This window comes from Phodopus roborovskii, unplaced genomic scaffold (genome assembly GCF_943737965.1).
Source record: "Phodopus roborovskii unplaced genomic scaffold, PHOROB, whole genome shotgun sequence".
NCBI classification, from domain to species: domain Eukaryota; kingdom Metazoa; phylum Chordata; class Mammalia; order Rodentia; family Cricetidae; genus Phodopus; species Phodopus roborovskii.
Genome location: NW_026125426.1, coordinates 34,791 through 178,969, shown reverse-complemented (window position 1 = coordinate 178,969; position 144,179 = coordinate 34,791). Strand labels below are relative to the sequence as shown.

At 43.4% G+C, this 144,179-nt stretch overlaps 2 protein-coding genes across 2 annotated transcripts; both read left to right on the top strand.

Moving 5' to 3' along the window:
• Positions 1 to 2,008: 2,008 nt before the first annotated feature.
• On the top strand, positions 2,009 to 40,062 carry LOC127215306 (lysophospholipid acyltransferase 2). The gene is made up of 11 exons (XM_051175678.1): positions 2,009 to 2,099; positions 13,290 to 13,345; positions 18,675 to 18,729; positions 26,192 to 26,375; positions 27,847 to 28,039; positions 30,813 to 30,916; positions 33,576 to 33,640; positions 35,279 to 35,411; positions 36,924 to 37,075; positions 38,725 to 39,330; positions 39,642 to 40,062. Exons 2-10 carry the CDS (start codon positions 13,294 to 13,296, stop codon positions 38,948 to 38,950), a joined length of 1,164 nt encoding a protein of 387 aa, XP_051031635.1. The 5' UTR covers positions 2,009 to 2,099; positions 13,290 to 13,293; the 3' UTR covers positions 38,951 to 39,330; positions 39,642 to 40,062.
• Positions 40,063 to 51,228: 11,166 nt separating this feature from the next.
• LOC127215305 (kinase D-interacting substrate of 220 kDa-like) lies at positions 51,229 to 128,489 on the top strand. Its single transcript, XM_051175676.1, is given in 34 exon segments — positions 51,229 to 51,395; positions 57,049 to 57,192; positions 60,109 to 60,207; positions 61,977 to 62,075; positions 62,983 to 63,081; positions 63,727 to 63,828; positions 65,185 to 65,283; positions 67,778 to 67,975; positions 69,925 to 70,023; positions 73,018 to 73,116; positions 73,582 to 73,680; positions 76,366 to 76,543; positions 78,082 to 78,246; positions 79,069 to 79,248; positions 80,106 to 80,271; positions 82,855 to 82,959; positions 82,961 to 83,004; positions 83,234 to 83,523; positions 84,659 to 84,799; positions 85,509 to 85,752; positions 86,284 to 86,372; positions 87,896 to 88,040; positions 91,241 to 91,403; positions 107,591 to 107,772; positions 109,440 to 109,651; positions 109,653 to 109,667; positions 111,545 to 111,658; positions 112,360 to 112,416; positions 115,161 to 115,193; positions 117,635 to 117,667; positions 120,243 to 120,371; positions 122,042 to 122,140; positions 122,978 to 123,214; positions 125,552 to 128,489. Coding segments are annotated over 33 exon segments (5,382 nt in total). The 5' UTR covers positions 51,229 to 51,395; positions 57,049 to 57,084; the 3' UTR covers positions 126,812 to 128,489.
• The last annotated feature ends 15,690 nt before the right edge of the window (positions 128,490 to 144,179 follow it).

Sequence of the window (144,179 nt, the reverse complement as noted above, 5' to 3'; positions counted from 1 at the left end):
TTAACGCGAGTGTACACATATGTGTGTGAAAGCATGCATTGTGCGTGTGGAGGTCAAAGATCAGTATCTTTTGTCTTCATTCCCCACATCTTCATCATCATCACCACCATCATCACCTATGTGCCTGTGTCCATGTCCGTGTATGTACGCTTGTTATATGACAGTGAGCCATACCGCAGTACACATGTGGAAATCAGAGAACACTGTTGTGGACTTGGTTTTTTATGACTTTATGAAGGGTCTAGAGATGGACTTCAGGCTGTCATGTTTGCATGCCAATTGTTTTTTACCTTCTGAGCCGTCTAGTTGGCTCCAACACCTAACTTTTTAAGACATAGTTTCTAACAGAATCTGAGCTGTCTGGTTCAGCTGGCCCAGCTGGTCAGTGAGCTCCAGCGGTCCTCTGGTCCTGTGTCTCTGTGCTGGTGTCAGGCTTGTGCTGGGCTTTTCTCATGACTTCTGGGGACTGATCGCCGGTCTGTCTGCTAATATGGCAATCAATCTTCCCAGCCCTGTCTTTTGACTTTTTGATGTTAAGAAGTGTCTTTTTTCCCTCAGCTTACTGAGAGTTTTTTTTTTTTCTTTTATTGAATTATTTTTTTCCTTCTGTACTGAGTCATACTTCAGCCAGGTGTTGCCACCAGGCCTGGCTTAAGCTTTAGCAAATGTGTGCATACCCTTCTGCCTCATCTTATTTATGATGGTTAATACCGCTAACCCTCCTATTTAGACTCCTACTTGAATTTACAAAATAAACTAACCTTGATTGACATATCTCATATTAAGCAATGCTGGCTTTAGCATGCTATACTTTCTTTCTCTTCCTTTTTTTTTTTTTTTTTTTTTTTTTTTTTTTTTCCTTGAGACAGGATCTCTCTATTTAAACCTGTTTGTTGTGGAACTTTCTGTTTAGACCAGTTTGAACTTGAACTCAAAGAGACTCACCTGCCTCTGCTCTTGAGTGCTGGCATTAAATGTGTGTATCACCACACCCATTTCTTTTCTTCTTTCCCCAGAGTTTTTTTTTTTTTTTTTTTTCATAGCTTTAAAGAACCCCTTCATAAAGCCACCTGAATCACGCATGTCAGAAACTTAAGGTTTAGTTAGTAAAGTAGATGGTCTTTTTTCCTCTGATTGCTTCTGTATGGAATGTTTAGAAAACCCTCCAGTTTGAAAGCTACATTTGGATATTTAGCCACAATTCCCACTTGTTATGGTTTCATATTTAACCAGCTGGGTGTGCCTGTAAAGTCACTAACTGGGTGTGGGTGAGCAGCCCCTTGATCCACTCTAAAGGTTATGATTTTAGGCTACCGAGGGTACATTTTAAAAATCAAATTAAATTTCTGGGAAGCATATGGCCAGAAGTCAGATTCCCCAGAACTCATATATGTGTGTGGGCATGGTAGTGGGTGTGGACATGGTGGTGGCCTACAGTTTCTGTCTCTGAAGACAGGGATCCCCAGACCAAGCTGACTTATAAGACTGGCCATCCTGGTAGGTCTGGATTTGACTGAGGGACTGTACCTCAGTGAGTAAAGGGGGAGGATGATAGAGGATGCACCTCAGCATTGACTTCAAGTCTCCTTGATCACACAAGCACACACTAGTGTCCACATATGTGCAGAAGCATGCACACACATGAAGAAGTGGTGGAAATCTAGTTAAGAATTGTGTATTTGTGTTTGGAAGCAGGAGCTGATCAATTGAAAAAGCTGTCACCAGTAATCACATCTTTTAATGCTTCTGCTCATGGCTTTCACATGCGTAATTTTATGTGTGGCCATCTTTCAGAATAAAATTGGATAACAGCAGCGGTCAGTTTCATCAACCATTCACCACATATTAGGAAGGCATTCTCCTAATCTGGCAGATCAAGTTTTTTTGTAGTTTAGATTTAATAATATTTAATTGTTGAGCCATGTGAATTAGTGAGTTTCTTTACAATGTGCCCTTTGACAGAATGAACGTTTCCACTAATCCGGCTTATTTTTGTTTTACAGATGTTGTTTTGTGTTTGCTTTGGGATACCTCACAGTGTGTCAAATTACTAGAGTCTATATCTTTGATTATGGACAATATTCTGCTGATTTTTCAGGGTAAGATTAAAATTTGATTCAGTGACCTCTTTTACCTATTCTAACACAGTGGTTTAAAGTACTCCAATAGAGGGCTGTTGAACATTTGTAATACCGTAGATGTTACAGAGATACCTGTGCTTATAAAGTGCCTTATATAATCCTTCTAAACACAGAGCAGCTAGACTCTTAATGTGGCATTTTTGATATTCAGAGTAGTTTCTAATAGGAATTTCTGCAAGCATTTACAAGCGTTGGAAGTCAGCCCCCTCCAAACTATATTCTTGCTTCTTAGCCTTCTCCCTCCCCCTCCCTTCCTCCCTCTCTCTCTCCCTCCCTCCTTCCCTCCCCCTTCTACTCTCTTAGTGGAACTCATTTCTGCCTTTTGTTTCCCCAGAGGGAATTTATTCCTTCTTGGCACTGAACAGGTCTCCTTACCAAGGAGACTGAAGGAGTTTTAGGAGATAGATGTAGTACCAGCTCCCGTGAGCTAACCAACTCCTGTCCTTGGAGAGAAACCTGTCCTGCCCTGTGGGCCCAGGTGGGCAGCAGCAGACTTCATACTTTGCATCCTTCCTCTCAGTTTCTCCATTGCCCAGAGCCATGTGTCTTTTTCATTCTTTTGACTCTGGGCAGTATCAAAGTGAATACAACATCCAATTTAAAGATAAGCAAGTTAGAAAAAAAAATAGTATCTCTGGAGAAAAAAATTTAAATTGGCCAAATTATTTGAGAAAGTCACCTGTAAAAAGGAGAATTTTAGAAGATAAAGTATGTTTTTCTTCCCAATGAGAACAAAGTAGGTTTAAGTAGGTAGATTTTAAAGTAGACTTCAGTGAAAGCAAGTTGTGTCCCAAAATAACAAACAAAACCAAGCCAAAATGGATGACATATATTAGAAAGAAAGAAAGATAGATAGATAGATAGATAGATAGATAGATAGATAGATAGATAGGTGAATCAAGACAAATCCACATCTGGAATTCCAGGGTAGAGAACAGACCAGCCGCTACCCATCTTTAAACAACAGGTGTTCTTAAAGAAAAGTTGCTGGACAGAATCAGCATCTGATTGGCTCACTTTGAGTAGAAGGAAGTGACCCAGGTCACAAATCATCACGGTGGAATGACATGACTTTGGAGCTAGCTGTGAAATCATCAGAATCTCTGGAAGGCAGACCCTTGCTAAGAATAGCCGCTGAAAGCTAACCATGTCACACCGGAATTTTCACTCCTAGCTATGGAGCTTGGGGACCCCGATTCTGTCTGCAGGTCCTGGGGGTGTTAAACAATGGGAACCCTGCGATCTTCAGTCTTGTTCTGCTCACACCTGCTCTGGGTGTCTCTGGTATATATTTATAATCAATCACTCATACAGTTTCTTGGATTTTTTTTTTTTAAACACCAGCACTTTACCATAAGCAAATTGAATTGACTGTATAACCATGTGGGTTGTTACTACTACACATCTGTGGAACCCAGTCTCCATGGAACCCCTTACTGCCCTCCTTCAGTTTGATCTTAGCCATTATCTTTTTATTTCCCATCTGCCACCTCCAAACCCTTGCTGCTCTCTAGCCCTTACACAACGTCTTTCTCCTCTAGTTACACAGAGGGTATTGTCAAAACAGCCATGTCCCTGCAGTGGGGTGAGGTCAAGGCTTAGTCTCACATTACAGTCCACTCTGCACCACAGGCTGTTAGGGAAGGGGAGGCCCTTCTTTCTGGCACCACCTCCTACAGGCTCTCTGGAACCTTCTGATTTTGTTGGAGGTGGGGGGAGTAATGATCTAGATCAGAGAGGGTGGATGCCTGCTTATATTCTGTTAGCACAAGCTATTACATGGGCCCACAAACTAGAGAATGATTTATAGTAAGAGCTTAATGATTTTTTCAAAGTTATTTATGATGTGATGTTAGCAGTATTTTGTTGAAATTTATAATTTAAATATTTTGATATAATTTTAAATGTTTATAGGGAAAGAAAAAACAATGTAGCATTTTAAAGATGAACTATTTGTTTATAATAGTCCCATTTTTAGTCATTGGGAGGAAGCATTTTTTCTACTAATGGTGAATTGATAGAGTTTAGATGCAGAGTTGAATGGACTGAAGCAAGCTGCCCTTGCATGGCTAAGCCAAAGAACTTGCTCTTTTAAAGTGGACATAAGAGAAAAGAGCCAGCTGTAGACCAGTTCTCCCTTCTCAGGAGGTAGAAGTCCTTGGGTGTGGGACATCAAGGTGTAATCAGATTTTTCTTTGGGCCTCCAGCTCTCTCTCTCTCTCTCTCTCTCTCTCTCTCTCTCTCTCTCTCTCTCTCTCTCTCACACACACACACACACACACACAAGACGTAATTATGAAAGCTCAACTGATAGCATAGGCTTGTTCCCAATTTGCTCTTATACCTTAAATTAACTCATATTTTTATTGATCTATGTTCTACCATGGGTTTTTACCTCTGTCCCATTTTGTGTGCCCAACTCCTTCCATGTCTGTCTGGCTTCTCCTGGCCACTCCTCCTCCTTCCCAGCATTCTCTTGCCCCGAAAATCCTGCCTAGCTATTGGCTGTTCAGATTTTTATTATACTAGTCAGAGTGAAATATCTTCACACAGTGTCAAGGAATATTCCACAACAGTAAGGCTCTGAGAAGTCCCTCCTGTGAGGCCAAATAGGACGAGTGTCATTGCTCTTCTTCAAAGTGGTGATGTCTGCGGAGAGCACAGAAGGGAGGCTGGGCCCTCTCTGAGAAATCTCTGTGAAATGTCTTCAATGAGACAGATTTACTTGCTTGAGGCATGGAAGAACAGATAGAGAGATGGGGGAGAGGGATGGAGAGAGGGAGAAGGGAAGGGGAGAGGGAGGGAGGGGAGAGGGAAGGAGTAAGAGGAGAGAAAGAGCTCGAGTATGTGTGTCCATGTCCGTCTGTATAACATTAGGTTCAGGACTTCTTTAGATAGAAGACTTTATTTTCATTAGAAGTTTCTAGCTGTAGAAAAGTTGTGAGGTCTCACCTTGGCTATTGAAAGGTGACACAAGAGAAAATGATTAGTATACCTATCAGAAATAACTTTAAAACGTAGTAGAAAAAAAATATCCTGTTTCAAAAGCAACTGTGAAATGTCCAGGAATGTGTCTGAGAAGAAATGTACCGGGCGCCATGGAAACAGACAACTCTAAAACTTTCTCAGGGGTATGAACTTGAGAAGCAGTCTGCTTGTATGTAGATAGTGCTGCAAGCAAGAAGGTAGATGCATGCAGTTGGTATAACAAAAGTTGTATTTTATCATGCTAAAGGTCATCACACAGAGTTCACACTCTTAAGTTCCTAACTCTGGCCCTAAGTCTGTCTCCCAGGCTGCTCATCTGTGGGATGCATCTCAGCCGAAGGTCAGGTCCAGTCTCACAGTAGTCTGCAGCCTAAGAGTAAGGATCCCAGGGCAGGTCAAGATGGTGTCTCTCTGGATGTGCAGAGCAGAGCATTGCTCTTGGTCTCTGCTTATATTCGGTCCAGTGGGCATCATGGGGTCTAGGACTGTGCCGGGTTATCTTGACTGAGTGATGTCACCCGGTTCTGGTTATCAGGTGTAGCCTTGGGTATTCCCATTTTTACATATCTAAAAGGCTTTTTTTTTTTTTAAACTGGTCACAGACAGTCAGGTACAGTAATTCTTTTCAAGTTAACCTGTCATCTTAATGCAGTAATTTGCCTGTAAAAGCTGAACATGGTGGACCAAGCTTGTAATCTCAATGACCTAGGAGACGGAGTCAGGAGGATGATCATGGGTTTGAGGTCAGCATGGTCTACACAGCAAGTTCCAGGCCAGCTAGAATGAAGTGAGACCTCAAAAAGCCAACTCACAATGAAACAGAGCCAAAAGAATGCATGCTCAAGAGCAATGGCTGCCACTCGCCAACAACAAACAGGCAAATCAAGGGGTTGGGATGGGGACCAGAAATCAGAATGCAGAACATCGAGGCTGGCAAGATGGCTCAGCAGATAAAGGTGCTTGCCGCCAAACATGGCGACCTGAGTTTGATTATTAGGACCCACCTGGTAGATCGAGATGACAGCTCCTAGGATTTGTCCTCTAATATGACTCCTATGCTATTCACCCTAAATAAATAAATACAAGGTAACATGCAGGATAGCTATGGTGGCATCAAAACTCAGTGGGGACATCCTGGCTCATTTCTTCAAGTAACTGGATTAGGCCTTGTGATGTGGAGAGGACAGTAAGCCTTCACCTCTTGTGGATAAATAAATGGCAGGAAGCTAGACCAGCGCTCTCGCTGGCATTGGATCTGTGTTGCCAAAGGGATCGCTTGGTGTGTCCACCACAAGACAAACCAGAAGGGGTTCATGTAGAACAATTCCCATTCAAACCAAGGCTGTGTCTTACAGCTTGGCGTATGATATCAGCTGTTCAGTGGGCGTTGGTCTGCCAGCTGGTCTGCGTCCCCTCGGTGGAGGCCTACTGAGTATGTGTGATGCATTTGGTAGGGGCTTTTGTAGGAGCTTTTAGGACATGGCCTAAAAGCTGCAGGTATGATTTTTTTTTTTTTTTTTTTTTTTTTTTTTTTTGCCTCTCCATCTTGAGAAGCCTTATTCAAGTCCAGAGTCTAATTTTAGACAAGTTTTTTTTTTGTGTGTTCTGCGAAATGAGTCATGAAGGCTGCTAGCTGTTCTGTGTAACCCTCCTCACACAGTGCCCGGTAACTGTGTGTAAATAGGGTGTATAAAATATTCACCCGCCTGAGACTTTGCACCTTCCAGTCCTAGTGGTTCTTCCTGTGGGAGTGTCTCCCGGCCCTTGACCTACATTTGACTACAGGAAGTACCCAGTCTCACTGCTGATGCCGTTCAAGTCAGCACTGGAGTAAATTGACTGGAGCAGTGGGGACTCGGTTGTCTGCCCCTGCCCCACCTGAGTTCTGCCACTGATTGATAGATTCTCAGGGCAGCATGGTAGAACATGGCAGAAAGACCTGTTTACCCAGGGTCTGCAGACACAGGCCAGGCTGCTCCAGCCAACCTTGTCTCCTCTGCAGATTATTCTTCGGTGCCTCCCTCCACCCTCCTCTCTGCCTGGAGCACCCTTTCAACCATATCTGCTTGTTCAAACCCAGGCGAAATGATGGGGCCACTTCCTCCTCGGCTCTCTGATGTTTCTGTCATCTCTGTACAATTACCCAAATATCACTCATTAATATAGCCGCAGCAACACCCCTTTTATCCATGGCAGCCACGTCCCGAGCCGTGGGGGATGCCACAAACCACAAGCAGTTGTGATCATGTTTGTACAGTTTTTCTACACGCAGAAAGGACTAGTTTCCCTTTGGCATAGCTCAGCCATGGCGTTTCCATGTCAGGTCCCTTGTCAAGGGCTAGTCAAGCACAAGCGATCTGGTGCTGTGACAGATGATCTGATTGATGGCTGGGGTGGCTACTGGAGGGCTACTGGGTCAGTGCACACATCAGGGTGGGCTGGAGAAAGAATGATTTGTGAGTGTGGTAGGACATAGTGGAACGAACCCACAAGATGTGTTCATGCTATGCACAGCAACATACAATGTAAAACATGGGAGTATTTCCAGAGTTTTCCATTTTATTTGTTCAGACCATGGTTTACTGTAGATAATGGGAACCCTGGAAGGTAAACTGTGTGTGTGTTGAGTGTGTGTGCATGTGCGTGTGTCTGTGACCACTGTATGTGTACAGTTGTGTATCTCTTAGTCCTGACAGGGAATGTCTTGAGAAACAGCACTTCCCGTTTGTTTTTTGTGTCCTTTCAATGCCTCGTGGTTGAACTGTCCCAGTGTTTTTGTAGGTGAAACTGTGACATCATGACTGTGAGGGAGGTTTAGTTTCTGGCAGAATGCATTATGTTTCAGGTTCTGTGTAAAGTGTTGGTGATGTCGTTAAATTGTCCTTTAATCCACACTGTCATTGTCCTCCCTACTTTATAGTCAGTAAGTGCTTTGAGAAATATTAAACAATTCCTCCTTCCACTGTGGTCAATGGCAGTCGGGATTTATGAGTTTACATTTTTTTAAATTACATTTTGTTAGTGTGTACATGCTTGTGTGTGTGTGTGTGTGTGTGTGTGTGTGTGTGTGTGTGTGAGAAGAGTACAGGTTACAGAAATCAGTTCTTTCCTTCCACTTGGGACCTGGGGATCGAACTCAGGTAATTAGGCTTTGTGGCAGGCACCTTTACTCATTAAGCCAGCTTACTGGCCCAGTTTGTGAGTTTTTACCCTTATATCCAGGTATATTGTTCCCTGGGTCCCTGCCCATAGTTTAGTCAGTGTCTTCCATCAAACACACTCAACATGGACTCCTGGATCTCTCTCCTGTCACTCCCATGTCCCTTCCCAGGCAGCTCCATCTCTCTAGTCACCCTTGTCATAAATCTTGGTGGTGGCTTCAGGCCTCATACCCTGCCTCGCATACACCAAATTGTCCTCAAAGCCCCCCCTGGCTTTAGAACCTCATGGGATTCACTGCAGTCTGCCTGTGCTGGCCCTGGTCTGAGCCTCTCCTGCCCACGTCACCTGCTGCCTTGACCTCACTTCTACACCTGACGGTCGTGGCTCAGTCTGTTCAGAGTCAAACACGATCCACCGAAAGCCAGGTCAGCCCTTGACCCTAAACCCTCCAGTCCTTCCCTGCCTCTTAGGTCAGAGCCACAGCCCTTGAAGAAGCCTGCCTGCCTTCTGCCCTGCCCTGTCATTGGTCTTCCTTCCAAGGCCAGCCACATGTTTGTCTCCAGGCTGTGACCTTGTCCTTCTTTCCTCCTGGAATGCCCTTACCCCAGGCCATCATGTGGCCTTGGGATGCTTATTAGTTCTCCTCTGTGTTCCACCCTTCCTTTTCTCATGCAGCACTCAGCAGATTGTAGATTACCTGTTCATCTCCATCCTGTAAGCTCCGTGACAGCAAGGATGTTGTGTCTCCAGTGGGATCAAAGCTTGGACCTAGAGCGAAGCTTGGTGCTTGGGAGATGCCCATTATGGGCTACCTTTCCAAGTGGGAGAATAGGTAAATCAGTAGGTGACTCAGGCTGTGTGTGGTCCTGCCTGGACTCACATCCCATGTACATTTGGCACTGGCCAGGAGGGACTTGTTTGGTCTTCGTGGTCTTGTGGATAAAGAGCACTTGTTTGCATAAAGGTGATTTGAGTGCAGAGACATAGCAGCTTGCCTCTGTTGTTAGGTAACATGTCCTGGTAGCAAGTGGGTGCTTATAGTTACTGGGACATTAATAGACAAGCATCATTTGAGTTCAGCCATAGCCATTTCCCGAGATAATGAGACAGCTCGGAAAGTGCTTGTTTATTTTAAACCTTCCTTCTGTAGTAGAGTCAACTACAGTTGAGAATTACTTTTGGATAAAACCAAATTATTCTGTCCTCATTCTTTGTAGAGAAATGTATGCTTAAAAATTTTCTCATCCTTTTTATATCCAAAAGTTTAGAGGGCTTTTTGTTTGTTTGTTTTTAATGCCTCAGTTCAGGGGCTGGAGAGATGGCTCACAGGCTAAGAGCCCTTGCTGGCCTTGAAGATGACTCAGGTTCAGTTCCTAGCATACACAACCATCTGTAACTCCAGTTCCAGGGATCTTATGCCCCCTTCTGGACACTGCACACATGTGGTACACATTCAGGCATGCACATAAATACTCATGCATATAAGATAAAAATAAATAAATCTTTAAGAAAACAAAAAGCCCTTGGTTCAGAGGAATATCTTTGTGTAGCCACAACTGTCCCATCAATCACATATTTACTTGAGGAGTTTTCCTACACTCTGGCAGCCTCATGCCAACACAGTGATTTGTCACATAGAAGATCAAGGAGGTCCCATCCAGGGCCTGACCCCGTCCATTGCCGTCCTAGGCTGCTTCCCTGTTCTGCTCTAGGATAGACAGGAGGGTCTTAGCCCCCGCCTGGCAGGCTCAGTCAGGTTCTTGGACCTGGGGAGGGAGTAGGTATTGGGCCGTGCCCTTTGCTACAAAATCAGCAATTAAAAAAATGTCAATAGAGGCTCATGGAGAGCACCATGTGCATCACACTGACTGCTTTGAAACAGATGTGCTGTTGAGGAAGACCGCGACTACTCTCTGAAGGCTTGCTTTGTTTCTCTAACGGTGTTCTCTCTGTACGCCAGGCTCTGCCCTAAGAGGGTTTGACACATTGCTTGTCTTCTCCCTTCCCCCACGCTCCCTCTCCCTTCACTCCTCCTGTCTCCCATGCTCTGTGTTGGGTTTGTCCACCTCTGCTCCTCTCCAGACTACTTAACTCTCTTTGATCCATTCATCGCTTCTGAAATGTCTCGCAGTCCTTTTTTAAATCTTCATTCACAACACACTCCTGCAGTCTGTACTGATTTCTTCTGTCTTAGTCTTATGTTCGCTGTGCTCCTGGGAGCAGGTTGAGCCAGAAGCAGTGGACTACCACCACCTAAAACGTAAGGGCCACACATGGAGTGAATGGACACCAGTGGTACTAGGGTGGGGGGTGGGGGCTGGTATTCTCTCTTTTGGGGTCTTTGTCTTGTTCATAAAAGAATTTATAAGCAGTCTCAGAGGGACACTCTGGGATGCTTTTATTTTCTCAGGGAACAACAGCAGGGAGTGCTGAGTGGTGGAAGCTTAGCCAGCCTCTGTGAATGAACAGAGAGGAGATGTTTGACAGGAGTTGTCCGTGGCCTTTTGAGCAAAGTGGCTGAGGCTTAGGAAGAGCAGCAAAGCTGTTTTTGCAGAGTGACTCCGGGTAAAACAGCTCGAATGGGGTGAGGTGGGCAGCTTCCCATCTCCTTCCCTTCTTTGTTAAGATCTGTAACCTTTGGAGTTGGCTGGGTACCCAAGCGTGGTTTAGCATCCCAGACTAGGATGTGGTCCTGAGGCCAGAATCCTTGCACCTTATAGAAAACAAGTTACATGAAGGATGCATATGCACAGTGGGTACTCTAAGGACATACACTCAGAAGTACACACTGCATCTCTTGGACATATTACATATGATACCAGTGGCTGAATACGCCACTGTGGTATTACATGAATTTAGCCATTATTTTTATCAGTTTGTTTTAATTACATGGCCATGGGGATCAGAGTTTAGAATTGAATGGCATTATTAGAATCAGGCAGGATGAGAACAATGAGCCCCCTCCCCCCCAGGGAGATGTCCATCTCAGGGTATTTGTATAACTCTCAAGGACTTGAAGGATGCCTTGCAAGGCAGAAGTGACAGTAGGCCCTGTGTGCAGAGTAACCTGGGGGATTAGGCCACAGAGCAGTGATTTCCTAGGTAACTGTAAGAATTGGCTTTTAAGGGAGCCAAGAGAAATCCTTCCCTCTCAAGCACAGGGAATTGGAGAGCAGCCCTCATCTGACCTTTTCCCTGGAGCTTGAAGTCTCAAGGTCACAGCTGTGACTCTGAATCCAGAGTGAGATCTGGAAAGCAAACCCTTGTGCCCCGTGTGCATGCACTGAGGGTAGTGCCTCTGCTGTGGGCAGTGTGGCTGGTGGAAAATCCAATGTTGGAACCTTACTGCATGGAGCCTGAGCCTCTACCCATCATGACCAACTGGCTCTGGCTATCCAGTGAGGGTGATTACATGTGGTGTTTTTGGGGGCCTTTGAGAGGGATAATTTGGTGAGATTCCTGGCTCTCCCATAATGTAGAGCACACACTCTGCCTGTTGGTAAATGTAACCTCTGATTTATTAAAGTTTTAGAAAGTTAAATGATCATCTGAAAGCTGATACTGTGATGGGTGGAGTATGATGCAGTGAGGGGGTGGGGGTGTGATGCAGGGGTGGGGTGGGGTGTGATGCAGGGGTGGGGGGTGTAACACAGTGAGGGGTGGGGTGTGATGCAGGGGTGGGGTGTAACACAGTGAGGGTGGGGGGGGGGGGGGGGGGGGCGGGGGGGGGGTGGGGGGGGGGGGGGGGGGGGGGGGGGGGGGGGGGGGGGGGGGGGGGGGGGGGGGGGGGGGGGGGGGGGGGGGGGGGGGGGGGGGGGGGGGTGTAACACAGGGTGAGGTGGATGCAGGGGTGGGGGGTGTAACACAGTGAGGGTGGGGTGTGATGCAGGGGTGGGGTGGGGTGAACACAGTGAGGTGGGGGTGTGATGCAGGGGTGGGGTGTAACACAGTGAGGTGGGGTGTGATGCAGGGGTGGGGTGTAACACAGTGAGGGTGGGGTGGATGCCGGGGGGTGGGGTGGGGTGTGTGGGGGGTGGGGGGGGGTGGGGGGGGGGGGGGGGGGGGGGGGGGGGGGGGGGGGGGGGGGGGGGGGCGGGGGGGGGGGGGGGGGGGGGGGGGGGGGGGGGGGGGGGGGGGCGGGGGGGGGGGGGGGGGGGGGGGGGGGGGGGGGGGGGGGTGGGGTGTGATGCAGGGGTGGGGTGGGGTGTGATGCAGGGGTGGGGTGGGGTGTAACACAGTGAGGGTGAGGTGTGATGCAGGGGTGGGGTGTAACAGTGAGGGTGGGGTGTGATGCAGGGGTGGGGTGTAACACAGAGGGATGGAGTGTAACACACTACAGTTTTCTTATTTGGCTGATTTGGTTTTCCTCTACAAGTTAGCCATTCAAGTTAGAATTCTTACAAGACATAGGAGAAACGCTGTTATTTCTTGTAATATATGTAAAACAATTTCTCTTCTCTGTAGCCGACACCAGGCTCCTGGGTGGCTGGCATCAGTATGCCCAGCTTTAAGCATGGGGATGGCACACTGCCCTTCTCTGTCCGTGTCTCCCTCTTGCTGTTCGGCTTGGCTCCTCTTACACTTCTCACCCAAACCTTTAGTTTCTGCTCATCTCCCTTCCTCAGGAGTCCTCTGTTCTCTTTAATGTTCAGCCTTGGGCAACAGGCCCAAGGGATGCTGGGGGAGGTATGGGGGAGGTAGTCAGTCACCACCTGGCCATATCTGGAGTCCTTGCACTTCTGACCACAGGCCCTCCTGATAGGATGCATAAGTTGAACGAGGGCTGGCTCATTGGAGATTGTTTCAGGTATAGGGCCCTATTTTTATTTGCTTTTTAAAGCCACAGAGAAAGAAAGCCTTCATTTCTTCTCTCTTGCACCTTCTGCAGAAGGAAGCCCCTGAGTTGTTAGTGAGTTTTAGACATGGTAGAAACTTGAGGATTTTGCTGTCGTGAGTGACACCCCTCCGTTTAAAATGTCTACTTTTGTCTCGTCACAGCCCGATGATGATCATTACACAGAAGATCACTAGTCTGGCTTTCGAGATTCATGACGGTAAGAATCTGGAAGTTAATTCTTCATTACATAAACGAACCCTATTTTCATAATCTGTTGTTTGAGATACTACCCTAACTCTGAAAGGGAGGGAGGGAAAAAAAGGAAAGAGAGACAGTTTTTAAGATTATTAAAATGTGCTTTAACTCCAGCCCTGTGTATTCTCTTGATTTTTAATTCTGTTCAGAGATAAAAGCAAAAATAGTCATACGGCCCATGTAACAGACCCTTGGTCTAAGTCAAGTTTTATTCTTAATTTTGTTTGTCTTACAGTATATTGAAATTGTATTCCCAGCACTGGGGAGGCAGAGGCAGGTGGATGGATCTCTGTGAATTTGAGGCCAGCCTGGTCTACAGAGTGAGTTCCAGGACAGGCTCCAAAGCTATAGAGAAACCCTGTCTCAAAAAAACAAAAAAAAAACAAACAAAAAAAAGAAATTGTGTGCTGTTCCAACCCTATACCTTTGTGTTTCTACCCATATACACACATACACACACGTTTTCATAGACTTTTAGTATACACATGTACCTATTTTATATATTTAATAAGTGGTTATAGGAAATGCCAGCAATCAAGACTCCTCGGGTTGTTGACTTGCATTTCTCATAGGTAGGAGGGACAACTCTTCTCAGAGAGTTGTCTGTATGTGTCCCTGCATATGTGTCCCCCTAATCCTGTGCCTCCCCCCCACCCAGCCCACTCCCCACATGTGGGCAGGAAACAGTTTTGATGGTTGGGTGGGCCAAAGAGGGGTTTTCCTCCTTTTCCCTTTTGCTACTGACAAGCAGTATTATCTACTTTATTATATGGGGTCAGGGACATAAGGGACAGCTGTGTGTTCAGCTACAGCTCTGCTTTCTGCCCTTCCGGAGGAGCAGAGCATCTTGTGCTTCTGGAGCCCCGCTCTCCTCATCTCGTGATTCTGCTTTGGGTTTCTCTTTTTCCTGTTCACACTGGAGGGCCTTTTTGTGCATTGCAGTTCATGGACGCATCTTGTGGTTCTTGCATTCTGAGCAGTGATGTGGGCAGAAATTCCCAGACCCTGGTTCTATGAGCATGGAGCGCATACCGTGGATGTTGCAGATCCCAGCACCCAATTGTCCTTAGGGGCCCGAGACCCACATGTCACACTGACAGGTCCCACCCGGAATGAGAGCCTAGGAACATACTGGGTTGGGAATGTCATTCTGTCTGTATTGCTCTGGAAGCACCTGAAGGCAGAATATGCTAAGCTCAGAGCTGAAAGTACTGCAGGGCCCTATTTTTATTATCTGGTCTTTGAAATCGATTTAACAGTCAGGTTTTGATCAGCCTGCCATGTTTCAAGAGTTCAGATCCTTTAGCTTTGATGTGACTCTTTCTGCAAATTGAAGCATTCCATCTTACCAGACACCTTCCTGCAGATCAGCTACTTCCACCATTTGCTGGCCCAGCTCTTCCCAACCGCTTGCTTCCTCAGTGGCTCTCACAAGAGAGGACATCCTTGTCTGTACTGAGAACTCTAAGTCCATGCCTAGCTGGGTCTCAGTATGCAGTGTCCACCTGGCTGGGGTTTGTTCTGGAAGGAGATACTAAACAGTGAATGACAAATGTGCTTGTGAGGCCCAGGAAAAGCCATGAGCAGGCTTCCCAGAGTCTCCCTCGAGTGATCCCCAGCTCCAAGTGTGAGAACACCTGTGATGGATGTATCCTCTGCCAGGAAATTCATTAGACCTGGGACCCAGCATGCTTGCCAGAGGCTGCACAGGCAGACATCAGTGCCTAGTAGGTGTCAACGATGTAAATTCCTGATGGTGGAAAGGTGGATATTGAGAATAAACCATGTCGACACAGCCCCAGCCTAAGAACACTTGTCTCACTGTAGGCCTGTGCCTGTCAAGCTCCTGGCACCAGCAATGGGTCATGCTTTCAGGCAGGCTCTACTGAGGGCAGCAGCAGCAGGTCATATGAACTCTGGGCAGTGGGTTTGGACCTCTCCCATGGGTAACTTCTAGGTTAACTTCTAGGTTGGTGTTGAAACATCTTGCTCCCCTTACAGAATACAGCCTCCTCCCCTGCTGCTTTAGTTCTAAGTTATGTGCAAGACACTACTGAGGCGTCATCACTGAAGCTGGCACAAGCTGGCAGTGGTTGGTCATGCCACTAATATGTTTCCTGTCAGGCAGCGGGGAGGTGTAGGTTTTGTTTGTTTGTTTGTTTTCTTTTTCTTTTTCTGTGAGTTTTCAAGAAAGGGTTTCTCTAATACAGAGCAATATGCTTTGGAGCCTGCCTGGAACTAGCTCTGTAGACTAAGCTGGCCTCGAACTCAACAGAGATCTGCCTGCTGCTGCCTCCCAAGTGCTGGGCTTAAAGGCGTGTACCACCACTGCCTGGTTTGATTGTTTTGTTGCTAAGCCTAGCTGGGTTCTTGTACTTGATAAGGGAATATAAGAGTCTGATTTTTAGCTTACGCTGAACTGTATTAATTTGCCTCAGTGTTTGTCTTCTAGCTTAAAGCTAGCTTAAATTTCTGAGTACCCAAAGTTTGAACCGAGGTGGGAGGCTGGGCTTATATATAGCTAGACAAAATTTTTTATCTTTAAGTTATATATTTATTTTCCTTGGTTGGTTTGGAGTTTAAAACAATAATAGCCTCCTGGGTCAGCATAGCAGGCTACACTGGTACAGAAGCCCCACCCTGCACTAAACACTTTGAAATGCTGTGCATGGGGCTGGGGGTGGGTGACTCACTGTATCAAAGCATGGGGACCTGAGTTTAAATCCCTGGAGTCCACCAAAATCTTGGCATAGTGACATACACTTGTAACTCCAGCGATGGTGGGGCTGTAGATAGGAGGATCCTGGGGCTTTGGTGGATGACCACTTTAGCCAAAATAATCATGAGTTTACTTAGAGATCTAGTTTCCAAAAGAAAAGAGAAAGAAAGAAAGAAAAAATACTATGGAGAGCAATGGGAGAGGACACTGGACATTGGACTCTGACTTGTCATGCATGACTGGGCATTCCTGCACACAAAAAAATACTGAATAAAACACAACAAAAAAGCCAGGCAGTGGTGGTGCTCACTTTTAATCCCAACCCGCAGGAGGCAGAGGCAGGTAGATCTCTGTGAGTTCAAGGCCAGTATGGTCTACAGAGTGAATGCCAGGGAGGCCAGGGCTACACAGAGAAACCCTGTCTTGAAAAAAAAAAAATCAAAAAACAAACAAACACAACAAAAAGTTTGTGTAGCAAAGCTTGGCAGCACAGGAAACTGCTAACCTGCTCTTTTAATCGGGGAGGGAGGGAGGGAGGGAGGGAAAGAAAGAAAGAAAGGAAGAAAGAAAGAAAGAAAGAAAGAAAGAAAGAAAGAAAAAAAGGAAAGGTTTTCAAGAGAACACTGACCCTCATCTGCTTAGATAGCCCTAGATGGTCTGAAAACCCTAGATCTGTTGGAAAGTGTGGGTCTGTGTATAGTGGGGAATAGAGCAGTTGAAAGTGGACGGGCCCTCCAAGATTCCCATTGTGTTCTCCTTTTTAAGTGGGATTTGTGGATTTAGTTTTGTTTTCTCCATATTGATTCCAAAAAGTAGGCACATGCCCCTTGAAGGAAACGTCAAAATATAAATAACTCTGAGGAGAAGGCAAAGAATCCCACCCTCTGGCCAGGATCCCCTGGGAGTCAGAGCCACATTTCAGTCATCTTGGCTTCTGTCTTTTTCATAGGTCTGGGCACCACCCCCCCCCCTTCTTTTTTAAACTAGATTTATTTATTTATTTATTTATTTATTTATTTATTTATTTATTTATTTATTTTGTGTGTGAATCTTTGGCCTGTATCAAGTGTGTACTGTGACTGTGGTGACCAGAAGAGGGTACCAGAAGTCTGGGATTGGGGTTAAAGGCAGTTGTGAGCCTCTGTGAGGGGTCCTCTACAAGGGCAGCCAGTACTGTTAACTGCCATGTCACCCCTTCAGCCCCATTTTTTGGTCTCCATTGTTTTCAAAGATAAATATGCAATTACACTCCCTTCCCTAATTATTGAGTGCATAAGTGACTTTTTTCTGTTAATACATGAGGTTGTGACAGTCCTGTCCTAATTTCAGATGCCATTGTTGATTATTTCCTTAGACTAGGGGTGTCTAGGATGAGAGGAGAGAAATGTCCCTCGAGTCTTTGATCTGTTGGTTTACAGAAACATAAGTGGTCTTCTCCCTACTAGACCGAGGGCCTTACAGCAGGAAGTCTGTCTCCTGCTTTTTCTAGTGCTGAGGTCCTCAGTGCCTTTCTCTCATGTCTGTACACGTGTTCTCCATCCTATCATGTGTGCGTTACATAATTGAGATCATGTTGTGTGAATGAGAGCTTTCAGGAGTTCTGTGTACTTCTGTGTAAAAGTGGTGGCTTGTTCTTGAGCTTGACATCTTTCTGCTTTGGTCTCCCGATAATTAATTAATTATGTTTTCATAATTAATCATGAAGTTAACAGTTTGTATGTTAATTGGTTGTCTGTGTTTCTTTTGTTGTTTGTTTTCCCTGGTTTTTATCTCTATTTATCTCAGCGTCTTTTAATGGCTTGAGTTTTACATCTTTGGGTCCTGTTACCATTTTGTTTTATTTTCTACAAAAGCTTTCCAAATGCATTGTTTGCTTCTTAATTTAGTCTCCCTCTGGCCTTTAAATTTCATCTGGTTTTTTCTTTTCTTTCTTTTTCCCTTTTCTATCTATCTATCATCTATCTGTCAATCCATCTATCATCTATCTATATCTACCTATTTATTGGTGTTTAAATTGTATTTAGTGTTCATTCGTCATTTTTTTTAAAGCATGTGGATCTATAAGTTGATACTTAGCTGTAGCAATAGCCTCCTAACTGAGACTAAAGACACACTAGACAGGCAAAGGCGATGCGTAAACTTTTGTTTTTATTCACTGGCACTTATGAGAACCAGTGTGCTATCACTGCTCTTTGTTGAGGTGCTGATCATCAAAATCCTTAAGGAGTTTTAATGCATCTTTCTGAAAAGCTATAACACTTTCTGTTAAGGATAAGGATAACAGATCCGAAGGTTAAAATGTATTCATTTGGGAGGTTTTTCTAATTGGATAATAATTTCCTTCAGACTAAGTAACTAGTAACTTTCATTTCCCCATATGTATTAAGTATGCACAGAGTAAGGTGGGTTGGATCACATGATAATTCAGATGTTACTTGATCTGTGTCAATATGTGACAGAAAGAGACAGTCATTGGGCTCAAACATGGGAGTATAGCATGGATTTCAAATGTGGCTAGTTCCATTCTAAAGAGAAAACAAAACTCACAGAAGTGTCTCTTTCTGATTCTCAGGGATGTTCCGGAAGGATGAAGAATTGACCCCGTCGCAGAGGGGATTAGCTGTGAGGTACGTGTCTTTGGATCTACTATGGATTGTACTATTTCACTGGCTTACAGAAAGCAACCTTCTTCCCTGTGCACTGCTGCAGGCCACCAGGTTTTGCTGTGCTAGGCTGGCGGTCTCTCCCGGACTCCCCCTAAGTCCATACCTGTGCCTCTGTACCATGTGTGCCTCCCATGAGCCATGTGAGGCCACTGGTGTCATCTCTGTGGGACTCTCAAAGACAGATGCTTGGTCTGCAGGTGTAGTGATTGCTGCTAATAATAGTAGCTGCCACTCACAGGGCAGCGGCCTGGTAGCAGTCACTGGGGCAGTATATTAACAGCACAAATGTGCAACACAGATGTTACTGATATTATTTGAGGAATTTATTCAGTCATCTTCTTTCTTTGTTCTGCTCCCAAGAGTGGAAGAGTGATTTAAGGAGTGGCTTGGTTTCCTGGCCAATTCATTTTCAATCTAACATGATTAAAGATGAAATATACTCCTTTTACCTTTAAAGAAAGCATTTCCTTTGTAGTAGCCTGTTTCTAAATACAGAATTAGAGAATGCATGGCTGCAAGAACAGTGGTCCTCAACCTGTGGGTTTCAACCCCTTTGGATCAATTTGTAATAATGAAAATACACCCTGCATATCAGATATTTACATTACAATTCATAGCAGTAGCAAAATTGCAGTTATGAAGTAGCAAAGATAAATGTTATGGTTGGGGGTGAGCACAACATGAGGAATGGTATTCGAGGGTCTCTGCATTAGGAAGGTTGAGAACCACTGCTCTAGAATAGGGGGATGATGTTCATGGCCGTGGACAGATGTGCGCCACTGTCCACCTCTTTGCCCCCTATAACACATCTGCACGCTTTCTCAGGGGATTCCCTGTCTTCTCTATGATCAGTCTTCATACAGCAGCACAGAACCATTGACTACACTTACGTGACAAATAATTGGATTGGTTATTGACTTTTCCTTGGCCTTGATCTACCCCCAGACACTGTCATATACAGACGGCAGCTCTGATTCTCCTGTCCCCCTCAGGCAACCGCCTGGCAAATGGCCAGTCCCAGTTAGCTTCAGCTTTGCACCTGATGAACAGTAGAAGGAAGCTAAGTAGAAAATACTTCTCTTGTTGGCTGGAATAATTTTGAATTTTTCACTCTATTTTTAAAATTGTGGTCCTTGGGGCAAAAGCAGTGACTCACAAGTTGCTGTTCTTGCAGAATACCAGGTTGGTTCCCAGCACCTACATGGTGGCTTGACACTAACTCTAACTCCAGTTCCAGGGGGTCTTACACCCTCTTCTGGTTTATTTGGGCACCAGACACACATATATATGCATGTGGCAAAGTACCCATACATTAAATCCTTAAAAAAAAAAAAAATGGGGCTAGAAAGATGGCTTAGTGGTTAAGAGCACTGGTTGCTCTTCAGGAGGTCTTGAGTTCAATTTCCATCACGTACATGGTGGCTCACAGCCATCCATAATGAGATCTGGTGCCCTCTTCTAGCCTATAGACATGCATGCAGGCAGAACACTGTGTATATAATAAATAAATAAATCTTTAAAAAAAAAAACCACCATGGTCCATCATGGCCCTTCGTATTGACAACAAATCATTTGCTTAGTTCTCTCTCTGAGAAGATTTTAGATTTCTCTCTTCCCAGAACTGCAATACTCTCTCCCTCTTACTCATGTTAGAAAGCTAAATTTCATTTCTTTTTTCTTTGTAGTAGAAAGTTCTTTATTAAGATGTCTTCCCCTTTCCCATCCACACAGCCCATGGGCTGCTAGGTACTCACCTCTGACCTTAATCAAGTTCTTTTTTTTTTTTCCTCTTGGTGGGTCATCATCAGCTTTGCAGGACAACTGTTGTATTGTCACGCTTTCCCTTCTAGCCACCACCTTCCTGCCACTCCTCTTTGTCACAGTACCTCTGTTGCTGGTGTTACTTTCCCTCCAGGTCCCAAGGCCGCTTCAGCCCCAAATAAGAGACATATTAATCATTAAACTGTTGGCCGATGGCTAGGGCTTCTTATAGGCTAGTTCTGTCTTAATTATTAACCCACTTCTATTAATCTATGTATTTCCATGTTGTCTTGGCTTACCGGAGAATGCCCAGGCTTGTTACTCCTTTGTGGTCTACATGGTGTCTCCTCCAGGTCTCTCTCTGTCTACCTCTCCCAGAATTCTCCTAGTCCTGCCTATCTCCCTGCCTCTATTGGCCAAACAGTGTTTTATTCATCAACCAATAAGAGAAACATATGTACAGAAGGACATCCCCCATCTCTTCATCTTCCATTCTCCCCTGCCCACTATGGTCAGACATGTTTCTTTTCTTTCTTGGTTGCCCTTAGTCTTCAGCCTTGTTGCCATGGTGATCAAGCACAGCAGCATCACTGGTCCAGCTGACTGCTCTTCACAGGATTCCTGGGCACCATGTTCTCTTGCCCTCCTGCTCAGCCATGTGCCCCTCCCCTGTCTGACTGACTGTTGCTGTACCCCAGAACTGAGACCTGAACTTCTTAGCTGTCCCCAGGTGCTTCCATGTGGTCTGGGGGCTTGAAGCCACTCAGTCCTCTCCCTCGTCTCCAGCCTCCGGTGCCCACTGCCATTTCAGGGTCCTCACTTGGATAGCAGTAGGTCTATTCCAAATACTGGTCCTGATTTCTGTCCACTGCTGCCACTTGCTGGCTGATAGCATCATTTGCTATTGGGGGCTGATGGGGAACATAAGCAGGTTTCATTTTCTTACTGCAAGTCCACTAGAAAGTTTAGTAAACTTTCAGTCATCACCACTGTGCCATCCTGCTCCTCTAAGATCTAGGAGGCTGCCTGCCAGAGTGCACTTGATGCTCTCTGTAGCAGATTTTTCGGGTTGAGTCCATTGATCCCCCCCCATCCCTATGTGTATTTGTGTGTGTGTGTGTGTGTGTGTGTGTGTGTGCACATGCAAATACATAAGCCAGAACAGAACATCAGTGTCTTCTTTTGCTTTCCACCATAGTTTTTTTTTTGGGGGGGGGGTTTCCAAGACAGAGTTTCTATGTGTACCACTGGCTGTCCAGAAACTCACTCTGTAGACCAGACTGGCCTCGAACTCAGAGATCCACAGCCTCTGCCCAAGTGCTAGGAGTAAAGGCATGCACCACCACTATCCAGCTCCACCTTGTTTTTGAAACAGGGTCTGTCATTGTACCTGGCTGTTCTGGCTGGCCAGTAAGCTGTTAGGATCCTCGTCTGTGCTTCGGTCCTTCCCTGCTCCCTCCTCCCCAGTACTGTCTAGGATACAGGAATGGGCTCCATCCTTTCCTACCCCTCCCTCCCATACCATCTAGGGTACAGGACTGGGTTCCAATGTCCCTCACACAATACTGTTTACAGTACAGGAGTGGGCTCCATCCTTCCTTGCCTCACCCCATCAATACTGTCTGGGGTACAGGAATGGACTCATTTCACTTACTGAAGAATCAAATGCAGGCAAAGTTTGAAAGGCAAGCAAAGACCAAGTTTACTCAAAGAGGATGATTTTATTAGAGTCTAAGAGAGAAACTCCAATGCAGGCAGCTGTCAGTCTTGGTAGCTGGGGGTAGGGGTTGGGGCAGCAGTGCCATTTGAGTTAAGTGGCCATGTGAGGGGAACTTCAGAAAGAGTCAGGACCAGAAAAGTCATCCTGAGGTTCTGGCCAGCCTCTGAAGAAGGGCAGGGAGGGAAAGTTGAACTTCCATCAGAAAGCTGGATAGACACAGTAGAACCTTACAGTGGCTCGGGACAGGAATTCTGGGAAGGAGATATGTGGTATTTAATTAAAGGGCTAATTATTCTGTCTGTCCCTTTAGTGTGGCCTAAGGTGAGCCTGCCTTCCTAGCGTGGTGCCTTGTTCAGGTGATTGACTAGCCTAACTGGCTAACTCTTTGATGGTTTTGGTAGCTGGAATGTTAGGTCTCTGCCCAGGCCAGAGATTACATCCTGTTGACCAGAAAGAACCGGTTTTCCCTTTATGGGTCTTTACTGTTACTGTGTCGTTGCCCCCCTCTAAAGAGGTAACCTTGGAATCATTTGGATGATGGATTAAAGATGAGGCACTGATAACCCATTTCACTATGGGAGACAAGAGCTGCTGCTCCAGTGCTGACCAGAGGGATCATTTATCATCTGGCCTGGTGTTCTAGTCCCCACAATAGCATACAGTTCTGGGCAGGTTTATTGGCTTCTAAGGAGGCAAGAAGCCAGGGCTTCCTTCCGGCATTCTTGGCCAGAGACTGAAGGACCTTTGTAGAACATCTGCTCTTGAGTCGCTGCCCTGAGCTGCCTGTCCAGTGTCTAGTGCCTGTTTTCATTGCACACCAATGTCATAGGTGCCCATGGCCATGCCCAGCTTTGAATGTAGGTGTTGGAGACTTGAACATGGCTTCTCTTGCTTCACACAGAGTACTTTTACTCACTGAGTGGCCTTTCCGTCTCCAGAGATGCTTTGAGTAGGCTTTGGGTTGTTTTAGTATTTTTCTTAACCTCTACCGATTTATACATAAAATAAAGAAAGAAAGAAAGGAAGAAAGAAAGAAAGAAAGGAAGGAAGAAAGAAACTGTAACTTCTGACCACAGCATCCTTCTCTGAAACAGCCTGGAGCTCCACACTATTGCCTTAATTTACCCACTCCTCATCTTGTTCTGGGATGGGAGAACCACGTCAGGTTGACTTCAGACTTGCCAACCTCCGGGACCCTCCCAAGATAGATAGGTGTGTGCCACCCAGCCACTCCCTCTTCAACTTTAACTACCCATCTCAAACTCTAGCCCTCTGCCCTGCCCTGCTTTCTTCATAATGTGTACTGTTTGCTTTCCTCAGTCCTTTCCCAACCCAGGCACAATGTCCTAAGGTTGAGAGCTTTGTCTGCTTATCACTACGTTCTGTCTCCTAAGCAGCCAATGATGCTTGCCCCAGGAGACATTTGTGCATATCTGGAGACACATCTGATTGTCGGAGCCCTGAAGGGTTGACTGCTAGTAGGTAAAGGGCAGCACAGAAGTACTGACCCTCAGTCGGGGAGGCTAAGCAAATCCCGCTGACCTAGATAACACACAGGTGATGTCAGTGGGTTGAACAAATCAGCAAGTCTTTTATGTGGGGAGGGAAAGAAATAGTGGGCTTAGGTATTATAGTGACTTACTCCATCCACCACCTCACATGGTTTGTTTGACAGTTGAACCAAAACTCTCCAGTAAATTATGTGACTGAGAGGAATCTGCTTGTGACCCCAGCACTTAGGAGCTGGAGACAGGGACCACAAGGCTGAGGTGTTCCTCTAGGCCAGCAGTTTACACCTGTGATCCCAGCCTCTAGGAGCCTGAAGGAAAGGGGCTGTTAAAAGTTCCAGGCCAACCAGAACCACAGAGGGCTACGTAGCAAGACTGTCTCAAACTGGGTTCAACTCCACACAATGGTGGCTCACAACTGCCTATAACTCCAGTTCCAAAGGATTTGATGCTCTCTTCTTGCTCCCTGTGGCTCATGCATGCTTGTGGTCTACATGAATTCATTAGAGGTGCGTGCGCGCGCGCACACACACACACACACACACACACACACACACACGATAAATAAATATTTTCTAAAGCCACACTAAAACACAGCCCACAAACACCACTACCTCAACAAAAGAAAGAAAAAGGTATACTGGAAAAAATAGATGGAGTTTGTGATGGAGAACTGTTTTCAGACATCCTTGTTCTCTGTTTCTCAGCTCCCACAACTAATCCTTCAACTGACCCCCCCCCCCCCAGGTGCTGCTCCCAGCGTGCCATCGGCTACAGTCCCCTGCCTGGTCTTCATTCGTCCACTATGCCCACACACTGGGCCACAGTGGCACTTTTAAAACATGGCCTTTAGAACCTGCCTGTAATTTTTCATCTCGTCCTCTGTGGCTTGGAAGGCAGGCCCTGTGTGACCTTACCTCAATTAGCGGTCTTTCCTCTGTGTCTTCTTCGTCATGATGTCAGCGGCGCTATCACCGAGTGTACATCACCTGTGCCCTCCTTGCTCCTGCCCCTAGATTCTTCATTGCCAGGGTTTGTACAGCTCTCACTTCTGTTCAGCCTCTGCCCAAATGGGATTCACCAAAGAGGCTTCTCTGACTTCTTTATGTAAATAGACCCCTTTCTCATTGTGGCATTTAGCATCTCTGAAGATTACATATATTATTATAAGGTTACATTTCTGCATATAAATGATATCAGTGCACACATGTCATATGTATATATGACGTCTGTATATATGACATCTGTGTTGTACAATGGGAGGATAAGCTCTGTGCATGCCGGATTTTGTTTGCTGACTACACTGTCTGCAGACCCTGGAGCCTGTTGTCCACATGATGGGCACATGGCATGCATTTGTTGAATGAGCAGGCAAGTAAGAAGTGAGCGACGATTCCTCGTGCCCCATTGTGGTCATCTTAGGTCATTAGGGAGAAACCTAAGTGAAAACCCTCTGTAGTTGCTGCTAAAGAACTGTATGAAAACCCCTACTGTTCTATTTCATTTCTATAAGATACTTTAATAAAAAGTAACTTAGGGGAGAGAGGGGGTTTATTTGGCTCACAATTCCAGAATGTAGTCTGTCTTAGTTAAGATTTCTATTACTATGATAAAAATACCATGATCAAAGCAATTTGGGGAGGAAAGGATTTGTTTTAGCTCCATCCCCATGGGAAGCCAGGACAGGAACACAAGGAAAGGAGGCAGAGCTGATTTAGAGGCCATGGAGAAGTGCGCTTACTGACTTGCTCCTCATGGCTTGCTCAGTCTGCTTACACACCCAGGACCAGAAGCCCAGGGGTAGCACTGCCCATATCAATCACTAAGAAAATGCCCCGCTGGATTGTCAACAGACCAATGTCAAGGAAGAATATTCTCAACTGTGGTTCTCTCTTCTCAGGTAACTCTAGCTTGTGTCACATTGGCAAAAGAAAAACCAGGACACAGGTCACTATAGCAGAGGAGTCACAGTGGCAGGGGCTCAAACAGTTGTCATGTCACCTCACAGTAAAGGGCAGGGAAAAATCAGTGCAGCGACACTCGCTTGGCTAGCTTCCTCCTAGGCTGCATCATTCAGGACTCACTTTCTAGGGAACAGTGCTACCCATGATGGCCTGGGTCTCTGCATGTAAACTAACAGCCAAGATGATTCCCCCCAGGCCCACCTGATCTACAAAACTCTTCCTGAAGACTCTTCCCAGGTGAGAAGGCTGTGTCAAGTTGAGAGTTTAAAATTAAGTAATGTATCTATTCAAACACAGATATGTTGAGAATCACTCTGTTCCACCTCCCGGATTCTTACATAGATGCTCATGAAAACTGAGGTGTGTTTTGTTTTGGGAATGGTAACAGTAGTGAGCACACGGCTGCCGGTTTCTGTGGCTTGTCCCTGAAAGTGTCTCTCGCACCTTACTAGCATGTCCTCTCATTACAGACGCATGCCGAGTCTCCTGGAGTATGTAAGTTATACCTGCAACTTCATGGGTATCCTGGCAGGTCCTCTCTGCTCTTACAAAGACTACATTACTTTCATTGAAGGCAGGCCATCCCACATGTCACCGTCAAGTGAGAATGGAAAGGAAGAGGCACAGCATGAAAGAGCAGATCCATCTCCAAACGTAAGGGCATGAGGCTCGTCTGGAGCTGTGGCTCTATAGCTTGTCTCTCTGGCTTTCTGGAAAAGTCTAATGCTTTCACTTGTTGTAATTCCCCCATTGATTTCTCTCTTTTTCGCTTCCTGGGTGTGTATGTGTGTGCAAGAGTGCATGTGCATGCATGCATGTGTGCATATGTGTGTGCACATGTGTGTATGTATGTATGTGTATGTGTTCATGAGTGTGCATGTGGTGTGATTTTAGGGATTAAACCCAGAGCATTGTCAGGGCCTGTGTTGCTAATGTATTAAGGCAAATAATTCTACCACTGAATTGCATCTCTGTCCTCCATTCCCAATTTTTGTTTTCATTTTTTTAAAAAAATGCTTATGTGTCTGAGTGTGTGTAGGGAGAACCATGGTGATCAGAAAAAAGGTATAGGATCCCCTGGAGTTGAAGTTACAGGCAGTGTGAGCTGTCTGAAGTGGGTTCTGGGAACCAGACTCTAGTCCTCTCGTAACTGCACAGCACCTGTCCAGCCCTCTTGTCCTGAAGCTGACAGTGACCTTACTCTGAAGCCTGGCCTTGAACTTACAATTTTCCCATTTCAAACCTCCCCAGGTAGCTAAAATTACATGTCTGCACCACCTGCCTGGCTTTCATCTATTTCTTTAAAAGTATCTTTCAGGAAAACCAATTCTTTATACTCTACTAGTTGTGCTGTCTAGTAGAGGCAAAGTCATGATTAAAGAACAAATGTAAGTCACTGTGTAAGGGGCTGAAGAGATGGCTCAGTGGTTTAGTGCACTTGTTGCTGTTGCAGAAGACCCAGGTTTGATGCCCAGCACCAATGTGGCAGCTCACAATAATGCATAACTCCAGTTAAGGTATCTGCTCTCTTCTGACCTCTGTGAGCACGAGGCACACACAGTGCACCTGCAAGCATACAGGTGAAACGATTCATACACATAAAACAAATATAAAAGAAAGAAAACCAATCCTTAGTGAAAGCAATGCTATCCAGTGGTGGGTCTTACATGGCAGCCCCTCATGGGTCACCACTGGAAACACTGAAGGCTCCTTTTCCACTCACGTTCTCCTCCTAATGATGATAGTCAAGTCTTACTCATGGGGCCGGGGAGATGGCTTAGTGGCTAAAGCACTCACAAGTGTGAGGACCATAGTTTGGATCTCCAGAACCCATGTAGTGGTAGTGTGTCACACTTGCCTGTAATTCTGTCTCTGGAAGGCAGACATAGGATCCCCAGAGCAAGCTGACCAGCACGACTAGTCATATCAGGGAGCCCTGGATCTGATTGACAGACCCTTCTTTGGTGATGGAAGTTAATGAGGGTGAAATGCCCCCGGCAAGGCGCCTCCTGATTTTTTATCGCTCAGGGTTTGTTGCTGCATTGCCAGGATATATCTGGTGGCGGTGTGTGAAATGTGCAAACAGAGTCCTGTGAGGTTTGTGACTCTCATCTACCTGTTCCAGGCAGCAGTCACGGAGAAGCTCCTCGTCTGTGGACTCTCTTTGTTGTTTCATTTGACCATCTCCAATATGCTACCCGTGGAGTACAACATTGATGAGCATTTCCAAGCCACTGCCTCATGGCCAGCCAAAGCCAGCTATCTGTATGTCTCTCTTCTGGCTGCCAGACCTAAGTACTATTTTGCATGGACCTTAGGTAAGTAGCATGTAGACTTGTTTCTATGCTGAAGTGTATCTTGATTTCAGGCAGTGGCCTGGGGTTTTTGTTTTGTTTTGTTTTGTTTTTCTGTGACTGTGTTGTATTGTACCTGCTGGCCTCAAACTGCTGAGTGCAAGCAATCCCCCTGTTTCAGCCTTGCTAGTAGCTGAACTGCAAGCACCTCACTGCATCCAGCTCAAGAGCGCCCTCTTGAGTATATACAGTTGAAGAACAAGTAGAACAAGTCATTTTGCCTAAGAAACAAACTCCTGAAGTTCATGAGCAAGGCCCATTTTATTATAAGGTAAAAGTCAGTGAATAGGTGAGGTGACAGCAGGTACTTATCTTAATGCCTGTTGTGTGCTAGGTTCTATGAGCTTGATTGGATACTAACATGAATGGGGTAGTCCCTGTCTCCAGGGTACCTGTAGTTTAGTAGGATTTTAATACATTTGTTATGACACCATTAGATATGGTTTATTATGATCAGAACTGCACTGGTAAAGTGTGAAAAATCACATCAGTTCACGAAAGTGTCCATGACACCTGACAGGTGGACCATAATAAAGAGTTTTGTGCCTTTAAGGCTGAAGAGGTGTGTACACGTGCCTGGACCTTGACTGGCGTGTTGGGGACCGAATGGAAAAGATGGGTCTGGGGAGGAGAGAACCCTCTCTCAAGCCTTCTGCTGTATGGCTGCACAAGCCTTGGGAGGCTCCAGATGATGGTGTCATGAACTGCCAGTATTCAACATTTTCATGTTATCGCCACATAAATCGTCTTGAGTGTAGCAGTGAACTCCCGATGTTCCTGCCCACAAACAAACAAATGGAATAAGGTGGATTTTAGCCATTGGATTATTAAACCACTAGCTGCAGGAATATGGGTTTTCTGTACGCATTTGGATTTGTTGGCAGCCTTGTGTGGTGGGAGTGGGGCTCTCTCTATGTTCTTATCAGACGTTATCTTTGATCCTATAATAAGCCTGCATGATACCATATTGGTAGGCTCACCATGAAGGCACAGCTGTACCCTTCTTAAACCTGACAGAAGGGTAAATCTTGATTGCTCACTGTCTCACCAAATTATATATATATATATATATATATATATATATATATATATATATTTGTTTAATCAAATGAGAAATAAGGAATAAACAATTTGAGGGTAGGATCCATGTCTATGAAGGTGTGTTGTTTTGCTGCATTTTGATGGGTTTCCGCTAGTTTGGTCAAGACACAGATGGTATGAATTAGGTACACTTCCAGTTGGTTGGGAAGGACTTACTTGGGGCAGAAACTTCATATCTTGAGCAGGTTTGTAAGCAAAGATGCTGATGGCACACCATGGTGAACGGGTTGAAAAGCAGGTTCTGCAGACAGAGTGGGTTGTGGTGAGCCAAGAAGGAAAGAAACGAAAACATTAGCCCCCCCCCCACATGTTTCTATCTATAATAAAGGCCAACATGAACGCACTGAGCTCAGGGCAGAAGATTCCCAGCAGTGCCTTCCAGATGGCTGAGCATTCTCCACCATATTCTAATGTGTACCTCAGACTTTTTAATCTCACCTGTCTCCTCTTACTTCACATCTGGTGTTTTGTTAGCTAACCAGCTGCCTTTAACAGGGTCATTATTTTCACTGTGTGTGATTTTTCTAACCTCTCTTAAAAATTAGAATTAACCAGGGCTGGACAGACGATGACTCAGTTAAGGATGCTTGTTGCTGTGGCGTAGTGCCTTTAATCCCAGCACTTGGGGTAATCCCAGCACTTGGGAGGGAGATGCAGGTGGATCTCTGTGAGTTCAAAGCCAGCCTGGTCTGCAGAACAAGTTCCAGAATAGCAGGGCAATATAAAGACCTTGTCTCAAAAATTACAACAGCAACAACAACAAAAACAAACCGTTTGTTGCTCTTCCAAATGACCTGAGGAGTTTGGTAGATTATAACTACCTGTAACTCCAGCTCCAGGGGATCCAGAATCCTCTCCTGACCTCCATGGTCACCTGCATACATGTAACATGTACAAAGAGAGAAATATACACACATGCACATTTTTAAAATTAGAGTAAGTCATGGACTACGGTTGCAGCTCACCAGCAAAGGGCTTGCCTAGAAGGTTCAAGGCACAAGGTTCAATCTCTCAGATACAAGTAAATAAAAAGTCTCCTTTTACTGTTTAAGAGTAAATCATAGTACAAACCTTCTGGAAAAATAGAGTAGATATTTTGAAGGGTGGGAGCGATGGCTCAGCATTTAAGAGCATTTGTTGCTCTTGCAGAGGAGGCGTTTTCAGTTTCCAGCACCAACATGGTGGCTGACAAACATCTGCAACTCCAGTTCCAAGGGATCTAACACCTTCTTTTGACCCCTGAGGGCACCACGAATGTACACAGTACATAAAACATGCATGCAGGTAAAACACCATCTTTAAAAAAACAAAACAAGGGGCTGGAGAGTTGGCTCAGAGGTTAAGAGCACTGCCACTCTTCCAGAGGTCCTGAGTTCAATTCCCAGCAACCTCATGGTGACTCACAACCATCTATAATTAGATGTGGTGCCCTCCTCTGGCCTGTAGGGTTGGTTACACTATATATATATATATATATATATATATATATATATATATATATATAGTAAGTCTTTAAAACAAGACAAAACAAATATGTGTATATATACATATATAGTGCATACATTGTAATATTTCTGATATGTGTGTATATATGTATAGATTGTAATGATATTTCTAATACTTTACTTTGTGACAGCTGATGCCATTAACAATGCTGCAGGCTTCGGTTTCAGAGGATATGACAGGAATGGAGTGGCTCGTTGGGACTTAATTTCCAATTTGAGAATCCAGCAAATAGAGGTTAGTAAATGATTAAGATGTTAATCATGTGACAATTTTAACACCACAGTTTGCTTTCACAGTTATGGCGAGCTGTCTTTAGAGTGGTGCTAATGGGTGTTGACCACAGTAAGACTCAGACCTTTGGGGGTTTTTTGTAATAGAATAAAGAGTTTCTTTGGGCTTATAGAAGGTGAGAGTCAGATGCTGAGATCTTGCATCGTGAACTGCAAGCATAAAGCAGGGGGTGATCTAGAGATGGCATGAGTCTTTAACCTGTTTGAGTCCACCTCTGATGACACACCTCCTCTAACAAGACACACCTCCTAACCTCCCAAGACACACACACCTCCTAACCCTCCCAAGCAGCACCATCAACTGGGGATTGAGTGTTGACATACGTGAGACTATGAAGGGGACATGTTTCACACATGGATTGATGTTTATTTTTATACGAAGATTCATGGATGGTCAAGGTGCTGTGAGTCAATGACTGTTGAGTGTTTGGCATAACACTGGATGCTCACACCACCCCCTTTCAGGGCTCGTAGAGGAGGGGGTGGAAAAAATCAAAACCAAATGACAGGGAGGAGGGCTGTGGAACAATATCCCGACCATCACCCCATATTTACTGGTGGTAGACTACCCCCTGGTGCGCGAATATGGCTGGTGACTTAAGGGACCTCAGGAAGCTGTAGAAAGTGCTGCAAGTAGGTTTTGACCTGGAAAGTACAGACATACAGTCTGTAATGGTCTGGTGTCTTAGGGAAAGTGAAGTGGGAGGTGACTAGGTGAGGCCTGGAGGAAGAGCATCCTATGAGGCTGGAAAGGGCAAGCCATTCCCAGGGCTGCAGGACAAGGTGCTGTGGCGAGGCCAGAGAAGCAGAAGCCACATCAAACAGCCTCAGAAGCTGCCAGCACCTACAGGGCCACTCACAACTGGTTCTGGGGATCTGGTGCCCTCTTCTGACTTCTAGAAGCACCACATGCACAGACTGCATAGACACACTCAGTGAAAAACTCATAAAATAAAAATAAGTAGGGAGGGGAGAGGAAGTGGTGGTTGCTGAAGTAAGGTAATGAACGGGTTGATATTTACAACCCTTGACCCTTTGGCGCCACTCTGAGGAACCTTCCAACCCCCCCCCCCAATAGAGAGACTGTTATTTATCCACATTTTTATGGTTATCCATAAAAAGGGTAGGGTTTGTCCACACCCCAAAAACCGGAGTTCTTCCTCCTGGGAACATGTGGCATCACCTTGGGAATGAGGAAAGAGAAGCATTGGTTCCCTGGAGGAGGACACAGTGACCACTGCTAAATGCCCCCAGATGTCAATGAGATAGGTGCCCAGGAACAACCGTACCGTTACGATTTAACAGTTCTGCAGGGAGGGGGGAAACAAAAGGTGACACAGATCTGTGGAGGCCTGTAGCCAGGGCGTGGGGGGGGGTGGAGGGGTGGGGGTGGAGGGGGGGTAGGGAGTGCTGAGGAGGCATTTGTTTAATTTTATCTTAAAACGTAAAGATTAGGGGGCTGGAGAGATGGCTCGGTGGTTAAAAGAACTCACTGCTCTTGGGAGGACGAGTTCAATTCCTAGCACCCATGTCAGGCAGCTCACATCCACCTGTAACTTTTATGGATCTGAAACTCTTCTCAGGCCCCTGTGGGCACCTGCACACACATGTAGATATGCAGAGGTGCGTGCGTGTGTGAGTGCATGTGTGCGCGCACACACACACACACACACACACACACACACACACACACAAACATTGCATTGTAATAACTGTTTTCAAGACGGCAACAGCTGCCAGTGGATATATTGGGGACCTAATTACAGTTGAGAACCATGTCTGTATGAGATGTCTGGAATGTCACAATCATCATCAAGATGCTGCTATTGGGGATGATGGACAGCCTGTCAATCAGAGATCAGGGTTTTGATATGTAGATGGGTAGGTAGGGAAGCTAGACAAGGTCATCAATGACCTTGATATGATAAATAGAGTGTGGAATCTAATGTGCCAGAAGGAGCTAGAGATGTAGCTGCTCACAACGATTGGCTGTGCACTGACCATGTGTGGTAGCCCTTGGTTTGATCCCCACCATCACCGTAACTGAATAAGAGGAAGGAAGACAGTTACATAGAATGACAGCAGACAAGCTGCAGCCCAGATATAGACATACACATTCAGGAAGTGCTAAATGTAATAATATTAGCTTGACCACAGAGGCTTCCCAGTCTGAGAGGTTCACAGCCCATTGCTGTCTGGAGACAGTGTGGAGCTGGGGGGAGCTTCAAGATCTAGAGTAGCCAATGGGGCCTGAGAAACAGTGCTGGGTGGCTGTGACTGTGGACAGCCTTTACCTGGAAAGAGACAGAATGGAGGATAGGGAAGGTGAGGCAGTACTATCCAGGACACAGGGGCGAGCAGATCACTGTGTGAGTGGACTTCTCTGTGTGATGACCTGGGAGAACATGGCAATGTCCTTCTGATAGATGATGCTCCGTGGAAGATGCTTCTGTATTAGAAAAGTATTGAGGAAGGAATCGGTGCTGGGTCATCATTACCCACTGACTTTTGGTTTTAATTTCTTAGCATGCTGAAGCATTATTATGTAGACATAAAGCTTCATTATTTTACTGGCCAAAGAAAATGATCCCTTTGTTTTTCAGATGTCAACAAGTTTTAAGATGTTTCTTGATAACTGGAATATCCAGACAGCTCTTTGGCTCAAAAGGTATGTTCTTTCAAGAGTCACCCTTGGGCAGGCTCTGGCATCAGCATTGGGCCTCAGCTTGCTGAGGTGACGTTCTTCATTGTCAGTGTGTTGGATGCCATCATGGTCTTGATTTTACCCAAGTTATACCATTAGCGTCCACTGAAGTAAGGCTTGGAATTGAGTCACAAACATCCCTATGTTGGTGTCACCTCCTTCTGGTTCAGGTCTGCTGATGTCTGGGTAGGCAATTAAATAAATGCATACAGGGCAGAGGTAGTGTACACCTTTAATCCCAGCACTAGGGAGGCAGAGGCAGAGGCAGGCAGATCTGTGAGTTCGAGACCAGCCTGGTCTACAGAGCTAGTTCCAGGACAGCCAAGGCTGCATAGAAAAAACTTACCTTAAAAAAAACCAAACCAGACAAAAACACAACAAAACAGCCAACCTCTGGGCTGCCTTGGATTTCTGGAACTGACTCAACTGCTCTTTATATGTTGGACGTGAGACATACATGTAGGACCAAAAGACCCATTGTTAGTACTCAGGCATCTGTACTGACCTGCCCTTGGGGTTCTGACAGGACACACCCTCAGCTGGAGCCACTAAGAGCACCCCCTGTGCACATTCACTACATCCCCTTTATTTTATTTTACTACATTCCCTTTTAAAAGGGTCCTGCCTACCTCCCATTTTTCTCTCTTTCTGCTTCTCTGCCCCCTCCTCTCCCTTTCTTTTCTCTCCTGCTTCCCCAGTCCCCAGAGGCCAGTCTCTCCTCCCTCCTTTTCCCATTCACTTTCCCCTCAGTAAAAATACCTCCACCCAAGCTGTATTGCATGGCATCTTTCTCTCAGGAGCTGCTTTTTAAAATTACAATACCCAGTCCCCACTCCTTAGTAAGAACTCACAATACCCTTAACATTATAGCTGGAGGCTACAGAAATGGCTCAGCAGTTAAGAGCATTTGCTGCTCATGTAGTGTTCAACTGTCACCACAAGGTGGTTCATAACAATCAGTAACACCAGTTCCAGAGGATCTGATGCCTTTTTCTAACCTTGACAGGCACCAGGCATGCATGTCATACACATGCATGCATGTGGGCTAGACATCCATACACACAAAATAAAGTAACTTGAAAAGCAACAACAAAATCTTACAGCTGTTCCCTGGAGTGCAGATTCCAAAGGAGAGCAAGACTAGCAAGAGCACTGAGAACTGAAAGTCAGATGTGTCTCAGGATGTGAGGTTGGGTGGAATAGCACACACCAGAGATAAGGTATTGGGAGCAGAAGTCACAGAGCAGTGACAATCGAATGTACCCCTTGAGACATTAAAACATATGTTGTCGTCATTGCGTCCCAGCTAGCCTTCTCAATGGTTCTGTCTGAAAAAACTCATACTGAATCCTATCCTCTGCTTTAGGAAAATGAGACTGGTATATAGACTCCCAAATACCAGAAGTGACCATGTTAGTAATTTTACATACCCGTGAAAAGATAAGGACAAAGCTTATGCTTGTAAGGTGACACTAAGTGACCCAGCTAGGCCCAGGAGAAGTGCTGTTTGCTTTCCTGGCTCCCCTAACTCTGTGAGGTCAGAGAAGGACCCTGTGGGCTTTGTGGCCTCAGTCTGTTCACTCCTCTTTCCATGGTTTTTAGGGTGTGTTATGAACGAGCGACCTTTAGTCCAACAACCCAGACGTTCTTTCTCTCTGCCATTTGGCATGGGGTCTACCCAGGATACTATCTGACGTTTCTAACAGGCGTGCTAATGACATTAGCAGCTCGTGCTGTAAGTATTGGCATTTATATTTTATAATTCATTGAGTGAATCTCTGTTCTTTGGCTGTGATTAGCATCATCTTCCCAGGAGAAGTTAGGTATCTAATTGTGCTTGGAAGCTAATGCTCACCCCATGCAAGCCTCGACACTAACTGTACACCAGGAGAAGCCACACACCTGGCATGTGGGAAGTGCTTAAAACATCTCATGACATTTGTGAATGAGAGAAAGTAAAGATGGTTAGAATGGGTAGGTCAGAGCTTGGTGGTGGTGCATGCCTTTAATCCCATCACTAGGGAGGCAGAGTCAGGCAGATCTCTGTGAGTTCCAGGCCAGTCTAGTCTACAGAGTAAGTTCCAGAGTAACTAAGGCTGTTAAACAGTGAAACCCTGTATCAAAAAACAAAACAAAACAAAACAAAACAAAAAAACAACAAACAAATCTAAAACAAAGCAAAAACCAACAAGACAAAAAAGAATGGGTAGGTCTGTTCTTCAAAAAACATTTCTGGGGGAAAAATGGTCTGTTTTTAGAAACTTTCTTAGAAACTTGAAAGGGGGGAGATACTGAAATTTTATTCAAGTAATCAAATAATTTTTTTGCAACAGATAAAAAAAAGCAAACAAAAATTTCTGTTTACTATGGATGTAACCCTTGAATCCTCTTTTAATTCAAAGTAGAGTTTGACCACTCCTAGGGAAGGGGATGGCCAGTTCCCAGTGGAAGATGCTGTGGATGTGGCACCATCCAGTAGAGTATTTATTTGCTGGGGGGAACCTGGAAAGGTTTGGGGAAGCAATTAAGACAGCTTCATACTATGAGAGAGAAAAGGAGAATAAATTGGTGTATTGAAATTCAACTAGTGGGAAGCAATGTGTCAAAAAGTATGCTTTAGCAAACATTATAGAGCCTTATGGGTAAAGTAGCTTCATCTAACACTGTAGCAGATACTCCTTTTGATGTACCCAAGAGATTAGCAAGAAAGAGTAACACAGGCTGTAGCTCCTGGTAGTCAGTACCAGCTGGAGTGCAGTGGGGAAAAGATTGCATGCCTTAGTGTATTTGGGAAATGGCGGAGAAATGTAAATTAAAGCAGTGAGTTTGTGTGCATGTGAGGAGTGGATAGTTCAGGATAGGCAGATGGAAGAAAGGAAGCAGGCGGCGGTGAAGTCTCAACACTAGCCCAGAAGCTTGGTCCTATTCTGTCCCTATCATCAGAGAGTTGGCAGGTGAGGCTTCTGTCTTGTTTTCTTGGGGTGCTGAAGAGTGCACCCAGGGCCTCGAAATATAGATGAGCACCGTAGCACTGAGCTACCTCCCCAGACAGCTAAGGTTTTGCATCTTGGGGTGGCATGGTGCCGTCGTGCTGGAGGAAACGGGCTTGTTGGTAATAGACAACTCAAGCAGCAGGGTGAGAATACTACTCTACAGGCTTGAAGTAGTTGTGGTCACCACTGTGTTTTATATATAATGCTGATCTAAAAATGTAGTGAATCTTTTTTGTGTCTTTATTTCTTTTCAGGTGAGAAGTAACTTTAGACACTACTTCATTGAACCCCCTCAACTTAAGTTATTTTATGACATCATAACATGGGTAGCAACGCAAATAACAATAAGTTACACGGTTGTACCGTTTGTACTTCTTTCTATAAAACCATCATTCAAATTTTACAGGTAAGTGCTACTCTTCAGCTGCCTGGAGGAGTCGCTGTGTTCACAAAGAAAGTTCTGTACTAACTGAATAGAATAACAGAAAGTGTCTTAGTCAGGGTTTCTATTGCTGTGACAAAACACCATGACCAGAAAACAAGCTGGGGAGGAAAGGGTTTATTTGGCTTATACTTATGCATTCCTGTTTATTACTGAAGAAAGTCAGGACAGGAACTCATGGAGGCAGGAGCTGATGCAGAGGTCATGGAGGGGTTCTGCTTACTGGCTTGCTCACCATGGCTTGCTCAGCCTGCTTTCTTATAGAATCCAGGACCACCAGCCTCCACCTACCATGGACTGTACCATTTCCACCCTGAGATTCAAAACTTTAGCTGTCCGGGGAAGGTAGCTCAGTGCTACGGTGGTTCTCTATATTTCGAGGCCCTGGGTACACTCTGCAGCACCCCAAGAAAACAATAATTGAGAAAATGCCTTACAGCTGGATCTCACGGAGGCATTCCCTCAACAGCTTCCTTCTTCTCTGATGACTCCAGTTTGTGTCAACTACACAAATAATATTGCAGCCACATTTCTGCCATTAAGTATATTATCAATTTCCATGGCACAGCTCATCCTGTTTAGCCCAAAGGTGGAAGTGTGGTTCCCTCAGTGGTACCAGCAGAGGGACCTGCCCCCACCCCAGGAAGACTTGGCTGTAGCCTAAGTGTCCAGAAAATGGCTAGAAAGGGAAAGGGGGCATGCTTTATCGATTACTAATTAGCTGGATTTTCAAGTCATAGGAAAGTATTTGCACTTACTGCCTCCCCCCCCACCCCCCTTCTCTGCTTGGCTGACAGCTGAAAGCCTCTGTATTTCGGAAGTCACTGTCTGAAAGTCAGTGTTTCCCGTTACTCTTCCATCTGTCCCTGCTCCACAGCATCCACTACTCCCGTGTTAACAACGTGTTTGAAATTAGAAGCTTGATTCTCTCCATTTCTGTGGGGTTTGTGACTTCAGCACAAGAATCTGTGGTCAAAGAATTAGATGCTGGCATTAGGACCAAGCTTGATAGCCACACAGGAAAGACAAATGATTGGTTAAAGTGTCCATGTCAGCAAAGTTTGTTCATTTAAAAATGTGGGTGGGTTATTGGTTGGATTGTCTGTCCCATATTTCTTTGGTCAGTCACTTTGAACTTTCAACTTTGGAAGCAGTTAAGGTCCTATCAGACTCAGCAGATTTAGGGACTGATTTTCTGGTGGTTTTCTTAAGTACAACCTGTCACACAGTGTTTGTTACCTACTGCTCACATTGTTTCAGTCTTAGTAAACTGAGTGACAGTGGCTTTGGGGAAGGCCAAGAAGGGACTCAACTCTTCTCTTGTCTGTCCAGTGTCCTCTGGTGACCCCACATGTAATTTTGTGGGTACGTTCAGACTGATGCCTCTGCTAATGAATGCCTTTTTGTTTGTGTCCTGTGTAGCCTCATGAGCCTTACAAAACATTGCAGTGTGCCTAGGCCTAAACTCGCAAGCTGGGGGTGTAATGCCGTTATTCATGCCCAGGCATACACTGTGGAAAAAGGGAGGAAAAAATACGGTGGATAACCCCGTTAGCAGGGCCCTGGATGTTGGCAAAGGTGAAGCTGGTAAACCATTTTCCTTTTCCTTTTAGCTCCTGGTATTACTGCCTTCACATCTGCAGTATCTTAGTGTTGCTGTTGCTGCCGGTGAAAAAAATCTCCAAGGGGAAAGAGCACACAGGAAATGTTCGGCTCTCACGAGCCAAGAAGTTTGACGAAAGAGAAAATTCTCTAGGACAAAACAGTTTTTCCATGACAAATAATGTTTGCACTCAGAACCAAGACATTGCCTCTAGACACTTGTCACTAACACAGTGACTGGGAGAGCGCATGATGGCTGTTTCCCGCCTGTGAACAGAAACCAGTCCTGATGCCTTTCCAGAGACAAACTGGGTGGAAACGGGACAGTCTCAGAGAGGGGATTTCCTGTACACCAGATTGGAAACGGAGTGAAATAACCCTTCCCATGCCAATGTTCCTGTGGGTCACGCCTTACACAAAATCTTTCCATGTTTCAATAGGGCACTCAGACATCAGCGTATGCCCTCCAGGTCATATGTATGCCCTGTTGTTGAATGTACACTGTGTATCCCAAGGCACTGAAGAGCTGGAAAAATGATCATATGTCAATCTGGATGATTGAAAGGTTAACTGTTTCCAAATGAATGTCTTGCCTTAAACCTTCTGTTTCCTAAAATGTTGTTCCTGGATGGTATTTTCAAGTGTAGTATTGTGAGGAGACAATTTCACTATTTGATGTGCTGCCCTGCAGAGTGGGAGTGAGGAGGAGGAGGTTAAACCGGATAGTTAAGATTGTGGGTACTTGAAAAATGCAATAAACATCTCAGTATTTGAAGAGTTTTCTTGAGGTAGCTCAGAGGGCTGCATCCATGGTAGAGCTGTGTACAGTCAGGGCTGTTAAATTACAGGTAGCTTATTCTGCTGGGAGCTTAATTACCTGGTGTCAGTTAGGGGGCTTTCAGGATGACTTTCTTAAACATAATTAAAGGTTGGCAATGTGATATTTTAGGCTTATTTTCTTAAGAAAAAAAATAGTGAGAGGGAAGATGAGATGAAGAAAGCACTGTGTGGTCCAGAGCCAGGACCAGAGGCTTCCCCCTTTCGTGCCCAAGATCAGTGTGACTGTGTGGGACACAGAAAGACTAATAAGGTGGTAATACTGTGGACTTTATGAAGAAATTTCTCAAGCATAAATTACATAGAATTAGAAGAGATTATGAGTAACAGTGGTAGATTATTTGAAGATTTTGAAAGAGATCTCCAGTGATTAAGGTTATTGTATGGTTCATTGGTTTCTTGTCCTTGTCATTTTCATTGCTATTTGGGAAAGATTTAGGGGGGAAAAACTTAGTTGCTGAGCCTAAATGACATTTTTAAAAAATTAATAAATTAGTTTCTACATTCTTTAACTTCACGTATTAAAATTCTTCCGTTAAAATCTTGTTAAGATGGGTGTTAGATTCTATCAAAACAAATACTTTTGGTGTTTTCTTCTTAGGGGCCACTCTTGACTATGTGACTGGGTATGTCTTTGATCTAACAACAGTGTGCTGTGGGCTGCAACAGCTGTAAGGGAGGGGAGGCTATGAGGCCATGGAACCGAGCTATAGACTGTAGGTTCCGCCTTGTGAGAGAAAGGCTGGGCTTGTGGGCCTCTCTGTTATTAGACCGGTCTTTTTGTGAAATTTGTTTTGGTTTTGCCTTAAATTTTCAAATGAAATGCAAATTATCAGTCTACAATCAGTTGGGGTTTTTTTGTTTGTTTTTGTTTTGGTCACTAATACACTTGTGAGTAAAGTTAAGAAGCAACCAGCAGTGATGATGTAAAAGTTAGGGTTTTAGTGGAACAAGAAAGGTGCCTGGGTCAGTGTGGCATTCTAGGACTTTGCAGGTATGGGTGGCACATTTGCTTTTCTGAAGGCAGATTGTCTGCATCTGATTAGGAGAGCTGGCCCACCACACACCCCCCCCCCTTCCCAGAGAAAGGGCTGGTAAATACTTTTTCTTAGTTTCCCCACGTGTTGAAACCAACCTAGCTGTAGGATTTGAGAGGAAAGAAGGGTTGATGGATAGTGCCTGCCTGCAAATGTCTGCAATTTCATGCATACCATGGAGAATCCAATCACTATTAAAGAAAGTGATCAAACCCAAAGCCTAAAAGACAGCCACAGGCATTTCATAAGGGAAAGCTGGAGACCCAGTAGAAACTGCTGAAGGATTGCTGTGCCTATCCAGCCACTTACAAATAACCCTCCCCCCATTTATTCCTGTTACCCAAACACATTTTATTTTTAGGCCTATACACACTTGAGTCAATGTTGCCTGTTTCCTCTCAAGGAATTTATAATCATAGTACTATCATCCAAAAAGCAAGACAATGATCATTGTTCTATTCCCAGACGATGATACACAGCACATCCAATTTGACTGATTTCTTTGTTTCAGTCTTCTATAGCTACTAGTTATATTTCTGAGATCATTTTGGGGGGCAGGTCGAATGGCTGTCTTCTAATTTGGAGAAATAATCATAGTTATGCAATCTAAAATAAAATAAATCAAATTCTCAATTTTTCTCAAAAATTATATTCTATAAAATGAATATCTCTAGTTGGGATGTTTATAAAGATTATTTTGCTCCTACTTAGAAGGATTTAGACTAACATTTGTGCTACTGTTAATTGTGAAGAGGTCATTATAATATGTGCTTGCTGAGTTTTAACAGGGAGAACAGGTTTCAGTGTGTGTTTATATTGTTTTCCATCCCGTGAGTGTCCTGAAGTCACTCTAGAAAGGGTCAGTCTACATCATATTTATACTTCTGTTTGGTTATAAATTACTCAGGGAAAATAGAACAAAAATATTCTTCCCTCAATTTCATTTCCTTGAAACAATAATTATTAATTTGATGTGTCTCAGCTCACTGTATTTAATCAGAACTCGGCGTGCTTGATTAGCTTCTGGAATGCCCAGAATTGGAGAGAAGGCTCCATGGGCCCGATCACTGTGTCTTATGGATGACACCCATACAGGGCATTTCCACACATGCCAATTTTGAAGTCACCATCTAGAAAGTGACAATGGCTTCCTGTAAGTACTAACTGGCCTGACTGGTCCTTCTGGCTCTTGCCTGGGGGGGGCACCCTGAAACCCCCCAAGCCTGTAAGGTGAAGGGCAGGTCACTGTAGGCTGCTTTACTCTATATTTTAAATGGCAGAAAGCAATTTTAAATTGCCATCCAAATAACCATAAAGGTTTTATTTTTGAAAACTAGATCAAACATTTAGGACAAATGCTTTTCCTGTTTAAAACCCATACCTCCTCAGTGTTCAACTTGTGTATTCATGAGTAAATCTGGACAGTTGTACTTATCAGATGTTCACAAGTATCAGCTCATTGATTCTAAGAGTTCTATATCATAATTGTCACATTCTTGAAAGAGTAGACATGTCTAGAATAATTGCCACTACTTTGTCCACTGAGGATTGATTGGCTCAAACACATAGTTACAAAACAGTATTTTATTCATTCTTTAATAGTCTACCCTGGCTGAAATTCAACACACCCAGTTTAACCTAGGTGCAGAATTCTAGATTACACTGTGACTGTAACCTTACCTGTCTCGAGGATCATATATACCTGTTACACTCTACTGGTGGCATCTAAGGAATGGCACTTGCCTTGGATGCTAAATTTCTGCTTCCCACTGCCCTTGGAAAAGTGAGTTTGTATCAGAGAGGCTTCTGAATGCAAAAGGAAGAGACTTGCAGCTAAAACAAATCCACTCGACGGATTAGGATGTAGCCATTCTCTACAGTGATTTTTCTGTAACACCTCGTATTCAAATCTCTTTGTAGAGAGTGACTCTCTTTACAGAGGAAAATTCAAAACGGGATTTCCCACGTTGATATTTTGTAGGGATGCTCTTGTAATCAATGCCTCAGCTGCTTTTTAAGGCTCTTGTTGTACAGAGGGTGCAGCCCATTACGTTTTAATTAGTAGGCTGCTGAATAATGTTTTGTATGTTCTCAAATAACAATTTATTTTAATAGGTTTTTTTTTTTTTTAACACAATGCAAATTCCAGTGAAGAGCTGACAAGATGCTCCATAGGTCAGTGATTGGGGAGACTCTGTTAAACAACCTAATGACGCATTTATACGCCAGCTAATTTCTCTTGCCTTTAAAACTGGTGGTGACTCAATGGCATTTTTAGAAAGCAAGGGGCAGCCTATCTGTTCCAGAAACAGCACGTCAAAGATCTTTGTAAACCACTGTCTGACACTGATCCAGTGATACATGGCCACCTCTACCTGTGCTCACTGTAACTAGCATGGAATAGAATGTAAAGCCAAAAGTCACAGAGCAAGGGAAAGTCAAATGACTAAGCAGTTTTTCGGGCGAGTGCCTGGAATGGAAGAGTGGCTGTTTGCTGCCCATTGCCACCTGTGTGTCACGGCTCCCTGCAAGGGCTGTGTTTTGGGCTAACTTATTTGGGAGGTTGTTTTGTTAGTGATCATCTCTGTTCATTCGTGGGGCGGGGGAAGACACATGTAGAGTGATTGTCAGACTTAAAATATGCCTCTTTATCTCATTTTAAATGTCTTTGGTTCTGTCCACACCCATCTGTCAGCAAAGTCCATTCGCTGCTGACTTGATCACACACAAAAAGACTCCTGTGTGGAATGAAAACACAATCTCATCTGTCTTCTGTCACCTTGACGTACATGAAGGCGTCTCCACACCCGAAGGAGTGCCGTGTGAGGCAATAGGAGCGAAAGGGACACAGACGTGACGTGAAAGTCCCATCATGTTAAGGTGAAGGCCTGGCTTCAAATCTGCCTTCCCTTCCAGCTGAGGGCCGGCAGGGTCCTCCTGACCCGAGAGGCCCTCGCCTCTCACAGTCACTGTTCGTTCACAGTATTTCCCTTTGCCTTCCCAGGTGGAGAATATCATATGGTGGTCTGTGCTTTGTCTGTTTTTGTTTTTATTATTCCAAAATATTTTTTAAAGAAGTGTTATTTTTCAACCGATCCAGAAATCAGTTCTCAGTGTACAGTGAATTGAAACCATCACTGTGTCAGCCAAGCTGTGCTGTGATGAGCCGTAGCCACTCTTGTTAGCCCCTGTCCTCAGAGCTGCACAGTGGCTTATTGCTGGCTTTTAAAGGTATTTTTAACTTACATGTTTTTTTATTTTCTTATTTATGTGTCTTTAAAACCAATTAAACAGTAATTTAAAAGAACCCATGTATGTTTGCTTATTTCAGAGGTTAAATCCAATCTTTGGGTAGATAAACCCAGAGAACAATCTCATGAGCAAATGCTTTTTGTCATTGATTCTTTCAATTACTCAAACATTATTCCAGTTAAGTTTTTATTATTATGTATGGGGAGGTACACGCGACATGTTGCTTGTATGGCCAGAGGACAATATGGAGTCTGTTCTCCCTTAATGTGGGTTGTGGCCATTGACCTTGGGTCTTAAGACTTCCCCTCTGAGCCATCTCAATGGCCCGTAAGTGTTAAAAAAACAACAACTGAAACCACTCTAAGATGGTATGAAGATCTATTAGCCTACAACAGACTAATCATTTCAGAAGGCTTCAGTTTTCCTAGTTTGGAAGGAAGAGCCGACTTTAGGGCGCCCTGGCTACCTCTCTCCCACCATGCCTGTCCTGACTTGGCTTTTGCTTCTGAGAAGCTGTGCCGAGTTCTCACTGGATAAGCAGTTTCTCTATCACAGTGACTTGTCGGGCCTTCAGTGAGTTCTTGAGGTATTTTCTTGATTCTGCTGTGGGGGAAATATGTTAACTTTTATTTTTAAAAAATCATTTTATGTGTATGGTGTTTTGTCTGCACTACATGAGTGCCTTAGTTACCTTCCAAAGTATGTATGGCAGATCCTTTAAGGACTACATCACTGTCTAAGTGTAAAGGAGAAAGGGTCTTGGATGAGCTATGGTGTGTAGCATTGTGAGCAAAGCCTTAGAGCCCCCCTTGCTATCCCCACCCAGCACAAAGTGCCTGTGCAGTGGGGGATGGAGAGCTGGGGGAGTATGGATACTCCCATGAGGCCTCGGCTCCTCTTTGCTGGACTGGTATGCTGGGATAAGTGCCTATCTGGAGGGGGGAAAGAAAAAGCTAGGTCAAGGATTCTCCAGTGTGTTAGCCATAGTAGACTAGGAACAGCAGGAATTGAGAAATTTTTTTGCATGCAAGATGCTGACCTATTTAACAGTAATTTTCCCCCGGTTAGGAACAGGAATAGTGGGGAAATTGTTAGGCCTTTCATTGTTTAAAAGAAGCTCAAGCCTGTAGGCACAGAACACACCCGCATTCCCGCTGCTTGGTTTGAACAGATGTTCCTGCTTTTAGCACAGCAGACTCCTGTTTTTTCTTGAGGGCTAGGGATGGACTGCAGGGTCTTGTACGTGCTAGGCCAGTGTCCCATCACAGCTCTGCGCTGCAGCCTCACTTTTCATAAAAACAATATTGCATACAAGGCCTGCATGCCTACCTGTGGTGGTTAATCTTTGTCAGCCTGACTGGGTTTTAAATTATCAACAGGTATGTATATCTCTGGCCATGTCTGTGAGGAACACCCACTCTGATGTGGGCAGCAACATGTCATGGGCTGGCATCCTGGAATGAATGAGAAAGTAAGCTGGGCTCAGTGTTTAAGTATTTGTCTCCTGTCTGGCTCCTGATTGCAGAGACAGTGTGACCAGCTGTGCCCCACCTCCCTGCTGTGATAGACAGTGCCTTCAAACTGTTAGCTATGATAAGCCTCCCTCAAATTGCTTTTAGTGGGGTATATTTATCATAGAAACAAAAAGTGACCTACCACCTGTCTGTCTCTCTCCTCAGAAGTTAACAGTAACTGTGTGAGCCTGGTAGGCTTTTCATTAGTGAGCTTCACAATGTGAATTTTAAAAACAATGTTGTTTACTTCCTCCAACCTTCCTAGGTTTAGTGAACCCAAACTAGTTTGTGCTTGTTCCAGCTGCTTGTTGGTGGAATAAAAAACCAGCTTCAATTTTTAAAGTCATTAAATACTGTACTTTTCTTTGTTGGTATCATCTCTTACTCTGTATCTCTCTTACTGTTTAAGGATGCTTGTTTTATGTTTGAGTCTGTGTCACAACCTCCAAAGCAATATAGGACATCTTAGACCAGAAGCTAGCAGGACTTTAAGGCTGAACAAGAGGAAGCAGTGGTCCTGGGGTGCTATCTCTGGCTGCTGTCTCTTTTCTTAAAAGTGTGTGTGTGTGTGTGTGTGTGTGTGTGTGTGTGTGTGTGTCTGTGTGTCTGTGTGTGTCTGTGTGTTTCTGTGTTGAGTGCTCACAAGTACATTCCAGAAGAAGATGTTATCCTTGGTTGCCATCTCTTCAGTGTGTGTGTGTCTGTGTGTCTCTGTGTGTTGAGTGCTCACAAGTATATTCCAGAAGAAGATGTTATCCTTGGTTGCCATCTCTTTTCTTCAGTGTGTGTGTGTGTGTGTGTGTGTATGTGTGTGTAGGTGAATTCCAGACAAGAATGATGAGTGTTGTCCTCTATCTCTCTCCTTCTCCCTTGGAGGTGGGATCTCTCCCTGAACCTTGGGCTCCTGCTTTCTTGGTTGGAAGCCAGCAAGCTTCAGTGATCTTCCTGTTCAACCTCCCACCCATTGCCTCCACTCAACCCCACTCCTGCCCGGAGCTGAGGTTATAGGCCAGCAGGACACCTGGCTTGTTAAAATGTGGGTGTTTGTTATATGATATGGGTGTTGAGAACCATTATGATTTACACACAGGCACTCTGAGTAACTGCTGAGTAATTTCTCCACCTCTGTCCAGCTACCATTTCTTTTTCTTATCATAGTAAACGGACATTTATTTACCATCCTCACGGTGTGAACATGAGAGTTGCTATACAAGCAAGGTTTACAATTTGATCTTAGTTGCTGCCTATTTATAGCCATTATTGGGCAAGTGAGCTGCACAACACCCCAGAGACTTTGAAAAGTTGAGTTCAGTAATGCCCGAGTCATTAGCTTCAAGAGGATGTTAATTCACAGGATCTTCAGACTCAAGTTTCTCCCATGGAGGGCCTGGGAGGAAACAAGATGGCTAACAAGCAACAGAAACCTATCTTATGGCCCTCAGACTTTTTGTTGGTTAGCACAGTGCCTCTGCTCCTCTTACAAGGCTTGTTTTGGGGCTTTTTGTTGAGTAACTTGCTGGTTTCCAGTTCTGCTTGATACTTATTGTGAAGCATGTTCACACCTTGGTATTATTTCTAGGTTCCTATAGCTGTTGAGTCTTGCTTCTCTCCAAGCATCTCTGGATGGTTGTTCTATCTTCAGCATCTCTTCCCTGTGCCTCTCTCATAGTCTGGGCTCTGCCATCATTCCCTCCCTGCAACACAAGCGCGCGTGCACGCACGCACGCGCACACACACACACACACACACACACACACACCATCCCCTGTCTTGCTCAGTCTATCTTCCTCTCCATTACCCAGTAGGTACATACCTGCTCAATATCGTTACCTGGAACACAGTTACCTCTAACTCAGTGCATCTAAAAGTAGACCCTAATCCATTTGTTCACTCTGGAAGCTTGCACACTCTCCTGTTGCTAGGATTAAATGTCATGACTATTTCCCTGGCTGCACACGTACCATCCTTGACCTTTAGCTGCCAAGAGACCCACCACCTCCCCAAGGGTAGATAAGCAAACTCCCAATCTCCATTCTTGTCTTCTCCAGCCCCTTTATATGTTCACAGTGCCATGATGTTCTGCCTAAATTAAGAGGCTATGTCCCCACAGAGCCCCTCAAATCAGCAAGTCAAAATAAACCCTTCTTATGTGGTTTGTGTCAGATATCACAGTGATGCAAAAGTGACTTAAACAACAGCTGCTCATCACTCATCAAGGCAAACATCCCCAGGGCATCCCTGTACTTAGTTACTTTCTCTTACTGTGGTGGGTTTATTTCATCTCTCTGTCAGAGGGTAAGGGGAAGTAGGGGCTTGAAGCCACTGGCCATCTCCATCAGCAGCCGGAAAGCAGGAAGCCAGGGGTGCCAATGCTTAGGTCACCTTATGGGACTCCAGCCTGTGAATGCACTACCCATTAGGGGTGGAGCTTCCCAACTCCCTTAACCCAATCTAGAAACTTCCTCACAGATATCCTCAGAGATTTGTCTGGGTGGTTCTAGGTCCTGCTGACAGTTAACTGGGCAACACTGCTTTTCTCTTCAACTCTGTTTAGAGTTGGTCAATTAAGTTTATGCTTCTCATCTCTGATGAAGAAGCCAGATAATCCCAAGTAGTGATAGAAGGGAAGTTGACACTTCAGATTTTTATGTATTTTCCAAATTCTTTGTAATGAACACATATTCTTTTTATTTACCTTTAAAAGTAAGACACACACACACACACACTCGGGGAGGGGCCAGTGGGTGTGGGTACCAGGAAAGACAGGAAATCACATCCCCTGGAACTGGAATTTATAGGCAGCTGTTAGCCCACCAATGTAGGTGCTCTAAATTGCTGAGCTATTTCTCCATCTTCTTTATAATCATAGAAGAGCAATGCTGTAGATAAGGCTGGCTCTGAATTGAAAGCAATCCTCCTGCCTCAGTCTTCTCCAAGTATTGGAATTACAAGAATGAATTAACATACCAGCCAAGAAAGAACAATTTCAGAGCAACCTGGTATGCAAAGCATGTTGGGATTTATGTGGGAAATATGCTAGACAATGAAATTGAAGCCACGAAGAAAACCTGGGCTGCTGAAGTCATGAGGTTAGTACGCTGATGCTAAGGCAAAGGATCTGAGGTCGATTAAATTACATCTTTGATGGAAAGAATGGCCAGGAGTGGAAAGATAATGCCTGTTTTTCCTTCTACATAAAAACACATGACAAAGAGGTAAGTCAGAATCTCAAAGTCCATGAATCACAGTCTCGGGGTGTTGAGTGATCCCAGAGAAAAACCCTTAGGGCACATTTCTCGGAAAGGTCTAGGCAGGCTACATGAACCAGAGAAAGATTAAAGAACACTGGAAGGGGCGTGTCTTCAAGACAAAACAGGAGGGAACATCTTAGTTCTACAGTAGTAGATCCATTGCAGGGTCGCAGGGTTGGGTGTGAGTGTATCGTGGAAGGAACCAGCGATGTGGCAGGGCTGGCGAATCCTCCTCAAAATGGGACATTTCTTTTCATGAGACATGACGTGATAGAAGCTTGCAGAGGAACCCTGCTTCACCCAGAACTGCCTGGCAACTACTCCTTCCTGACCTCTACACGCTGCCACCACATTTTGAATGCTCTTTTCCCCCTCATTGCTTTTATTTGTTATCTTGTCATTTTAAGTCATTAAAATTCTAATTTTATTGCAGAAATGTCTGTTTTCTTATTAAAAAAAAAATCTAAGAGGTTCCCTGCTCCCCTTCACTTCCCCACCCCCCACCCTCCTCAAATTAAGACCTGCCTGCCCAGGGCAGGGACTGGCTTCATGGATGTTGGAGTGTATTCTCAGCCTCCTTTGCCTCTCCTCACTGTGTGCAGCCTGCATCCAGGCACCTGAGCCTCCTGTTCCTAACCACAGGGCTTCCCAGAATAGCCCCAGGGAAGAATTACTTGCTCACTATCTGTTCCCAGGGATTTGGTTTTGACGAGAGGAGGGACAGTAGGTCCCAAGAGCAGGGCTTGTGTCTGAGGCTGAGACCTTCTTTGCCACTGTCTTCACTGAGAATTCCCAATGTGGTTCCACAGGGTCTGGATGCCCCTGAGTTGAGGACCCTGCACTTTGCTCTTGTGCTTATTTAGCTCATTAGTGCTGTCTTCCAGAGTCTCCAAAGGCAGACAGTGGGTTGGGCTTGCCATAGGTTCTGGTTTCCCCCTGGAGGCAGAGCTCCATGTAGGTAGGTATGAGCCTGGCCCTGTCTGAAGCCAAGTTCCTGCTTGTGGGGGCTGTCACATTAATCTACACACTCCTCTGTGAGGTGTACGTTACTTGAAGGATGGTTTGGGAAGCAGAATGAGAAACAGAATGTAAGACTAGGGTCTGGGTCCTCTGGGAACCCTTACTCACAAATGTGAGTCCTCGGGGGCAGCCCTCAAGGCCACAGGAAACATGTTTCACTCAACATTTATTTTCTTCGTGAGATTTTTTTTTTTCAGTGACTCCTCTCACCCAGCGGCTGATAACAACCCACCCCTCCTTTCCTTCCTTTTTTTTTTTCCTCTTCCACTCTTTGCTTCTTTTAAGACAGGGTCTCACCACACAGACCAGGCCAGCCTGTAACTCACAGATATCCACCTGCCTTTGCCTTCTAAGTGTTGGGAGCAAAGGCATGGGCCACCAAGCCTGGGGTTGACCTTTTATGTCTATGTTTCAGAAAATACTGGCCAGCCTTCAAACTGGGGTGGCAGGGTTTGAGGGGAAGGCAGACGGAAAAGGGATAAGGTCTGTGGGGGCAATGGCCTTACCTACAAGAGCCATGGGGAACAGTTCCACAGAAGAGGAAGCCTACTTTAGAGTTTAATGGAGGGATGCTTAGTGTTCTGAGGGGTAGGGAGGGGAGTGGAGGTGGGGAGAGGAGTTGGGAGAATGTGGAGTCCCATGGGGGAGCTTCCAAAGCTTTTAAATAGATATGAGTGGTAAACACAGTACAGTCATGTGGTGGGCTGGTTAGACAATATGTGGTGTTGTGTGAGATAACTTCCAGCTTCCTGGAGGACCTGGAGGGAGCTAGGGCCCCTGACAGTAGCTATAACACCAGTTATATTGGGTGGGGCCGCATGAGACTGACGGTGGGTAGAACTCAGGAGCTGGGAACTAATTAAGGCAGGTGGGACCCAGGAAGGAGCCCCATGCATGGGGAGAAGACCAGGAAATAGGTGTCACGTGGCCTTATGAAGGGGATGTTTCCAGGAATGGGCTGCTAATGGTGTCCAGCAGAGATGAACAGGGATTGTTCATGGCATTTGCAGACCTTGCAGAGACACTTTCTGCAGAGGTGGGGGCGGGGCCCTGGGGTGGGTGTTCAGGGAGCTGGAGGGAGGAGGTGCAGAGGCAGGGGGAGCACTCTTGGGATAATGGCACAGGAAGGCAGACACCTGGCTCCTGGGCCTTAGAAGGAGGAACTGAGTCTCCTTCCTTTGAAGAGTAGGCGGTCAATGAGTTCCAAAGTTGTGGTTTATTTCTCTGAATGATTGCTTATAATGTCAGGCATGGGTTATAAGTTGACTTTCATAAAAGTGAATGACAGGGAAAAATATTGCCTGGAGCACTTGTGAAGAATACACACGTTTAGCTGGGTGTGGTGGCACAGGTCCGCTGGGAGGTGGAGGCAGGATCCTCTAGGAGAGAAAGGTCATCCTTGGCTACGTAGTGAGTTCGAGGCCCTGCCTTGGCTTAAGACTCTGTCTTAAACAAAACAGGACATCTAAGCCCACACCAAACAAACAAGCGAGTCTCCACGCCTTTTTAGCACAGGCAGTGCAGAGAGAAGGAACTTCGGGCACCCGCTGCTCCTCCTACACCGCCCGGGGGCGGGGCCACCGAAGCCCCGCCCACCACAGCCCACGTGACCTGTCAGTTCCTGAGTCCCCGGAAAATGGCCGCCGGGCGTGGTACGGTCACGGCGCTCGCAGCTGCGCGATCTTGACGTCGTGTCCTCTGACAAGGTCTGCGGCGCGGCGAGCGGGTTCTGCGGAGCCCAGGGCGTCCTCCCCGGCCAGGCTGTGACACGGTCAGTGCGGAGGCGGTGTGGCCGGGTGAGGGAGGGCAGCGGAGGGTTTGAGGCGAGCGGCCGGGCGGGCCTGTGGCGGGCACCGGGGACCGGGCGGGTGACCGGAGGCCGGTGCGGGGCGTCGGGGCCGGGAGGGCGAGCTCGGTGCGGTGGCGGGGCGCCCTGGTGAGGCGCTCCCGGGTGGGCACCGGCGGGGCCTCCAGGCCCAGGCTGCTTTGGTGGCTGGCACCCCCATCACCTGCTGTGTCCTCTCCGCAGGTGCGGCTGAGGCCGGCCGCCCCCGTTTCTTGGCTCTCCAGGCGGGGAGATGTTGTCCTTTTCTTATGCGCTTTCGTCGCGGAACCCACGGCTCCATTGTCTGGGCAGGCTTTAAAACGCCTTGCAAAAGACCTCAGCAAGCCCCTGATTAGAACGCGCCCATGTTTGCTTTGTCAGCCAGCAGTGTAGGGATTTGTAATTTTTTTTTTCTTTCAGCTTGTCTACCTCCTTTTGAAGGGTTTAAGCCGGTTTAGGACATTTTCTTACTACTAAATAACTGTTTTATGGCGCTCTCGTTTCCTTAGAGGTGCTCGCGGCGTTCTCTGCTTTTCAGAGATTCCTTTGGTGTGGGGTGTGGCTGAGGGCAAACCTCCTGGTGGTGATTCTGATAGGTTAGTCCCTGCTCATATTTTGACACCACGAAAAACAAGGCGTCTTCATTAAAAGGAAGGATTCACACTTTTTATTTATTTATTTATTTATTTATTATTTTAAGGGAGGTTGGGTGCCGAGGCAAAATTGAAAAGTGCTGTTTCAAGGTGTGTTCTTTGTTCTCAAGCTTTACAAGGACATGCTACTTTATCGGACTCATTTTGGGGACCTTGTTAAACATCTGCTTTTGAGCTCCACCACAGGTCTGCCAAAATGGGACTCTCTGGGTAAGGGTACAGTGTGCAGTATTCCACACGCTTTGCAAATAATTGACAGGCACACCGGCTTGATCCTTTTGAACTGAGAATGGTTTTTAAACCTTTCATTGGGCTCTCATGTCCAGAATTTCTTTCTCTTTTTCCTTCCTTCCTTCCTTCCTTCCTTCCTTCCTTCCTTCCTTCCTTCCGATAGGGTCTTTGTTGTTGTTGGTTTTTTTTTTTTTTTTTTTTCCCTGAGACTTTCTCTGTGTAGCTTTGGCTGGCTGTCCTGTAGACCAGGGTGGCATAAAACTCAAAGAGATCCTTCTGCCTCTGCTTCCTAAGTGGCTGGGACTAAAGGTATGTGCTACCTCCACTGATAGGCTCTTAATACCTGACCCTGGTCTGCTTGGACCTAACAGAGATCATTTTGCCCCTGCCTCCCAGGGGCAAGGGTTAAAGCATTTTGCTGTGTGCCACCACATCAGGCTCTAACCCAGCTCTTTAAGGACACATAAATGATCATAGTGCCCAGAGCACTTCACAGCCCACTCAGTACCCAGGCTGGATGGTGAGAAGGGGGCAGATACATGTAAAGTAATATCTGCTGTCTTTCCTACTTCTCCATCTTTCTTTTCTCTCCCTCTACATTTTGTAGCAAGCATGGGTGCTGTTTTGCTGGTGTTCAGGGCAATACTAACATTGCTGCCTATCTTTTTCCAAGTCACATGATTTGCTATTTTTTTTTTTTCATCTAGAACATCTCTGGATATTTTGCTCAACCAGAAATTCAAATATTGGGTATTTTATTATGTTGACCTTAATGTCTTCCATTTTTACTGCTTGATCCTGTTCTTGCAGGCCTCTGTTTCAGTCCCTAACTCATGCCTAGAGTTCTAGTTCTTTGTTTGTTTTGTTTGTTTTTCTATTCTGGGTTGTGGATACATACACTGCTAAATTAATTTTTCTATGGTCCTTCTTGAGCCTATTATCCATTCTTCCAGCTTTTGCTGAAGAATGTCAGGTTTTGTTTTTTTGTTTTTGTTTTTGTCACTGGATTCCTGAATGTTTAGAAGGCATGAACAGAAACCTAGGAAAAGGACTTTTATAGGGGTGAGGAGAGGTCAGTAGCTTCATGATCTGTCTCAGGGACCACATTGGCTCCCTTAAGAAGGAGCCTTCTGTGTTGGTGTCTGTAGTTCTCCTTTTCTGATGACTGTGGTCTTACACATCACCCATAGTGACGGGCACAGTTGTGATTCTCATTCTGGACTGGCCCAGCTTACCTTCTGATCATGATGTACAGATTGTGTACATAGCCCTGCCTGTGGCTTATGGTAGGGAACATACTGTTGAGGATGACAGGGGTCCTTTCTGTGGACAGAGACACACCCCCACCACCACAGAATAGGCATCTTTTATGTACCTATATGTTGCTCAGCTTGACAATTCCTCATGAGATTCTGCTTGCTATAGGCCTGTAATAGGTTCTGAAGACAGATATAACAGAGTGGAGACAGCCCTTAAACTTGACGAGATATAGGTCTAAACCATTGTGGACTTTGAAGCTATAGATGCAAAGCATGCAGGATGTGCTTCAGCTTGCTGGGAGTATAAACACTGGCATTCCGTGTTGATGAACATGGGCAAACTCGTGATTCTACCAAGACTGGGTTAGTTCTATGGTATGCCAGGCACTTCTCCAAGTGTTAGAAATTGAGTAGTGAACAGAGTCCTTATTCTTACTGAGTTCTTTGCTGGGGTAGGGAGAGCAGGCTAAGTAAGTAAATAGTGTGTTGAGTCAGGCTAAGTGCTATCCGGATAAAACTGAGTAATGGAACAGTGATAGTAGAGTGTGTGTGGGGTGGTTGAGGGCTGTTTTATACTTAGTGGCTGGGGTGTTCTGCATCAGCTAACATTTTAGTCTAGCACTGAACAATGTATATATTTTAAGTAGTTGAGATGCCACATGTGTAGTTTAGCCCCACTCCCTTCATGCAGCATAAGCATTTTTCAGTCAGGTTTGGAAACTTATTGATCCCCGGTGTGAATTTGTCACAGTTTGCATACCCCTAGGTTTAAAATGTGTGTGCTTGTGTGTCTGCCTGAGTTTGTGTATACTGATTGAATGAATGCAGGTGCTCCCCTGGAGCTAGAGTTGTAAGAGATCCTGAACTGGGAACTGAATCCAGATGCTCTGTGAGAGCAGTAAGTGCTCTTCCTCCTCTGAATAAAGTTATGTCATATTTAAGATCTTCATCCACGTCTGTCCTGGTTTTAGAATTTCCTAGGTGTGAAATTATTGGATCAAATAACTTGTTTAAAGTAAAGCATATCAATATAATTAATTTTCATGTTACAGAATGTAGTTTTGGGGTAAGGTTTTGAATTTCGAGAGGCCCGTGTGATTATGTAACACCAGCACAATTGAGGCAGAGACTATCCATTAATTCTCCAATTCCCTTGCATTCCTATGCAGTGTTTCACCTTTTGTCTGGTCCCCTAGCAACCCCGGATGTATTCCTGTCTGGTCCAGGTATTTTTGTTCCAGAAGGTCATATTTACATGGAATAGTGTTATCTGCCCACTGGTCCCAGAAGTAGACTTCCTTCCTGCATGTAAAACTTGAACTCTATCCCAAGGACCCCAGGAATCTCAGCTCCTCATAGCATCAACTCACTTAAGTCCTGTTAGCTCAGAAAATTCTCATGGCATCTAAATCCAGCATGAGTGAGGTGGGTGGTGACACAGTCATCCCAGACAGTCTGTGAGTCTGTGGGACTCAGTCAGACTGCAGCACCTGTCTGTAATCTCATCATTGGGAGGCAGACAGGAGGATCTAGTTTGAGGCTAACCTAAAATATATATTAAGAGCCTGTTTCAAGACCAGAAACAAACAAAAAAACTTTTAATAACCAACCAATCAAAGAAACAAGTTATCTGTTCTGAGTAGGTCCTCAGGAGCAATATAATTCTCCTAGCAGGGGTAAAGTCTTTTGTTTTTCTTTTTAAAATTTTGATGAACCCCGTTCTATCAGATTTCTCTTTCTTTTTTCTTTCTTTCCTTCTCTCTCTTTTTTTTCCTTTTCTTTTTTTATGTACTGTGCTTTAGTTTTGTAGTGAAGCAGTTTCCTTAATCAGAGTTTACAGAAACTGTGCTTTCTTGCAGCAGTTTTGTGCTTAGGGTTACACTTAGGTTAGTTTTGAGTTTGCATCTGTAGAGTGGGCAAAGTGGGCACTGATGGCTTTACACTTAGATTCTCCTTGAATAAAATACAGTCTACTTAAAACAATTTTAGAAAATATTTACCTGTTCTTTGACAATTTAATGTATGCATACAATGTATCTTGATCACACCACTCCACCCCACCCCCCACTTCCTCAAGACACACACCAAGTTTCTACTTTTTCCAACTTATGCCCTAGGAAACCGGTGGGGAGCAAGGAAGTGGTCAAGGGGCTGGAGTTTGGGGTTACTATGGGGCAGCCAAAGTCATTACTCTCATACATCCTGTGGAAGGGCTACACTTTCTCATAGCACTCCTGCAAGAATGAGGGACCAGCTATGGGCACGTCTGATTAAGAGAAATGTAGCAGACAAACTGAGCACAGATGCCTGGGTGGAGTGGGCATGATCATTTGAGGAAGGGACTGAGGAGGAGTTGTAGGACCATACAGTTATAGGCGTTAAGTAGGTGAGAGGCCACACCACTTACTCTGTTGAGATGGAAACATTTATTTGATTTTTCTGTCCTCTGGGAATCAAAAGATTCAGACCAATTCTGACAGCTCGGTCTCCTGCATGCTGGTCAAAGATGCAAACCCACTGAGTCAGAAGCTCTGAGAGGAGGGCAAGGATCAGTGCTTTAAGCCCTCCCAGTGATTCTGGTGTATCCATGCCTAAGGGTTTTTTATCTTTGATTGATAAATACTAACTATATACTTATGTTTCCATGTGTACATAGATTGTGGATTGACCAACTCAGGCTAATTAACTTGTTCATCACCTCACATCCTTATAATTTCTTTGTGGTGAGAACATTTATAATCAACTTACTTGGCTACTTTGAAAAACATCATATGTTGTTGATAAATCACAGATACAGACTACTGAACTGAGCCTTTTGCCCTTGTCCAACTAAAATTTTGTACTCTTGTACCAACATCCCCTTTTCTGTTCCTACCCACACCCCTTTAGCCTCTGCCAGCTCATTTAGAAGCTCACTGTGGATACTTTATAGACAGAGAAGAGGCTGTCTATCAAGGGAGGCTGAGTGGAAGTATGGAAACCAGTTAGGAAGCTGTGAGGTAACTCAGGGTGGCTTGTAGGTTGGTAGTGATTTAGTGCATCTTGTAGATAGAGCTAGAAGGGCTTGCTATTTTAGATTGCTTATATGTTAGATTCTCATGTAAAAAGGATAGTTCTAAGGCCTGGGCCCTGGAAGGATGGAGCTGGGGCTGATGCGAGCTGAGACATGGTCGGCAATAGGAACAATGGAGTACCACTCCTTTGTGCTTGGGGTCTTGGTGATGAAGCTGGGTAGCATGTGTCTTGGGTTTTGGATGAACTGGGTTTGATATGCGCTACAGTCTGAGAAAGGACATCTTTTTAGCATTCCAACAGTTGAAGTGTGAGGAGTTGTTTGTATTTTTACCATTGGAGGTGTATCTGAACACATTTGAGGATAAAACTGAAGGATAATTAATAACAACTTTGTTTATTTCTAACCAGAAATGTACGTTTTGTCTGACTTGTTTTTTACAGGTGAATAAAGTGGGTTGGCTATAGATTCCTGTGAAAATGTCGGTTCTGATATCACAGAGTGTGATAAATTATGTGGAAGAAGAAAACATCCCTGCACTGAAAGCTCTTCTGGAGAAGTGCAAAGATGTAGATGAGAGAAATGAGGTGAGGCTGAGTGTGAGCACTTGACGAGTATGCACACTGCTGTCACACAAGGCACGGGGGATGAGTTCCTCACGAGTGTGTGCACTGCTCTCACACAAGGTGTTGTGCTAAGGATGAAGGTGGGAGGTAGGTGCTTCTCTGCTTCCATGGGTGGGTTCCTCATGCAAGTTCATGTTGGAATATTTCAGAATCTGTGTCCTGAAAGTATTTTTAACTGACATAAATTGTTGAATATTGAATGTAGGCTTGTTGACATCCCCCGATAGAATAGTAAGTATTCAGGGGGTTGGCTCTTTGAAACCACAGTGCCGCTGGGAAGCTTCGTAGTCTAAGACCCCCTTCTCCCTTCAGATAGACCAATCAGACTACATGTTTTTTCAGTGAAGTCTCAGATCTTCCTGAGTTGTTCATCTCACATACCCTGGGATTCTAGATGCTGCATGTCTTAGAGGGCATTACATACTCTGTGTTACTGTTTAATAACTAATTAGTAAACTTACCTTAGATACCGTAAACATTTCTGTGAAATTGTTCTTATGTCATCAGATGCAGTGTGATGTTTGAAAACTATTTGATGTGATATTTTAGAGAATAATAAAAATTTCACCTGTCAAAGTATGTGTTTATCTTAATAAATCTTAATTTTTTAGATTATTTTATTATTTTATGTGTATGGGTATTTTACTGAGCATGTGGAGGTCGTGAAAAGAGCACTGGAGTTACATACAGTTGTGAGCTACCAGGTGGGTGCTGGGAATTAAACCCAGGCCTATGGAATAGCCACTGGTGCTCTTAACCACCAGGCCACCTCACCAGCTCCTTCTTTCCTTTTTTTCAATGCCAGGAATGGAGCCCATGCCCTCATACCGTTGGGGAAGAACACTACTGCTGAGTTGTTTCCCTGCAACTGACACTTTTTAATTTTATTTTTAATAAACTTGTGTGTGTGCGCGCAAGTGTGTACATGCATGTGTGCCTGCTAGCGTGCATGTGTGCGTGCGTGGGCATGTGTGTGTGTGTGTGTGTGTGTAGGTTGGGGAGAACCAACCCTCAGGAGTTGCTTCTCTACTATCTTGTGGGTCTTGGGGACAGAATGAGGTTATCAGACTTGGTGGCAAGTATCTTCATCCACTGAGCCATCTCTTCTCATAAAACTTAACCTTAGAACAGGATATGGTGCTGTACTCCTTTAATTCCAACACTCAGGAGTCAGAGATAGGCAGATCTTTGTGAGTACAAGGGCAGCCTGGTTTACATAGTAAGTTTTAGACCAATTAGTCTATATACTCATACTGTACCCCCAAAAGCAAACAAAAAAAATCATTATTATTATTTTAAACTGTTGGACTTGGAGGTATAGTTGTTTGGTAGAATGCTTCCCTGGCATGAGCAAGGCCCTGTATTCAACAAGACTAAGAATAATCCAGAGTTTCACAAAGTTGTTAGATTCTTCCCCCCTTTCTTATCTTTAGAGTATTTAAGCTTCTTCATCTTACTGTGTTTAGCTTATCATCTTTATCACATTTTATTTGTTGTGTGTATGTGTGCGTGCCATGTTACCCACACAGGAATTCCAACACAGCTTGAGAATTTGGTTCTCTCTTTCCATTATGTAGGTCCTGAGACTCTGACTCAGGTCTCCATAGCCCTTGGTCATCATTCTTGAAAAGGAGTCTTAAATATTAGATCAGCAAAATAAAATAATATATATATGTGCATTTAGCATATAATTGACAACCATCAGTGAAGCTGGGTTTTTTGCCCCTTTTGTTTATAAACTAGATAAGTCTCAATTATGACTACTTCCATCTTGGAAAGAGCAAGGTCACCTTTCCTTGGGGTGGAGGAGGGCTGGGTGGTAGAGAGTACTGAGACCGTACAAAAAGTCCACAAAATACCATTGAGTTAATTTTGTGTTGGCTAAGTCCACCTGGGTATGGGACTTACCTAGGGTTGGGTCAGTAGATCCAGTGACAGGCCACTGAATAAAATTGGTTTTCCCTTTGCCATCTAGTACCAGTTGTAGATGTCTTCTTAGTTGGAGGTGAGAGCCCTGTCTGCTTTGTTCTCTTAGCTCTGTGACCCCTTCTGGCTTGAACCTGTATAGATATAGTGCATGCTGCCAGCTTCTGTGAGGTCACATTGTACATTGCTTTTTAGAACAGTTGATGATCAAATTTAATGTTCAAATGATAAACTGGAAAATCTGTTTATACATGATACCTCATGTATACATGATACCTCAACCTCTAATAAGTGATGTGGCCATCACATATAATTTAATGTCCCTCATTATGGGAATGCCTGTGTTTACTTTGTTTAAGCCAGTAGTTATGGTTAACTCTTTAAGTACCTTATCCTTATAGTAACATGTGTTTGCTAATTCAGAACTCATAGTGTCTAAAACAGATTATTAATGTTATGGAGAGAAATTACATTTCTTTTTTTTTTTTAGTTTACTTTTTTTTTTATTTTATGTACATTGGTGTTTTGCCATGGGTGTCTGGTCCTGGAACTTGAGTTGCAGTTGTAAGCTGCCATGTGGATGCTGGGGATTGAATCCGGGTCTTCTTCTGGAAGAGCAGTCAGTGTTTATAACCACTGAGCAATCTCTCCAGCCCCAGAAAGTTACATTTCTAGTGGCTTTGATACTCATTTATTTTTCTGGAGAGTGAATGTAGGGTCTTGTATATTTGAGGAAAGTGCCTATCACTGAGCTATATCCCCTAACTAGTTTATGACTTTTAGATCATCAGTAAACTGAGTCTGTAGGCTCAAAGCTATTGATAAATTACAGAAATATAGGAAGCACATCAGGGTTCTGCACACATATGTGAAAAGATGAGTGTGGTGCTTGTCAGTGTTGGCGTGAGAGCACACCATGTTGCTAAGCTTGCTGTCCTGTTTGCTCTCCAGTGCGGCCAGACTCCCCTGATGATAGCTGCTGAACAGGGCAATGTGGAAATCGTGAAAGAGCTGATTAAAAATGGAGCCAACTGCAACCTGGAAGACTTGGTAGGCATAAATAATCTACCCATCAGCCCTGCTTTAATTTGTCTGTAAGAGTGATTAAAGAACATGATTAAAAATCATACTTTGAGGGCTGGATGTGGTAATTTATGCGTTTAATCCCAGTCCCAGCACTCAGGAGGCAGAAGCAGGCGGGTCTCTGAGTTCCAGGCTAGCCTGGTCTACACAGAGAATTCCAGGCTAGTCACAGCAACATGCCCACAAATAAATAAATAAATAAATAAACAAACAAACAAATAAATATTTTCAGAGTTCTCTGAGATATATCTCACCTTTGTCTCATGTGCTAAATCATTTTCTTTTTCTTATTTTTCAATGTTGTTTTTTAAGGTTTATTTATTATGTACACAGTATTCTGCCTGTATGTGTGTCTGTAGGCCAGAAGAGGGCACCAGATCTCATTATAGATGGTTGTGAGCCACCATGTGGTTGCTGGGAATTAAACTCAGGAACTCAAGAAGAGCAGTCAGTGCTCTTAACCTCTGGGCTATCTCTCCAGCCCAGCTACATCATTTTCATTGTTGTTTTAATCAGGAGAGAATTTTTGCTTACAGCCAAGTATTTCATGCCTTTTTACTTTTTCCCTGTGCACATGGCACTCCTGGAAGTTCATGTCTGTATAGTCAAGTGTCTTAAGAATATTTCTGTGTATGAGCTGTGCTGTTAAGTGACTCTGTAATTGCAACTTATAGATGGTGTTATTCTTAATAATGGCCCCTTCTGATGATGCCTCTGAGGTACAAATCACTGTCCTGTTTTTTGGGTTTCTCAGTGTTCTTCTAGTTACTTTTAGGATCACACAGCTGGATTCTTATGCTTTAGTGACCATCTGAATTTTTGTGTTTTTAAGACAGAGTCACTGTGTAGACCTTCCTCTGCCTCTCCAGGGCTGGGATTAAAAGCATGTGCCACTACCCATGGTGTGATCATTTGAATTAATTCACTCCCTGAAGCAGTGGTTCTCAACCTTCCTAATGCTGTGTGACCCTTTAATACAGTTCCTCATGTTGTGGTGACCCCTAACCATAAAATTATTTTTGTTGCTGTTTTATATCTGTAATTTTGCTACTGTTGTGAATCATAATATTTTTTGGAGATAGAGGTTTGCCAAAGGGATTGTGACCCACAGGTTGAGAACCACTGTCCTAAATAAAAGGACAGTTCTGCTCTTTATTTACAAAACAAGAGAGAACTGTTCTTTGTTGCAATATTTCTAGCTTCCCCAGTTGCAGCTGCTGTACTTTAACACTAAATACATGTTTCCATACACTGGGCTGCAGGCTCTTTAATTTGAGTAACAGTTGCTAGGGGCAGGATCACCCTTGAGGTTTTGGTGGTCAGCTTCTCTCCTTTCTACAACACAGTATGTGATGAGAAGTTCAGGAGACTCAACTAGCACCCATGACACTGCTGTCTGTGCCATTATTCCTGACGCAGGCCGGTGACAGTCCTGATCTGGCAGGTGACAGTCCCGATGCAGGCCTGTGACAGTCCTGACATTGACAGGTGATAGTCCTGATGCAGGCCTGTGACAGTCCAGATGCAGGCTGGTGAGGGTCCTGACACAGGCCAGTGACAGTCCTGATATAGGAGGTAAAGTCTTAAAGATAGCTTCCGTGTTGTTCCACAGAGGCTTAGCATGCACGACTCATGTCATATCAGTTTGGACGGTCATTTGGCATGTAAATTCAAGTGTATCCCTGACTTTGGAATGTTGTTTCTTTCTGAAATATGCCATTTTGAATACTTTCAAGGACAACTGGACAGCACTTATATCCGCATCTAAAGAGGGGCACACCCACATTGTGGAGGAGTTGCTTAAGAGTGGGGCCAATCTGGAGCATCGTGACATGGTATGTGCATTTTCCATGGGGCAGCATCAGTTAGCTGAAAGTCACTGACAGGGATGGAGATGCAGGAAACTTTGTCTGTGCTTTCAAGATAGAGTCCTTTTGTTTTATGACTCGGGGCTGGATTTTGGAGTGACTGAATGTTTTAAATGCTGGTGTTATAGTGTCTCCTGGTGTGTGTGTGTATGTGTGTGTGTGTGTTTGTGTGTGTTTGTGTGTGTGTATGATCTGCCCAGGCTGCTGTCCATGAACACTACAGTTCTCATAGGACATGGCTCATAGTTGTCATGCACCTCCTGTTTGATCAGGATCTGGGTAAGGCATAAAAGTGAGAAAAGGGATAATTTTTGACTTAGATTGAAAGACATTTAACTTTTTAAGAAGTCAGTTTTAACAGTATGAGCAAGCAAGGAAGGAAGTGATTTGCCTTGACATATACATCATACATTACTTAGCTGATGGGGGTTAACAAAGTACATGTGGCTTAACTTTGAAGACACTACAGTGTCTGTCTTTCCCTTCATAGTATATTGTGCCACACAGGGTTTTACTTCTATCATCCTATGTTTGCAAATTTAGGAAGATATTACTGTACTTAGTTTGGTTGTAAAATGCCCCCAAATATTATGACCCTGCTACCTTCTAGGCTGTGAGCAGCCAGAGTGATTCTTAGAAGCAAGAGTGTCCCTAGTTCAGTTTTTGACGTTTACTACACAAACTTTGCAGTGATTACTGTAGACTCAGCAGATTTTATTCAGTCTATGTTCTGCTGTTTATTTCCGAGGAGCCTGAGGATTCAAGACAATAGTCTTGATAAAACAGTGCAGTTGCAGAGATGTGTGTAGAGGACCTGGTTACAGACACTCCTTGCTTGGTGATGACACAGTTCCGCACACCCTTTTGTCTTTAGGGGGGATGGACAGCTCTCATGTGGGCGTGCTACAAAGGCAGGACTGACGTTGTCCAGTTGCTTCTTTCTCATGGCGCCAACCCAAATGTCACCGGTTTGGTAAGCATTAACAAAAAAGTGAATCTGTAATGTGAATGGTAAGTCTTCGTACAGAGTGTTGCAGGCTTTTTATATTTCATAGTGGGTAGAGATTTTTTTAGATCATATTGAGCATCATATAGAATGCCATTCTAAGACTCAATGAAAATTTTATACATTGTCCTTTCTCAGTTTTTCCAGTGAAAAAGCAAATATTTTTGTTCAACGAACTCAAATGTTAACCGTCATTGTGTAGCATTTCAAAAGGAAATTGTGAATTCCTTGGTTATCTTATCATGGGTGCATCGTTTCTCTGAGTTTCTTGAAAAGATGTTTACCAAGAACCCATACCATTTTCTGTACATTCTATACATGTCTGTATGTGCTTTTTACTTCTTCTGCTTACTAATCTTGCCTGTTGGCTAATCACAATAGATGTGTTAACTCTGCAAAAATGAATGCATTGATAATATGTTATTACGGCTTAACACATCTTAGTTTTAATTATGTATTATGAATATTTGTATTTTTAAAATGGAGAATGGTCTCTAACTTGGTTAAAAAAAACATGACTTTGTGTTAATTCTGCTTGGTGAATTTGTGTTGCAAATGTGCATCTAAAAGACTCTCTTCTTGCTCCACCCTGTGGGTGCCTGTGTAACCCAGCAGTACAGTGTCTATCCCATCATCTGGGCAGCTGGCAGAGGCCATGCCGACATAGTGCATCTTCTGCTGCAGAATGGTGCGAAAGTCAACTGCTCTGACAAGGTGAGTGTTCCTGTTATGAACTTCTCTGATGTATCTTACTTAGCGATGGGTCCTCTGTTTGTGTTGTGGGCTAAGTGTTCTCTTGATGTTTATTACTTCAAATTCATTGTTCTAAAAGAGACATGGATAATGGACTGGTGTCTTCGTTGTTTAATGTTTTCTATTATAGCTTCTTTCTACTTTCAATCTCACTTGCTGTGTTTGTGTGAAAATTATTCTAAAATTCAGGTTTGTTTCTCTCTTTCCTCGTGCTTAGAGTTTGAAAGCTGGTGATTGGAAGTAATGGTTGCAAGTTACTTTTGAAGTGTGGGAGAAATGGTGACAATGGGCTTTTAAGAGAGAAGGCTACCAGGAAAGCTGGTGTCCCAGTCAGAGTCTCTATAGCTGTGTTGAAACATCATGACCAGAGAGCAAGTTGGGGAGGAAAGGGTTTATTTGGCTTACACTTCCGCATTGCTGTTCATCACTGGAGAAAGTCAGGACAGGAATTCATTCAGGGCAGGAACCTGGAGGCAGGAGCTGATGCAGAGACCATGGAAGGGAGCTGCATACTGACTTGCTCCTCATGACTTGCTCAGCCTGCTTTTTTAGAGAACCCAGGCTCCACTCGCCATGGGCTGGGTACTCCTCCATTGATCACTCCATGAGAAAATGCCTTACAGCTGTGGTTGTCAAGTAGACAGGTTGATTGGGGTTATGGTTAAGAGTACAGATCTGGAAGCTTGGTGGTTCTGTGGGTATTTTTCTACTTTTTTTTTTTTTTTTTTGTTTGTTTGTTATTTTGAGACAGAGTTTCTCTGTATAACCCAACTGTCCTGGAACTCCTTTGTAGATCAGGCTGGCTTTGAACTCAGAAGTTTACCTGCCTCTGTTGTCAAAATCCTAGGATTAAAGGAGTGTGCCACCACTTCCTGGCTTTTTTTTTTTTTTTTTAACCTCTTGATAACTTTGTGACTTTGACCTATGATGATGAACTGGGCTTAGTCTGTGATACAGACTAAGCACTTTAACCATTTGAAGTTGTCTGAGCTGTGTTTGATACTTGGTTGCTAACTTTTACACCATTAGACTTCAGGTTATGTCATAAAGTATAGGAAACAGTGAATGCCTATTGAAAATTAAGTGGAAAGATTATCTTGTTTGGAAAAGCTAAATAAAGTTGATTAAAGACATTTCATATAAAATGATTACCTACTCAGGACAAAAGAATGAGGGTAATAGGTTTTTATCTAGGACTGAAATTATGACTAGTATAAATACTTACCTAAGAATACTCAAAATATAACTTCATTATGAGCTGCTTTTTTTTTAGTATGTGTCCAAAGGTAATTTTGAGTTTATTGCCTGTTTTAACAGTATGGAACAACCCCTTTGGTGTGGGCTGCCCGAAAGGGTCATTTGGAATGTGTGAAGCATTTGTTGGCCATGGGAGCTGATGTTGATCAGGAAGGAGCCGTAAGTACCTCTCTTCTTCATGCCCTTCTAGTAGAGAGGCATTTTTTCTTTAAGAAAATAATTTGAGCTCATACAAGCCTAGAAAAGTTTCCCTGGAGTTCTTAAATGTTATTTTTTGTTGTTGTTGTTTCTAGTTTTGAAATAGAACTTTGCTATGTAGCCCAGGCTTTCCTGTCTTTGCTGCTAAATGCTGGGACTCCTTTAGTGGCATTGACTTTGGAAATAAGCATGTTGTGATAAGAAAAACAATACATATTTGCCTTTGAGGATCTGTTGCTAATGTACATAAATTTTGGGAAATGGACACCATGAAGAATAATTTTCAGTAATCTTGTAAACTTAAAAATTCTTCAGGTCAAGCAAGGGGGTGGTGGTGCATACCTTTAAGCCCAGCACTTGGGAGGTAGAGGCAGGCAGATCTCCATGAGTTTGAGGCCAGCCTGGTCTACAGATCTACAAAGAGAAACCCTGTCTCAAACCACCCCCCAAAAATTCTTTAGGTGAAGTAGCCCTCCCCCTCCTTCTTTCCTTCTTAATTTTTTTTTTTTTTTTTGAGATAGTCTCTCATTATGTATCATGGCTGGCCTGGAACTTGCAATGTATATCTGGCTGACTTTGAATTCACAGAGATCGTCCTGCCTCTGCCTCCTGACCTAGGACAAAAGTCATGTGCCACCATGCCAAGCTGGTTTTTAATCATAATTGTAGGAAAACATGCTCTATTAAAATGCCTTTTCTTAAAGTAATGTTGGACTGTGTGGGATCTTTGTTGTAAGGTGTTGTTCCTGTCTAATAAACAGTTAAGGACATCAGGCATGAACCATTACGGTTAAAATTTGGTCCAGTCTAACTGACTGCCAGTTATTAATTCAATATTGAGTACTAGCTGTGTACCTCATCTATGCTAAGAGTGCTGGAGAGCCACAAGGAGCTTCACAAATAGCTTTTTCTTAGAGGTCCAAGAATGTTTCAGAAATTAATGTTTGTGTGCAGCAAGTACTTTTCAAGTACCAAGGGCTACTGCTTGTGTGGTTATTATCTTATGTCAGACAGCTCGTGATTGAGTCTGAGAGGAAGCAACACCAAATCTCTGGACATCTGCAGCCAAGTTAAATGGTGTAGCTCATACTAGACTTCCTAGAGCAATGGCGTCCAGTGTGTCCTCTCTTCCATGATGGCCTTTAAGGCACTGTTCATCCTGCTGGGCCACAGCAGGTCCCAGGTCCACTGGCCTCTCTCTCCTGAGTTATCAACTAGATGAACAGCTCACTATTGTGATAATTTGATGATGAATGTGAGAAAGTGTCCAGTATTTTAAAGGACTATTTAGAATATATTAATGGGCTTTTAAGTACTGTTAAAGATCAATTATTAAACTTTTATTGAGATAGGCTCTATCTCTTAAGTTGTCATTTTTCCTAAACGTTTTATTATAAAAAAACTCTTAGTTTCGAGTTTGATCCATTTTACTGTGAATTATTTAAATTGGAAAGTGTTGAATTTTGAGTCCTTTTTTCAACCTTGTAACATCTGTAAAGGGTTTTTTCCCTGTGAGTGAGTCTATTATCAGGAAAAGCACTGAACCGGATAGTTTAATGACTCAATAGAAGTAGTGTATCTTTGAAAACTGAAAATACAGGATGGCTCCATGGCTCAGTGGATAAAGTGCTTGCTGCTAAACCCAGTGACCTGAGTTCTGCCACTGGGATCCATGTGGTGCAAAGAGAAAATGAACTCCTATGACTTGACCTCCACATGTCCACCTACATGTATGTACATACACAGTGAAAAAAAGTGCAAAGAACAACTTGTTTCAAAACCTGAACATATATCTCCTGTCACTTTTGGCATATGTCTTTTTATTTATATTGGCATTTTGTCAGAACTAACTTTTAAAAATTTAATACATTTGTTAATTTATTGGAAAGGGGCACATGTATGCCATTACACACATGTGTTGTTCAGAGGACAACTTTTGAGAACCAGTTCTCCCTTCCACCACATGGCTCCTAAGGATCTAATTGAGGTCATTAGGCGTGGCAACAAGTGTCTCTATAAGCTAAGCCTTCTTGCTGGCCTGACTGGAAATAACTTTTAATGGCTAGAGGATTATTATAGTGGTAGAGCCCTTTCCTAGCATGCTCAGGGGCCTGGATTATAGGCCAACACCACCAACTGTTACAATTTGAGTATATTTTTAAAATTATGTGTATGTGTCTGTGTTTGCCTGTGGATATATGCATATGAGTGGGAGTTCCTGCACAGGCCAGAAGAGGGCAGCAGATTCCCTGGAGCCGGACTTAGAAATGTTTGTGAGTCACCCAGTATAGGTGCTGGAAATCAAACTCCAGTCTTCTGGAAGAGCAGCAGATACTTTTAACCACTGAGCCAGCTCGCTGGTCTCTCAACTGTTAATAATTGAAAATCATTTTCTGATTATGGCATACATAATATGTTTTCTAGAACATACTAATTTCTTTGTTTTACTTTGAAGAATTCGATGACTGCACTTATTGTGGCAGTGAAAGGCGGCTACACACAGTCAGTGAAAGAGATTTTGAAGAGGAATCCGAATGTAAACCTGACTGACAAGGATGGGAACACCGCTTTGATGATTGCATCAAAGGAGGGACACATAGAGATTGTACAGGACCTGCTGGATGCTGGGACATACGTGAACATACCTGACAGGGTAAGGAACCCCCTCAGACTCTTCTATAGCAGTGAAGTAGGCGGCAAACTCCATAGCTGCACTCATCACCAAGTCTTCACATAGGACATGAGCTTGTTTTAAGAGAAAATTTATTTCTGCTTTTGAAACCAATAAGTTAAAATTTCCAGGTTTTGTTACTGGAAATGGTTTCTTTGTAACTATCCCTGGGGTGTTTTTCATGGCTGGTGTTACTCATTGTCACAGGACTTAAATTCTACCTTATACTTAAGATTTATTTGTTTTCTCTCTCCTGACTTCTTCCCTGAAGTTACACATATGTGTTCGGAACTCTCCAATTGAGTGTATATTTATTTAGTAAGTTTTTAAAACTTACAGCAAATAAAATGGAAGTGGGGTTTTGCTTTTGTTTAAGTACCTGGAGCTGCTTTCCCTCAGTTTCCTCCATCTCAGCAAATAGTACTACTCCCTACTCTCTGCTTTACCTTTTCCTTACCTAACCCATGTCATTCTGTTGACTCACGTAAAACTTGCCCTCCCTGGCCAAAGCCATTCTCGCCTATTATTTGTAACAGACTTCTCTGTTGCTTCTGCTTTATGTCTGCGTGCTGTTGGATGCATGCAGTCCTTTGTTGAAGTCATCCAAGGCCTTCTCTTACACTTTGGATACATACTCCAGTTTTAGTTTACAGACCTGGCATGTCACTGTCCTTACTGTTATGTCACACTGTCCCATTTAGGAGGTTGCAGTCCTAGTAAGCCCCTTCTGTTTCTTGTGCATGCTGATCTTGTCCTGCTGTGGTGTAGGGCCATGTGCATGCTGTGCTCTTAGTGGAGAATGCTGGCCATGCACTTCACCTCTGCTTATATCTGCCTAGTCCGAAAGGTCACTTTTAGCTGTCCTGTCCAGAGGGACTTTTATTCGGATATGCTGTTCTGTCTGTATCGTGTTTGTCTTGGTTTATTTATTTTAGTATATGCTGTCTTTCTTTGTTAGACTGTAAATTTTCTTAGAGCTGGAACCTTGTTTATCTGGTTTCCAGTTTAGAATGGTGCCTGGCACACTGGAACAAGGAAATGGGTTCTTTATCAAGTTACTCATTTTCACCCACACCATTGTTTACCAGACTAGAACTGGTCTGCCTTGGGTTTATTTAAGCTGTTATTGGGGCAGCAAAGATACTACACCCCAGTGCTAAACCTGTAACCCTTAAGGAATACTGGACTTGCAGCACATTGGGGCCTCAGAACCAAAGCAGGCAACAACTCATAGGGTGATTTAACATAGATGTCTACAACTGATCTACTGTTTAGCAATTAAATAACAAGATACCCGAGCTCATGGCAAAATGAGTCTGAAGTGTGTAGGAAGCTGTGTTTCAAATGGCTGTTGCTGGTTGAATGTCATGAGGAAGTGTGCTTGTGAGGCATTTACCTTGTTTGGTTCTTGTGCAGGAGGATGATGATGTGTGTGCTTTCAGCCTGTGGCTGCCCACTGGCTGTATCCACAGACACTGCTTTGGGACCAGCCCTTGCTGTCCTTTAGAGGTGTAACAGCATGCCAGCTCTGTGCTCCCAATTTAGAGCCTGTTGCTTTTATGACTCATTAGTATTTGAAGGGGACTTATTATGTAACATCCAAACTGCCAGCCAGTGTCCTGTGATTTCAATGATATGTGTGATGGGAAATTACCTTCAAAGAGACTAGATTCCATCTGAGTAGTTTGTCTTTTAAGTTTTCATTAAAGAACATCATGAGCCCTTATTCTAAGGACTAGTGTCCTCTCTCTCTTACTCAGGGGGTTGCTAATATCAGATAGTACCAGTTAATTTGAAATCTCACCTTAGTGATACTCTTTTCAAAGAGATTTTTAGAACAAATACAAATCTACTATATTAATAAGTGAGTAACCTTAATTTCAGAACATGTGTATTTGTTTACTAGTAGACCTTGTTTTTTGTCCTTGCAGAGTGGGGACACTGTATTGATTGGTGCTGTTAGAGGTGGTCATGTTGAGATTGTTCGAGCACTTCTCCAAAAATACGCTGACATAGACATCAGAGGGCAGGTATGTGCGCTCAGATTGGGGGGGTACCATGAACACATGTGTCAAGTAGTCAGGATGTCTCCCCTCCTACTTTCTGTGGAGATAAATGTATGTCCTAAGGCATTGACTATGTGTTATTGTTGTACTTATGTATTATTGACACTATTCTAAACTTCCTGAATTAATATCCACTTAAATGTAGATACAAGTAAAAAAGTTCCATACCATTCTTGGCTGTGCAGTAAATATCTGCCTCAAAAAAATAAAACAAGGGGCTGAAGGTGGCTAACTGGATAAAGGTGCTTTCTGCTGTTTGAGAGGCCTGGGGTTCAGTTCCCAGCACCCTTGCTGAGTGGTGCACAGCTTGCCTTAACTCCAACTCCAAAGGATCTGAAACCCTCTTCTGGTCTCTGAGTTGCCACATAAGTGTGTGTGTACGTATGCATGCATGAGTGCATGTACACACACACACACATACACACACACAATTTTTTAAATTAAAGTGAACATTGATGTATAGAAAGGAAACAAAGGAAAGCCTTCACAGGCAGGTTGAATTGGAGTTACATTGACAGAGGGCTGAGTTTCACTGGCGTTACATTGACAGTGGGCTGAGTTTCGCTGGAGTTACATTGACAGAGGGCTGAGTTTCGCTGGAGTTACATTGGCAGAGGGCTGAGTTTCGTTGGAGTTACATTGACAGAGGGCTGAGTTTCGCTGGAGCTACATTGACAGAGGGCTGATTTTCACTGGAGTTACATTGACAGAGGGCTGAGTTTCACTGGAGTTACATTGACAGTGGGCTGAGTTTCGCTGGAGTTACATTGACAGAGGGCTGAGTTTCGCTGGAGTTACATTGACAGAGGGCTGAGTTTCATTGGAGTTACATTGACATTGGGCTGAGTTTCGCTGGAGTTACATTGACAGAGGGCTGAGTTTCATTGGAGTTACATTGACATTGGGCTGAGTTTCGCTGGAGTTACATTGACAGTGGGCTGAGTTTCGCTGGAGTTACATTGACAGTGGGCTGAGTTTCGCTGGAGTTACATTGACAGTGGGCTGAGTTTCACTGTAGTTACATTGACAGTGGGCTGAGTTTCACTGTAGTTACATTGACAGAAGGCTGAGTTTCACTGGAGTTACATTGATAGTGGGCTGAGTTTTGCTGGAGTTACATTGACAGTGGGCTGAGTTTCACTGTAGTTACATTGACAGAGGGCTGAGTTTCGCTGGAGTTATATTGACAGTGGGCTGAGTTTCGCTGGAGTTACATTGACAGTGGGCTGAGTTTCGCTGGAGTTACATTGACAGTGGGCTGAGTTTCACTGGCGTTATATTGACAGAGGGCTGAGTTTTGCTGGAGTTACATTGACAGTGGGCTGAGTTTCGCTGGAGTTACATTGACAGTGGGCTGAATTTCGCTGGAGTTACATTGACAGTGGGCTGAGTTTCGCTGGAGTTACATTGACAGTGGGCTGAGTTTCGCTGGAGTTACATTGACAGAGGGCTGAGTTTCGCTGGAGTTACATTGACAGAGGGCTGAGTTTCGCTGGAGCTACATTGACAGAGGGCTGAGTTTCACTGGAGTTACATTGACAGAGGGCTGAGTTTCACTGGAGTTACATTGACAGTGGGCTGAGTTTCGCTGGAGTTACATTGACAGAGGGCTGAGTTTCGCTGGAGTTACATTGACAGAGGGCTGAGTTTCATTGGAGTTACATTGACATTGGGCTGAGTTTCGCTGGAGTTACATTGGCAGAGGGCTGAGTTTCGCTGGAGTTACATTGACAGTGGGCTGAGTTTCGCTGGAGTTACATTGACAGAGGGCTGAGTTTCACTGGAGTTACATTGACAGTGGGCTGAGTTTCGCTGGAGTTACATTGACAGAAGGCTGAGTTTCACTGGAGTTACATTGACAGTGGGCTGAGTTTCGCTGGAGTTACATTGACAGTGGGCTGAGTTTTGCTGGAGTTACATTGACAGTGGGCTGAGTTTCGCTGGAGTTACATTGACAGTGGGCTGAGTTTTGCTTGAGTTACATTGACAGTGGGCTGAGTTTCAGAAGGTAGGAGAAAGGAAGGCAGGGGGTTTCAGGAAGGCACAGTGACTGTGTGAGAAAGCTCAAGAATGGAGAGGAAAAGACTATGTAAGTATGGAAGATCAACCTGTTGCTGATGGTGGGATGAAAGAGATGGGAATAGAAAGAGGAGCAGTGGGGATGTGTAAGTGTCACTCTAAGAGCCAGGCATCTTGTGTTCATTTCTTAGGCTGGGAACTCCCTTAGGAACATATCGAATTAGGGAAACCTAGAGTGGCACTACAGGAGGTGTCTTCTCAATTAAAGGCAGATTTTCACAAACAGATGGTTCCTGGATCACCTGTTTTAGGCCACTGATTACTCTGTGCCTGTCAGTTTTGTGCATCTATTTTTAATCAGTTTTAATTGATGCGCTCTAGCTCTGTTTTCCAGGTCTGTGTGAATCAGAGGAGCCAGACAGGTTGCTGAAGGACCTGTTCAAGCAGTGTAGTGTATCGGTGGGTTTAGGTTAAGAGAGCGACAAACAGTAATGCCTGTGTTTGTTAGGAACACATTCCTACTCACTGTCTTCAAGAGAGGTGGACACATATACTGTTACCTGGGTCAGCATGTTTAATAATGACTTGTTCAAAAGAGCAGAGTTTGGGTATCGGTGATCTCTAACCTGTTTTCTCTTCCTGGAATCTGATTGCATCACACAAGTGTTTCAGGGCTGTGGAAATGGCACAGTGATATAGTGCCTGTGCAGGATGTGTGATCCTGGGCTCTACCTCCACAACACAGAAACAGAGCAGAGCACGACTTAGCAGCTCTGTGGTGGCTATTTACATAGTACTGAGTTTTCTCGGACCCTTTCATAAAGAGTTTCTCCAAAGTAAATCCTAGGACTCATGTAGATTGATGTCATCTCCCACCTCTTTAATTCATAAAGGGCAGTCTTTAATACTGCCTCTTACATGGTTTTCTTTCATATACAGGACAATAAGACTGCATTGTACTGGGCTGTTGAAAAGGGAAATGCCACAATGGTGAGAGATATTCTGCAGTGCAATCCTGACACTGAAATATGCACGAAGGTACAGATGAAGTTCTTTTTTGTGAGCTGGATGGTTTTAGAGTTGCAACAATGACACTTATGTATCTGTCAGAAAACACTGTCAGCTAGTCACAAGCTGGGAAGAGGTTGCTTCCCCCGTGTTCTTAATGCTCTGTTTGGAATGCAGAACACCTTTGCTTTAAACAACCTCTGCAAGCTGTGCTTGGTTCCCCACATCAGCCATTTCTGCTTCACTCAAAGTCGTGTGAAGCTCTGCACGACTTTGGAGGTTGCAGTCAGGTGTTCTATGGGGAAAATACATTTGTAATTCTGATAGAAAGGTTAAAATGCCTTAGTAACATAGTTATTTCCATTCAAATTGCTGGTTGGGAAAGGAAAAGCACCTCCTTGTCAGTTTGTAAATTATGTTTCGTCAGAATATTTGAGTGTAGAATTGCTGAAGTAAAGGCAAACCTTGTTCTTTAAACCTTGTCTGTGCCCACAGGATGGCGAGACACCGCTGATAAAGGCCACCAAGATGAGACACATTGAAGTGGTGGAGCTGCTGCTGGATAAGGGAGCTAAGGTGTCTGCCGTGGACAAGGTAAGGACGTCTGTGTGGAGCGCCCGTGGAGAGGTGGCGGTACACTGACCTGCACATCTGGGGAGTGCTGGAGATGAGACGACTAGCTGGGATTGTACGCAGGGCCTTGTGATTCTGTTCCAGCATCATGGTGTGGAGTGAGCATGCTTAGTGTGCTTACTGTTCCCCTTCTGTAGCTGGAAACCAGCTGTGGGAGCTGTCCTTGACCACCACATGAGGAGGACATCTCAGGGGTATCTTTCCACAAGTCTACAGAGAATATAGAGGGGCTGGGAGGGTGTGTTCTCCAAGTAGACTGTAGACTGGCATTGATGGTCCAGTTCCCAGCATCTTATGGGGCAGGTTATACTGCCTGTATCTCTAGCCCCAGGAGATCTGATGCCTTCTTCCTGCTTCCCTGAGGATACACATTCACATGCAGATAACCACACATAGACACATAAATAAAAGTAAAAAACAAAAAAAATTAATTAGGAAGGACATAAAGACTTCTGAAACTGACAACTTCTGCTGGATGCAGTGATACACACCTCTAATCCCAGCACTCAGGAGGCAGAAGCAGGTGGATCTCTGTGAGTGTGGGGCCAGCCTGACCCACATAGAGAATTCCTAGGCCAGCCAGGGCCTAGTAGTAAGACACTGTCCCAAAACCAACAATAACAACAACAAAAACCAAACCAAACCAAAACCAAAGCACTGAACACATAGTACTGGGAGTCACTGTGGAGACAGTCAGCACGTGCTTGCTGACAGATTCTCATGGTAAGGAAACAGCTGTTCACTGAACATATTGTACTGGGGATTGTACATGGACAAGGAAGAGGCTGTAAGAGTTCTTATCTGTGATGCTGAATGTAGAGCCTGGGGACTTTGCCCCTGCAAAGTGAAGTGCTAGCCCCCTGATCTGGGGCCCTGTGCCTTTAGTATTTGAAGTGATGCTTGTATGAGTCTGAAATCTGGCTTTTCATATGCTATTTCACAAAAATAAACTTTGAAATAAATATGTCTAACTTAGCTGTTGCTGCTCTGTGCTTATTTTCTGCATATTTATGGTTTTGCTTGTTTTCCAGAAATTTTGTGAGCTGATGATATTTTGCTTTCTTGTGGGTTTGAGAATGTGGAATGGTGTTGGGTGGTTCGGCTGTGTTGAGATTGAGGACTGATAGACAGTCGGGCTGTGACTAGCAGCCATTGGGATGTATGGGATGAAAAGCTGACAAGACCTCCAAAGTGGGGATGAGAACTTGGAGTTAGTGTAGGGCATGTGGGTGCGTGTGTTAGCAATGAAGATCCGAGTGTAGAGAGCAATGAAAACAGATGGAGTTTAGCCCTCAGAGTGTCGTGCTGTTGGTTTTGTAAGTATTCTTGGTTATCAAGTTTCTTCCTTTTAAGTCATCAGCTGTATAACGTCAGAACCATTTTGTCTTCTGTTTCTATGTCTTCCAAAGTACCCAGCACATGAAGTCCTTTACACTTGCTCAGTTCAGCAGTTACTGTACTATTTGTTGTCACAGGAAGGAAACTAGAGAGGAACGTGAGACAGAGGAACAGTTTGGATAAGGTCCATCCCCAGGAGCCAGGGGAAGGACGTGCAGGCCTTTCATGTGTTGTCTCAGAGCGGCCAGTGTAGGCGATAGCTGGGATATAATTTCTAAGTTTCACATGTTGGTTGTCATCAAGGGATGGTTTGTGAAGTACTAGACAGAATACTTGGCAGACTGGAGAGGTCCTCACAAATGCAAGTCTTTCTCAGTGTGGGCTGTGAATGCTCTCATGATTGCAGAGTCTTGTAGGGGAGGTGACAGCTGGTGACAGGGGTGAAAGATGAAGAGACTGGAGATACTGCAGTGACGGAGGACAGATATGACACAATGGAGAATGTAGACTCCATGATGGAAGATGCTTGATTAAGGTTACAGGGATTGATGGGGTTGATCACAGTGCTTGGGGACTGGCCTGGAAGCTGGTAGAAGAAAGCCATGAACTGGAGCATGAACTAGTGAAGAAAAGTGCTGGCAGTGGCCTGGGGCAGTGACTGTTGTGATGGAGGAATGGTGCTGAGGCGTGGGTCCTGCCCGGGACAGTGACTGTTGTGATGGAGGAATGGTGCTGAGGCATGGGTCTTGCCCAGGACAGTGACTGTTGTGATGGAGGAATGGTGCTGAGGCATGGGTCCTTCCCAGGACAGTGACTGTTGTGATGGAGGAATGGTGCTGAGGCGTGGGTCCTGCCTGGGACAGTGACTGTTGTGATGGAGGAATGGTGCTGAGGCATGGGTCCTTCCCAGGACAGTGACTGTTGTGATGGGGGAATGGTGCTGAGGCATGGGTCCTTCCCGGGACAGTGACTGTTGTGATGGTGAAATGTTACTGAGGCATGGGTCCTGCCCAGGACAGTGACTGTTGTGATGGAGAAATGTTACTGAGGCGTGGGTCCTGGCCTGGGAGGTGCACACGGTGAGCTGCAGGGAGAGAAGCTGCATCTTAGAAGCCTGGAGGGAAATGTTTCTGAGAAGTGCTGGTAGATAGCGAGGGAACTGTAGTACACAGAAATCCAAATTCACATTATGTTTGTACCATTTGTGAAAACGTGCACCTCTAGATCGTCTGCTTTATAGGGGCATGAAAAGTGTTCCTTAGAGCTGGCCTGAGGACAAGAAGTTCAGCCTGTGCTGCCATTTTACAGAAAGGTGACACTCCCCTGCATGTTGCCATCCGAGGGAGGAGCCGGAGACTGGCAGAACTTCTTTTAAGGAACCCCAAAGATGGGCGGCTACTTTACAGGCCCAACAAAGCAGGCGAAACTCCCTACAACATTGACTGCAGCCACCAGAAAAGCATTTTAACACAAATATTTGGAGCCAGTAAGTGATGAGTTTTGTCCTTGACTGAACCTGTGCATGCACAATAGTATGTTGTGTCTGTGTGCATATATGTATGTGTGTCTGTGTACATGCATGTATGTGCATATCTGTGTTCATGTGCATGTGTGCTTTGCTGGAGGTTGAACTCAGGGCCCTGTCAATACTAGGCAAGAGCTTTACCTCTAAGCAGCTCAACACTCCTACTTGAATTTTTAAATAATGAATTTTAAGTAAAATTATATGGAAAAGAAATGGTCCAACATACCTGGTCCAAAAAAGATTTAAAAAAAGATTTTTATTAGCTTTATTCATTTTATTTTATCTGTGAGTGTTTTGCCTATATGTATATAAGTGTCTTCCTAGTCATCTCACCAACAGAAAGATTTTTTTTTAAAAAATTGTTTCTCGGCTGGTAAGGTGTTTCAAAGTATAAAGGCTCCTGCTGGTCAAGCCTGGTGACCTGAGCCTGATTCCTGGAACTCGGGCTCCAGCTGGAAGAAGAGAGCTGATGCTTCTGACTTGTCCTCTGACCAACCTAGACCCATGTGGCCTCTCATGTGCTCATGATGTTAAACACTTCCTAGCTGTTCTTACACTTAAAAAAATATTTAAACAATTACTTATAGGGATATTTCTGTGTTTGTGAATGTGTGTTGCATGTGTGCATGTGTGTGTGTGGGGGGGACGCACGCGAATGTGCATGTGCGTGCGTGCATGAGTGTGTAAGTGTGTGTGCACCTGTGTGCATACATGTGTGTGTGTGTGCCTGTGGAGACCAAAAGAAAGTGTTGGATCCCCAGGAACTAGGTTATAGGCCCTTTGAATTGCTCTGTGTGGATGCTGGAAGCCTATTAACACTGAGCATCTCCCCAGCCCATCTTCCATCTTCTTGTTTTATTATTATTATTTTTTTAATCTTTAAAATAACTATCTCTTTGGTGGTGTTGTTTGTTTGAGTTGCCTTAACGTAGGAAGAATTGGTCATAAAATCTTTTTACCAAGAATTATTCTGCCTTGATTGCCTATTATATTCTACATTAACACTTTACAGTATATGTTCTATTTTTTAAAAAATGCCTCTGCAGTTGAAGTGTCTCTTGAACTTTTCTCCCACCTCTAGCTGTAAGGATTGGACCCAAGGCTCACGAATGGCAGCAGTGCTCTGCTGTAGATTGCAGAGCTATAGATTGCAGAGCTGTAGATTGCAGAGCTGCAGATTGCAGAGCTGTGCCCCCAGCCCAGGAATACATGATAAATGGCAGAGGAGAGAGAACTGTGTCTAATTGTCAGTGTTTTTGTTTTTTGTTTTCCTTAGCTGTGCTTCAGAATATTGTATCTTATCATTAAGTAATAGGTATTTTATAATACATACATTATGCTTCTGAAAATACAGTATCTATATAAGAATCTGGAGCTGTTTTTACAGAGACTTAAATGGTCAGGATTAGGTGCCCCTCCCCCCAACAATGGGTTAGAACTGTGCTCCTTCTTAAGTGACACACTGTTAATATAAGGATGTGGTGTGCTTCTAATCACAGGACACTTGTCTCCTACGGAAACAGACGGCGACATGCTTGGTTACGATTTGTATAGCAGCGCCCTGGCAGACATTCTCAGTGAACCCACCATGCAGCCACCCATTTGTGTGGGGTTGTATGCACAGTGGGGAAGTGGGAAGTCTTTCTTACTCAAGAAACTAGAAGGTAAAGAAATGCTTTTATGAAGTCCTCGGAGACAACACTGTTCTGTGCAGTAAAAGCTCTGAGTGTGGTTGCCCTGTCTCAGCATCTGCTTGGGGGGGGTTGGTGTTTCTCCCTCTAGTTCACCTTTCCATGTTTCCTTTGTAAAACAGGTTCAGTTGTGGGTCAGCACCCGGTGTAACCCTTGGTAGTGCGTGGGCAGTGAAGTGGGTTCTTCACACACTGGTCAGTTTGCAGGCCTTCCATGAGCTCTGTGCTGTGGTCAGGACCAAGTGTCCTTGCTGATAATCCAGGCCTTTCCGCCTTCAGAGGCCTCCTCCCCTGTCATAATACTCTTACCTTTGGCTCTTCATGGACAGGCTATGGTGTGCATTTAAAATAAACTCAAATTTTGTAGAAAGAATAACTGTGTTTCTTATTATACTTAATGTACCTCTGAGAACTGCAGTGGAAGGCTGAAGGGTCAAGAGAAATGGAGGTGATGTGTATTTTGAAGACAGAGTCCTATTTCTGTTTTTGCATGTGTGAGCAATACTTTATTTGGTACAAACCACAAAACCTAGTATCAGTAAAACCTTGACAGATGAGAATAATGGACATGAGAGTTTATGCATCTTCGAGACTGGGGGATGAGGGTAGGTGTGCACCGGAGGATGGGATGCTCAGGTTGATTAAAAAGGAAATGTTAGTTTAAATGGTGAAGCAACAACAATGTTATCTAGGGCACTTAAGGGTTCAGTACAAGCTCATATTAAAACAGGAAAGTTAAAGAATGAGTTACATCTAAGCAGAACAAGTAAAACTTCACATTAATTTTTCTTTCAGATGAAATGAAGACTTTTGCAGGACAGCAGATCGAGCCCCTTTTCCAGTTCTCATGGCTCATAGTATTCCTCACCCTGCTGCTGTGTGGGGGGCTGGGCCTAGTGTTTGCTTTTACAGTTGATACAAATCTCGCCATAGCAGTTTCATTGAGTTTCCTGGCTCTCTTATATATATTCTTCAGTAAGTCTTTGATTTCCTAAAATCTTTTTCAAAAATGGAGAATAACATTGTGTGTGTGTTACTTAAAACATGTTTCCTAAAAATATACTTGATTTTCATAATTGGCTGAAAAAATTGATCTTTTTGCTCCTTTGTAAGTTGGTTTAGAATATCAGTGTTAAAATCTGGCTGGAGTAGCTTTAAGGACCAGTGTACCTGTCTGGCCTGCTGTCTGTTACAATAGTGGTGACTGTCATACTGCAGTAGACCCTTGCTCAAGAGAAGGCTCCATGGCCAGTGCTGGTCAGTTCTTGCACAGTTTGACTGTTACTATGATTTTTAGTTTTTCTGAAATTAGACTAGGAATCTCTGTTTTGTGGCCCACACCTTTATTCCCAGCACTCAGGAGGCAGAGGCAGATGGATCTCTGTGAGTTCAAGGCCAGCCTGGTCTACAGAATGAATTCCAGGATAGTCAGGGCTACCTAGAGAGACCCTGTCTCGAAAAAACAAAAACAAAACAAAACAAAACAAAACAAACAAACAAACAAAAAAAAAAAGCAAGTACATAAATTGGTTCCCAATGAACTGTTTGAATTTATCAGTTGCAAACACAAGAGACTTGGCTATTTTGCGTCTGATCTACCCACAAGACTAGACTCTGTGGCTTGGCTTTCACTTAGGATTCATAGGCCACATTATACCTCACACACCTCTGTACACCAAGATGGTTACTTGAAAATTCTTGGAGGAGTATTTAAGAATCAGTGTGGATAGTCACAGTTACATGGTCATGGTTACACAGTGTTAGCTTCCCTTCACTTGATAATTGACTATGACAAACCAATTGGCCTGACTGATTTGACCTGTGTGTTTCAGTTGTCATTTACTTTGGTGGACGGCGGGAAGGAGAGAGTTGGAACTGGGCCTGGGCCCTCAGTACCAGACTGGCAAGACACATTGGCTACCTGGAGCTCCTCTTCAGACTAATGTTTGTGAACCCACCTGAGCTTCCAGAGCAAACGACAAAGGCTTTGCCCGTGAGGTGAGTCCATCCCTTTGACAGGAAGAAACTTCAGTAAGGATGTACAAGAGATTTAAAAGGATTTTATAAGGCATCATATCCCAAAAAATATTGGTACCTTAGTCTTTTTTTTTTTTTTTTTTTTTTTTGATGAAAAAACAATACAAAAGCTTGCCTTAGTACCTTTGAGAAACACTTCATAGTGTGTCCCATTTCCATAGATGAGTTAATTTTCCCACAAGAAACCTGTTTGTTTTTACGGTATTTTATTTGTGTAGAAACCTCTCCCTCTTCCTTGACATCTGCTACTTAACTTGGGGCTTTTCTGGGAGCAGTGCCAGGGTTCAAACCCAGGGTTTCCCTAAGTAACCCTGCATGATGGGGCCATACATCACCTCTGCTATTATCCTTGCTGACACCTTGGGAAGGATGTTGGCCTTTGGGGTGGAGTTACAACAGGAAGAAATCTGTATCAAAGGTCTGGCTTCTCCTTGAAGGAACAGAATCCCCCGTCCCCCCCCAGAAACACTGCTCTTTCTTCATCTCTCCAAATGGTTGTATGCATCTAAAATTATTGCACATCTTAAGCAGGAAGCGATGAGTTAAAGTGTGAAGGGTAAAGGACAATAAGGCATAAAGAAAAGTATAAGGTTTTAGATGAAAGTAAGTTTGTTTCTTAAGCTTGAAAATCAAGAGCACAAACCTCCCACAGGGGTTAGCAAAAAGATTTAAAAATCTGCTGAAAAGGTTAAGAAGTTTTAAATTACAATAAGAAAATATGCATAATTTGAGATGAATGCAAGTCATTCTAACCATCAAAACTGTGCTAGGATTATAGGCAGAAAGATAAAGACAGGAAATTTATAAGCATAGCCAGGCTTCTTTATCCCTGGATTCTGCATGTGTAGATGCAGCTAAGTGTGGATTACAAATACTTTTAAAAATTGCACCAGTATGAAAATGTACAGACTTCTCCTTGATACCCAACAGTGCAGTATTCCAGGTGTTTACATAGCATCTGCATTGTGTTAGACATACATAAGCCAGAGATGGCTTCTAGTAGACTGAAGTAGGTGCACTTGTATTTTGTATGAGAGACATGGACTGATCCTGGTGAGGGACTATTATAATTATCATGTAAATTTAACTATTAAAAAGATTTAAAATTGAGAAGTCTTAAAATATTTGGAGTTTAAGAAATGGCTTAGTGGGTAAGTGTTTTTGCTGCTCTTGCCATGGACCTGAGTTTAGTTCCTAGCACCTACAATGGGTGATTAACAGTCACTTGTAACTCCAGGACCAGAGGGTCTGAAATCCTCTTCTGGTCTTCACAGGCATCCAAACACGTGTGTACATACACACACACGCACACACACAAAAATGAAGTAAATAATTTCTTTAAAGGAAGAAAATTTAAAGGGGGTTAGGGTTAGGGTTCCTTTTTTTTTTAGCAGAAAAATTAAAGCAGTTTAAATGAATAGGATGGTAGTTTGGAAGAAGTTAGAACAACTAAACTGTGTCAGTTAAGAGCACATAATAGCAGTGTCATTCCAGACTGTAATTTTGAAACATGTTTTATCTACTGGGCTGAGGTAACAATTTAACTTAGAGATGGAAGGAAAGAGTTAATTAATGAAGAAATAAATAATTCATAGATGTCAGAAAGTCAATTGTTTTGAAGAACAACTCTGAAAAGGATATTTTACAATTATTTCTGAATCCTTGGTTTACATTAATGCGATAAATAAAATAAGTCATTAGAAGAGTTTAATTTTATGAATTTTTAGGATTTATTGGTTTTTATTTTATGTGTATGTGTGCTTTGCCTCATGTATGTCTGTGCATGTGGTGCCTATGGCAGTTAGAAAAGGGAGGCAGATTCCTGGAATTGAAGTGACAGGTGGTTGTGAGCTGCCACATGGGTGCTGGGAACTGAACCTCTCACAGAACTCTTTTTTTTTTTTTTTTTTTTTTTTTCTGGAGGGGATTTATTTTCTCTCTTCTTTTATTAGGGATGGACAAAGAAGTAATTTTCCCCATGATAACTATTCATGAACAGCAAGCACTCTTAAGCACTGAGTCTCCAGCAGAAAACTTGCTTGAATTCCTGTCTGCAGTTAGCCTCTCCACTCTCTGGCTGGTGTTAGAGTACTTTCTCCTCCATGTTGATAGGAGGTGAAGCTCTGCTATCACTCTCCCTTTTCACATTGGCTATCTCAGACATTTAGCACATTAGTGTCTTTCCCAGAGAATCTCCAACATGCTCAGAGTAGATGAGTAATCACACATTCTGCTCTACTCCTTAGAACTTTAAAAGACATAAAATATAGACTAAATGGGGGCTGGAGAGATGGCTCTTCCAGAGGACCTGGGTTTGAGTCCCAGCACCCACAGTTCCAAGGGATCAGACTTCTTCTTCTGACTTCTGTAGACACCAGAACACATGTGGTACATAGACATACATTCGGGCAAATCATTCATAGACTTAAAATAATTTTAAAAGAAGAAACAGGTACTGTCTTTTTAAAAAGAAAGAAAATGTAGAATAAAGTTAGAAGTTCTATATCAGATAGCTGAGTAACTTTCTGCTTGGTCTCCCCCAAGGTTTTTGTTTACAGATTACAACAGACTCTCCAGTGTGGGTGGAGAGACTTCTTTGGCTGAAATGATTGCAACCCTCTCAGATGCCTGTGAGAGAGAGTTCGGCTTTTGGCTACCAGACTTTTCGAGTATTCAAGACCGAAGAGACTCAGGGTAGGATGGACTGCCTCCCCCCCTCCCTCCCTCTCTCCCTCCCTCCCTTCCTCCCTCCCTCCCTCCCTCCCTCCCTCCCTCCCTCCTTCCTGCTGTGTTTCTAGGGATGAGGAAGGGAATATATATTCATTTGTCTTCAAGAGACCATTGAACCTCTTGACCATAAAGATTATGGCCTTCTGGGTAAATGATATTGTAATAATTCTCAATACTATATGTTCTATTTCAGGTAAAAAGAAATGGAAAAAAACGTGCTGTCTCCCATCTTTTATCATCTTTCTTTTCATCGTGGGCTGCATTATTGCTGGAATTACTCTTTTGGCTATATTCAGAGTTGACCCCAAACATCTGACAGTGAATGCTGTCCTCATATCAATCGCGTCTGTCGTGGGGTTAGCCTTTGTTCTGAACTGCCGGACGTGGTGGCAAGTGCTGGACTCTCTCCTGAATTCTCAGCGAAAACGCCTCCACAATGCTGCCTCCAAACTGCACAAACTGAAAAGTGAAGGATTCATGAAAGTGAGTGATCCCCATTGGAAGTTGTAGGCAGAATATGCTGCTCACTGGCCATGGGTTACCTTGAAGTTTTTGTTGTTGTTGTTTTGGTTTTTTTCTTTGTTCAGTGTAGGGACTGAACCTGGGACCTTGTGAATACTAGGCAAGCACCCTACCACTCAGCTACATGCCCAAGTCTGTTGCATTTAGTTTAGTTTAATTAGTTTGTAATGTTTATAGGAGAGTTTAGATGTAACACATCTGTCTTGTGCTAGCACACATGCACAGCTGCTGTTAGAATGCCTGTCACCAGAGTGCTCTAGTTGCTCTGGTTGATGGACCTGCATTGGCATGTCGTAGTCAGATACAGTGTCCCCAGTTACTCTAGGTTCAGTCTTGGTGTTGCATATTTTTTGGGTTTGCATAAATCTTTGATAACATACCCATGGTTATAGTATTTTACTGCCAGGAAAGCCCCTGCCTCACCTGCTCAGCCTTTTGTCTCTCCTAGCCCCAGTCAAATGCTGGTAAGTTTACTATATTCTAGGATGCCATGTAGTTGAAACTGTGTAGCATGTAGCTCTTTCAGAGTGGCTTCTTTGACCTAATAATAGGCATTTATGTTCCCTTCCATAGCTTAAAATGTCATTGCTTCCTAAGCCTGGATAATATTTTTGCTTGGATGAAGAGTGTATGTTTATTCAGTTACCTACTGGAATTATTTTTGTTGATTTAAATTTTAGCAGTTATGAATAAAATTGCTATAAATATCTGTGTTTAGGTTTTTGTGTAGGCATAAGTCTTTATCTCTTTTGAGTAAATACCAAGGATTATAATTCCTGGACTTTAATGGTATGAGTATATTTAGCTTTGTTAAAAACTAGATGTCACCAAAGAGCCAAGAGAAGTGCAGCAGTCAGTAGGTCTCTTGGGTAGAAGTCCCAAGTCTTTTGTCATTTCAGAGTCTGTGATTTTGGCAAGCAAGTCTTTCAACCCATTCTGTCCTTTGTAAATTCCCATCATAGTGTTTCCTCGTGAACTGAAACCTTACTACAGTTTATGTGGGACCACTTCTGGCAGCAGGAACTCTGGATTTCTTCTCCTGTTGGATGGCTTTCTCACGTGCTTCAAAGTCTTGTATCTTCTGTGTTTTGTGCAGGTCCTGAAGTGTGAGGTGGAGTTGATGGCCAAGATGGCAAAAACCATTGACAGCTTCACTCAGAACCAGACAAGGCTGGTGGTCATCATCGATGGCCTGGATGCCTGCGAGCAGGACAAGGTCCTGCAGATGCTGGACACCGTACGTCTCCCTGTCCCCAAACTTGTCACTGTGGCCACATAGGATGCATGATTTCACTATGATCTCAACTGGGGTGGAAACTGTGCTTCTGATTTAAGAAATACTGGTTTCTCTTATGAGTTTCCCTTTTATAAAAAGAACTAATTTTTTAAATGCAGAAATCCTGCAGTAGTAAGTGTTTAATGAAGAACATTTAAATAATTACAGCAGATGATTAAGTTGTGGGGCATCTCTCAATGGTGAGTGTGACTCAGCCCTACAGACAATCATGTTTATATTCTGACATGACAGAGGGAACCTATAAAATTTATAGTTTTGTGTTAAAAAGCAGAACACAGGCAATCTAAGGTGCGTTATAAACACAACGGTAAACGGCAGAGATGGGTGTGTCCAGGATCTCTTGTGTATTCACAGAAGATTCCTTTTGTATAGGCTGCAGGTATCTGAAACAGAAACCACATTAACTCTTTTCTTTGTTGTTTTTGTCATTGGTGACAAAATTTCCCTGAATTAACACTGGCTGTCCTGGAACTAGCTCTGTAGAGCAGTCTGGCCTCAAACTCAGAGATCTAACTGCCCCTGCCTCCCAAGGGCTAGCATAAAAGCATGCACCACCACTGCCCAGCTAAGGATAGTACAGATTTTAAAAAGATACTATTTTGTGTAATTTTAAAATTTGTGTAATGTCCATGCCTTTCTTCTGCCGCAGGTCCGAGTTCTATTTTCAAAAGGCCCCTTTATTGCCATTTTTGCAAGCGATCCACACATTATTATAAAGGCCATCAACCAGAACCTGAACAGTGTGCTTCGTGATTCAAATATAAATGGACACGACTATATGCGCAATATAGTTCATTTACCAGTTTTCCTTAATAGTCGTGGCCTTAGCAATGCAAGAAAGTATCTTGTAACTTCAGCAACAAATGGGGACATTTCATGCCCAGACACCACAGGTAGGTATCAAATCCTAAAGTGCTTGAACTTGAAATAGTCTTGAAGGTTTTTATAGTCTCTGTTTACCTTGAAAAATGTTGCTATTTTACATCCCTTTAATATCACATGAAACAACTTTGTGCACACAGTGCTTGAATTAGTGACTTTTCTGTTGCTGTGATGGACTGCCATGAGCAGGGCAACTTATAGAAGGAAGGAAGAGTTTATTTGGGCTGTGGTTCCAGGGAGATGAGAGTCCAGCACCATGATGATAGGGACATATGGTAGTGGGCAGGCATGGTGGAAGGCTTGACAGCTGAAGTATCAAGTAGAGATTTCACATCTTAAACTCTAAACAGGAAACAGAGAAAACACAAACTGGTATGCCTCCTTAAACCCTCAAAGCCCACCTCCCATGGCACATTTGTTCCAGCAAGGCCTCAGCCCCTGAACCTCCTGGACAGCGCCACTTACTAGGAACTGGTGTAAGAACACCTGAGGTTGGGGGACTCATTTAAACCACAGGGTGATGTCTGGATGCATTCTTCCAGGGATCCAGGAGGATGCTGACAGAAGAGTCTCACAGAACAGCCTTGGGGAGATGACAAAGCTCGGGAGCAAAACGGCCCTCAACAGGAGGGTAAGGAGCCTTCGGGCCATTAACTTAATATGTGATTGAGTTTTCCTTAGTGTTAGACATGAACCCCCGAACCATGAACTCACTAGGCATGTATTCTGCCCCTTAGCTATACCTTGACGCTGATTGTGTTTTGTTAGCAGTTACTCAAATAAAATTAAGTTAGTGCCTACTAATACTCTTCTGTGGACACAGTGCTAAGCTCTTGAGATCAATATCGGTGCTGAGTTCCCTTCTGGTGTCAGCTGCCTCAAAACTTCCATATCTGGAGAAGCAGTAGCCTTAAACTGGGAGGGGTCTCCATCCTCTGCAGCTGCTTCCCAGGTCAGGTGCCGACACTACCCAGTGACTCATAAGATTTCATAGCCCAGCAAATGACTGCGTCCTAGCATTCATTCCAGAGCAGGTGCCAACTCCACCTTTACCTCTTCAGGTTCATCCTCCTTGCCCAACATTTGCCAGTCTGTTTTGTAGTCTCCACACCCACATGTGATTCTGGGCCCTTCCCAGTGTTCTTGGATTTCTGGTCCATCTATCTTATTTGTACAGCAGAAATGTAGGTGTATTTATTTAGGTTTGTAAAGTGGGATGATGTCTGGCTGCAGAGAAGCTTTGCTGATAGTGTTGCTTAGGGGTGGCTGACATGGGCTTATATTGGCATTGTCTTTATTATTTATTTATTTATTTATTTTCTGGTTTGCTGCTATTTGGGCATTACCATTTAAGCCTTGTGTCTCTGGTTTTGTGCCCATGTGCTTTACAGATACGAATTCAAAGTTACTATGAGTGATAGTTGATACAGCTAAAGTCAGGGGGAAATGTATGGCAGCATTTTGAGTTTCTCTCCTGGGAGTCCAGGCTCTTGGGTACCTGTGGTTGCATTCACCTATCCCATACTTTAGGACATGGGAGTGTATGCTGCTGTTGTGTCTGTTTTTCTCTTAAGAGATGGGATCCTTGTCCACTTCAGCCCTCTCTTCAGAGTGCCTGAAACTCTTTGAGGAGATGTGAGGAAAGTTAAGAATGGCTGTGCCTGGAAGAAAACTGTGTTAACACTTTAAAACAGCTTAAAAAGAAAGATGCTGGATTCCTAGGACCATGCAGGAGCATGTTTGCTTTATCGTTCTAGGGTTCCTCTAGTATGGGGGCTTCATGGAGTTTGACCAAGATTCTCTTTATGGAGTTCTATTCACTTCTCATCTTGACATTAAGCTTTCCCTAACCATACAGCTCCCAATGGGCATGCATCCCATGCATTGCTGCAACTGTGTAGCTCTCAATGGGCATGCATCTGATACACTGCTGCATCTGTACAGGTTTCAGAGAGCATGCATCTGATGCATTGCTGCATCTTTATAGCTCTCAGTGGACATGCAATCCCATGCATTGCTGTAACTGTACTTCCTTCATTAGTTAATATTGTGAATTCTGCTATTCTTACCTGCTGAGTTACCTCTGCAGCCCATTGTGTTGTTCTTATCATAAGCATACATTAACTCTTTCTTACTGGTGGTGTTCTGTTTCAGGATACTTACCGCAGAAGACAGATGCAGAGGACCATAACCCGGCAGATGTCCTTTGACCTCACAAAGCTACTGGTCACTGAGGATTGGTTCAGTGACATCAGTCCTCAGACCATGAGACGATTACTCAATATTGTTTCTGTGACAGGTGACTTTTGTTTTTCATGTTCTGTGATAGATAATAAGCTTTGCTTTACTTGTATTTTTAGAGGTAGTAGGCATTGAACTCATGTTCTACTGTGGAGTTTCATACCTGTTACCACAATAAGCTGACAGAGCATTGTGACCATCAGCTTTATATTAAGTCGATGTCAGCAGTAGTTGACAATCAGATAGCATTTGGGAATTTACTAAAATTTCATGATTTTAAGTCTTTTGCTTTATATTTAAGGTAAATTTAGCAGTGCAGTTAATATTTATGTTGAAATTCAGATTTTTATATACTGCTATGTTGTTTTAGTTTTTATATGATATTTTGAATAAAATGTTTGTAATAAAATGGAGATTATTAGCCAGGCAGTGGTGGCACATGCCTTTAATCCCAGCACTCGGGAGGCAGAGGCAGGCAAACCTCTGAGTTTGAGGCCAGCCTAAGTTCCAGGATAGCCAGGGCTACACAAAAACCTGAGAGAGAGGAAGAGAGAGAGAGAGAGAGAGAGAGAGAATTGCTATACTGAATTATTTGTGTGGGTGCTGCTCTTTGATATGCTAAGACTAATTAGCATTAGGGTAGTCTTGGACACCCTTGCAGTGTCTCTTATAGAATGCTTCTTTCCTTGCATGATATTGCTTGGTCCCTTCTGATATTTCCTAGTGGTGAATCTGGCAACTGGAATTGCACTTTATAGTAAGTTTAAGGCTCGTGACAAACTATTATAGGTAGGATCATAGCTAATGTAACATTTTTATAGTTAAATCCCTTCAAGTGAGACTTCAACCTTCCTATGCTGGTCGGACATGGAACTGTTTCCCCGATATTCTCAGTAACACTGAGACACTCATTTGACAAAATGCCCTTATGCTGGAGTTAATCTGAGTGTTGTAGAAATGAAACAGTAAGCAAGACAGTATACCTCTCATTCAAATTCTGCCTCCTCCCGGAGTTCTCCTGGTTCTGCCTCTGCGCCTGACCCTGTCCCTGGCAACCCTGGATAGAGTTGCCTGCCCCTCTCTCACACTACTCTTCTACCAATCCTTTCAAATTCCCCCAGGGCCCTCCTTCTCAGGACTCTCTCACAAGTGCACTTCCAGTTCCCCAGTGGCATCCACGTGGAGCATGCAGTGGCCAGGTCCCCGCCCTTGTCTGGGCCCACAAGCAGCTATCACAGTGTGTTGGTTGCTTCTTTTTGAAGTGCTTCCTTCCTTTGTCATCCAGAGTGCTACACTTACTGGATTTTCCTCCTAACTACTGCTAGTTAATACTTCATCTCCTCTTGCTCTTTGACACTGGGCCGCCCTTGACTGCAGTTCCTGGAGCTCAGCTTTCTGTCTTGACCAGTTGTCACTAACTCGGCCTGTAGGGATTCTTTAGCTGTGTGGACAGTGGGCTTTCTTGCTTGAGTTTTAGTTTATGTGTCAGCTTCTCCAGGAGACACCTGCCTCTCAGATGAAATGGTTCCTCTTCTCTTTTCCCTGCTTCATCCTGCTCCACAGAAACCCATCTTCTAACACTGTCACCCACTCTCCCCTTGTCCATCTGCTCTCTGGAGTGGGAGACCTCATAGATGCGTTTTTTTTTTTTTTTTTTTTTTGTTTTTGTTTTTGTTTTTTTTTTTTTTTTTTTGTCTGATTTGTTTGATTGCTCTGTGATCAATTGTGACTGAATAAGAGGGCTGAATGAAATTAGAGCCAACCTTTACATACTTCTTGTGAGAAGCATTCCAAACAAAAGAACAGCAGTCAAAGGCTGTGAAGTGGGCCCCAAGAGCAGCTGGAGGGCGAGCCTGGGTGGAGTGGACACTGGGGAGCATTGGGAACTGGTGTTAAAGAGTTACAACTCCTTGGGCCTTATGGCTCCAAATCCACAGGAAGGAGCCTACATTGTTTACACAGCTTTAGAGCTTTAGAGCAGACCAGAGCTGATAGCTTTATCAATGTTAAAGCCAGGCTTGGGAGCACAGACTTAAAATCTTAACTACTCACAAGGCTGAGGCAGGAGGATCTCAAGTTCACGGTTAGCCTGGGCAACTTAGTAAGTTGGATATGGAGGTTTACATATGTAATCCCAGCACTCTAGAAGGGGAGGCAGGAGGATCAGGAAGCTAAGGCCAGCTGGGCAACATGAGGCCCTATATTTAAAAAGACAAAAACTCGGCCTTCTACAAAAGTATATTGTCAAACTTATTTTAGTGTTCAGCCTTTCGTTTTTGCTGCCCCCCACAAAAAGACCCATTTAGTTAAATGTTTGCGGTTATTCCATAGGTTTCTGTTTGCTTATTGGATTTATTGTCTGTTATGCTGAGTGAGTGCTTCTTAGGAAAGCTGTGGCACCAGTGTTTATGATAAGTCTATGGCATTCATAGTTGGTAGACACCTGTGTCATAGCTCACTGGGATGAAAGAGTCGCATCCTGTCAGCCATCCAGCAGAGCAGACTCCACCTGCTGGGAAACTCGGTGGGGACAATTGGGAGAGTGAGGGTGTTGGGGGGGGGCACCAGATGAGGAGTTGTCTTTGTGATGAGAGTGCAGGGAAAGAGAATTGCCATAAAACTGGGGGGATTTTTTCAATTAAGAGCCAAGCCTCAGTTTGTAGTGCTGTCAAGTCAGGGTGAGGGTACAGTGGGAGGAACCCTGGACTCTGAAGCTTGAGGATCGCAGTTGTCCTGTCCTGAGGTAGAATGCTGAGTTACTCCTCCAAGCACCCTACAAACAGGGCCATTTCATTCAATGTACAAATAACAAGTTCTACATACACTGTACCTAGGTTGGTAGTTTTTGATGTGATCTGTCCCAGTAAGGAAGAAGGGAGGTCAGTGGCATCACACAGCAAAGATATACCAGTATGTGTGGGTCCCATTGAGGTCCAAGGAGAAGTCCTTACTGAGGACCACTGTGGTGTTTTGTTTTGTTTTGTGGTTTAGTTTTTGAGCAGCCTTTCACTGTGTAGCTCAGGCTAGCCTCAGACTTGTCATACACTACTTCAGCCTCCTGTGTGCCAGGGTTACTAGTGTCTGCCATCATGCTCTCTGGATCTTTAAAAACTGGATTTTAGAAACCAAGTAGATTTAAGTCTGTATTATAATCAAATGCCAAAGATTTCAAATTCTAAAGACCAGTTATTTGTGAGTATGCTAAATGTTTTATTTAGTATGCATACTAATTCTTAAATGTTTACATATTCCTCAAAGGGCGGTTACTAAGAGCCAATCAGATAACTTTCAACTGGGACAGGCTAGCCAGCTGGATCAACCTTACAGAGCAGTGGCCGTACAGGACCTCATGGCTCATACTGTATCTGGAAGAGACAGAAGGTGTCCCTGATCAGATGACACTAAAGACCATCTATGAGAGGTATTTGGTTTGACTCCTTTGCCCTTAACTTCGCCTTGAGTTGAGTTTTAAAACACACAAATAATGCATGCCGAGTCTCTACTTCTGAATTCAGTCTGGGCTCCTGGGTCCCCTGCACAGCTACTGTCCTATGGGCTTGGAACTCATTTGTACTTGTCTTCTCTTTACAATGTATAAGTTGTAAGAGTTACTGGTTTTGTAAAGTCACAAAACCAAACGATTTTGTTTGCCAGACACTTAAACTAGCTTCAGGTCCAATTGCTAGTCTAATAAAATAAACTGTTTCTTAGAAAAAGATAACTTGGAGGACCTGTAAAGTTTTATAAATTGTAACTGAAACTACTGTTGTAAAATATTAACATAGTTCATAGTTTATAATTTTTATTCCCTTGGGATATTGTTAGTATATGGTTGGTTTGTTTTTTAGTTTTTGGTTTTTTGAGGGATGATTTCTCTGTGTAGCCCTGGCTGTCCTGGAACTCACTCTGTAAACCAGGCTGGCCTCGAACTCACAGAGATCCACCTGTCTCTGCTTTCCGAGTCACCCAGTCTCATGCAGCAGAGCTGGCATTTTAATCTGGGTTTCTCTGACTCTATAGACCGCTCATTCTGAAACTCCCAGAGCCTTGTGTGTGGTAGTCACACATCCTGCTGCTAACCCACACAGCCCAGCTTGTTTCTCTTAAAGAAGCCAAGATCAACAGGTGGTTGGGAGCTTAGTTGCTTTCTTTGAGTTTCTTTTGTTCACTCTAGTTGATTTCTTCAACAGTGTGACTTTACTGAGAGACAGAGCTTATGTGTTGTTTTTTATGGTTTTGTGTTATAGGAACCGGTGGGGTGACCAGAGGGAGAGATAGAAAAGCATGTTATATTCATGAAGAATGTACATATGTTCAGTTGTCTTTTCTATTTGAGAATACTTTCAAATTCAAGCCACTTTTCAAGACTAAGAATATTATAACGAACACTACACCCCTACTCTTTGCAGACTCTAATGTTCACACTAACTCTATTTGCTCCATCAGCCTCATCGCTCACTTCCCTTTGTCTTATGTTTCTGTATACAGGTGAAAGCAGAGTTCTTCAGATTATGTGTGGAAATTTTATACAGCCTATCATGTGCCCCCAAATGCTTGCATTTGAGGACTTATATTCTGCTTGAAAGTAAAGCATACATAGTCAAATCAAGTGTAGAGGTGGGAGAGAGGATGACTTAAAACAGTTTTTCAGTTAAGTCGTTTTCTGGGTTGGAAAGAAACTTCTTGTTCTAAAACCACTGCTCTTTTCTGAGAGATAGTTGCTTGATGTTTTCTTCTCTATGCTATTTTTAGGGAAGAAAGATTTAGTTTTGGATCATGGCTGTGGTCTGTTGTTTTGTGAGAGCATGGAGGACTAGAACCACTCACATGAGGGTGGCCAGAAGGCAGAGAGAAAAATCTGCATTTGCAGGCTTACTTCTCTTAACCTGCCTGGGCCTGCAGCCTGTGGGATGCTGCTGCCTGCATTCTGCAGCTAACTCCTGCCAATTTGACACTCAACAAGGCTTTTTAAAAATTTAACCTTCCACTACAACCCCGCCCCCAAAGGCCCACCTCAGCCTGTGAAATGCATTCGATCCTTCTGTCCTCACAGTCCTGACAGTTCCAGTATTGTTTAGTTGTTGAAGTTCAGTATCTCCTCTGAGACCCAAGACAAACTCTTAGGTATCTGTAATATCTAAAAGAAAATGACAGATTTGCAAATTACAGTGGCACAGAGTAAAGATTTCCCTTCCCGAAGGAAGGGAGAGGCTTAAAAATTAAGCATAAGACAAAACCAAAACCCAGAGGGCCAATATGAGATCCTGTAGATCCATGTCAGGCATCTGAGGCATGTGCTGTCGTGTGAGATCCAACAGCAAAAACATGCTGTACATACACACATGCAGGCAAAACATGCAGACACATAAAATAAGTCTAAAAGTCTCTTTTAGTATAGACAGGATCTTTGCTAGAGTCTAGTCCTTCTAGTCCTGTTTCAGAACAATCTTCTGCATCTGCATCCGATGAACAGTGCTTACTGTCCTTGTGTCTATCAACATTCTGGTTTCTTGAGCTCCTCTCATAATCGCCCATAAGCTCTCCTTAGAACATCCTAGAGCTTCTCTAGCCTACATCTCCAACTTCTCTAGATTATTCCTGCAAACCAGGTCAGAGGCTTCTGGATCACGTCTCTGGAATGCCACTGCAGCCAACACACTTGTCTGGCACTTTTTCTGTGTTCATCTAGCATATGAGAGAATGCATGCACATGCACTGAGCTCATGATTTCAGTGGTCTGCCATGGTGGGGAGAGCCTGGGGAGCAGAGCTGCTCTCTTAGGTAGCTGCAGAGAAAGAATTGCCTGCCTGTGCTTTGCTTTAAAACACATCCCACCATCTGAGCCTCAGGGAGTTTTGAGAGTGGTTTTTTTTTTTTTTTTTTTTTCCATTTTTAAATTGAAATATGTCTTGTAGACACACTAGCAAATGCTTAACATGTAGTTTAAAGATAATAGCAATTATTATACCCTTTTATGAAAACCAGAATATTGCATAAGATTTTTTTTTTGTGTGGAGGGATTTAGGGTGACTCTGAGGCTCTTTTCTTTGTTTTAAGAAATAAATATGCCTATAAATACAGAGAATGTAGTTATCCAACAAAGAGAAAAAGAGTATAGAAAGCAATCTGAAAATTCATAAGAACTTTTACTTGAAATAATTAAATAAAATAATTTATAACAAGGAACTGTAGGAAGACAGTTTGCTCAACATATTGAAAACCATCCATTATTGGAAGATACTCTAACAATTTAGATATCTGTTTCTCCTTACCCGTAGCTGAGTTCTTTGGTATTTATCATTTGAATAATAAAAAGTTTTATTTACAGCAGACAAAAAGCAGCACTATATAATTGATATTCATTTATTTTATTAAAGAAATCTGATTTTGGTAAAAACAATCAAGAAAATAGTATTTTTAACGCTAGTAGTAAAATTTATTTTTTTTAATCCATAAAAAGCCTCATTTATTTTTATAGCAATCTGATGACACATCTGCTTGCTTTATTCAGCTGAAAAAGAAAATGTTGGTTCTTGGTGTTTTGTAAAATTGTTTTGTTAAATTATTTTCTAAATTGTTCAACTTTTAACAAATGACATTTGATACTAACACTGGAAAGCAATTTCAGCTAATTAAGTAGATCCCTCTATAAACCATTGGAACATTAAGATGACATACTGTTCATTCAAGATTATTTTAATTGGTACAATTATTGTAATTTTCTTGCAATTATGTGTTGAGCTAAAAGCCTTTGTCTAGATCATCTGAGGGTTTTTTTTTTTTTTTTTTTTTTTTTTGGTTAACATACATTTAGTAAGAAGAGAGTTAAATAAAAACTGTAGATGAAGATTTTTCTGTCTATGTTCTATTGCAGCATTTTAGACAATCATTGAAATATTTTAGTATAAAAGTTTATTTCTGGCATTTTAGGCCCTTAAAGCAATGATAGAGGCTTTTAAAAGATCAATTTAAGTAGTTTTCATGGAGATGATGTTTTAAATTTCTGTTTTGACACTACTCAAACAATCTTTTTCTCAACAAGATATGGTTAGAAGAACTTTGTATAAGGGGTAACATCATTTTGGTAGTCTTGGATTTTTAAAATGAACTGAATAGGTGCAAGGGAGTTTAAGAATGATGGTCATTTTTCATCTCATAGATGGCTGTTTGCCGAGTAACCTTGGACATTAGTATACAATCTTTATGGATCTATATGATATCTTTAAGTTATTTAGTCATATTTTAACAGACAGACATCATGTCTTATCCCGCTTTCTGCTATTACCCAAAGCTTTCAAAACCTTCATTGATTTTATCTCATATCCCTAGCTCCTCTTAGAACTCTCCAGTCTCCATGTTTCCTTCATTTCTGTTCCCACCTGTTATCACTTGGGTGAATTATGCAAGCCTTTCTCCTTTATATGTGAGCATCCTTAAATTATGACTTTGAGATTGGCCTTCAACTCACAGAGAACTGCCTGCCAGGAAGTAGTTGATGGGAGCCTGTTATGAACAGATACTATTTGCAGGATACCCATGTGCAAAGCTGGCTGAGATCCCTGTCCCAGAGAGTCCTACACTTCAACAAAATGTAAATAATGTGATTGATTAGCAGCAGTCCAGTGGACAGAATGAAAAGATGACTTAGGGAGGTGAGGAGTAGTGCTGGCTGTGGGTGGGTATGACAGTTCTCACTGAGATGACAGCGGTGACAGCCAAGTAGATTTTAGTAGGTGGGAGGATTTGGTAGCAGTCTGGTAGGTAGTACAATTAATTGGTAGCTTTGGGAGTAATATTGAATTTGGTTTATGGGTATTCAAAATGTGAACTTTGGGTGCTGGAGAGGCAGCTCAGTGGTTAAGATCACCTGTGGTTCTTCCAGAGGCCCTGGGTTCAAGCCCCTTTGGGAGGCTTACAACCATCTGTAGAATCAGTCTCAGGAGACCCAGAGCCCTCCTCTGGCCTTTCCCGGCACTGTGCAACAGGTGGTGTACAGACATACCGGCAGGCAAACCACCCATCACATAAAGATAAATACATAAATAAATGAGCAACACAGTGGCCACTAAGGATAAGGGAAAATAACTGTCCAAAATTCTCTGTGGGAATCAGGTTTGTACTGGAGTCCAAGCGTCCCACATGGCTTTTTCCTATCCCCTTCAGCTTTCTCTTTTGACCTTATGCTTTCCCATCTGCTCTTTTTCTGGCTCACTCTCCCAACTCCTACCTCATTCTTCTGGTCTCATAAAGGCGGGAAGCCTGTGTTAAAGCACCCCTCCTCCCACTGCAGGTTCTTTATGTCCCTCACTGGCATGCTCCTTCATAGGCACTGCCATGGGATTTGCTTAGGTCTTTCTGTAGTATTTTTTCCTCTTTAAGACAATAAGCTTCCTTATGCACTGCCAAATCCATTTTCACAGGCATGCAAGGTACAGAGTAGGCTGGAGTGTTTCTGAGAAAGTGAGGAAACCTGATGATGCGCTTGGACTGAGGAAGGCACCCACAGGGCCTTAGAGGTGTCAGAAAGCAGTAAAACCTTGCTTTATTTTAAGGATGGGACCCTCCAGATGCTTCATTGGTTCTGAATGTGGGGAAACACATCTTTTATTGTTATGAAGGTGGATCCCTGTGCCGGGCTTATTGTAAGGTTGAAGCCCACTATGCCTGGTGACTACATACTTACTTTCCAAGTTTGTGGCTTCTTGCTTTTGACAGGTGACACTAAAATCACAGCAGCATTTCTGTAGCCTGTAACCAAGTTGCTGCTTCTAGGTTCTTATATTTGTAAGCTTGTGGTGAAGCTATGGGTTGTAGACTTTTTGCACCTGATACTTTGAGACAGGTCTTTCCCAATAAGGATGATCACCAGTGTCCTTTTAAAGTCAGTGTAGCCAGGTATGATGGCACATGCTTGTAATCCCAGCACTCAGGAGGTGAAGGCAGGAGGATTTCTATGAGTTCAGGGCCAGTCTAGACTACATAGCAAGACCGTGTGACAAAATACCAAAAATTAATAAACAATCCTACAAAGTCAATAAGGGTCATGTGTGACTCAGGTGACCCCATTTTGCTATGCTAATTATTTTGATTCTGTTAGGGTCATTAACAGTTGTTTACAGTTAGACGTGTGCTGGGTGTACACTAAGGAAAAACACTACTGTAGGTGTCTGAGCCGCTCTCGGGAGATGCCATGCAGTGTACTGGGCACTTTGCCCAGCATCCCATGGCCGTGCTCTGCATAGCCATGGGAACTAGAGAGTAGGAGTTATGATCCCTGAGCTGCATCTGGAGTTACTCCAGCCTATTTGTGGACAGGCTTCTGTAGCTGCAGGAGACAGCTGTGGGTCTGAGATGGAAACGCAGTTTTCAGATGTATTTTAATTTCTCAGTGACATGCATATGAATATTTAGAATATGTATCAGTAGGAATGTTACTCAGGTACAAACTTTCTAGAAGGTGAAATTTATCCTTCCTGTTAAAAAATGCATACTTTTACAAATTACAGAAACCTCACATAAATATTCAGCTATGGTTGTGTTTGGTTGCTGCTGCGGGTCAGGCATGGAAAGTGCCAGAAGGTTCTGTGTTCTTTGAGGCTTTGTTTAAGCTTTTACACTTTTATGTTCATTGAGTGGCTATAGACAGGACTACCTGAGAATCAGACTTCTAGGGCCCACTGTGTGCACTGTACTGCCAAGCTGTGCCTCCAGATCTTGTTTTGTTTCTAATAGGATAAGTTGATTTTAAAAGTATTTTCACAGCATAAATTCATGATGTCATTGTTAACATTTTATGCTGGTAGAGGAACTAAGAAATAACTGTAAATGCTCTAAAGTCTTGTGTTAATAGCATTAACACAAAACTGAAGAATATTAACCAAAACTATTGGATACAAACAGGAAAGCCAGTTTCTCTGAAATATGCTTTAATTTGTAGAAATACATTGAATATGTAAAAAAAATATTTATGTCAGGTTCATAATGTATTTCGCAATGTGGAAAAAAATTATGTCATTATGTATTTTAAAGAACTCTTAATTATTGAAGAGCCATACGGTCTTAAAGACCTTGTAAAGTTCTTAAGATATACCTTTACAAATCAAACTGTTAAGTCTCTTAAACAAGAAAAACTAAACCAGTGTGCTGGCTTATTTCTATGCTGAGGCGAGATGCTAGTGAAAGCCTCCTGCAGTGTTCAGGAAGTCCACAAGATGGGGCTGTCTCACTGGAAACTTCATTACCTTGCCTGTCCATAAGACAAAGTAAAATGCTTACTGCTTCCCTCTTTCTACAGCAAGAAAATGGAGGTTGGGGGGAATGACAGTCTAATGAAAGGTTGAATTTCCAGTTATTTCGTTAATTTATTAGTTCATTCATTTCTCTGTGGGACTACGATGGGGAGACCAAGTTAACCTTGGGTCCCAATCCTCAGAAATCATCCACCTTGGTATTTTTGAGAGATGTACTTATTTGGTATTTACTGAGAGAGTCATCTGGAACACACCAAGAAGGTGGGTTGGCTGGCCAGTGGTCTCCAGGAATCTGCTTGTGCTTGCCTTCCCGGTGCCGTGACCACAGGTGTGTGCCAGCGCGCCCGTCTTTCTTTTTATAGGGTGCTAGAGACTGAACTGTACTTTATGGGTTAGCCAAGTCCTGCCACAACCACAGGCACATGACAGCTTATGTCCTCCTATGACCAAGTATTTTAAGAATTGTAGTACCTTTTTTCTCACAGAATTTTTGTGTGTTTGTGAGTTTGAGGCCAGTCTGGTCTACATAGTGAGTTCCAGGACAGCCAGGGCTACATAGAAAGACTTTGTCAAATACCCAAACAGAACAAAGCAATATAATATTAAACGGTAAACACTGCTGATGTTACTAAAGGCTAACTCTCTAAGATAACATATAAAAAAATGGCTTCTTCAAGCTGTGGCACACACAGAGTAGCTTTGGATTCAAAGTCCCCATTCACTGTTCCTGACATCAGTCTATGACACTGCCAGGGTTGCCTCAGAAAAGTCAAACTTGCATCTCATTTACTCTAATCTGAGCATTTTAAACTGAAGACTTCGGATGCCAGAAACAAGGCTGTGATTTTCTGGGGTTGATACTGTGCTCAGGTTTAGTCTGTTGTAAATTATTTTGCCTCTCCCCTCTTTATTGAAACCATCTCATTATCTTAGATTAAAATTATCATTGGGTCACCACTGTTGCCATCGTCTGCTCACTCCCATACCGGCACTATGCCATACTGTGAAATATTTGCCAAATGAATCCTATGTAGAACCCCTAAATAAAATAGTTCATAGACACTAATTTATTCAAATTATATCCAAATATGATTTAATATCTGAAAATATTTGAATATTTTAAGCAAGTTAATGCGAAGACTATGTGAAAGTGAAGAGCTGTGTAGTGAGGCTTGGATCCGCAGCTTCATTTAAGCAACTCTAGTTAGTTTTAGTGTACCAAGAAAATCCTTCATTGTAAATAGAGGGAACCGTCACCAGTTTTTAAACCATTTTAAACCGTTTTGATGGCAATATAGTGTTTAACCATCAGTGCCATGTGTAATTGTTGAAGGCTGGCCCTGCTTCTCTAGCTTGACCTGTCACTGGGGCCAGGACTTTTAATCTGATTGTTACACTCATGCTCTGACACGTAGGCCATGGTAGGAGTGTGCTTTCTTGTATACTTTTGTGAACAAGAAATGGCTTAGATTTCAAGAAACAATGAACGAGGCATAGGAGATGTTTTATTCCCGAGTCTGTACATCGCTGAACCCTTCACTGCTCTAAAGGTGGCTAAAGGGATCTGGGAGAGTGGAGCCAAGAAATGAAGAAGATTGAAGGCTCATGCCATGGCCATCTTTAGTCAGCACATCAGACATTTTTACCCTGAGGGTTAGGAAGAGCCACATGAGTAATCATCCAATCACAAAAACAAGCCGTACGGGGTAGGCAAGCCATACATGACAAAACGTGTGTTTCCATAGAGGTGTATACACAGATAACTGTAGCCAGTTGTAGTGAATAATCTAAAGCAAACTCAAAGGCACAATCCAGGAACAAGTCTATGTTTTTGGAGAAATGGAGGTCACAGACTCTTGGTTTCTTAGAGTATCTCACAAGCACTTGGAATTCTCCTACAACTCCATTCTTGGACCATCTTCTTTCAAAACTTCAATACAAAGTCAGGCTGGCTTGTTATGAGACCCTGCTGTGCTGGGTTCCGATACCAATGTGATACATAGCAGCATTCTTTTAAATTATCTTTTCCATTTTACAAACATGTAAGTCAGCTGGGCTTAGTGACACATGCCTTTAATCCCACCCAACATTGGGGAGGCAGAGGTAGGCAGAATCTCTGTGAGTTCAAGGCCAGCCTGGTCCAGGCCAGCCAGGACTACAGAGAGAGACCCTGTTTCAAAAATAGATCAGATAAATTCTAAAACTGAAGGTCCATACCTGGGATTTAGGAGGATAGGGCTGTGCTGCCATGCAGTCATTCAGCAAACAACAGCTGAGGTCAAGCTTGGGGGAGTTGCCACACTGGAAGAAAGGGCTAAGGAAAAAACACTGGAAGTTACTTTCATATAGGCAGGATACAGAAGAGATGTGCTCCTTGTAGAAGGGGTAAAAAGACTAGAGAGGTGGCATTGGCCTTTCCAGGTGAGAATAGGATAATGAGGCATTCTGCTCTTCTGAAACGCAGTCTGCATCACATGTCCTCTGGGGAGCAGTCAGGAGTGCTTCACCTTAGGAACTGTTAGTTCTGTGCTGGTTGGCTTATCCTAACTGCAGTGTTTGTAGTGAGAAGTAGTATTTGAGGGGTAGGAGAGATGGGTAAGACCACTTACTGCTCTCCCAGGGCACCTGGTTCAGTTCCCAGCATGGTGGTTCTCAACCCATTCCTAATTGCAGTTCTGGGGAGATCTGATGCCCTCTTCTGACACTGTACACCAGATCTGCATGTAGTGCACATACATACATGCAGACAAAACATTCATACACACAAACAAGTAAACAAATAATTTGAAAACACAATAATGGTTGGAATAGTGAATCATTTCTATTTCACCAACTGAATATACATCCATCATGATAATATAAAAAGTTCCTTCTGATGTTTATACATGTAATGGTATACTATACATGAAAAATTTCTCAACTTGTTCTATTAAACACTAGTTGTTCATTGGTGAGGAAATCTTTATTTTTGATTTTGGAGTTTCACTTATATTTTTTTGGAGATGAATTGCTAAAGACTAGTCTCAGTAGTGCAGGCTAGGATCAGAGTGAGGTAATACAGTCTTCATTTGCTTACCTGGCCACATTATGTTAAAATATTTTATTAAAAACTTTTGTTGTAGGCAAGAAATTGAGATAATTATCTTGGTGGTCAGAGTCTCTAAATTCACTGTAATTGTCACTTTATAGTACATCATAATTGCCCAGAATTTTTACAGTTAGGTAGGACAAGTTGTAGTGGCTTCATCTTTCAGGTATGGACACAGGCCTGTCCCAAGTCACTAGCAAGAAGGGGATATGAGTTTAAGTAAGAATTCTGGGTCAGAGCCTGTTAGAAACCACACCATGTCCAAAAGCTGGCTGTACTGCAGCATGAGCAGCCTGATGTTAGCCAGGCAGCCCAAGTATATTCATGACTTACTGAAAAAAAGACTGTAGACTTAATCATCCAACTGGTGGAGGTAGAAAGTTACGTGGTTAATAGGATAAATCTCAGGTGGTTGCATATGTTGAATTTATGATACAATAAAGAAAAAAGTACATTAGAAGAACTTTTTTCAGGAAAAAATATTGACAAACTTTACTAAATGTTAAAGAAAAATGATGCATTACAGAAGTAATAAAGACTACCAAATGAATATTCAATTGATGACACCAAGTATGATTTCTTTTTAAACATATATTGTATCAATTCTTTGAGACTTTCATACATGAATACAATTTTAATATTTTCACAACCCCTCCCTTTCCAACTCCTTTCAGATATCTCCCATTTCCTCCTCCTGACTTCCTGTTGTTATTTTTCAGTCCACTGAGTTCAGTTACTGCTGGCTCTATGTGTACATGGCTGTGGGGCTGTCCACGGCACAGTCAGTTAGAGAACATACCCTTCACGATGACTGGCTTGTCAAGTATAGTCAAGGTGCGTATGAAAGTCCAGTACCTTTACCCCCTAAGTCAGAGCTAAGGCAAGAATGCCTAGTACAGTGAAGTGAATGTTTTGGTTCCACCAAAATTCAAAGTTGAAGCGCAAAGCCAGTATTTGGAGTTAGACATTTGAAATGTAAATACATTTAGATGAGACAGTTAGTGTAGAGTTCTTCTCATGGGATTAGTGCCCTTACAAGAGGAGACCAGAGAGCTACCGTTTCCATGTGAGGATAAAACAGGGTTTCTCTCGGGTGTTTGTTTCTGCAAACCAAGAAGGACTGTACCCTTAAACTCTCTATCTGGTACCTAATCTCAGCCATCATTGGTGTATAGAATTGTGAGCTGTTAATGTTTGCTGGTCAAGCCACTCAGTCTGTGGCATTTGGGTCTACCAGCTCAAGATAAGGTGTTCTTTCTCTCCCTGCCATACAACATTGTAATGGTGGTCTAGCCAGAGTGACCAGGCAAGAAAAATAGAAGGACCTAAATCATATAGGAATTAGTGGAAATACCTGTAATTACACACAGTATGATTCTGTATAGGAAGTATCCCAAACAATCTACAGGAGAGCTTCTAGAACCAATAAATGCAGCAATTTTCAGGATACAGTGACACAATGATCATTTGTGTCTCTGCCCTCATGCTGTGGATAATCTGAAAGGCAATTAAGTGTTTGATTTAACCACGGTAGTTAAAGAAATGTTCATGGGAAGCCACAACACTGCTAAGAGAAATGAAGGAAGGTAAGGTAAGTGGGAAGACTTGGTATACACGAACAGGGAAGCTAAATTACTAGGATATCGGGGGCTGCCTAAAGTTCCCTTCAGAGCCAATGTAAAAATCTTGCAAAATGCCAACAACCCTCATTTGCATAAAGGACAACAATCTTGAAGAAGAGCAGACTCGGAAGGCCCTCACTTTCCAACTTGAAAGCTCACCACACAGTGCTGGCATCAACAGCCCAGCAGTGATACAAAGAGCACACAGGGCAATCAAACAGTCAGCCCAGAACACTGGGCCTGGTGAGGTGTGGGTGGGAATGCCAAGCCATCCAGTAGAGAAAGTATGCCCGTTCAGCAAATGGTTCTTAGATGGTAGGTTCCCTCCCACATGCCAGAAAAGAAGGAAAATGCCCTTACCTCATACTACACACAAAAGTAACTCAGCATGCTACTCCTGTTCTTTCTCAAGCATAACATTTTGTTAGTATCCAGGGTAGAATTCAAATTGTTTTATTCAGAAAGGATAGAATTCTTGGGGAAGAATGTGTATGTGTATGTGTGTTTCTTCGTCTATTCACTTGACAAGTATTTATTGAACAACTGTGCTGTGATTAAAAAATATACTAGTGATTAAAACCAAACATGCTCTCCACTTTGATGGAAATGACAGTCTGGAGGGGAAGTAAGATGTTTAAGAAGATAATTCCACTAATAGGTGCACATGTGACATGTACATGTAGGAATGTATAAGGGCTTTGGGTCTGTTGTCAGAAGAACATGAGCTGTCCTTAAGGCAGCCATCTCTAGCCGAGCAGAGGTGGTGCACGCATTCGATCCCAGCACTTGGGAGGCAGAGGCAGGTGGATCTCAGTGAGTTCAAGGTCAACCTGGTCTATTCTAGGACAGGCAGGATGTTACACAAAGAAAATCTGTCTCAAAACGTCAAAAAAAAAAAAAAAAAAAAAAAAAAAGAAAAGAAAAGAAAAGAAAAGAAAGAGCCATCACTAAGTAGGAGAATTGTGCTGAAGACAAGGAATGGCTGTGAAATAAATGGGTGAATACAGGAGCGGGGAGTGACTAGGGTTTTGGTTGTCTTTCCATGGAAAATGGTGGTTATAGAAATGAGTTTTATGGGACCAGAGAGGTAGATCAGCAGTTAAGAGCACTTGCTGATCTTCCAGAGGTCTACAGTGTGGTTCCTAGTACCCACATGGTAGCACCCACTTGTCAGTTCACAAACTGTAATGTCAGTTCCTGGGAATCATATGCTTCTGGCCTCTGGGTGCTTCATGCATCCACATCCAGGCACACACACTATGTATAATTTAAGATTATTTTAAAAATGAGTTGTGTGGTGTCTTTTGTTGTTGTCTCTGGCAATACAGTTGGGTGGCTTTCTTGTTTTCCCCTTCATTGCTAGTGATTGTACCAGGGGGCATGTGGGCGCTAAGCAAGTGCCCTCCCTTCCACTAAACTGCATTAGTCTTGTAGAGGTTAGGTTGTCTCAAGTGTGGTACAGTACAGGCAGGTGAGAGTTTATAAAGACAGTTGGGTTGCCTAGCTTACACATAAGCCTGATCATGGATTTGTGAGAGTTGGGGGTAGTAAATCTTAATTTTAAACTCTTATTTAATAATTACATTATTAGTTAACAGCTTCAGAAAAATGTGATACTATCTTCTTCATAAGTTATACATTATGGCTCTGCTCATACTTTAAGATAGAAAGTTTTCCATGTAGTTTTGGTCCTTACTTTGAATGGAATTGACATGAATGGCTTATGCAATTTCTGCCAAGTAATTAATATGTATCTCCTATAAAGCAATGCAGTTACAATCAAAATGCTTTAACTTACATGGATGTTGGCATTAACAAGTGCTGTTCGATTAGTGGCATCAAAAGAAATACATTTAAACGTCCTGGGAGCTCACTGCCGGCTGAGATTGTAAAATGCTTTCCAAGGCCATTTAACTGCTGGCAACTTCAGTCACATGATTCATAGTGCTGGCAATTTGAATTCACTCTTAATTGAAAAGTGAAGTTATTTAAATTCTTTAAATGCTAACCTTTGGAAAAAAAATATCCGAAAAATAAAGGCCCATATGATTTTGATGGCCCACTGCCAAAAGATTATCATTTACATAAACGTCTCTTTTAACAGAAGGGCTTAATGCATTGAGCTCAGGAGGTTAGGATAGAGACTTCAGTCTGGAAAGCAGCGGTAGCCGTTTGGCTTGTGAACAGCAGCATTGTTCACCACGCTGGGAACACTGTTCGCATTCAGGCTGAAAGCAGCGCTGGCATTAGGATTCGGTTCATTTGTTTCATGTGACTTGTCAGCTGTGTGTTTTTATCTAAATCTTCCTGGCCTCCTTTTTTTTTTGTGTGTGTAAAGCCCCTAAAATAAATGAACTACCTTTTTAACTATTTCATTTCTGATACTTTTCCAGCTTTGCAAATGATTCCATATGATCATTTTGCAGGCTTTCATTACACTTTAAATACATTTAATAATCAGCTTGAGTGCCATTTTACTTTATTAAAGTAACCAATTTCAGAGAGCTTTCTGTTTTGTCCATGTGTGAGTCTGCAGGACTTGGTGAAATCCACAAGACAAAACTGCTTGCCTTGTTTTCCCACCAGCACCCACTCTTTCCTCCTTTGCTAACTTTGTTCTCTGGATTTTCCCTCGAATGACTTTTAATATCTGGCTACCAGCCAAGTACTGGGTCTCAGCAGTAAAGTGCTGATCCCAAAGAAAAGACGCAGCTGTTGCTAATCTTAGAATAGGGTTCCATCTCACTTGGGAAGATGAAGAAAATGTCCTCTTCCCTAAAATGGAGTCCAGTGCAACCCAAAAGTACATGTTCTTGAGTAATTAGCAAGTGCTTTGAAGAGAGAAAGCCAGGACTTTCAAGGAGCTTCGGGAGGCATAGTTAGCATAAGTAAACTACTGTGTGGAAGCTGCCCAATTTCACGTTTGGTATTTGCATGTATCCATGAAATTGTCTTCACAGTCAGAAAGGTGACACACACCCATTACCTAGGCAGGTTTCTACCTGGTTCTTTGTAATCCTTTGTCACCCTCCTCCTCACCTCCCTAAACTTCACAGGGACTGTGATCTGCTTTCTGCACATTTGGCTGGACACTACTTAATTTATTATAAGGTGTGTCTATGTGCATCAATATAGATCATCCCTTTTATTGATAAGTTGTATTCCGAAGCATGAATTCTAATTAGTATTAATAATAAAAACTCATAGTCAGAATTCAGGGGTGAAAGCGGAAAGATCAGAGAAGAAGAGTGGACAGCCACTAGAGTTCTTACCTCTACCAATGCTCAGACCAAATGGGCGATCCTGTCCTCAGATTGCATCCTCAGACTATCTAGACTGCACTGCTCCTCAGACTGACTGCTTCAGATTGCTTCAGACTGCCCTGAGGTCCTGTCTCCTCCCTCCTTCTAATTCTCTCTCTTCCCAGCCATATCCCTTCCTGTCTCTACCTCCTTAGTGCTAGGATTAAAGGTGCGTCACTCCAAGTGCTGGGATTACCTTTATATGAGCTGTTTCTCTTTTAGACTGAATCAGTTTTGTGTAGCCCAGGGTGGCCTTGAACTCAGAGAAACCCATCTGCCTCTGTCTTCCAAGTGCTGGTTATTAAAGGTGTGTGCCACCACTGTCTGGCCTCTATGGCTAGCTAGTGTGGCTGGTTCTGCACTCTGATCTTCAGGCAGGCTTTATCTGTTAGATAATATCACCACACTGAGATTCGGACCTTCTCCCACTTCTGGACCCACTCATCAGTTAGTAGACCCTGCTGTTATTCCAGTTTTCTTGTCTACCTGTTTGAACACCTCTGTTGAAGTTTTTACTTCTTTATCTCTTGTATATTCTCCTATGTACCTTAGATCTGCTTACTACATGGTATTTAGTACCATGCAGAATATGAACATTTGGCCATTTTTCTTCTTTGAAGACAACTTCTTATTGGCCATTGTAACAGTATCTATTAAGTGTTTTTAATGACTAAAATTCACTTATTCTTACATTTGAGAAGTTCTACTTGATCCAAAATTGTTTACTTTTGAACTCAACTATGGAAAATACACATAAAGTAAGAATACATTCTGTTAGTAGTTACTGTATTTGATCAGGTAAGTCTTTTTCTTTCTAGGCTACCTTCTGTGTTTGTACCATATCTATGTTTATACAATAAGCATATATTACTTTCACAATAGAAAATAATTTGTGTGATTTATTTTAGAAGATTTTTTTCCCCCTGAAAAGGAGCCACAGTGTCACATTGAAGAGCCATGTCTCAGGACCAGCCTTTCGCTGGCTCCCTGTGTGATGTGAGCAGCTGTTAGTCTTCCTGAGGCCCCCACCTGTGCACTTGTAGCCCACCTCAGTCAGACTAAACTGTCTGGGGTATACCCAGTACTGGGGTAGGAGTTCCTTTCCCCCTGTCTCTCTGGTCCATACCCTGCTCTTGGCCAAGTCAGTGATGGTCTGACTTTCTTCGTTGTCACTTAGGTCATTTTGGAGCTAGATTATTATTTTCTCTCTCTTGGGTTTCTTATCATAAATAAATTTTTAGATGAGAACATGGTATGTAAAATGTTCCTTATGGACAGAAGCAACACATTTTAAGAATGCAAAATTTGACTCTGACAGAAGTGTTTATGGACTTTTCTTTTTGAAGAATATCAAAGAATATTCCAACAACTAAAGATGTTGAGCCACTGCTTGAAATTGATGGAGATATAAGAAATTTTGAAGTGTTTCTGTCTTCAAGGACCCCAGTTCTTGTGGCTCGAGATGTAAAGACCTTTTTGCCATGCACAGTAAACCTGGATCCCAAACTACGGAGATCATTGCAGGTGGGTGATGTAGTGCAGTTTATTTTCCTCTGAAGTCATCAAAACTTTTCATGTTTCTTTTCTTTTCTGTTTTGTGTGTTGGCTTTGCTGTTATTTTTGAGGTGAGCTCTCAGTGACTCAGTCACTGATGTCCTCCTGCCTGCCTAAGCCTCTGAAGTGCTGGCATTGCAGGAATGTGCCAGCATGGCCGACAGATTTCCTGTTCTAACTTAGCTTTCTCATTTTTTTCTTGCTTTATGAAAAAGTAAGAAATTTGAACCAAGCATGCCACAGAGGAACTGATGAGTGTAAGGACTGGGGTGTCTGCACCTTGGGATGTTAGGGTATCAGCTGTTTACTCCACAGTGCTCTCTTCCTCGCTTCACCAAACTCTCCCTTTGGAAACCTGAGCTCCTCTGACTTTCGCTTCAGATGCCACACGTAGCTGTCCCATTTTCCATCTTCTGCTTTTAATAGGGACCTCTGTAAACTGGGGCTTAAAAATATTAAGTGTTAATTTATTTTAGGGCAGTGCTGAGGCTTGAACTCAGGACCATGTGCACACCATGCAAGCACTTGTCACTGAATATGTCCTCATCCCTCTTTTTACTTTTATATTGAGTCAGGATCTCACTAAATTGCCCAAACTGACCCTAAACTTTTGATCTTTGACCTCATAGCCTCCTGAGCAGCAGATATATGGCCTGTACTGCAGATCTAGTTTGCATTCCGGCTTTAGAGCCTGTACTGCCAAGTCTGGCTTGCATTCCCGCTTTAGAGAGACTGGTGTGTGCTGGAGATCACACAGCTGTATTGGAACATAAGGGCTTTGCGTGCTGTCACTCATTGGCCATGACTGAGCTTGGTGGGAGGTATTGAGGGATCATCTGCAATTAGTTCTGTGAAGTGAAATAGATTCATACAAATGCTGTAACCTCCCCCATGTGTGGTATCTAAGGGAGAGCAGAGCTGGACTTACTGGACCCTGGGAAGAGGGAGGACAAGAGCCATGAGAAGAGGCTAGTTAGTGGGTAGCAGCAGTTGTTTCTGACTCTGCCTACACAGTAGGGTGGCTGTGAGTTAATGAGTGTTTCAAAATACCCAGAAGGGGCCATTTTATGTCTCATCACAGAACAATGGTGAGTGTTTGAGGTGATGAACAGGTTCATTTCCTCCATTTGAGCCTTATGCAATACACACACACACACACACACACACACACACTCACACACACACATTCTGTTAAGGAAGCATATTGTACCATAAATACGTAGTTCTTTTTCTTAGTTCTCACTGTAAAGCTATTGCTTTTGTGGCTGGGTGCTCTATGCTGAGAGGTTGATGTTGTATGTATTAGACAATTTGAGTCTTTTGTTTGCATATCACAAATAGCTCTATAGAGACACAAAAGTAACGGTAATGTTTGGTAACTAAAGAATCCAAATATAATAACTTTTCAACTAGTGAAGAAAAACCAAAAACCCAACCCTTTTATGTATAATTGGTCTTTTCTTTTTTCTTTCTTTCTTTCACATAAAGTCTGTAGACTAATAAAGATTTCCCATCCACTCATTTAAACCCAGCTGTAGAACTAGCAGTGAAGAAAGTGTATTCTTGTGTAGTAGCTGGTAACAGGACTCATCACCAATGCCCTGTTCTCTTTTGCCTTTTGGGTTATGATGGAATTTTCAGACGTCCGAGCTGCAAGAGAGCAGATCAACATAGGAGGCCTCGCATATCCCCCACTCCCTCTGCATGAAGCCCCTCCTCGACCACCTTCTGGGTACAGTCAGCCTGCTTCTGTCTGCTCATCTTCAGGATCTTTCAACGGGCCGTTCCCGAGCGGGGTTGTGTCCCCTCAACCCCACAGCAGCTATTACAGCGGAATGTCTGGCCCCCAGCACCCCCTTCTACAACAGGGTAAGGGGCAGCACTTTTGCTATAGAGTCTCTTCTGGGGTACCAGGCTCTTTCTGCCAGTGGGCTCTGATACTGCTTTGGAACTGTAATTTGGATTTAAAATAGGAAAGTGTAAGACTTAAATGTACAATTGCATGATTTTTTAAAAACAGAGTCTTGGATTTTAGAATATTCTAAACTTCTAAGGAGTCTGCATATAGGTATATTTATTTTTATTTATTTTCTTGATGAGAGTAAATACTGTGGGTTCAGCAATGGATACCCTAGATTGTAAAGGGATCTGTTTGTCTGTTTATAAACAAAGGTTCCTTTGGTATATTTTGTGTAGCAATTTATACTTGCATTTGCAACAGCAATAAATTCCTAGAGTCATTTGTAGTACGGAGACATATGTGAGATAATAATGGGAACATACTGCTTGAAGGAGCAAATGTTATTGCCAGTTAATACCACCATAAGCTGTTTTTATAATTTTATTTCAAGTACCCTCAGTCATATGTAATTCTCTGCTTAATATACAATTTCCTAACTAAAAATTGAAAGCATAGTTACCAGTGGTACCAAAACCATGTTGGATGTAGTCAATCAAAAGGTGCCAGTTCTCACCTTAATGACTGAATCATGTAATGGCACTAATGATTTCCCAAAGGAAACAAATCATGAACCAGGATGTTTTGTAGAATCTTAAGATCCTTTGTAAGTTTATTCCTTTGTTTCTCCCTGGTTAGTCTAAATTCAGGGGGCGCGGGGTGAATATTCAGAGAAGAAAGCTGACTGCATGACTTTATTCCACATGAGCTGGGAAGAAAGAGCTGGGATAAGTGTGACAAAGAAGGAATAAGTTAAATTTCTATTGTTTTAAATGACCATATTTGTAATTCGGGTTGCTGTTTGTAGTCTTAGAAATGTGATCCCATTTTTTCTGTGTGGACAAGGGACACAAGAGGAACCAATAGCATATAATAGCATTTATGCCACCCTCGTCCTCTGTAAAAGTTAACTGTGTGGTAGGTGGAGTGGAATACAGATCCCTAGTCACCAGTCTTAAAGTCTGCTGTAATTTTACATAACATGGCTTAATCGATACTAATTAAAGGTATGAAAATAAGTTTATTTGAAAAAGAATCATGAAGCCATCTAGGCTAAATTTTACCTTCACTTATTTTAAGAGCAATGATGCAATATGCTTTTAAAGTAGTTACTTATTTTTAAGACACTAAATTTCTCTTGTTTTGAGGTTCAATGTTTCTGTTATTATTTAGGGGGGGTGTGAGTCATACCATTAAAAGGCATAGCAGTCCTCTTAAACTGTCAAGAGTAAAGGAGAAGCCACTACCTCGGTACAGTGAACTTCAATGAGTCCTCATCTTTGTGTTTCTAGTCCATATGATCTGTTACGTGAAGCCGGCTATGAGAAAATGCGCAAGTTAAGTCCTGTGCAGGTAGCAGTGTGCACTCCAGTGTGTGCTGACACAGCTGAGCTCCAGGGCCCCCACAAGGCTGTCCTGGGAAACACTGCTGGTTGTTCCCACGTGACCAGGCAGAGTATATTAACAACATTCTAGTCTGCTCTAGAGAAAAAATTGTAAGTTATACATACAAACCATGAATAGCAAACTTGTTAAGATGTTAAATATAGAGATAAATGGTTGTATCAACTCTCAAGGTACAAAACATATCAAATGAACAAGATAAAGTATAGGTCATGGTCTTAACTCTGGTTTGGATCCTACAGAGTGTGAAGGAGGCTTTTGTTTTGTCACTTGCTTTTGAACTTTGGAGTTGTGTTGCTTGGTTTCACGTGATAATTCTCATTACACTTTGATTTCTGTAATTGTTCATGCCCTTTTTTTTTTTTTGTTACATGTTTTTCCATAGCCATTCTTTGCCCCATACCTTTACACGCCAAGGTATTACCCTGGCGGTTCCCAACATCTCATCTCACGTTCATCAGTAAAAACGAATTTGCCCAGAGATCAGAACAATGGCCTAGTAAGTATATAAAAGGGTAACTAAAATATTAATCTCATAAAAGAACATGGGTAGCATTTAAAGCTGTATTTTTTTCTTTCTTGAGTAAAAGAGTACAACTTATTTTATAGTTTTCAGAATCAAGCTATCACTAATATAAAATGTCTATCTTCATTTCTGTGAAATTTTCTATGAAAGAAAAATGACTAGCCATCTCAGTGACTAAATGTTGAGTTTTTACAACCAAAGATCTCTGGTTTGTAATGGATTGTTTGCTACCAAAACTTTAAAAACTAGGTCTTTTCTATCTGCTAATGTCTAATATGTTTTTAAAGGACATCTATAGGTATGTCTCTGTGTGTATACATGAGCATCATGGTTTAGCAGAAGGTGGATGCAACAAGAGAAAAGGGTTTTAGTCCGTAAGTCTGTGGCAGGGACTCGACAGAATGAGATTGTTTAAACATACTGTTAAACATAATTAATCAAAACAAAATACATCTGTGCCAAATCCATTAGGGCTTCCTGATGACAAACTTTAAGTGATTATAAAAAACAAATTCCCTGTAATATGATTTTAGTTACATGTTGAAGTGGTTGAAAGGGAATTCCAGGCACTCTAGTGTTTGGTGTTATCTGTGTTGTTATTTTAGCATCATGTTCATTCATCTCTATGTGGCTCATCCTGCCCTGTTCACCCACTTTCCTGTTTATGTTGCTAGGAAGTTATCAAGGAGGACGCTGCTGAGGGGCTTCCTTCACCCACAGACTCCTCAAGGGTAATAGAGTAGTCTCGTGGTGTGGACACTGGTGTCTCATTGCTTCTGTAGCAGTAATGGCCATCTTAACACGATTGGCAGCAGTGCACTAACTCATTGATGGTGTGACTGGCAGTGTAGAATATTGAATACTAATAATTACAGCCCATGAGTCCATTCCAAAGCTAATGTTCATCCTGCATTCCCCTTTCTCAGTGACATGGGAGGGGCTTGAATTCTGTAGCCAGGAAAGGCTGTTTCCAGGAGTCATCACAGGTATTCAGTGGTGGGTTTCCCCTTAGCGCTGAGAGTTGTTTTTATCTAACTGTTCTTATACAGCCTGCACTTGGTATGATTCATATAGGACAGCTTTGAAAGTATCGCAAATCACCTTTGACGTTAGAGATGGGCATGAGCTGGATGGTATAGACAAACCTAGAAAATCTTACTTTAGTCAGTGTGCAGTTGATGTCCAGCTCATGTTTTATGTTCAGAATATGTTGTCAAGAAAAGATGGTCTCTAATCTAAAACTATTCTAAAATGTTGTGACTTGCAGGCTAAAACACTCAAGTATTTAACAACAATCTACCTGCTACATCTGTAGCCAGTTTAGATTGTCCCATGGGTTTTATGTACTGATGTTTCTTGGGCTCGGACCAGGTGGCAGAAACACATAGAGACAGCTGACCTGAACAAGGAGGAGCTAACAGGCCCCCAGACTGATAGCTGGGAATCCAGCATGGGACTGAGTCAGGCCCCCTGAATATGGGTCTCAGCCAGAAGGACTGAGCAGTCTAAGGTACCTCAGACAGTGGAGCCAGGATGTATCCCTGGTGCACAAAGGGACCTTGGGAACACATCCCCCATGGAGGGATACCTGCCTTAAGCTAGAGACAGGAGAGAAGCCCTAGTCCCTACTTCACAGGACCTGTCAGATCTACATGACCCCAACTGGATGGCATTCCCCTACATATGGAATTGGGGTGGGGGGGATGGGGAGGGGAGGGTGGTTAGAGTGCATGTGAGAGGGCAGAGAGGGTAAAAGGGAGGGAAGGAGGGAGGGAGGGAGGGAGGGAGAGGGAACTGGGATCGACATGTAAAATAATAAATTAGATTAAAAAATGCTTTTACTCCAAAAAAAAAAAAAAAAAAAAAAAAAAAAAAAAAAAAAAGAGGCATCATTTAGAGGCATTTCGAGGTTGTGAATATGATCGTGTATCTCTTAAGGACAGGAGTGTATCCTGGCAATCACACCATAGGCAGTTCTGTGAACAGGGAATTCACTCACACGAACTAAAGCAACTATGCCATCAGTAAGTAGATGGAGTATTATCATGGGACCGCCGTTAATATACAGTCTCAAGTTGGTTGAAAGTGCTGTGTGGTGCATGACCTTGTTTGGGAATCTGAACTTTTCTGGAAGATTTTACTTGGTGCCTTTACTATCTTTTACTGGGGTTCTCACCAAAGTGTCCATTGGCCTCAACACAGATTTGCACTGCGTGGCTCTGTGTAGGTATGAGTTGCTTTGAGGAAAGAGATTTACATAATTCACAAAACACCCTTACAAACCATATAGTCTAAACATACTAAAAAAGTAAGGAAAAATTGGGGTTGTCATAATCATAAATGCATAAAGAGTGTCATAAAAGTATTTATTTTTGACCATGACATATATAAATCAATTCTAAATAATTAAGATTACCCAAGTTTATGAACACAAAGACTGTGCATTGCATGGCACATTCGCAGTGAGAGAAGTGTAAATGCATTTGAGGTGCAGTTGGGTTCTAACTGACTGCTGCAGTCACCTCCTGCTGTCACGAGAAGCTCAAGTGTTGCAAGAGTCAGCTTAAAATGCTGTGGGAGTGTGGGCAGTTTGTCTCCAGGAAACACACACACACAAGCAACAGGATACCTTCTGTATAATACATGTAGAATGCAAAATCAGGCCTGACCCATTCTTCAGGGAATCAACTGTCTGTTCAGAAGCAAGGTACTAGCAAGAGTTTTAGGGAGCCAAAAGAGCCACCCAGATTTGTGACTTTTTACAGAGTCTGTACCCTGATTCCACATTGCTCAGGTGTCAATTCTAGTGGCATGGTGAACCTTCTGTTGCCCTTATGGAGGGCCTGTCTTGAGCCAGGTCTCTTGGGTGACAGTGTGTTAGTGAGCCACTACATTTCACTGGTGGCAGACTTATCCCTCCCACCCCCAGAAGGGTTACTATAGCATTTCTTTCTCCTCCCCCTCCTGCTCTCTCAGCATTGTGTATACTGGCTGATGCCGAGCGAGCTTTCATTGCCCTGTCATGCATTTATTGAGCATGCGAAGGCCCTATCTGGTGGAAGGAGACAAAAATGGAAGGCATCCTGCCCTCACAGCCTGCAGGTTCCCAGGCCAGCAAGGGATCACCAGTGTCTGTCTTTCTTGGCCTCTGGGAGATCATGTCTATACACTGTTGAAAAGACATAACAGATTTAGTATTGAGTTGAATTGCAAGAAATTTCATAATTGAACAAGCAACATTAAAATATTAAAATAGTTTTACAATTTCCAGTGTGCTCTTACTGTCATGTTTTGAGAATGAAGACAACTGTTGATTTAATAATGGCAGAGCTTTTGCTCAGCAGACTCCAGCTCATAGAGGAAGTGTGAAAAGCTGGTGCTCCCTGTAGGTACTTTGTCTCTGCCACTACTTTAGAACTTGCAGGTTGTGTTCACGGTAACTGTGTCCGAACCAAGCTGTCTCTTGTTTGCTCAGGACAAGAGCTGGATGAGAAAGCTGCAGATGCGGGTAAGGAATCGGGCATTCTTTAGACTGAGCGTGTCACAGGTGCCCACCGCCCTCATAGACTGAGTGTGTCACGGGTGCCCACCGCCCTCATAGACTGAGTGTGTCACGGGTGCCCACCGCCCTCATAGACTGAGTGTGTCATGGGTGCCCACCGCCCTCATAGACTGAGTGTGTCACGGGTGCCCACCGCCCTCATAGACTGAGTGTGTCACGGGTGCCCACCGCCCTCATAGACTGAGTGTGTCACGGGTGCCCACCGCCCTCATAGACTGAGTGTGTCACGGGTGCCCACCGCCCTCATAGACTGAGTGTGTCACGGGTGTCCACCGCCCTCATAGACTGAGCTTGTTACAGAGCTTGTTACAGATGCCCACCGCCCTCATAGACCGAGCGTGTCACAGATGCCCACCGCCCTCATAGACCGAGCCTGTCACAGATGCCCACCGCCCTCATAGACCGAGCCTGTCACAGATGCCCACCGCCCTCATAGACCGAGTGTGTCACAGATGCCCACCACCCTCATAGACTGAGTGTGTCACGGGTGCCCACCGCCCTCATAGACCGAGTGTGTCACGGGTGTCCACCGCCCTCATAGACTGAGTGTGTCATGGGTGCCCACCGCCCTCATAGACCGAGCATGTCACAGATGTCCACCGCCCTCATAGACCGAGTGTGTCACAGATGCCCACCGCCCTCATAGACCGAGCGTGTCACAGATGCCCACTGCCCTCATAGACCGAGCCTGTCACAGATGCCTACCGCCCTCATAGACCGAGCATGTCACAGGTGCCCACCGCCCTCATAGACTCTGTGCAGCAGTGACAATCACTTGAACTTGAATATTGTAAACCCTTTTAACAGTACTTAAGAAGTGGATTTTCATTTTCTTTTTGAATTATGGGAAAATGCTAGTTTCTCCCCCTATACTGAAATATAGGCTGAATTGAATTTTTACTTTTTGCATGGAAGTCTTTAAGTCATATTTCAGGTTTTTTTTTTTTTTTTTTTTTTTTCCTGTGAACTAAAGGTAAATGGACTGGAATATTTTGATAGATGATACTATAGTAATGTTGAAGTCTTAGATGTAGTTTTAAAGAAGGTTAAATAGATGTAGTTTTTAAAAAAGGTTAAAAAGTACAGGGGGCTGAAGGGATGACTTAGTGGTTGAGAACACTGCCTGCTCCCTTGGGGGACCCAGAGCTCCCCCCTGGCACCTGCTCACCTCCTGTGTATGACTCCAGTCTTGGGCTCCACCGCCCTCTTCTGGCTGCCATGGGCACTGCATGCATATGATAGCAACACACACACACACACACACACACACACACACACACCACAAAATTTAAAGTTAAAAAGCAGACAAACATGTTAGTACTTGTTTGTTTTTTTCTTTTTTATTTAAAGAGTGTCCTCAAACTTAAGTGTTAAGCCTACTCTTTGAAAGAGTTATTTCTCCAGCCTTGTGAAGAATAAGTTACATAGTGATCATAATAACATAGGAGGGAGATAGCTGAGTTGCTGTTCCCAGCTAATTAACAGTTTCTGCCTCTTGTTTGGGGCATCTTACAATAAACCATCATTTCACTGCACTTGTCTGAATCTGTGCATGTCCCTATGGAGATGTGTATGTGTAGTCACCTTCAACAGTCTGATGGTAGAGGGTAGAAGAGGGTGTCCCTCCACACACACCCTGACCATATTCAAAGACAGATATCTAAGGTGAGGCTAGCAGAGCCTCCTCCTGTTTAGTAGAACACCATGGCCAATGACAGATTGAAATTTGTTGGTTGTCTGTGGATGGTTTTAAGCATTTGAGAATATTGGCCATGGAATTTTCAGTACACAAGAGCAATTAACAACAGTGGTTTGTTTTGTTTTTGAAGTAGAGTTCTTACAGTATGGCAGTCAAAAGAGTGTGGGCTTTTTCTTTTTCTTTTTTTCTTTTTTACATTTCTGATTTGTTGGGCTGTAATTTTCAAGATATTTCTTTTGAACAGGCAACTGAGGCTTCTGTTAGAATCATCATAGTCAATGACATAACACTCATATTTAGTGGTGTAATTCTGAATAATAACTGTTCTTCAAGGTAGTCTTCAAGACTTATAAATGTTTTGACAATTTTAAGCTTATACATTGGAAGAATATTGGCTTTTCATGGAAAAAATGTGATCTACCTAGTTTCTTGTTGAATGTGTGATGCATGATTTATTCTTTTAGTGGAAAAAAGTTTCAAGAGTGCAATTTAAAAGTTTCTAAGTATCTACTAATGAAACAAAAACTGTTTTCTGTATGTTTCTTACTCAGTGCTGCTGATACCAAAGTTTGTTCAGAGTTGAGGAGAAGTAAGAGGTTTGGCAGGAGCTCTGTTTATGTGTATGATGTGTGTGCTTTGATTTATTTCACATTCATGACCCTCACTCTGTTTTATTCCTTCCTTAAAGCCGTGTGACTCTGGGTTTAACAAACAGAGACAGGTACAGAAACTCCTGGTGACATCTCACTTTCCTTAGCAGGCTGTTAGATGGTCATCAGCTACTTCATGCGGGGCTGTTTATAGATCTCTGCCCACTCTGTGTCTTGGGTTCATTTCTGTAGTTGCTTTCAGCCTCTGCATGGCAGCCATTGCTGACTAATCAGTTTTCAGCTTTTCTAATGAATTGACTGAAGATGTGATATTTCAGAGTGTACTGTTAATCTGCTGACACCAGAAAGCAAAACCACCACCTCAGGTAACTAGTGTTTCCATAGCTTTGCTTTGAACTAGAGAAATCCTGATTCAGATGCATTTTCAAGCTTCTGTCTAATAGCTTAAGCAAGCTAATGTGTGCTGCATTGAGTTTTCCAAGTAAGAAAGGTAAATAAATAAATTCCGATTTAGAAAACCAGACTACTGAATCAATCTGTTCTGAATTACACAGGTGGATTTCAAATGAGAATGCACCATAAATGATGAAGGACTATTTGGATTCTTTTTTTCCTCTCAAAAAATAATATACTGAGTTTCTATTAAATTAATACATTTTTATATTCCTTTTATATTTCCATTCACAATGTATTGTTTTGATTATAAGAGTCATCTGTTTTAAAAGTAATTTTATTATGCATTATTACTTTAAAAAAGATTTGGAAAGTGATTGCAAGTTTCTTTGCATACCCATATGGTTTTCAAATTAATAACTTATTATTTGATAAAGACCAGCTTTCAAATAGGAGCCAGATGTGACCCTAACTCTTCGTTTGAGGTGGCTTCTGCTGGGTGTCAATACTTTACAACTTTCTTTTTCTAACTAATGAATTATTTGGGGTAGATATTTGAAACTCTGCCATGTCCTGTTCAACTTGCTTGGTTTTTGCCCATTAATTGATGGCCAGTGATGGAGTTTATAAAATACAGCTACTGTAGTGATGGTGGTTGCCTGGTGGGGATTTTCTGTTTCTCTCTGCCACATTAATTAGTTGGAATTCCATAAGAAAAGTTGTCTCTTCCTCCTGATTCATTAACTTAAGTGTTAAGATTTAAGGATGAGAGTGGTGGCACCTTTAGTCCCAGCACTTGGGTGGCACAGGCCAGTGATCTCTATGAGTTCAAGATCAGCCTGCTATACATAGTTCCAGGACAGCCAGGGATACATAGAGAGATCTTGTCTCAAAACAAAAACAAAAACAAATTTAGTCTTATGAGTTTGAATTCATGGATTTTTTTCTGTGAACTATAATTTAACATTATATTTTGTTGATCAAATTCTACTTTTGTGATTTTTTTTTTAAACAAAAAAGAAAGCCAGTATAAATATATTGAGAGTAACTCTGGATCATGTAAGGTATAATACATTTTATAGTTAAATAAGAGCAAACTATGAATAAGTATGTTTGATGCAGTTTGTTCCAGGTCATCTGTTTCTAAACTTTGATGTACCTGTGTTGCTTTTATGAGCTAGGTAGAGTCCAAGACTCATGAAATCACCGCTCCTGCTGCCTGAATAATACAGTCCCATTTCTCTCTCTCTCTCTCTCTCTCTCTCTCTCTCTCTCTCTCTCTCTCTCTCTCTCTCTCTCTCTCTCTCTCACACACACACACACACACACACATACACATAGTGTATGTTCACCTGTTTCTGAGGTAGTACAACTATTATGTTTTCATATTACAAATAAGGCTTAACTGTGCCTAACAGGTATTTTTAAATTATAGGATAGTCTACTGTTCTTGACACTGATAAAAGTATCAAGTAAAATACTTGAAACATTTATGTACTAACCCCACCACCAGCTGACCCGGAACTTGCTATGTAAGTTAGGCTGACTTTGAACTATGAGAGGTCCCCCTGCCTCTGTTTCCTGAGTGCCGGGATTCAAGGTGGGTGCCACCACTCCCATCCAAACTTGAGGTGATAAATCTTGTTTCTCATATGAAGATTATGTTGAAGGGCAAACAGGGCAAATCAGAGTGCCACCATCTTTATTGCATTTTCTTTATTGTGGCTACAGCTTCCAGACCCCCTTCTAGAAATAGTTGGAGCAAAGAAGACAGTTCATTTATATAAAACCTAACCAGCTGCGTGCATTTCGACCCATGTCCACCAATCCCTAGATATTCATTTTGGATGCCTGACTACCAAGGCAGTACACAGTGTTTTTAAGGTTACTTAATTGTTTGATATAGGCACTTGAAATTATTCTTAGATGTGTACTTTGTATTCTATAAGTGTCTGTAATTTCTTCTTCTTAAATTCTCTCCCTCTTATTTGGAGCAGTTTCCTTATTTCTTAAAGTTAAGTGTAATCATTTGAGGACTTGATATAGACCTGGTCCACAGGATGGCCATCTTAGAAAGGTGGTTTAGGTCAGACTGCCCCTCCTGTAATAAACACTACTTATTACATGTCACAGTAGCTAAATCTATTTATTAAGGGCACTTCCTTAAATTCTATATGCATTGGCTGTGTTTTCTTTATTTCAGCAGTATAAGTTAACAAATTTTTCTGTCACATGACCTCATACACTCCATATTAACGCTACACTTATGTGTATTTTCTTTGACTTACCTAGGGATCAGCCACCGTAGGCACAACACTATTACTGAGTTCAATGACTGTGGATGTCATTTCTGAGAAGCTGAGGCAAATAGAAGGGCTGGACCAGACCATGCTGCCTCAGTATTGCACAACAATCAAAAAGGTGATGTATGCTTACATCTTACCTAGAGAAAGGACTGAGTGCAGAAGACAGACCAGACACTGGGCAGCACATTTTCATAGTGAGCCACTGCATGCCACACCACCAAGTAAAATGAGGAGCTCTCCTTCTTTCTATTTTCATAAGTAGATTAAAGAAAGAATAGCCGAATGGCAGCTCTACTTAAAACATGGTCTAATATAGATGAAAATAAAACGAGACAATGAAAAATACAACAGCTCATTCACTGGGGAGCAGAGAACATAATGAGGCTACTTGGTGTACCCACTGTCTTCAGCTACATACGGTACACATCTCTAATCTGAAATCTCTGGAACAGGAGGCTCTCTGAACACAGAAGTCAGTGTAAATCCGGTATCAGAGCCTCTGGGTGCTGGATGCTCAGTGAGTGAAGTCCGAGTGAATACCCCTCCCTAGGTGGAAAATTGCTGCACTCAGAAGCAGTGGTAGTCTCAAGTGTTCTGGGGAAGGATACTTGGCCTGTAGTACATGCTTGTGTGACTTCATAGTAATTAGAGTACAGTTCATTTCTTACAAAAGGTCATTTTTGTATCATGTAAGAGTTATGATTGTGTTATGTTTGAAGAACATCGTAGGGTTGGGCGAACATGAAGGTTTCTTTCTTACAAGTCTCATAACTCAAAAGTCACACGTACAGCTGAGCAGTTATGTCTGGAGGTGCAGGGAAGACATTGCCTATGTGAAGTTAGATGTGTCTAGTTACAGACTTTACTTCTAGCTAAGCTTTCATATCACAGTTATTGCAGTAGAACATTGATAGCAAGCCTCTGCTTCTTATGCCTTTAAAGAATCACATGCATTCATATGTACCATGTTACTAATCTTATCCCACATGTGGTCAGAAAGAGTATGGCACATGTCTGTTTTCTTACAGAGCTAATCCATGCCTACTCCTGTCCATCTGACTCAGTACTTCCTTCCCACACACAAACCCTGCTCCTCCAGGCACATGGATAGTGTCAGGGAAGTCTGCTTTCGGTCTGCCATGGACAGGATTTGTATGCTCATTCCTTGGAATTAACCTCGACATGAAACATCGTACCACTCCCCAATGTAAATAATACCTCATTTTACCAGTTAGTAGTCAGTTTTGGGTTTTTTTCCCCCCATAAAATCAGAAGTCCACCCTCGAATTATGCTACTGTTTCTCATTTAAGTGCAGCTAGAATTACAGGGCCCCCAAAACTGAAAACCTGTTTTATCATAAGTTTAGTAGACTGGGAAGTTAGTATCTTTATCCACTGTAAGTGGTGAATTGGCTTGTTACACACACTTCATTTAGATCTGGTTGGCAATGAACATACTCACAAGGTAAAAGAATATTCTCTTCCCAGTCTCCACCCCGTGTTCATGCTAGTATTTTCTCAGATTCAAAAAGCAAAGTTAATGGTTTTGATGCTGCCCAGGACAGAGCCAGTGGAAATATTTGAGAGACTGGTTGGTCCCGAATTGTGGTTTGTTTCACTGAAATGCTTGACACTTAGGAAAATGTCAAGTGATTTGTGTGGCTGAGATGTGGCTCATTGTGTTGCATGGAGAGTGATGGCTGCTCTGAGCACAGCCTCTCTGAAGCAGACTTGAAAGCACCAGTAATTCAGAATGCTTTTGATTTTGTTTTTGTTTCCACTCAGGCAAACATAAATGGCCGGGTATTGGCTCAGTGCAATGTTGATGAGCTGAAGAAAGAGATGAATATGAACTTTGGAGACTGGCATCTTTTTAGAAGTATGGTAAGGTTTTACACCATTATCACAGGCAGGGCAGTATTTTATTATACTGTGCAAACCCAGAACTAAGAAATACTGACCCAAAATGGATAATTCTCCATATTAATTTTAAAAGCATTTGCATTTTGTGTGTGTAACTTTTTTTTTAGTTTTATACTTGTATTCACCCCAGTGCTATGGGGAACAGTCACAGCAGCATGTGGGATCTTGTCCTTTCTGAAGAAGAAGCGATTCACCAGTTTTCCATGCAACAAAAATGCTCTCCTTAACCAATTCCAAGCCCTGGGCCCTCCAGGCCTCAACCTTCACTCTGTGTCCTTGTCTATTGCTCTGTGTCAGCAGCAGTACGTGTGAGCCACTTTAGAAAGAACCCCATGGTCAACATAAGATCACCCCCGCTACTCCTCAGGTCCCTGGTTGTCCTTCATCTACTTCCAGCTGAGGTCTGATCACCCTGTCCTGTCTTCAAGAATCTTGTAAAATTGGCTTATCGAGAATCCCTTGAAAGCTAACCCTCCCCACCTCACACTGTGGCTCTGCGTGTGCTTGCTGTCTTTGGAGTGGGGCTGTTTCTATACAGAGGTCGGCGGCCTCAGTTGCTGCTGCTTTCTGCTCTGGCTCTGGTTTCCTTTGACAGACTCCAGTTGAATTTTGTTTTTTCTTAAGTTTTAAAGTTTGTAAGCTAAATGCTGATGTTTCTCTTAACATTATTAATAGGATCAAGGTAAGGTTTGGAATACATTCCCTGGACCATCATAGTGGGCAGTGTGCGTCGCTGACCCTGCTGTGATAACTCTAATGTGCTCTGACAAAGCAGTTGAATATCCATCTCTTGTTAAGGTCTTAGAAATGAGAAGTGTGGAGAACCAGGTGGTCCCTGAAGATCCACGTTTTCTCAATGAAAACTCCAGCGCCTCAGTCCCTCATGGAGAAGCTGCTCGCCGCACCTCCCATAATGAACTGCCTCACACAGAGCTTTCCAGCCAGACCCCCTACACCCTGAACTTCAGCTTTGAAGAACTGAACACACTCGGCCTGGACGAGGGAGCCCCGAGGCACAGTAATCTGAGTTGGCAGGTATTTGTGTCATTATTCATCTGATTTGGGGAATAAATGCAAATTAGCTGGTACATTAAAATGCTCATGCAGAGAGTACTGATGGAGAACTCTTGGCAGAGGAAGGGAGGACTATGCAAAGACTTGGGGAAAGTGCAGGGGAAGGTTAGGTTGTTCAGGAATTGACACAGAAGACAATGGCAGGAGACTAAGAACTGCTGGGCGGGCAGGAGTGGTGGCCCACACCTTTAATCCAAGCACTCAGAGACAGAGGCAGGAGGATCTCTATGTGTTTGAGGCCAGCCTGATCTACACAGAGTGAGAATGGGTGGTATGATTGTGGTTGCACATTTACCTTTCTTTTGCTGTTTTCCTGTGAGATTCAGTGACCATCAACCAAAGTACATATGTGTGGAAAACTAGCACCCTGCTACCCACTGAGAATTCAGTCTGGTTTCCCTTTGCACACAGGAACACACACTACACACCACACTTGCTATTTCTCTCTTGGTGCTCAGGCTGGGTCAGCCTGGGCCCAAGTGACTCTCCTGCCTCAGATCTTGAGTGCTGAGACGCCCGGCCTGCACCGCTGTGTGGGGGACCACACACACGTTCTCTGTGAGGATGTCTTAGACAGGTGCAGGCATCAGCAGCAGAAGTGCAAGTGAGCAGTGTGTGAAGGGTTAGGGGGTAGGGGGCCCTAGGAGGGAAGCAGCTAAGGAGAGCCAGAGCAGCCACAAGAGACCAGCCAGAGCAGGAAGCTGTGTCAGGGCAGTTCAGGTAAGCAGGTGCTCCGGGAGGGCTTTTGTTGGCAGTGACAATATTTTCAATTTTTCTCCATACAGTCTACATTAAGTGAAGAAGCTATTTTATTATAGATTACTGTCTGATACAAGAATTATTTTGCAAGCTCACACTTGGTCCGTTGATCTCTCTGTTCTGTCAGAAGCATTTCCTTCCCCCTTCCAGCTTCCCTTGCCCAGCTATTCACACACTTCCGCCTGTCTTCCCATTAGCACAGCACTGCTCCCATGGCCGTTTATTCTTAGGTTTTGTTCTCTTAGAAATATCCAGGACTCTGGGCTGGTGAGATGACTCCTAATGACCTGAGTTTACCTCTGAGAACCCACATGGTAGAAGTAAAAACCACTTCTTCATGGTAGAAGTCCTCTCAACTCAACACACATCCCCAGACCCACACATGCACGCCCCCCCCCACACACTAATAAATATTATCAGGACCTAAAATTTTTTTGCAGATATAAGCTTACTAAACATAATTAAATAGAAATAAAAAAGTTACATAAACATTTTTAGAAAAAAAATACTTTTTTTTTTTTTAAAACAAAAAATGCCCACTGAGAGTGGGAATGTTTTGCACATATCTTTAGTGCTGCTGCCTCCCGTCTCCTGTGACAGCACACACATGTAACCCTGGCACTCCACTGGGCACTCCTGTGTGAATGAAGGAAAAAGACATAGTATCATCATGTCCTGCAGAATGCACTTCAGGGCCCATGGGTTCCCTGCACAGGGGCGCATGCACACAGGCTGCACTTGCAAACAGTTGCACTAGTGGGTGGAGTGGCATCCTGAGGGACCGAATCCTTCTGAAGGAAAGATGGCATTGCCCCTACACCTTTGTTCTAGACTTTGCTGTGATCCATTCTTAACTTCACTGGTGCTGTCTCCTGCATTCCCTGCTTCTTTTCCCTAATCTGTACTTTTTGTTGCTCATTTATTAGCTTTCTTCAGATCTAAAGCAGCTGGAGCCTTGAAACTCAGTATTAAAAACTGAATTTAAAATTTGTCTCTCATTCTGCCTTTCCTGCCCAGCTGACCCACAGATTCCGCTGCCGCTCACCCCAGAACTCTGTTATCACATTTTCTTCCATTTTAAGGACATTTCCTTCCTCTGAATTAGATGTGACAGGAGCTTCCTATCATCTGTCTGAAATGCGTTCTTTTCAGACCTTGAAGACCTGAGTGTTGTGTTGTGAGATCTGTCTTTGTTTCCCTCTTAATCTCTTCTAAGAGGAATTCATTCTCAATGGAGGTATTTTACCTTAAATAAAATAAAAACTTGAAATTACTAAAAACAGTTGCTCAGATGACTTGTATAACCTGGAATTGTTCTTTTGGATATAAACAGTAAATTAATGTTGCTAAAATTTATAAGCTAGTCACAGAATGGTTCATACACTAACAGCTTTTATTAAACAGGTTGAATTTTTTAAGACCCTGGTATTTTGATAACTTTTAAATTATTAGTGTACATTTGTATTTCCTAAGCTGATGTTTATTATGTCTTATCCCCTTCTTATTTGAATTCTTAAATTTTTTTTTCTGTCTTCACAGTCACAAACTCGCAGAACCCCAAGTCTCTCGAGTCTCAATTCCCAGGACTCCAGTATTGAAATCTCAAAGCTTACTGATAAGGTGCAGGCCGAATATAGAGATGCCTATAGAGAATACATCGCTCAGATGTCCCAGTTAGAAGGGGGCTCAGGGTCAGCAACAATAAGTGGCAGGTCTTCTCCACACAGCACATACTACATAGGTCAGAGTTCTTCAGGGGGTTCCATTCATTCTAATCTAGAACAAGAGAGGGGGAAAGAGAGTGAGCTAAAGCAGGAGGATGGGCGCAAGTCATTCTTGATGAAGAGGGGGGATGTCCTAGACTACTCCTCATCAGGGGTATCCACTAATGATGCCTCACCCCTGGACCCTATTACTGAAGAAGATGAAAAATCTGACCAGTCAGGTAGTAAGTTGCTCCCAGGCAAGAAATCCTCAGAACGGCCCAGTCTCTTCCAGACAGACTTGAAGCTTAAGGGAGGTGGTCTGCGCTACCAGAAGCTGCCCAGCGATGAAGATGAGTCCGGCACAGAAGAGTCAGATAATACCCCGCTGCTCAAAGACGATAGGGATAAAAACGCTGAAGGCAAAGCAGAGCGAGTGTCCAAGACCCCAGAGCACAGCGCTGAGCCAATCAGAACATTCATTAAAGCAAAAGAATATTTGTCAGATGCCCTCCTTGACAAAAAAGATTCCTCAGATTCGGGAGTAAGATCCAACGAGAGTTCTCCCAACCACTCTCTTCACAATGAGGCAGCAGACGACTCCCGACTGGAAAAGGCAAATCTCATAGAGCTTGAAGACGATGGCCACAGTGGGAAGCGTGGGATGCCACACAGTCTGAGTGGCCTGCAAGATCCAATTATAGCTCGGATGTCCATTTGCTCGGAAGACAAGAAAAGTCCTTCCGAGTGTAGCCTGATTGCTAGCAGCCCTGAAGAAAGCTGGCCTGCCTGCCAAAAGGCCTACAATCTGAACCGAACACCCAGCACCGTGACTCTCAACAACAACACCGCACCAGCTAACAGAGCCAACCAAAATTTTGACGAGATGGAGGGAATCAGGGAAACTTCTCAGGTCATTTTGAGGCCTGGGCCCAGTCCCAATCCAACGGCTGTTCAGAATGAAAATCTGAAGGGCATGACACACAAGCGAAGCCAGCGGTCCAGTTACACAAGGCTCTCGAAAGATGCGTCTGAGCTGCACGCAGCCTCTGCGGACAGCACAGGCTTTGGAGAAGAGAGAGAGAGCATTCTCTAAGGAAAAGAGACATGAAGTAGCCTTGTCCTCCCTAGGGATGGAACTGTCATGACTCTGAATTGATCTATCACCATTATTCATCATGTTTATGCATCACAGATAACTGACAGGTGGTCAGGCATGTGATGAAGCACATACCCTCTGCATAGCAGAGGGAAGTCATCTCCATTGTCTCCTGCATCATGGGCATTATAGTCTCATCACCATCATTATGCCCTTCCCTGGCACACAGCTGCACTGACCAATGAGAAACAGGCTGAATATAAAATAGGTCAGAAGTGCACCTAAAGCCGAAAGGAAGCAAACCTAGAGATCTCCTTTATACAAAATTCATGGAACGTTTGAGGGAAGATGTAGTGTTATATGAAGCAGAACCAATTTTGCTGTTAGAGTTTAATCTTGATACAGATTTATTAGGTTTTAGAGTAGAGACCAGAGACTAAAAGTGAATGCTTTAGCAAATGGATAGCCAATGTTCTGCATGAGACCCATGGCTTTTTAAAGAGGTCTTAGAATTTCAGGAGAAAATATATACTGAAGAGGGTGATAAAATCAATAAGAAAGTGAGTCAGTGAAACCCTGAGCATGTGCCTGGGCCATGGTGAGTCATTAGCAGATGAGGTGGGGAGAGCAGTATATCCCTGGGATGCTCTCTCCAGACCCAGCCCAGGCTTCCCACACCTGTGCCCTCAAAAATCATTTCGGGCTGTTCTGCAACTCCTAAATTATGCATCTAACCTAGCTTAGCTCATAATGATTAAATACAAGACCTCACAAATGCTAGGTAAAGATTCACTGAGCTACTTCCCCAGCCCTAAATATGAGTCCTTTCCTTGGAGATTGATGAAGATATGAGTGTAAGAGGCACCAATAAACTCTTACTGAACGCATGTATCAGGAAATTGTTACATTTGAAGAGTTAGTGACAATGACACTGGACAAGTGACAAGCATATATTTAATTTGGTAAAATTGAATCATCGCCACCTTCTGTACTGCAACAGTTTGTTTTACATGTCTGTGCCTAAATCAGCATTTTAATTCCAGGAGAAATTACAAAAAGTGCTATGTGGCATACAACAAAGTGAGAAGAAGGTAGAGCCAGTATGACCATGATGCCACACTTCCCATTATTCTTAGTGAGTCTAGAGTGAGCACATACATTTAAGTATCACGTAGGCTAGAGGTGTGTCTGTCATCATCACGCATCGAAACTGTGTGTCATTGATCAGAGCTTGTTCATGTAGTCAGTTCTAGCAGTATGTCCTGAGCCACGGTAGGCTTGTAGATGGTGAGGTAGCAGGCTTTGTGTTTGTGGAGGTGTCTATCACTGACTGGACCTGTGTTGTTTACTTGGCACTGTGCTAGAAACTGCCCTATGTCTCAGTGCCCAGCTGTTTGAGTGTAATTGAGCATTTTCATGAAGTGCATATGTTGCATGATTTTTAACAGGTATTTTAAACATTAAAAATAGCACGACATTACTGACGCGATGCATTTTACTACTTGTAGTGTTTGTTAGTTTGCAATATCATGTAATTGGTACTTCAGAAGCTGTTTGGCTTCTTTCCAGGTGAGTGGCTCTATCTCCCAGTCTCGGGAGCCCTTTATTCACACTGTCTGTGAAGTCATTACTGGAGTGCCACGTGCACACATAGACAATAAAGAGTTGCATGCCATTCTGACTCACTGAGTTTTATTCACTATAGCAGTGACAATCACCTTCTGATTAAAAATTAAAACGTGGTCTGCGTGTCTGTTTTGTCCCATGGCTAGAGTTTGTAGACTTACAAGTCCTGAAGTTGGCAGTGTTTCTGGCAGCCCTTACTGTCTTTCTCAGAGAGGCAGGCTCTGAAGCCATGGTGCTGACTAGCGCTGTCTTGAAGCATGGGTATCTCAGAGCGCATGGCACCATAGCACTGGGTGGTCTGTCTCTGTAGCTAGAGGCAGATGATCCAGATCCCTGAGGAACATCAGTTTATTCCATGGACATTCTGGACAAACTTCCTTTCTTTTACCGGTACATCCAGATGGGGGTCCCAAGTCACCATTACCCCTCGGAGTCTGCATGTCAGTGTGTGTCTGTGTCTATTTATAACGTATAGCTCAGTCTGATTCACACACAGGCAAAACTGCACTAAGCTGAAAGAGAGACTAGAAAAGGGAGCCTCAAACCCTGCTCATCTCCTAGATTCTGTCACTCCTTCTTACTTAGCTCCATCTTCAGCCATCGTGGGTGTGCTAATGTAGCATCCTAACACTCACCGTGGTCTTCTGGAAGGTGACTTCTGAGAGTGTCTGTAACCCTGGCTGTCCTGGAACCTGCTCTGTAGACCAGGCTGGACTTGAATTCAGAGATCCGCCTGCCTCTGCCTCCTGAGTGCTGGGACTAAAGGTGTGCACCACCATTGCCTGGCACCACTGGCATTTTTCAATTGAGTCAGCTTTCCTAGAGATTAAGGATCAGGAATCCTACACTATGAGCTTTAAGCTTTGCTGAACATGGTGGGTCATGCCTATAATTCCAGAATTTAGGAGACAGAAGCAAGAGAGTTAGGGGTTCAAGGCCAGCCTCAGCTACATAGAGATTTCTGAGACCAACTTGAGCTATGTGCTACCCTATCTCAGAAGACTAACAATGCAACCAGAAGCAGTATTTTCAATAATAAGAGAACTTACTTTCATGTGTTACTTTATATAGTTTTAAATATAGTCAGAATAATTTTAATTGCCTAACAAAGTAATTTTAGAGTTGTATTTGCTTAATTCCTCATCCAGAGAAGTCAAGCTCATCTGCATGTTCCAGTGCTACAGTAACACAATATATGATTAACCTTTTTCTTACTAATAATTAGAAACTTTTGAGTGGAATTACATTTTTTTTTCTTTTGGCTTGGCTAAAGTACTAAATTTAAAGGGCTTTATGACCACATAATTTTTGGTTATACCAGGAATTCTCAGCCTCTTTAGAAATATCATTGAATTAAAAACAAACAAACAAAAAAACATGAATTCCTGGCTAACTCCTTAATAGATCACTGTACTTACCAGGAAAAGAGACCAGAGGGTCCTCTTTAATTAATGGGTGAGTGACCTTGAAGGGTTAGGTGGAAAGGAAGGTCCAATAAAATTAATATTTTTGGCAAATGTGTGCTAACAGCCCCAGCTTGCTTTATTCCCCCACCTTTTTTCCTGGGCTCAGCAGACAGGGCAGATGATGAACGGGAACACCCGCCTGGGGCAGGTGAGCCACCCAAAGTGTCCTTCTACTCAAGCTGAAGCATAGGCTGGAGTTACACAAGTGAGTTGAAAAGTAGAAACTTGTGGTAGCAATGAGCCGGCTGCAGACAGTGTTTAATTGGCTCATCCCTTGGCAAAGGTTGAGAATCCCTGGTTGAGGCTAATTAAGTAGAAAGAGGCTTAAAAGTCTTACGTAATATTAAACCCTTTCCTGCCTAGGAAGAAAATGCCGCCCCTGTGCTAGATAGACAGCGGTTCAGAAGATCCAGTGTAAACTGAGGTATGTAACAAACTAGTTTTCAAAGTAAGATGCATCGGGAACAGTTGCCAGGAGTTAGCCACTGTCACTCAAAAGGTTGAGGCTTTTTTTTTTTTTTTTTTTTTTTTTTTTAATGATTAGCAAACTTCCCTTGCTGTGAGACTGTCTCCTAAGACTGTCAAGTTACATGAAGTCTCACTAACATGACTGCCTCAATATGAGATGAACAAGGGCAGTAGACATGTCAGAGTAGATTTGGGGGTGGGGTAGGGGGTGGGGGAGACCACAGGGCCCCAACCCTACACAAAGAACCACAGGTAACTCAGGAGTGCTGAGTGGGAGGAGCAGACATAACCAGAGAAGAGTGCCCTAATTGTCCATCCAGTACCAAAAGGACAGCCCTGAAAACATAAATACAAGTAACATATAGACTAAGCAGGTTATATTTATGTGTTAAGAATACACAAATATATATACATATATATTTGTGTGTATATATATACATATATGTGTGTGTATATGTATATATATCAATAATTAATGAAAAGTAGGGACCATGAATTTGAAAGAGAGCAAGAGGGGGTATATGGGAGATTTTGGAGGGAGGAAAGGGAAGGAGGAAATGATATTGTGGTTGCAATAAATTTTTTAAAAAGCAGCAAACCATAGCCCTGGCCTGAAGGTCCTCTGGCTGTTGGCCCAGACAGGTGAAAGGTCTCCCAGGGGAATTTGGGAAATCTAAGCTGAAACCCTTTCTGAGAGGCACCTCAACGGCTGAAGGATGGATGTGCACTGTTCAGGTCTCCCAGGAGAGTGAAGCATTTGGGGAATTAATGAATTTATAATAGAGACGTTGATCAAGAAGGAAGGGCATCTATTGATGTTTCTTGACTCTGGGTAGGATTCCAGGGGTTCCCAAGTGCTGTTTGGGAACACTGTCACCAGCCCCAGCAAGGGCCAACATTATGGCATCTACTGGTGCATATTGCTTTTATACCTCCCTAAAATTAAAGCATCACTAATGAAGGGGCATCTGTGTCCCAGAAACACCAGTGGAATCTGAACTGAAGACCAGAATAAATTAGTGAAAAACAAAGCACACAACACACACACACAGCACACACACACACACACACAGTACACACAGAACACGCCCACCCATACAGAGCACACCACACACACACACACACACACACACACAGTACACACAGAACACGCCCACCCACACAGCACACCACACACAGTACACACAGAACACGCCCACCCACACAGCACCCCTCTCCCACACCATTATGAAACATTTAACACAGACAATGTTACTGTTTCAAACCACAAAATAGCCTGAATCAGCTGGTAGGTGTGGCCTGTGGTCATTTACTAACTGAGATCATGCCCCTAACTTACTCTGTAGCTAGAAATCCTTTGTAGTATTATTTATTCTTAGGGTGTGTATTAGGAGTTATTTATTGCAGTCTAGCAAAGCATGGACTGGCATATCAAAATGAATTAATTACTAAACTATCAGATGTGATTGAGTGAAATCGTCCTCTCACGACAGAAAGTGTATCCTTATTCAAATTAAGAAGTTGTCTGAGGTCACTAAGGTCTTGATTATTCATGATCATTTTCTAATTTTATCATATTTACACATATTTACCTCCTTCTCTTTCAAGGCAACAAGGGCTTAGAACCTTAGTATTCTGCCCACAGACCAAGCAGTGTTTCTTTCTCATTCTCCTGGCAGCTCGGTTAATTCCCCAGCTGGCTTCCTCACCACGTATCGGGGTGAAGAAGACACGGCCACCACTCTAGTCCTGCCATGCAAACAGCCAGAGAAGAAATGTGTCACCCACCTTAATCAGATCTCTCTGTTCTCTGTAAACTGTAGGGTTTATGTTAGTTTTTTAATGAAGTACTACTTTTATGAAATGTTAGGTAAAAGCACAATGTATAGGGGGAAAATGTGTAAATAACCTAGTCTCTCCTCTCATGTCCTGTAGCACGTTCTTGGTTAGGTGACTAATAAAACGTTAGATATTTTCAAAATTGTCAGAGTTCTGACACTTGTAAGTTGTGTTTCTTAGAACTTTTAGAAGGCATGCTGTTTTTACTTAATGCAAATTAAACTATTTTGAAAGAGATTTTCTTTTCAGATTCTGTGTTTTCTCCATGTTCTTTTCAGTCTCTCTCTCACTTGGTCTATGTTTTCTTGGATGTCACATTATACTCTTCCTATCTTACCACAAGACATCATTAGCACAGTAGCAGAAGAGAACACTTCAGCACAGCCTTTTAGATGGACCTGAATTTGGATCACCCAGGGCAGTGGACAGGAATCTCTGTGAGTGAATCAGGCAGCTCTAAACTAGGTTAGTGCAATGGCCAGAGTCTGCATAAGTGCTACAGAGTGTGTTAAGAGTGCCCTGCTGCCCTGCGCCCTCACATGTCCCATCACCTCCTGTCTGGCCTCTGTAAGCTTCTCTGTTTATGATTCCAATGATCTGTCAAGATGTAATATTATTCTTAGTTAAAAACTGCCAGCATGGATACCCACGGCCTATCATGGCAAACCACATCCTTTGAAAGTGCTTGGTGTAGTATAGATGCCCATCTCACATGAATGTAATTCTGGAGTCAGATGGAACTGGTAATTCTGTACTTCACATTAGAATCTTGAAAGCTATATTCAAGTGTAACTTAGCTGTGGTGAACCCCCACTTCAAGTTTATCACTACAATGGCACTGTTTAACATCAGGACCAGCACAGTGCCCAGCCTACCTTAGCCAGGTCAGAACTTCAACCTTCCTTTCACTGGGCTATTTTCAGTGCCCGCCCCTCATCCATCTGTCAGTCCCCCCTCCCAGACCATTCTGATTGCTTGACCTTTAAGGAGCATGCTGTATTAGGAGACCATATTGAATATCTTTATATGAATGGACAATTATGTGTTGTTTGTTGATGCAGGCAAATTATTATCCCCTCCCCCCTCCTCCCTCCCCCCCAGACAGTATTTCTCTGTATCACTCTGGAGTCTGTCCTAGAACTTGCCCTGTAGACCAGGCTGGCCTCGAACTCACAGAGATCCACCTGCCTCTGCCTCCCAAGCGCTGTGATTAAAGGTGTGAACCACCACTGTCCATTCCCCAGTATTGAAGCTCCGGTTTTGTTTTGTTTTTTTAAGCTCTTTCAGAGTTTTGTTTTGGTCATATCCACACTCCCATTTTTCTTATATCTACTTCCCACTTCCCTGTCAACTCTGTGTTTTGTCCTCCCCCCCCTTCTTTTAAACTTTAAAGACCAGTTTGTGCTGCTCCAAATAACCTTGGATATGTGGTCTTCTGTGGGAATATGCTTGCCTCCCAGGGGCGAAACTCTCAGAGAAAACTGGCCCTTTGTTCCCCAGCAGCTAACAGTTGCCAGTTGCACCACAGCTAGCTGTGGGATTGTGTGCCCAGACCCCTGCTGCACAATGGGATTTGGTCCACCTTGGGCTCCCGTGGGTTTTTAGTGGACTACCACCAAAACCACTGTGAATTCATGTGTGCAACTGCCCTGCCGTGTCTATCTATAGTCATCCATCAGCTCTGACTCTTTCAGTCTTTCCACACCCTCTTCTACAATGACCCCTGAGCTTTGGAAAGGAGATGCAGGGTGTGTGTGTGTGTGTGTGTGTGTGTGTGTGTGTGTGTGTATTTGTGTGTGCATGTGTGTGCACGCGCACACATATGTTCTCTTTAAGGTTGAGCATTCTGCAGTCTCTCATTCTTTGCACTGTGGTCAGTTGTGGGTCTCTGTACTCATCACCATCTACTGCAAATGACAGATTCCCAGATAAGGTAAGGGTTGAGAGAGACACTGATTTGTAGAGATGATGAAAAGTCAGGAGTTAGTTTAATACTTTGTCCATCTATTAGGTTCTGCCCTAGACTTGTGACCTGTCTAACCACAGGTTATTGGCCCAGTGCTGGTGCCAGGGATAGGTTTTCCTCGTGTAACTGGCCTTAAATCCCATCAGAAATTGATTAGTTACTCCCATGATGTTACAGCACCATTGTATCAGGGCATATGTCTTGCCAGGCCAGTCACCATTGGAGCTGACGAATGAACCCCAGCCAATATAGATGGAGCTTCCAAATCTGCAGGCTTGATTTAGTCAGCATGTCCTGTGATTTAGATATGTGATGCCATCGTCAGTCAGTGTGTAACTTTGTTTCTTATTCCCGGAACAACAATTCAGTGTTACCTAAATTCATGAAAAGACATGGCTCCACCTCCCCAAGACGGCAGAGCCCTTGTGTCTTTATCTGAACAATAGCATGGTTGGGGATCAACAATGAAGGATGACTGCCTGAACTGCAGTGTTATGAACAGTACTTTTGTATGTTTGTGCACGTTGGTTCCCCAAGTCACGGGCTCCTGCTGAGCTGCAGGGCAGGCTGGGAAGTTGTGTGTGGTTCTGTGCCCTGGAATAAGGCCACAGTGAGGTGAGCACACAGATATGACACCTATTATCCCTAGCTTATTAAAGATGCTGTGTTTTGGTATTATAACTTTTCACATATTAAGTAGTTTAATTGTCACAGCAGCCTCACACAAATATTTCCATTGCCCTCAACTCACAAAGAAGAAACAGACTGAAATAGTGAGTCCCACAGCTTCTGAAGGGCAGAGCCAGAGCCTGGTGCGGCACTGAGGTTCTGGAGTGCCCTTTGCCCGCCCCCCCCCCCCGTTGTGTTCTGTTGTTCCTTACCTGGGAGGGACCCATCTTCTTCCATCTAACTTGTATGGCATCACCACAGACTCTGCCTACTTGCTCTGAAACAGAGTTTGAGACTCTCAAAGACCTACTTAAGGAAGGGAAGGCTCAAACCCTTGTTGCCATGTGAATTGTATTTGTTGAGAACAAGAATCTCAATAGTTTTAAATCCAGCATTTTTGTTACTAATCACTTTGGAACCTTTCAGTTTTGCTTACAAACTTATTGGCTCCTTGTCACTGTCTCTTGCCCTGATATTCCTCATGAAGTAGACCAGTGCACTGCCGCTTGTGAGGATTGTATTCACCTTTATTATATTCACATTGTATTAATTTTACCTTCACTTCCAGTTACCCTGCCTGCCAACACCTGTGCTCCTGCATGTCCACTGTCAGTGTTATGTGTTAGTCACAATCCTAAATGCGCTATACTATTTTGCTGTGGAGCTTTTGAGTTTTTAATGGCAATGATGGCTATCTCCTAAGAAAGTAAAGGGAAAATACAACAGAGGCCCCTCTCGAAGTCACAGAAGTCAAAACTTTGATAGCACAGTCACAGTGGACAGACAGTGGGCCACTTTGGCATTGCTTGAACATCTGCCTAATGACTCCAGTGCTTGCCACAAAGCCAGACACAGCTCTCAGCAGTTGACAGGGTTGACATGCAAGTCCTTATTGACTGTGCAGAGTCATAGCATGGCTTCTGGGAACAGTTTTATCCATTCACACGGGGTGCCTGCATCCACATTCAGTTTCCTTGTGGCTTGTTCAAATGCCCCTCATTTTGGTTAATCAGCACGGGAGTAGAAGGGGACCCACTGGAAAGAGAAGTGCATCTGTGGAAAGAGAAGAACATTATATACATCTATATGTCAATGTCATCATGACACCTACTATTACATATAATCATATATCCAATAGAAAGACTATTTAAGACCAACTTGCCAAATCAAAACAATCAGAAACAAACACTCATCAACCCTGTGGCTTCCTCCTTTGCAAATGAAAGGACAGAGTTGGGTGATGGGAGATGTCATTCTGTAAATATGTTTCTCTTATTGGTTAATGAATAAAGCACTGTTGGCCAATAGGAGAGCAAGATAGGTGGGACTAGGAGACAAGGAGGAGAGAGGGAAGTGGGAGAGGAGTTCCAAGGTGGAGGACAGAGAGCAGAACGCCAGCCCCTCTCTCCGGTGAGATAAGACCACGTGGGAATATTTATATTAATAGAAATGGGTTAATATTTAAGACAGAACCAGCCGATAAGAAACAAGTAACTGGCCAACAGAATTATATGCATTACAGCATCTCTGTGTGTTATTTGGGGCTGGCGCAGCAGTGGGACAAGACCGGCTGGGGAAAAATCTACTCATAACAGTTGGGGAAGCTACATCCCATAATAATGAAGAGGAGCAACCAGCACCCACCAAGACACCCATCTGAGTTCCCAGTTCAATGGGGCTCTCCTCAGAGGCAGATGAACTTCAGTCTGTCATGCTCTGGGCCCTATCATGCATGAGCTGGTGGGAGCCAGTCCTGCTCAGCATCCTCAATGCTCATTGCCAGGCCTCCCCATCTCCGTCTGCCTCCCTCTTCTCTGACCCTCATAGCCAAGGCTTGGGACTGAGGCCTCCCTGGCCTTGGACTCACTCTGCCTATAGGTCTTTGCATAGCTCATCACGCTGAGACCAGCCTGGACTACAGAGCAAGATCTTGCCTGGAAAAAAAAACCCAACAACAAACAAAAAGCTAAACAAGATGCCATGAACCTCAGTAACAGTGTGATGTGTGCTGGGATGAGATCTGATAGGGCACAGGAGATCAGGGTACAAACTGTGGAACAGAACCACAATTAAAGTCAACTCACTGTAAGATATTTTTGCCTATTAGTGGGGGGGGGGGTAAGGGGAGGGAAGAGGAGGAGGAGGGGAGAGGGGGAGGGGAGTCACCAACAAGTTCATACTATGTGGCAAATCTAGAATTACTTCCATTCAGGACAAGAACGGAAGTTTCAAGAGTTAAAGAAATACTTTACCTGGCTGATAGACTGACTAGAACTGCCCTGGTGGGGTGGGGTGGGGCTGGGATGTGGCTGGTCCAGACAAATTCTCTTGGGCTATCTTTAGCCATCAGTGCTGCCTTGAAGATCACCCTCACATCCTCATGACTGTTAAGTCCTTTTGTAATGCACAGACCCTTGGCTTCCCCTAAGGTGACAGCAAGGCACAGTCACTGTGTGTTTGGAGTGCCTTGATTGATGGCTTTCTGGGTTCGGTCACTATAAAAATGTCACAAAGCTGTTACCACAGTGGCTCGTGGTATCTGAAGGGACCCAAATCTGTGTTCCTTGGCCTTGAATACCAGTATTTGGCTTCAGAATAAATCGTGTCTCATGCTTTTTGAGGTGACAGCTGTATGTTTGTGCTGGGCAGGAAGATCTTCACTCTAGCTCCCTGTCACTCTTAGTTTAGGCATCTTCACTGGCCTGTTCTGGGGTCCTGATAGGATACGCCCTCAGCTGCAGCCACTAAGAGCAACCCTTGTGCACATTCACTGTGTTCCCTTTAACAGGGCCCTGCCCCCTCACATCTTTCTGTCTGTCTGTTCCCCCCTCCTCTCTCTCTCTCTCTCTCTCTCTCTCTCTCTCTGCTTCTCTCTGCCTCTCTTTTTTCTTCTGCTGCTCTTGTCCCCAGAGGACTGTCTCCCCCTCTCCCCTTTTCCCCTAATAAAAAGCCCTACAAGTGAGCTCTACAGCTTGGTGTCTCTCTCTCTTGCTCCACTTTTTAAATTACAACAGTCACCAGGACAGCGAACCCTTTTCAGTGAAGGTTCAGCTTAGCAGAGGTTTTCCCCAAGTGACTTTTGACACTTTCTATAAAGTGTGTCCACCACTGAGCATATTAAAAGAAAAACCTCTGCTGTTCTTGTCTAAATTAATTGCAAAAGAACAGCGCCACCCACGGCCCCTCAGACTATAACACATTTAATTTGGCAAATTACAAGTTATGTGTCCCCAAAGGATGGGAGCCTGAGCTCCGAGTCTCCCTCCCACCTTTACCTGGCCACTGACTCCCAAGGAAAGGGGGCATGGGTAAAAGAGGGTTATTTCAAATGGATCTTTCTGGGAGCTATTGAAGGGTATATACTCCAGCAGAACAAGACATTAAACCAAGAAAAAGCTAGAAGATGTCTCGTCTTTCATGCCAGTCCTGTCTCCAGGCGGAGGCAGGAAGACTCATGGGGAAAAGGAGATCTGATGTGTTTGAGTTTATGGAAAACAGAAAAAGAAGGGACAGATAGATGATAAAAGTCACAGTGAAACCAATTTCTTTATAACGAAGAGAGAAAAAGTATAACATAATGAAATTAAGTCACTATTCTAAGAGGAAAAGCAGGGAGAGGGTCAGATGCATTGGGAAATTTGGAGATAAATTCATGAGAGACAGAAAGTATGGAAACCCGCTTTAGGAAAACTAAAAGTGCCAGCAAGAAGAGGTGCACACTTGCCACTGTGCTTGGTCTGGTGTAGTTTGAAACAGTGCAAATACGGTTGGCTTAGTTGTTACTCTGCTTGGGCAGATGAACAATGGGGACGTTGTGTGTGCCTCCATCTTGAGGAGCTATTGGTTCTCTGCTGTGGTAAGAAGGGAATACAGGTGTTCTGCATAGTTTTATCAACACAGTCTAGAGTCATCAGAGAGGAGGGAGCCTCAGCTGAGAAAACGCTTCCACAAGATGAGTCTGTAGACAAGCCTGTAGAGCATTTTTTAAAATTAGTGATTGATGGGGGAGGACCCAGCCCATTATGGGTGGTGCCATCCCTGGGCTGGTGGTCCTGGCTGCTGCAAGAAAGCAGGCTGAACAAGCCAAAGGAAACAAGCCAATAAGCAGCTCCCTCCACGGTCTCTGCTTCAGCTCCTGCCTGCAGGCTCCTGCCCTGCTTGAGTTCCTGTCCTGACTTTCTCAGTAATGGGCTATGATGGGTAAGTTTGAGCCAGACAAACCCTTTCCTCCCCAGTTGCTTTAGGTCATGGTGTTTCATCATGGCAACAGTGACCCTAACTAAGACAGCAGGGCCCTTTAAGACTGAACTGACCATTGGGGGACATAGGGCAGTGTGCATCCTGCTCTCCAGGTGCAGGGAAGCCAGGGAAGCAGCAGGAGATGTCTGCTTCTAGGGCAGGACTGACAGGAGTGGGGATATGGATCCAGCACTGGCGTGCTTCGTTATAATCCTCCTAGTTCCAATTTCTGCAGTATTACCTTGCTTAATAATGAAAGGGAAGGCAGAAAGTGATACGTCTAAACACACCCAGGTCTCCTTCCTTTGTTCGTCCCTGGCTTTCCGGAACTGCTTGATGAAGCACTCCTGTCCGCCTTTCTAAGTTCCCTCCTCAGCCAGCAGATGCTGGGAGGAGTGGCTCACACTCCATGCTATTATCTCGCTTATTTCAGACCAATGTTATTTTGAATCGTTTGGCCATCAGCCACATCCATACATATCTTAGTTACTGGACTAACAAACATGCTGACTTGAATTTTGATTTGAAAAATAGTTGTGTGTGTATGTGTGTGTGTTTTTTAATGACACAGAGTCTGGGTTTTGGAACTCAGTTCACGAGGAGAGCTTTTTAGCAATTGGATGTTTGTGGAGACATTTGCATACCAGTAAAGGCTATCTCTGTGACTCTAGTGGCAAAAAGATATTTAAATCACACATGTAAGAAGGGTCCTATCAATAAATATTATGTGGGGAAAGGGTTATGGAGGGGTCTATAAGGTTTTTTCTAGCCCTGTCTGAGAATGAGCAGCAGTTAAATGGTAAAAGTAAAACCAGCTGTTGTTGAAGAAAAGACTCTGCTACGACTTCCAGAGAGGAAGAAACTGGGCTCAAAGGCCAGGGAGTGCTTAAACTGAGCAATGGCAAATTCTCCTTTTTAAATATATTAGTTTGTTCTTTATGTGTGTGTGTATGTCCATGTAAGTGTTCATGCCTGTGTATATACATATTGTCTGTGCATATACTCACAAACCGGAAGAGGGTATCAAGTTCCTCCTCTATATTTTTTAGAGGCAAGTTCTCTCTCCCTGCTAGAGTTCCCCAAAGCAACTAGGCTAGAAGTCAGCAAGGCCCAGCAATAGCCCTGTCTCTGTACTCCTCTTAGAGTTGGTGTTATAGTTGTGTTAGAAATACTGAGAGTATGAATGAACACATCCAACTGGGGCTGTGAACTGGGTGCCTCTCACCTTGAGCAGACATAATCCTAAATGCAGTGAGACTAGCGAGGATGGAGACTGGACACCGGCACCCGCCCTGCTATTGTCTGACCAGATTGACCAAGCGTGTTGAAAGCCAACCTACAGATGGCTTCCTCCTTCTCGAAGGCTGGAACTTCAGTGACCCCCAGGTTCCCATATGTGGTGAAGTCCACCACTGAGAGGAGACATTAAGAATCAGATTTGATGCATGAGCACACACACACACACACACACACACACACACACACACACACACACACACACAATATCATGCAGTGTATTAGAAGGCCAGAGTTTGGGAGCAGCTTCATTGAGTGGTTCGGGTTGAACAGTTTAGGGGACAAAGGTCATCCTAAGGTTGGACTAGGTGGACAAATGCATTGCTATGTTCACTCCTGTGTGCCCAAAGGTCCATTTTCATTAACATCTGAGACTTTCCACAGGGACGCTAATATGATAGCAGTGGCATTGGCAAAACAAAGCAGACCCAGAGACAGCACCCTATACAGTAGCTGTGTTTTTACAGCCTGTTCTCCGAAGTGTCCCATCATCACTGTCACACAAACCCCCAGCTCTGCTACAGGAAGGACTTGGCAGGGGGGTGGAATGTCAGCTTCCGGGGCTGAGCTGCTTTGATAGGCTTTGTCACCTTGACTGGATCATGATAGGTCTAGGGTGTTTTCAAGACAGTCACTTAGGATGCATCTGTGAAGGAATTTCCAGAGAGGCAGAGAGGATTGTCAGAGATTAAGACCCACTCCAGCCTGACAATCTTAGTCCCAGCATTTGGGAGGCAGAGGCAGACTCCAAGGCCAGCCTGGTCACTACTGAGCTCTGCTCCAGGACACCCAGAGCTTGGTAGTGAAACCCTGTCTCAAAAAGCAAAACCAAAATGAAATCCACCCTGGAAGTGGGCAGTGCCATTCCTTGTAGTGGTGGACTGAATAAGAAAGGAAAAAGCTGGATGGTCGCGGGTGTGACTTGCTCTCCGAGATGTGAGCAAGCAGCCTCACTTGTCTGCTGCCATGGCCGCCAGCTACTTAGCCATGCCTTCCGCACCCGGATGGCCGTACCTTCAAACTGCGAACACAAAGAATCCTTCCTCTCTTGGATCTCTTGTTGGGTACTTGATCACAGTAAGGAAAGTAACAAATACAGACCTCTGCTGACACCACATGAGCCTGGGGGTCCAAGTCCATCACGAGTGGACATCCTGTCCCACCGGCTCATGGCAGCCGTCCTTCTGAAAAGGCTAACTTCCCACTACAGACCCCACGTTAGATGCTGTGCAGAAACATTTGGTGGAAATGGCAGGGATAATTTTGGCCTTACAACTCCCCCAGGCTTATCTTGCTGTGCCACTAAGGCTCTCGATTTAGGAGTGATGCTGGCATTTCTTCCAGCTGCCTTTAAAATGTCTAGGTGTCAATGGTTTCCACATGTCTTTCATAGAGTTAAGCTATCCCAGTGTTATTTACCAGGCCACACTGAGCTTGGTTTTGAACCCAAGGAGGTAGTTGGTTGTGTAAGCACAAGCTATGGAATACCACAACTCATTAGACTAGATCACTGACATTTCCCAAATCGTACCCCATGGGCTGATTAAACATCTCCTGAGTTTAGCTGAACTTTGGGCTACAGTGGAGGATAACAGCATTTCTATTTCTACAGTGCCATGGGTAATTTTGGCATATATGTGAGACAGAATATGTGTTATATTTGACAATAAGGGTTGTAGAATATGTGTGTGTATATTAGATCAACCTTCCATCCTAAAATTATATACACGCAAAAGTAGGCTCTACATATATTAGGGTTTTTCTTTTAAATGCTTTCTTCATTTTCATTTAATGTGTGTTAGTGTTTTGCCTGTGTGCATGTATGTACACAGTGCCCATGGACCCAGAAGCGGGGTTTGACACCCTGGAGCTGGAGTTATGGAACTTGTGAGGCACCATGTAGGTGCTGGGACCTGAAGCTCCCGCCTACCCGCCCCATCCTCTGAAAAAGTAGCAAGTGCTTTTAACTGCTGCACCATCTCCCCAGCCCCAGATACACAGTTTTCAGTTTAGACAGCCTTACCATTAGCTTTTTTGGTACTAGAAATGAACATTTTAAAAACAGATGTAGAATCAAGGTGATGCAGTTCCCAGGACATCAGCCAAAGATAACAGCCAGGAGCTCTTCTTCCACACCTGCTGGCGAGGGTGAAGGACACCCATGGCAGAACCTGCTGTCTCAGGAAACATCTAGTTTCATTCTTTTTAAAATTAATATCTTATCTTTTTAAAATATGTGTGCATGTCTTATTTGCATGTGTATTTATGTGTCATGTGCATGCTTGCCTGATGCCCGTGGAGGCCATAAAAGGGCTTTGGATCGCCCAGAACTGGAGATGCAGGTAGTTGTGAGCTGTTATGTGGGTGCTGGGAATCAAACCTGAATCCTCTGGAAGAGTAGCCAGTAAGTGCTCCTGATGCTCCTAACCACTGAGCCATCTCCATCTCTCCAGTCTAATTCTTTCTGCCCCCTCTCCCTCCCCCCTCCCTCCCTCCCTTCCTCCCTTCCTCCCTCTTTCCAGGATTTCTCTGTAGCTCTGGCTGTCTTGGAAGTCACTCCATAGACCAGGCTGGCCTTGAACTCAGAGATCTGCCTGCTTCCACATCTGCCTCCCAGTGCTGGGATAAAAGGTGTATGCCACAAGATTTCAGTCTCATTCTTGTCCTAGTGACTGGCTGAAATAGACAAAAGGAAGGAGGTTCTGGAAATTTTGTACAAGCCCTCAGGCCATTTCGAAAGGCAGGAAGGAGGTAGCATCTCTGTCATTAGAGGGAGGGGGCTTGAGTTTTCCGATGTTGATATGCCATCCCAAAATAACACATATTAAAGATTTTTATACACTTAACGTTTTCTCCGTAAGCCCTTTATATTCTTAGACATAGGCAAGGGCCCAAGTTTTCCGAGAGCCCATAGCCAAACCATCAGCGAAATGGAAGAGGAAAAAAAAAAACCACGACATTCTTACTGGAAGCCATATGCAAGAGCAATGCAGTGGCAGCATCTCGTCGCAACAGAAAGCCGCTTCTAATTTTTGCATCGCTGTCGTTATACTATGGGTGTGAATTGTAACTGACATTTTCCAACTACAAGAAAACCACTGGGGGAGGGGAAATCAGATACCAGAAGAACACGGATGGCTGGATGGCCGAGGGTATTAAAGGAAGAAGACCACTTGGTTCCAAAGGTCCTGTTAACCCTACAGGCACTATGGGAGCACAAAGGACCCCAAAGGGAGGAAAGCCAAAGAGGCCACAGCATGCTTGCCCTGCCTCCCCGACAGGTGTGAGGGGGGGTTGTCCTGGCTGGGTCTCCACCTCCCCAGAAGTAAAGCCTTTCAGCCTCATCATGGCTGCCCCAGAAGATCACAGTTTCCCCAGATAGGCTAGGAGCACCCTGTGTGGAGCCCAGAGACTTTCCTATTCAATTTCTTTGGTGATGGGTATCTGGGATGGTGTTTGTGCCTTTTCCCCTGTAGTGATCTACAGCTGTTTGTAGTTTCCAAAACTGGCTGCAAAAATATTTGTGGCTGTACAGGCAGATCCAGGGCCCTGTCCCGGCACAAGGAGGCTGCAGTCTATGCCTCCCTCCCCTTGAGCCTGAGATGGACTTCATGATCCCCTCCAGTGACAGGCAGCGACAGTGATGCCCCATGACTTTCAAGATCAGCTCATAAAAAAAGCGGTTCCACTTGGTTGTTTCTCCAGACCTCCATGATCTGTCTATAGCTGTCTCTTTGTGAGGAAGCCCAGGCAGGAAAAACACTTGCCAGTGACAGCCAGCATAAGCCATCAAAGG

Coding starts and splice junctions, on each gene's coding strand:
- LOC127215306 (XM_051175678.1), top strand. CDS start 13,294: ATGATGATCATTACACAGAAGATCACTAGTCTGGCTTTCGAGATTCAT. Junction 18,730..26,191: donor CAGAGGGGATTAGCTGTGAG/GTACGTGTCTTT, acceptor CTCTCATTACAG/ACGCATGCCGAGTCTCCTGG. Junction 30,917..33,575: donor TGAGAATCCAGCAAATAGAG/GTTAGTAAATGA, acceptor TTTGTTTTTCAG/ATGTCAACAAGTTTTAAGAT.